Raw genomic sequence first — 144,179 nt, forward strand, 5'->3', positions numbered from 1 at the left:
AGCTCTCTGTCACTCTCAGTGCCTCAGAGAAGAGGAGGAATTACAAGAAAGATCATGAAACATCAAACGAGTAAATCTAAAGCATCATAAGCATTGATTCTAGTTCTTATATTTAACCCTTGTTCTTCTATTGCCTTGTTTTTGTGTCTGACTGTGTATCTGTGTTTCCTGAAGGCATCCGGTGCAGGAGGACAAGGCTCATCGAAGGACATCCCTTAGATTCTTCAACATGACAATCTGGAGCAGCCCTGTAAGTCTGGTGCTCTCCAATCTTCTGTCCTAACACTGGGTCTTCGCATTGCTCATGCTTGTCTCTTGACTCTGAGCTCTATTGTTTGACTTATCTACTTTCTCTATGACTTTATTCACAGGACCCTTCCCCCACATCCATTGGGAATGACAAAGAGAATTGGATGATGGGCAGTAGAATGGTCACTGATGGAATGACTGAAGCATCCAGCTCTGAGGTTGGACCATCCAGGATTCCTGTCATAATGACTGATGGCCCAGGACGAGGTTTGGATTGTTTTTTTTTCTCAGTTTTTCAGTTACATCCATGTATCTAACTTAAATACTCAATGTGATATTTTATCTGTATTCAGTTCTAGTGGGGAATGAAGTGGAGGATGACCCTGATCTGCTGAACTACAGCTTTGCTGAAAATCCTGATCACTTCCTGGATCTGGCGACATTGGACTCACCTACCAGGACACAAGCTTGGGAATCATGTGAATGCTCTGGCGTCAAGTTGGAAAATGAGACAGTAGAGGAAACCGTTAGACAGTATGAAACAAACCGTGTATTGAGAGGTTCAGAGCAGGTTGGGATAAAAGAGGACCCTGAAGACGTGGGTCTAAGTAAGAAGCAGTCAGAAGTGGATATATCTGTTTGTGTCAGTCAGAAGCCCCGTCGCCCTCGTCGCTCCATCAGTATGCCAGAGGTGACATTGGACCAACTGAGGATTCAAGATGATATTTACAAGAAGGATAAAAGAGATGGGATGATGGAGAAAGAAGATGGAGTCTCTGAGGACACGCTTCAACCGCTGGTGAAGAAAGAGAAGACGTCAGGACTGGGTTTTAAGAGGACGCACCAGCACATGTCTGTGGCAGAGCGCATCAGGCGTTTCAACGCTCTGGCAACGCTGCTCCGTACCCCCAGTGTTCCTCCAAGGCCCCCTGAACCTCAGCTCAACGATGTCCTGCATGAGAGTCAGCGGGAGGGGGGTCAGCGGAGCGTTGTACGTCTACGTCGGCAGGGAGCGCGGCGGTTTGGCCGCTCCATCAGTCATGATGGTGTTCCCGGACCTTGGCTAGGACAAGCTTCTAAAAATCATCAAGAGGTGCCAGTGGTTGTTCAAAGCCTCAGTGAGCCACTCCTATGTCCATCTCCAGAGCCAACTCTTAGTGTTTATCAATTTGCCCAAGAGGGACAGTTTGAAATCCAACATACTCCAGATCCTCAACTACAACAGGAAAACCTCTTGCAGACCATCCAGCATTTGTGCACTCCTCCATCACCAAATCCAAAGCAGAACAAGGAATCCTGCCAAGGGCAATTTAAAGAATCACAATTGCATCTCAAGGAAAGACAATTGGAACCGGTGGAGGAACAACCTAAGGAGTCAGATCTGCTGGAGATGCACCTGAATGTATGCTGTCCAAAGGAGGAGCAAGGGCAAGACCTTACAGTTCCAATGCAGTTGGATAGACCGTCTCAGACAGACACGATCTTAGATGTTCCACCTCAGACCATGGCCCCCCTACAGCAGGAGTCCAAAACAACAGCCGTCAAACTCTCCCTCCCTTTTCCTCCAGCCCCTCCTCTCTCTCAAACAGAAACATGCTCTCCCATTCCCAGTACACCCTCTCCTACACCAATAGACAGAACATCACCAACTGACCTCTACACTGCACACTTGGCGGCTAACTGCTCCCCTTCCTCTGTCACGACTTTAGACTTTCTAGAGATAGACACGGGGGTCAGTGAGAGTGATGGGTGTTCTCTCCCTGTTGAACTCTCTCCATCACCAGCCTTGCAGTTCAGGCTCCCAGCCACCAAGAGACGCTACAGAGACTCGCCCCGCTGGCCCATCAATGAGATTAGCATGGCCACAGGGGACCCTCTGCAGATCTGAAAGGTACAGGACAGACTGAATGGTACTCAGTAACTAGCGCATTGATCTTGAGTATTAGGGTTTAAAAATGGGAAAATATGATCACTCGCACCAAGAATGCCATGTGTTTTTTTAAAATGTAATTGTCTGTTATGCCAAGTTAGGTTATCCTAGAAAAGTAGCATTTTAAAGCGGCAGTCAGCAGTAGAAACAATACAAAGTGGCCTCCCAGCCTCTGTTTTTGTAAAAAGCTGAGGGATGGGGCTGGAGAAATGTAACCACTCTCAAATGTATAGACAGAGCTATGGATGCAAGGACTGCCTGTCCATAATATAACAATTATAGTTTTAACCATGTATTGAGTCTATATAGTGTTTGTTTACATTGTTTTCAAACATTGGAGTAAAATGAGCTTATTTTGGGTTCTGATGGGGTACAACAGTTACTAAGCTGTCAATCAATGGGAAAATATAATGATCATATCAAGTAAATTATATTATGTAGCAACTGCTGATTGCCCCTTTATGGTGTTTTCATGTGGTTGATTTATTATAGTCGCTGCTGTGTTTTGTTATTATTGTGTCAAGTTGCATTTTACATATATCTGACTATTTATCATTTGTGTAATTTGATGTATTTCAGTTTGAATAAAATTATTTATTTTAATTCTTTGATTTATTAATTTATATCAGATTAGTCTATCCCTCTTAGTTAAATTAGAGGTGTTTTCCTGATTGTTTAGAGGTTGATTTCATTTTTCTGACCTAGTAAGTACCAAGGTTAAAAAATCTGTCTGTATTCACAAACCTGTTGCAGACCTCACTAATGGAATCCCTTTGGGACTGATGCAACAACACTGCAAGTGTTTTGGGTATGGCTTGGTCATTGACACATATTGTAGATATGTCAAATCTTATTGACACATGTTTACCAGTACATTTGTAAATATGGTACAACAATCCAATAGGACTTCTGGCTAACTGTACAGTTTAAATATAAATATGTGTGTTGTAAAGGTGGCACAATGTTTTACAGTTTGCTCCACCCACTTTTCCCTTTCCCTGTTGCACTGAGCAGGAGTTAACTGTCACTCTGTCTGTCTCATAACACAGCCAGAGCCACTGGACCCACATTGTCCTTCAGTTCGCCCACACGCATACAGACGCTGGGAGTGAGAGGAAAGAGGTGGGAGAGAGACAGCAAGGCTGGGTGCGGAACAACCAGGGAGAATAGAGAGACATTTTACCATCTCTCTCAAGGAGTGATCAGTAATAAACTGAGAGGATGGCAGAAGGAGGAGATGGAGAGGAGGAGATTCAGTTCTTACGTACGGTGAGTGATGCTCGATTCTTTTAGTTCTATTCGTTTTGATTGTAACTGATAAAGGCTATGAGAGAAACCATGCTGCGGTATAGCTACAATAAGTGTAACTTGTTGTCCAATGTATTAACTTTCATACATTTTGTTAATGGCTTCCCTTTGACTTTGGAAAGACCAGATTGACATGGACAGGTGCTGGGTGTGTTTGCATTGTTATCTATTTATATAGCAGAGGAGCTTGATATGTTACTGTTTGGTAGTTGGGCAGCTTGCTGGATGCCAAGTAACAGCTGACGCTGGCTAATAGAAATGCATGAAAACGAGTGTAGTGATACAAGAAACTAAGAATGATGAACAAAAGATGCATACGAATTGGGTTGATTCTTGTAATGGAATGTGAAATCAGATTTTGAAGAACGACTTGATTATCATATTGGTTTTTACTTTTAGGTGCAGTAATATGGGTTTACTGACACGTCAGGTCATGAGATGGCAGTATGATGGAAAGGAGTGGTAGGTTGCGTTGGTGCATCCGATCATTTGGCCCAGTCAAGAAAAGGCAAATCTTCACAGCAATTTAGTGACTGACTACCGCACATTTTGACACCATCGAGACCAGCATGCTAAAGATGCTGATTTCCACACTGTTCATCTTCTGAATGTGGAAGAGGTATTGTGTTAGACACATTTCCCTAATGGTGTTTTATGACCTGTTCTTAGATGGAATTCAGTCTTCAGCTGTACAGTAATTAGAGTGAAACTAAATAAATGTACCAACTCTAAGCACTGATATTTAATGGAACTGGCATTGGCATACTGTGTTAGATACTGTACGCAACATAATTTTCAAAGTGACCATATCTCTCTCAAAGACTACCTGTATGCTACATTGACTGTACAATCACAACAAGACATTGACATAGAACATGGCATGCAGCATGCCTTTCTGAAACGGGCTCTCTGTTTTCCTCAGTAGGGACTCAAATACTGACGTGAGTGAGGCTAAATCATATTTCAATGGCTTTTATATAACATGTATTGCTGTGTCAAGCCTGAGTGATGCCATGCAGAGATGGGATGTTGGGTGTATTCGTGGAGCTATTAATCACCACAGAACACAAACACTTTCTTTTTATCATGCCTGCTCCATTGCCTCTCTGCTTTGTTAAAGGTCCAGTGCAGCTGTTTTCATATCAATATCAAATCTATTTTGGGTAACAATGAAGTGCCTTACTGTTATTATTTTTGCCCATTTTAATTGAAAACAAACAAAAATAGCTTCTTAATAAAGAGCAATTTCTCTAGCAATGATTTTTCTAGGGCTATATATATTTTTTTTGGTGGGGTGGGGTAAGGGGGGGGGGGGGTAGAAGGATTACTTTATCCTATCCCAGGTATTCCTTAAAGAGGTGGGGTTTCAAATGTCTCCGGAAGGTGGTGAGTGACTCCGCTGTCCTGGCGTCGTGAGGGAGCTTGTTCCACCATTGGGGTGCCAGAGCAGCGAACAGTTTTGACTGGGCTGAGCGGGAACTGTGCTTCCGCAGAGGTAGGGGAGCCAGCAGGCCAGAAGTGGATGAACGCAATGCCCTCGTTTGGGTGTAGGGACTGATCAGAGCCTGATCAGAGCCTGAAGGTATGGAGGTATTCCAACCTCATAGAGTGGAAATATACACAGAGTATACAAATCTTTCCATGACAGACTGACCTATGATCCCTTATTGATGTCACTTGTTAAATCCACTTCAATCAGTATAGATGAAGGGAGGAGACATGTTAAAGAAGGATTTTTAAGCCTTGAGACAATTGAGACATGGGTTGTATGTGCCATTGAGGGTGAATGGACTAGATAAAAAATGTATGTGCCTTTGAATGGGGTATGGTAGTAGGTGCCAGGTGCACCGGTTAGTGTCAAGAACTGCAAAGGGGAGGGGGGGGGGCAACTCAATATTAGGAAGGTGTTCCTTATGTTTTGTATACTCTGTGTATACTGAGTGTACAAAGCATTAGGAACACCTTCCTAATATTGAGTTGCTCCCCCTTTTGCCCTCAGAACAGCCTCAATTTGCCAGGGCATGGACTCTACGAGGTGTCTCAAGCGTTCCACAGGGATGCTGGCCAATGGTGACGCCAATGCTTCCCACAGTTGTGTCAAATTGGCTGGATGTCCTTTGGGTGGTGGACCATTCTTGATACACACAGGAAACTGTTGAGAGTGAAAAACCCAGCAGTGTTGCAGTTCTTGACACAAACCGGTGTGCCTGGCACCTACTACCATACCCTGTTCAAAGGCACTTAAATCTTTTGTCTTGCCCATTCACCCTCTGAATGGCACACATACACAATCCATGTCTCAATTGTCTCTAGGCTTACAAATCCTTCTTTAACCTGTCTCCTCCCCTTCAGCTACACTGATTGAAGTGGATTTAACACGTGACATCAATAAGGGATCATAGCATTCACCTGGTCAGCCTATGTCATGGAAAGAGCAGGTGTTCCTAATGTTTTGTACAACTCAGTGTATCTTTAAACACAGGCAAATCACATGTTTGACTGCACTGGGCCTTTAAGTCTGTTTAGTGATTCTCTCATGATCATTACTTGAGTCGGTTAGATTCTTATAGGAGTTTAATTGGAGAGCCGCTGACATGTCATTTATTGTAAAAGTACAGTACTATGAACATAAAGTAATGTAAAGAAATCTACTGTATTCATGTATGCATTTGTGTATATCTGTGAGTATACCATGGCTATGTTTATAGCAGTGTGTTGAAGATGATGCTCTCGCCAAAGAAGTGAACCATCTTGAGTTGGTCAGCTGAATGTGGAGGTGTGAGAAAGGTCACTTGCGTTGATGCTGTTCATCTTGAACTCTGCTGAGTTCTATATATACAGTGTCTTGGGATTAGCAGGTTTATAGCCAGGGCCATTGGAGCCCCTGTTTATTTCTGTCCCTATGAGAACTGTACTCACCCTACACATTGAGTATGATGAAGTGCTTTTGTTTGTATTATCTTTGCCAGGTTAGAGTGATGGCATCGTGTTCTGATAGTTTTGGTATAGTTGACAGTAGTAGTACTAGTACAAATTAACTAAAGTTCACTGAATTGTACAGTACTGTAGGCTTTATAAAAGGTTTGTTACAATGGCTTATCAGTGTCCACTGTTCTTCTGTCATGACTAAGGAGTGTGTTTCTTTGGCCACTTTTGGCTGGTCTCTGGTTAACATTGGCCAGGTTTAGTGTGTCTTGAGCTGTCAGCCTAAGAATAATAGTTTGACACCGGTCTGTCTGTCTCACTGCTCTCTGTGTGAGTGCATTACAAATTATTATGCCAGGCTGGCTGGCTCTCAAATATCCACTGCTCGACTGAGGGGAATGTGTGAGCAGCAGGTGCAGGGTTCTGAAATAGAGGACCGGGAGGAGCGGGTGCAGGGTTCTGAAATAGAGGACCGGGAGGAGCGGGTGCTTACCCACAGTCCGAGTACCAAGGAGGTTAGTGTTAGGATAGGGGCAGGCCCAGGCACAGAGGAATGACAAAGAAGATGTGGGAGTGAAGATTAGGAATGTGAGATTCAAGACCAGAGAGGGTCTGCTGACAGCTGTTTGTTTGCGTTTTGACCTACTATGTTTAGACTCCCTGTTACGAATGCTTTATCACTCGGCTGTATCCGTTCTTGCTATTGTTATCTTTTATTATTTTATATATATATTCTTTTCATATTAAAAAATAATAATAATTGGGGGTTAGATCAGCTTTAATATTGCAGGTAGATTGTAACTTCCATCAATGTAATTGTCTGCATCACTTCCAATCCCCCAGATATTTTTTGTTCTCGCAAATACATATAATTTATATACATACATACATATATATACATATCCTTAAAAAAAAAATATTTCCCTTTATTACTTTCCAACCCCACCACCCTTTCCCTAATTGGAGTAAACTAGTGAACAACAACGCTTAGGCCTCTACTTCCAGCTTATACATACCATATACATTTACACTCTTGCAATTGTTACCATATGGTGGTCAGGGTTGCAGCCTTGCTCTTATGTAATGTAAAATATGCCTGTTTGGTGCACAGGAATCAGATTCACGCTTTTACTATTTTGTCTTCCACTACAACCATTACACATCCACACTTAAGTGTTTTGGCTGTAACTCTACCCCTGGCCAGTATTAGTGTCATATGGGCCTATCAAGGTTATGAATGGCAAGTTAAATATGCTTATGAAATACTACTTAACAAATATTACACAAGTGATGAAACATCTTAATGTAAAACTATTAAATAATAATTATGATATAGGCTAGCTCAGCTGACTACTGATTATTTTATAAGGTTGGATTAATGTCATCTGGTTTTGACCTCTGACCACTTTTTCTCTATGTAGGATGACCAGGTTGTGCTACAATGCACTGCCTCCATTCTGAAAGAACAGATCAAACTGTGTCTGTCATGTGAGGGCTTCGGGAACCGCCTCTGCTTCCTGGAGACCACCTCAAATGCTCAGGTAGAAAGAGCCACGTTCCATACTCTCTGATTACATCTATATTCTAGTTGCTGCCATTCGCTGGGTTTTGCTGATGGATGTCTGTGTTGTGTTGTAGAATGTGCCACCTGATTTGGCGATCTGCTGCTTCATTCTGGAGCAGTCCCTGTCGGTACGAGCCTTACAGGAGATGCTGTCCAACACAATGGAGCTCAATGAGGTAGGAGACTAGAAGAGGGGCTGATGGTTCTGCTGTGTGTTGGGATTAAAGGAGCTTCTTTTACATCTGATGTTAAACAATTATACAGTATATACTGAGTGTACAAAACATGATGTTTCCATGACATAGACTGACCAGGTGAAAGCTATGAGCCCTTATTGATGTCACGTGTTAAATCCACTTCAATCAGTGTAGATGAAGGGGAGGAGACAGGTTAAAGAATGATTCGTAAGCCTTGACACAATTGAGACATGGATTGTGTATGTTTGCCGTTCAGAGGGTGAATGGGAAAGACAAAAGATTTGTATCAAGAATGGTTCACCACCAAAAAGGACATCCTGCCAACTTGACACAACTGTGGGAAGCATTGGAGTCAACATGGGCCAGCATCCCTGTGGAACACTTTTGACATCTTGTAGAGTCCATGCCCAGACGAATTGAGACTGTTCTGAGGGCAAAAGGGGGTGCAACTCAATATTAGGAAGGTGTTCTTAATGTTTTGTACAGTATGTGGAAATAGTTTTTCTTTGGCTGGAAAATAGAGTAGGTCTTTGTGTAGTGTCCAGTGAGCTTAGTTCTTTCTGAATACAACAGATGTCATGTTTTTCCCATAATATGGGAACCAATACTATTGGTAAAAAATTTCACAAAATAGAGTTATGGCTTTCTTATATGGTAGTGAGAACATCCTCTCTTATGTCATTTACACATAGTTGTAAAAGTAGTGTTGTAGTGAATAGAGTTATGTGCTAATGACACATCACTGATGTATTTGAAATATTAATATTATGTCAAGGTATCTTGTTCATTTAGCAACTTAACTTCGTTTTGTCTCTTTTCTGACCCCACACCCCTCACCTCCCACCTGCCAACCATAGGCAGTCGATTTGGACAAATGGGTATGTCTGCTCATGTTTCCCTTCCTGTCACATTTCCCCAAAGTTTTCCCCTCCTCTCCCCCCTTTGTCTGCCCTGAGAGTCCTCTCACCTCTCACCCAATGTCTCCAACAGTGATGCACCACTTTCTTCTACCCTCACTCATACTACCTCACTCCACACTTTGCTCAGTGTTGTCATAGCTGAAATACCGAGCGGCGTTTCAAATGACACCCAAGGAAAGATTCCTGTCAGCAGCACAGGAGCAGCTAAGAAGCTCTCCGCCATTGAGGGCTTCTGGTTGCAATATAATCTCTACACTACGTCCAGCATCAGAATCATGTACCACAGGCCTAGTATTGGATGGTGACATTTGAAACAGGGCTCTTCCTGCCCTGTGACCCTGTCCCTCTGAAAGTCTCCTATACAACCTTCACCATACTCCCATCTTCACTCCTCTTAGTCACATAAGTCCCATTCATTGAATGTGTACCATAACATCCCTTTACAGTTTCTTAATCAATGCTATTACGTCGTCCCCTGAGTTTCTGTGGTTTGACCAAACCATCAAGCCAATTAATCTTAATCTTCAGAAAGTCTGGAATATAGGGCAAAGTGTAATCTTGAATATCAAGCTGCACGCACGTACGCACAGACTCTCACACACACAGGTTCACACATTGTCCACTAAATCTGACCCAGAAGTCAGTCTTGCGCTGTGTTCTGACTCTGCACTTACCCATGGAATAATCACGATGATAACAACGTTGACGGTGGAAATGATAACCACTAATTATAACAAATGTTGAAGTAACAATATTGTTTGGTTGTCTGAATGTCACTTTCCCTCCCTTCCAGTTACAGACAGGAAAACATGTGACATTTGACTTGCTGTGGTATTGTTACTCATTTGACTTGATGTTTTATTTATTTTTTATAACTTGGTGTTTTCCCCTTTCCACTCACCCCTGGTTTGTATTGCCACTATGTGGACATGTTTGTTGTTGTGTTGGTTCTCTGTGGTGGGCTCTCTGACTCTTCTCAGCCAGATACGTTCAGTACACAGGTTATCTTTCGCCTGCCATGTTGTTCCCAGTTTGGTAAGAGGAGGATGATCAACTCCTGTCTCCCTCCTTAGTCTTTAACAGTCCTGTGTACCTGACCTTAGCAGGCTGAATGTTGAATCATACACTACTCTCTTTGGTTGGTTTTTGAACCTCTCTCTCTCTCCTCTGTTCTGCCCAGTCATCTCAAGGAGGGGGCCACCGTACCCTGCTGTATGGCCATGCTATCCTACTGAAACACACTCACTCCAGCATGGTAAGCAGCCTCCTCTCTGTCTCACTGTGTAGTCTCATATGTTTCTCATTTTACCAACCCACTATCATCCACTGCTTTCTACTTATACCTCATCCAGTAGTCTCTCACATCCACACTATCTCCCACATCCACACTATCTCCCACACTATCTCCCACACCCACACGATCTCCCACACTAACCCATGTAACTGTGCTGCAGTTAAAATAAAATAAAACAAATATTACACAGGTTTGCTTTTCAATGAGCGCTTCATGATTCAGTGTGTAATTTTTACTCTCTGTGTGCGGCAGTACCTCAGCTGTTTGACTACCTCAAGGTCACTCACAGACAAACTGGCCTTTGATGTGGGTTTACAGGAAGATTCCACAGGTATGGCTTTTACCATAGAGAAGAGCAGTGGCATGTCCACATCTTTTCTGCACAGTGTTCATATTGCTCCTTAGTTGAGTGATGCGTGTGTTCCTCCACAGGGGAGGCGTGCTGGTGGACCATTCACCCTGCGTCCAAGCAGAGGTCAGAGGGAGAGAAGGTCAGGGTGGGAGATGACCTCATCCTGGTCAGCGTGTCCTCTGAGAGATACCTGGTGAGCTGCGTTGGTGACACACTGCCATATGGACTTTCAACCCCAGGTTATGGATGGAGCTGACATGTTCTCTCGCTCTCTCTCTCTCTCGCTCCCCCCCCCCCCACCCCACTCTCTCTCCAGCATCTCTCCTACGCCAGTGGTGACCTCATGGTGGATGCCTCCTTCATGCAGACCCTGTGGACCATGAGCCCTGTGATGTCTGGCTGTGAACTTGCTGAAGGTGTCTTGTATATGTTTGTTTTTCTATTTCATAGTCATTTAGCTAATTATCTAGAAACACTACACTTGACTGCCATGTCTTTCTCTCATTGCCAATGTAACATTACCCCCCCAGGCTTTCTGACTGGAGGCTATGTTCTTAGACTGTTCCATGGTCACATGGATGAGTGCTTGGCTATCCCTGCTGCCGAACAAGGAGACGACCAGCGCAGGTGATGAAAACTGTTGAACTATTCTACATTTACATCTTAAGATGTAAGATAGCTAGGTGGGACAACCACAAATGTCAGTCATAGAAAGTAAACATGTCCTCAATAAAGTAGCTATCAGCAAAGGCAGTGCTAGTAGGGGGGAAAGTGTTAGTGTACAAAATGCTTTTTTTTATGTATGGGGGGGTGGGGGGGGATTATTTAGATACTCTTGGAAGAGGTAGGGTTTCAGATGTTTTCAGAAGATGGGCAGGGACTCTGCTGTCCTAGCTTCAGTGGGTAGCTGGTTACACGATTGGGGTGCCAGGACAGAGATTAGCTTTGACTGGGCTGAGCGGGAGCTGCCCTCCTGTAGGGGTGGAAGGGCCAAGAGACGAGAGGTGGCAGAGTGGAGTACTCAGGTTGGGTTGTAGGGTTTGAGCATAGCCTGAATGTAGGGAAGGGCAGTTCCTCTTGCTGTTCCGTAGGCAAGTACTAAGGTCTTGTAGTGGATGTGAGCTTCGACTGGAAGCCAGTGAAGTGTGCGGAGGAGCGGGGTGACATGGGAGAATTTAGGAAGGTTAATCAGACATTTAATCTGACACCGCATAAACACCACCTGTCACTAACAGCCCATCTCTGTTTTCAGAATTGCTCATTATGAGGGGGGTGCTGTCTGTAGCCATGCCCGGTCACTATGGAGACTAGAACCCCTCCGTATTGGGTGAGTGGATGCTCTTCTGTCCATCAGCTTTATGTAACAAAAACCATTACAATTGTCTTACATGAGTTCTCTCATTGGGGTTGTACTTATGGCTCTGTGTAGATGGAGTGGAGGTCACATGAAATGGGGCCAGTCGTTCCGAGTGCGTCACATAACCACAGGTCGCTACCTCTGCCTGGATGAAGAGAAAGGACTGCTGGTGGTGGACCCTGAAAAAGCCAACGCCAAGATGTCCGCCTTCTGCTTCAGAATCTCCAAGGTCAGGGTCGTCACAAACGGCACTCTGTTAATATAAAGAGCAGTGTGAAAACGCACACAGTCCTTTTCATAGAATTGAACATAAGCAGCATTCATATCTTCCCTCCATATCTACAACTGTTGATGGTGTCATTCTTTCTCCTTGTTGTTCAATGTTCCAACCTGCAGGAAAAGATCGAGGTGGCTCAGAAACGAGATGTGGAGGGCATGGGCACACCAGAGATCAAGTATGGGGAGTCCATGTGTTTTGTACAGCACGTCTCCACTGGCCTCTGGCTTACGTACGCCTCTGTCGATGCCAAGTCCGCCCGCCTGGGACCTCTTAAGAGGAAGGTATGGAGAAATCGTGTGGCAAGGTGCCTAAAAACCCCTGAGCTAATGGACAGGAAGAACAACAACACAGGAAACGCTGAGAGATAATAAAGACCCCATAATGTAGTGATTTACTGTGATTGCATTTAGTTTTGGCTTTTGAAATACTCAGTCAGCTTTCCCCTGGAGTGCAGCTGGTGTTTATCCATGTTGTCAATGCACTTGTGTCTCTCTCAGGCCATCCTTCATAAGGAGGGCCACATGGACGATGCCCTGACCGTGGCCCGCTCCCAGACGGAGGAGTTCCAGGCTGCTCGTATGATCTACAACACAGCAGGCCTCTTCACACAGTTCATTAAGTATGGCCCCTCTCCACTCCCAATGCGTTTTCTATGACCCCTTTGATTTACTGTTATCCTTCAGGAGGGGCAGATCGCCTTGGTTTAATGTTTGACCTCATGGTCAGTGCAGTGAAATGTTTTCCCCTGTTCTCTGTGCCTCCAGAGCGCTGGACTCTCTGAGTGGGAAGAACAAGTCTTCTTCAGGCCCCCTGTCTCTGCCCATGGACTCCGTGGCCCTCTCCCTGCAGGACCTCATCTTCTACTTCCGGCCCCCTGAGGAGGAGCTGGAGCACGAGGAGAAACAGACCAAACTACGCTCCCTCAAGAACCGACAGAACCTCTTCCAAGAGGAGGTCAATGCTCACACGCAACAGATAAAGAAGATATACTGTACTTTCAAAATATTTTTCCCGCACTCCTCCTCCCTTTAGTGTTCCGACGTTTTCTGTGTCATTCCACACAGGGCATGATCACTCTGGTGCTGGACTGTATTGACCGTCTCAATGTCTACAACACGGCGGCCCACTTCTCCGAGTTTGCAGGGGAGGAGGCTGCCGAGTCTTGGAAGGAAATCGTTAATCTCCTGTATGAGCTGCTGGGTATGTGATCTTCTATTTAGCCCATTATTTCAGGATCCAAGGTACATCATGTTTCTGCATTGCTGTGGTTACTGTGGCAACATGCCCTTCAATCTGAACATGACCTAGCTCTGATCTCTCATTCTCTTTCTGTGAAGCCTCTCTCATCAGAGGTAACCGGGCCAACTGTGCTTTGTTCTGTGATAACCTGGATTGGCTGGTCAGCAAACTGGACCGTCTAGAGGCCTCCTCAGGTTAAGGCCCACTACACACTCAGTCACCTTCCAGCACTGAATCACATGGACTTGAATGTGTTATGGGAGTGTCCTCTGTGTTTCATTGCGTATTACTCTCACCACAGGCATCCTGGAGGTGCTGTACTGCGTTCTGATTGAGAGTCCAGAGGTCCTGAACATCATCCAGGAGAACCACATTAAATCTATAATTTCTCTACTGGATAAGCATGGACGCAATCACAAGGTCAGTGAATATGTGTGCAGGTCATTGAAGTTTATTATTTGTATGTTTATTTTTATTATTTAGGCCTGTGCTTATCCAGAGAAGTGTTCGTATGTTATCTTGTTGACGGTCCATCTCCTTATGATTTGAAAGCTGATTTTAGAATACCTTTCCCTTGCCTAGGTGTTGGATGTGCTCTGCTCTTTGTGTGTGTGTAATGGTGTGGCTGTAAGATCCAATCAGAATCTCATCACAGAGAATCTGCTTCCGGGTCGCGACCTCCTCCTGCAGTCCAACATCATCAATTATGTCACCAGGTATATAGACATCTGGTCATACTATATATCGTTTGTGAAAATCCAACCACTGCAATTAGTTTTTTCCTTCAAACCATTAACTATGTTTTATCTCAGTGTGAGACCCAACATCTTCCTTGGAACCTGTGAGGGATCCACACAGTATAAGAAGTGGTATTTTGAGGTGATGGTGGACTATGTGGAGCCCTTCCTGACGGCCCAGGCCTTCCACCTGCGTGTGGGCTGGGCTCTGACCGAGGGCTACAGCCCCTACCCTGGGGGTGGTGAGGGCTGGGGCGGCAACGGGGTTGGCGACGACCTTTACTCATATGCCTTTGATGGACTCCACCTGTGGTCAGGTACAGTGAGCAGGGCCTAGCTTTAGAATGCATCATTCTATTAGTGGTTGAGATCTTATTGATCTGTGTGTCTCAACAGGACGAGTCCTCCGTCATGTTGCCTCCCCCAACATGCACATCCTAGCGGCAGACGATGTGGTCAGCTGCTGCCTGGATCTGAGCGTGCCCAGTATCTCGTTCCGTATCAACGGGCACCCTGTCCAAGGCATGTTTGAGAACTTCAACCTGGACGGCCTCTTCTTCCCTGTTGTCAGCTTTTCTGCAGGCGTCAAGTGAGAACCACTGATTGGGCTTATAGAGCTGCTGTTTTTAGAATGAGTCTTAAGAAAATCTGTCACAGAGGATGTCTAATGAGTGATCACTGTTCATGTTCTTCTTCTCGCAAACGTCAAGGGTTCGTTTTCTCCTGGGAGGGCGTCATGGGGACTTTAAATTCCTCCCACCGCCAGGCTATGCCCCGTGCTATGAGGCTGTGCTGCCCAAGGACCGTTTGCGTATTGAGCCCATCAAGGAGTATAAGCATGATTTCAATGGTGTCCGTAACCTGTTGGGGCCCACACAGTCCCTCTCGCACACAGCCTTTACCCCCTGCCCTGTGGACACAGTACAGGTAAAACCCTTGAATGATCTGTGCGTGTCTCATTCTCTTCTCTCTTGCCTCCATTCACTGTGTTGTCCTTTCAGATTGTACTTCCGCCTCACTTGGAGCGCATTCGGGAGAAGCTGGCAGAAAACAGCCATGAGCTATGGGCCGCCACTCGCATTGAACAAGGATGGACCTACGGGTCGGTGAGTGCTCTGTCGTAGCCGGCCGCGACCGGGAGACCCATGGGGCGGCACACAATTGGCCCAGCGTCGTCCAGGGTAGGGGAGGGAATGGCCGGCAGGGATGTAGCTCAGTTGGTAGAGCATGGCGTTTGCAACGCCAGGGTTGTGGGTTTGATTCCCACGGGGGGGCCAGTATGAAAAAAAAATATAATACCAAAAAAAATGTATGCACTCACTAACTGTAAGTCGCTCTGGATAAGAGCGTCTGCTAAATGACTAAAATGTAATGTAAATGCTTCCCATACACTGCTTACATGACTGAGTGATATCTATTTAATCCAATCTGGCAAACATCTTGATTGTTTCCTCTACTCAAGTTCCGAGATGACAACAAGAAACTGCACCCTTGCCTGGTAGATTTCCAGAGCCTGCCAGAGCCAGAGAAGAATTACAACCTTGCCATGTCAGGAGAAACACTCAAGTGAGTCAAGGTCTTGGACACGCCCTCTCAAGGTCTTGGACATGCCCTCTCAGCCTAGTGTGTCTGTGTGTGCTAGGTATTCACTACCTCTCCTTCTGTTTCTCAAAGGACTCTACTGGCGCTGGGCTGTCATGTGGGCATGGGAGATGAGAAAGCAGAGGAGAACCTGAAGAACATCAAGATGCCCAAAACGTGAGTGATAGCTCAAGATTGTGATCTCAGACTTATTTAGACATGACGTCATTATTCTCTGATATTCACTTACATGGTTGAAAATGTATTGTTTTACATTATCTGAGATAAGCATTGTGAAACGTTGGATTGTCATTTAAGTAAAGGCCTGTTCACTTAGTGAGATTAGTAGAATAGTCATAATGACTTCTCAGTTACTAGTGTAATCATAACATCCCGTTTGTTCCATTAGATATATGATGAGTAGTGGATACAAGCCTGCCCCTCTGGACCTCAACCACGTCAAGCTGACACCCAACCAGACCAACCTAGTGGAGAGACTGTCAGAAAATGGACACAATGTGTGGGCTCGTGACCGGGTTCACCAGGGATGGACCTACAGCATTGTACAGGTAGCTTTTCCTCTCTGTCTGTTCTTGGTTCTTTCAGGAGACTCGCACACAGCAAGTAAGGCCAAACCTGTGATAATACTGTAGCTCAAGTCATTTCAGACAATGACTATTGAATATCAATTGTGTTTTTGTGGGGTGGGTTTTAATGCACTCGTAGGCGTAGAGGTGGGCACACAACAAGCTCCCCTAAAGTGATGCAGATATAGTACTTTATAAAAGTTGAACTCTAGGTGAAGCATTATTCATACCTGACTCATGAGTCGTTGTAGTTGTGATGTTTTCAGAGCCAACATTTATGTAACTGTTCAAGACAAATAGAATAATAATGTTTTTTTGGAGCTAATACAGTATCACTCTATCAAGATGTAAGTCCATGACTTACAGAATAATTATATGACTCCCACAATTGTTTGAGTTGATTTCAAGTCTTGTTCAGGACATTATGAACAAACGCAACCCGCGCCTGGTGCCATACAACCTGCTGGACGAAAAGACCAAGAAGACCAACAGAGACACTGTCTGTGCAGCTGTCCGCACTCTCATCGGCTATGGTTACAACATTGAGCCACCTGACCAGGAGAGCAGTGAGTCTGTCTGTCTGCCAAGTTGTTAATATTTCAATACTGTAATGAACTAGTTACTTGTCCTGTTAAATACAGCTAGATATACTGTGTGTGTGTATATATATGTATATATATATACAGTGGGGAGAACAAGTATTTGATACACTGCCGATTTTGCAGGTTTTCCTACTTACAAAGCATGTAGAGGTCTGTAATTTTTTTCATATGTACACTTCAACTGTGAGAGACGGAATCAAAAACAAAAATCAAGAAAATCACATTGTATGATTTTTAAGTAATTAATTTGCATTTTATTGCATGACATAAGTATTTGATCACCTACCAACCAGTAAGAATTCCGGCTCTCACAGACCTGTTAGTTTTTCTTTAAGAAGCCCTACTGTTCTCCACTCATTACCTGTATTAACTGCACCTGTTTGAACTCGTTACCTGTATAAAAGACACCTGTCCACACACTCAATCAAACAGACTCCAACCTCTCCACAATGGCCAAGACCAGAGAGCTGTGTAAGGACATCAGGGATAAAATTGTAGACCTGCACAAGGCTGGGATGGGCTACAGGACAATAGGCAAGCAGCTTGGTGAGAAGGCAACAACTGCTGGCGCAATTATTCGAAAATAGAAGAAGTTCAAGATGACGGTCAATCACCCTCGGTCTGGGGCTCCATGCAAGATCTCACCTCGTGGGGCATCAATGATCATGAGGAAGGTGAGGGATCAGCCCAGAACTACACGGCAGGACCTGGTCAATGACCTGAAGAGAGCTGGGACCACAGTCTCAAAGAAAACCATTAGTAACACACTAAGCCGTCATGGATTAAAATCCTGCAGCGCACGCAAGGTCCCCCTGCTCAAGCCAGCGCATGTCCAGGCCCGTCTGAAGTTTGCCAATGACCATCTGGATGATCCAGAGGAGGAATGGGAGAAGGTCATGTGGTCTGATGAGACAAAAATAGAGCTTTCTGGTCTAAACTCCACTCGCCGTGTTTGGAGGAAGAAGAAGGATGAGTACAACCCCAAGAACACCATCCCAACCGTGAAGCCTGGAGGTGGAAACATCGTTCTTTGGGGATGCTTTTCTGCAAAGGGGACAGGACGACTGCACTGTATTGAGGGGAGGATGGATGGGGCCATGTATCGTGAAATCTTGGCCAACAACCTCCTTCCCTCAGGTAGGGCATTGAAGATGGGTCGTGGCTGGGTCTTCCAGCATGACAACGACCCGAAACACACAACCAGGGCAACTAAGGAGTGGCTCCGTAAGAAGCATCTCAAGGTCCTGGAGTGGCCTAGCCAGTCTTCAGACCTGAACCCAATAGAACATCTTTGGAGAGAGCTGAAAGTCAGTATTGCCCAGCGACAGCCCCGAAACCTGAAGGATCTGGAGAAGGTCTGTATGGAGGAGTGGGCCAAAATCCCTGCTGCAGTGTGTGCAAACCTGGTCAAGACGTACAGGAAACGTTTGATCTCTGTAATTGCAAACAAAGGTTTCTGTACCAAATATTAAGTTCTGCTTTTCTGAAGTATCAAATACTTATGTCATGCAATAAAATGCAAATTAATTACTTAAAAATCATACAATGTGATTTTCTGGATTTTTGTTTTAGATTCCGTCTCTCACAGTTGAAGTGTACCTATAATAAAAATTACAGACCTCTACACGCTTTGTAAGTAGGAAAACCTGCAAAATCGGCAGTGTATCAAATACTTGTTCTCCCCACTGTATATATATATATACATACATACAGTGAGGGAAAAAAGTATTTGATCCCCTGCTGATTTTTGTACGTTTGCCCACTGACAAAGAAATGATCAGTCTATAATTTTAATGGTAGGTTTATTTGAACAGTGAGAGACAGAATAACAACAACAAAATCCAGAAAAACGCATGTCAAAATTTTTATAAATTGATTTGCATTTTAATGAGGGAAATAAGTATTTGACCCCCTCTCAATCAGAAAGATTTCTGGTTCCCAGGTGTCTTTTATACAGGTAACGAGCTGAGATTAGGAGCACACTCTTAAAGGGAGTGCTCCTAATCTCAGCTTGTTACCTGTATAAAAGACACCTGTCCACAGAAGCAATCAATCAATCAGATTCCAAACTCTCCACCATGGCCAAGACCAAAGAGCTCTCCAAGGATGTCAGGGACAAGATTGTAGACCTTCACAAGGCTGGAATGGGCTACAAGACCATCGCCAAGCAGCTTGTTGAGAAGGTGACAACAGTTGGTGCGATTATTCGCAAATGGAAGAAACACAAAATAACTGTCAATCTCCCTCGGCCTGGGGCTCCATGCAAGATCTCACCTCGTGGAGTTGCAATGATCATGAGAACAGTGAGGAATCAGCCCAGAACTACACAGGAGGATCTTGTCAATGATCTCAAGGCAGCTGGGACCATCGTCACCAAGAAAACAATTGGTAACACACTACGCCGTGAAGGACTGAAATCCTGCAGCGCCCGCAAGGTCCCCCTGCTCAAGAAAGCACATATACAGGGCCGTCTGAAGTTTGCCAATGAACATCTGAATGATTCAGAGGAGAACTGGGTGAAAGTGTTGTGGTCAGATGAGACCAAAATCGAGCTCTTTGGCATCAACTCAACTCGCTGTGTTTGGAGGAGGAGGAATGCTGCCTATGACCCCAAGAACACCATCCCCACCATCAAACATGGAGGTGGAAACATTATGCTTTGGGGGTGTTTTTCTGCTAAGGGGACAGGACAACTTCACCGCATCAAAGGGACGATGGACGGGGCCATGTACTGTCAAATCTTGGGTGAGAACCTACTTCCCTCAGCCAGGGCATTAGAAATGGGTCGTGGATGGGTATTCCAGCATGACAATGATCCAAAACACACGGCCAAGGCAACAAAGGAGTGACTCAAGAAGAAGCACATTAAGGTCCTGGAGTGGCCTAGCCAGTCTCCAGACCTTAATCCCATAGAAAATCTGTGGAGGGAGCTGAAGGTTCGAGTTGCCAAACGTCAGCCTCGAAACCTTAATGACTTGGAGATGAGGAGTAGAACAAAATCCCTCCTGAGATGTGTGCAAACCTGGTGGCCAACTACGAGAAACGTCTGACCTCTGTGATTGCCAACAAGGGTTTTGCCACCAAGTACTAAGTCATGTTTTGCAGAGAGGTCAAATACTTATTTCCCTCATTAAAATGCAAATCAATTTATAAAATTTTTGACATGCGTTTTTCTGGATTATTTTGTTGTTATTCTGTCTCTCACTGTTCAAATAAACCTACCTTTAAAATTATAGACTGATCATGTCTTTGTCAGTGGGCAAACGTACAAAATCAGCAGGGGATCAAATACTTTTTCCCCTCACTATATATATATAGATATACAGTACCAGTCAAAAGTTTGGACACACCTACTCATTCAAGGGTTTTTCTTTATTTTTACTATTTTCTACATTGTAGAATAATAGTGAAGACATCAAAACTGTGAAATAACACATATAGAATCATGTAGTAACCAAAAAAGTGTTAAACAAATCAAAATATATTTAGATTCTTCAAAGTAGCCATCCTTTGCCTTGATGACGGCTTTGCACACTCTTTGCATTCTCTCAACCAGCTTCACCTGGAATGCTTTTCTAACCGTCTTGAAGGAGTTCCTACATATGCTGAGCACTTGTTGGCTGCTTTTCCTTCACTCTGCGGTCCAACTCATCCCAAACCATCTCAATTGGGTTGAGGTCGGGTGATTGTGGAGGCCAGGTCATCTGATGCAGCACTCCATCACTCTCCTTCTTGGTCAAATAGCCATTTCATAGCCTGGAGGTGTGTTGGGTCATTGTCCTGTTGAAAAACAAATGATAGTCCCACTAAGTGCAAACCAAAGGGGGTGGTGTATCGCTGCAGAATGCTGTGGTAAACATGCTGGTTAAGTGTGCCTTGAATTCTAAATAAATCACTGACAGTGTCACCAGCAAAGCACCCCCACACCATCACTCCTCCTCCATGCTTCACGGTGGGAACCACACATGCGGCGATCATCCGTTCACCTACTCTGCGTCTCACAAAGACACGGCAGTTGGAACCAAAAATCTCAAATTTGGACTACAGACCAAAGGACAGATTTCCACCAGTCTAATGTCCATTGCTCGTGTTTCTTGGCCCAAGCAAGTCTCTTCTTCTTATTGGTGTCCTTTAGTAGTGGTTTCTTTGCAGCAATTCGACCATGAAGGCCTAACTCACACAGTCTCCTATGAACAGTCTGCTCTAATGAACTTATCCTCTGCAGCAGAGGCAACTCTGGGTCTTCCTTTCCTGTGGCGGTCCTCATGAGAGCCAGTTTCATCATAGCGCTTGATGGTTTTTGCGACTGCACTTGAAGAAACTTTCAAATTCTTGAAATTTTCCGGATTGACTGACTTTCATGTCTTTAAAGTAATGATGGACTGTTGTTTCTCTTTGCTTATGTGAGCTGTTCTTGCCATAATATGGACTTGGTCGTTTACCAAATAGGGCTATCTTCTGTATACCAACCCTACCTTGTCACTTTTAACAAGGCACACCTGTTAATTGAAATGCATTCCAGGTGAAGCTGGTTGAGAGAATGCCAAGAGTGTTCAAAGCTTTCATCAAGGCAAAGGGTGGCTACTTTGAAGACTCGCAAATATAACATATATTTTGATTTGTTTAACACTTTTTTTGTTACTACATGATTCCATATGTGTTATTTCATTGTTTTGATGTCTTCACTATTATTGTACAATGTAGAAAATAGTAAAAATAAAGAAAAACCCTGGAATGAGTAGGTGTGTCCAAACTTTTGACTGGTTTTGTATATATACATATAAACACACACACACACACACACACCACACACCACACAGAGAGAGAGTCAGGTCCAAAATTATTTGCACCCTTGATAAACATGAGCAAAAAAGACTGTATAAAACAAATACTGACCATTGAAAACTTGTGGTTTGAATTGAAGAGGGCAGTCCATAAGCTCAGATGAACGATATCCACGATATTTTTGGAGCGTACAATTTAGCTCAGTATTTGTATATTATTTATTTTATACAGTATTTTTTGCTCATATTTATCAAGGGTACCAGTAATGATGTACCTGACTGCTATATATATAACATCTTAATAATGTCACCTGTATCTCTGTTTGTGCTAGGTGGTAATGGGGAAGGTCATTCCCGTGGAAATAAGATCCGTGTGTTCCGGGCTGAGAAGTCTTACGCGGTGACCCAGGGGAAGTGGTACTTTGAGTTTGAGGCTGTGACTGTGGGGGAGATGAGAGTGGGTTGGGCCAGACCCAGTGTCCGCGCTGACACAGAGCTGGGGGCGGATGAGCTCGCCTATGTCTTCAATGGTTTCAAGGTATGGTCGGTGATAAATGCTCTGTTCTCTGTCTGTTTCAGGGAAAACATTTACTAATGTATCCTATTTTAACTTTGACTTTTCTTTTTTAGGCTCAGCGTTGGCATGTGGGCAATGAGCCGTTTGGTCGTAGCTGGTTGCCAGGTGACGTGGTGGGCTGTATGATCGACCTGGTAGAGCAGAACATCTTCTTCACCCTGAACGGAGAGATGCTGATCAGCGACTCTGGCTCTGAGATGGCCTTCAAGGACATAGACATAGGAGATGGTGAGTGACGGCTGCGGCTTGGGAGGTAAATCCTTGTAGGTTGGGTCTGCTGTACATGAGGTGGATATTATGATTCAGTATGATTCACTGATTTAGATCTATGCCATGTATTAAACTGTGTCTGTCTGTCTCCAGGCTTCATTCCTGTGTGTAGTCTGGGCCAGTCTCAGGTTGGCCGGCTCAACCTGGGCCAGAACGTCAGCAGCCTTCGCTACTTCACCATCTGTGGCCTGCAGGAGGGCTTTGAGCCCTTCGCCATCAACATGAAGAGAGACATCACCATGTGGTTCAGCAAGAGCCTGCCCCAGTTCATCGCTGTACCTACAGAACACCCTCACGTTGAGGTACTGCACATCTTGTTCAGTAACAGTGGCTCGTTATGCCTAGAAATGGCTTTTGTTCCCATATTACATTATCATAAATTGACAAATGTCAAAGTAATGTTTCTCTTAGATGTCCACCCTCCCATGTCCCCTGTGTAGGTGACCCGTGTGGATGGGACTGTGGACAGTGCTCCCTGTCTGAAGCTGACCCATAAGACCTTTGGCTCTCAGAACGCCAATACAGACCTGCTGTTCCTGAGGCTCAGCATGCCCGTGGAGTTCCACGAGACCTTTAAGGTTATGGCCGGGACCACCCCCCTCACCCGAGCTCTGACCATCCCTGAGGACGAGGTTCTGGAGGTTGACCCCGACTCTGACTTTGAGGTGCTGAAGAAGTCTGCCAGCCGCACAGAGAAGGAGGAGGAGAAGAAGGAACCCTCTGTGCCTAAGGAGATCCCTGTCAACGAAGGAGGAGAGAATGTGAAAGATGCCTCTACAGAGAAGAGCAAGAAGAAGGGGTGAGTACTGAGTAGGGGTCAGATAGCTAAAGAGAAAGACAATAGGCTTTGGACAGACTACATCAACTCTGTTGGAAAAAAGTAGAAAGTGAATGCTGAAAACCAGGGTTGGGGTCAATTTGAATTGAAGGCAATTTAGGAATCTATTTGAATTTTACAAGTAAAAAATTGAAAAAACGTTTGATATAAATAGCTTCTCCTTTTCAGTTAATTGAGAAATCGTTGAACACAGATGCCCCTTTTTACAGTATTAAATTGGAATTTCAGTTTAACTGTAATCATAATGTGTTCTCAGTCATATTGAATAGGAGGCCCTAATACACATTGTTTGTGTACCCCTCAGGTTCCTGTTCAAGGCCAAGAAGGCAGCTTTCACTCCGCCCCCTGTTGTTCCCACCATGCCCCGCCTGATGGAGGAAGTGGTCCCAGATGACAGAGATGACGACGACATCATCCTCAACACCACCACAGTACGTCCTTTTACAAATGACCTCTTCAGACCCTAGTGTCTAAACCTTACTCTCTGATTGGAAAATCACTTCTCTTCACCAGGACATTTTTGGCTGGAGAAATTGTTAATAATGTTTTCTGTCCATTTCCTCTGTGTGCAGTACTATTATTCAGTGCGAGTGATTGCGGGACAAGAACCCAGCGGTGTGTGGGTGGGCTGGATCACCCCTGACTACCACCAGTATGACCTGCACTTTGACCTCAGCAAAGTCAGAAATGTCACTGTCACCGTGGGAGATGACAAAGGCAACATCCATGACAGGTGAGACACACACACACACATACACACACACAGTGTTCACACAGATAATATCTTAGCATACTATTTTCTCTCTCCTGTCTCCCTCAGTATGAAGCGCAGTAACTGCTACATGGTATGGGGAGGGGAGTTCAGCAGCTCCCAGCAAACCCGTGTCAGTCAGGAGGACTTTGTAATTGGCTGCCTTATTGACCTGGACACAGGCCTCATGACTTTCACAGCCAACGGGAAAGAGATCAACACCTTCTACCAGGTGAGATGCTGCATTCACAGTGTAAACATGTATTTATTTACTCAGAAGCATGTCAAGGGTTAATGGACTTATTGGGCAAGGTACAAACTATGGGCTTCATATGTGACACTGTAGTGGTTTGTTCCAGGTGGAGCCCAACACTAAACTGTTCCCAGCTGTCTTTGTTCTGCCCTCCAGTCAGAACATGCTGCAAGTGGAGCTGGGCAAGCTCAAGGTCAGACTCACAGAGAACCACTCAAGTACACTTGTCACTGTCTGCTTTTACAGTGTTAACTCATTACTGTCTGCTTTTACATCGTTATGGATGTGGTTTTTCCTTTAATTCTCTCGCTCAGCCGATCATTTCACTTCAGCGACCACCCTTCTACTCTCCAAAGTCAATGTTTGTTCTCTCCTCTCACCGCAGAACATCATGCCCATCTCGGCAGCCATGTTCCGCAGTGAGCGTAAGAACCCGGTCCCCCAGTGTCCTCCCAGGCTGGATGTCCAGATGCTGACCCCGGTCATCTGGAGCCGTATGCCCAACCACTTCTTGTCCCCAGAGACGGGCCGTGTGAATGAGAGGCATGGCTGGATGGTGGAGTGTAGAGAGCCTCTTACCATGATGGCCCTGCACATCCCTGAGGAGAACAGGTCAGAACACGGCCACAGTTACTGACCTCTAAGCAGATGATTATTGTATTTGATGTATTTGATTATCAAGTAATCAAGAATGGTAGCTATTGTTCCTATTTTGAGAACATACAGTGCCTTCAGAAAGTATTAATACCCCTCGGCTTATTCCACATATTCCACATGAATTAAAATATATCTTTTTTCTCACCAATCTACACACAATAACCCATAATGACAAAGTGAAAACATGTTTTTAGAAATGTTTTCAAATGTATTGAAAATGAAACACATAGATATCCAATTTGCATAAGTATTCACACCCCTGAGTCAATACATGTTAGAATCACCTTTTGCAGCGATTACAGCTGTGAGTCTTTCTGGGTAAGTCTCTTAACAGCTTTGCACACATGGATTGTACAGTATTTGCCCATTTATTATTTTCAAAATTCTTCAAGCTCTGTCAAATTGGTTGCTTATCATTGCTAGACAATCATTTTCAAGTCTTGCCATAGATTTTCAAGTAGATTTAAGTCAAAACTGTAACTCGGCCACTCAGGAACATTCACTGCCTTCTCGGTAAGCAACTCCAGTGTAGATTTAGCCTTGTGTTTTAGACTGAACCAGGTTTTCCTCTAGGTTTTTGCTTGTGCTTTGCTCCATTCCGTTTCTTTTTTATCCTGAAAAACTCCCCAGTCCTTAACGAATACAAGCATACCCACAACAAGATGCAGCCACCACTATGCTTGAAAATAGCGGTACTCGGTAATGTGTTGTATTGGGTTTGCCCCAAACATTTTTTGCAGTATTACTTTAGTGCCTTTTTGCAAACAGGATTCATGTTTTGGAATATTTGTATTCTGTACAGCAGGGGTATTCAACAAAATTTAAAAAAGGTCCAGTTAGAGAAAATGTTTTGAAGCAAAGGTCCAGAAGATCATAATGTCTAACAATTTAGTGGTATATATATTTAAGTAGCCTAGTAGTTCTGAATGTAATCAATAACTGACCGTCTAATCAAATTAATTCAGTACAATTCAAAAACTTGTTGACAATATTTATTATCACGAAACATAGAACTGAACATTAGGGTTGTCCTCGACTAAAGAAATTCTTAGTCGACTAACACTTATATGAGTTTGTCGACTAATCGATTAGTTGATTTAATCGACAGAGCTGTGCAAGACTAGAAAAGCGCAATATAAATGTAGTTAATTAACCATCTGTAAAACTGAGTTTCTCCGAAATTAATCCTGCAAAAGCACCACTTTAAATCTCGTGTTCACCAGAAATGTTCTCATAAGTTACTTGGAAATGAGTAATTAAGCATGAATAAGCATAAAAAATGACTTATCGACTAAAGAAATCTTAGTCGACTAAGACCAAAACGACCGATTAGTCGACTAATCGACTAAGAGGGGCAGCCCTACTGAACATATATGTATGACTGTAGATATGTACAATGTGCTCTCATTAATTAACTAAATAAAACTAGGGCTGCATGTCAAAATAAGAGAAAATAAATAAAATGTGAAAATTGTGCATTTTCAAAAAAAGTGCTTAACTTCAGAAAAATAATATAAAGGGAGGAAAAGTTTGAATTTCCCCTTTTCTGTTTCACATCTTGACTCAACAGTCTCAACCAATTTTACAAATAATAAATCTCAACAGATCTTAACAATTGAACAGTTTTAGAGTATCACTTTCTTCCCCTCATATCCCACTCCACCATGTTTTTGCTCAGTGAGAGAATTGAGCTTTAGCCTGTCTTGCCAGAATTTTAAACCTGGGCTTGAATGGAGTCAGGGCCATTCTCATACACATGTGAAGGTGCTCATTGGTGAGCCTGGAACGATATTTAGTTTTAATTATGTTCATTGTGGAGAAAGCTGCCTCGCAGTTGTATGTGGAGCCAAACATGGTCAAGATGTATAGGGCTACTTTCCTCAGACCCGGGAAAGCAGTCTCAGGGACCATTTGGAACCAGAAAGTGGAAGGGTCAGTTCTTACAAACTGCTCTTTCAGGGCCACATCTGCTTGGAGATCAACCAATTGCATCTGGAGAGACCCAGCATTTACCCATTTAAAGTGCTGTGTGACTTCCTTTGAGAACCCCCTGACATCTGTGATCAGAAATGGGTTCTGAATGAACATGGTGAGCTGCTCTCCAAAGCTGAAGCTGTCAAAACGGTTGCTGAAGTTTACAATCAGCTTATCAATAAAATCAACAAAAGAAGACAAATCTCTCTGTCCCTGAACCTGTTCCTGCACTGCTGGGAAGTGTACACAGTCTCCCTGCAGGTCTTCCTTGAACACTTCAAGTTTCCTCTGAAAGGAGCGAACAGCTGTCATCAGTTCACAAATTGAATTGTCCTTGCCCTGTAGCCTCAAATTCAGTTCATTCAGATGTGACGTGATGTCAACCAAAAAGGCCACATTATCCATCCATTTCTCATTTTCTAAAAAGAGAGAAAACTGTGTTGCCTTCTGACTGCTTAGCTCTGCCAAAAAAGATGCTAATTCCCTCCTGATGGACCAAAAGCGCTCTAGCACCCTGCCTTTGCTGAGCCATCTCACATTGTTGTGCAGCAAAAGATCATCAGCATTGGCATCAACTTCTCTGAGGAATTCCCTAAGCATGCGATGCTGGTAGGAAGAGGATGCCCTGAGAAAATTTATCATTTTCATCATTGTATTCATCACCTCAGCATGCTCATCTGACAGGGAGGCACAGAGGACAGATTGATGAATGATGCAATGGTAAGATAAAAGCTCAGGATTGTCCCCTTTCAGTCTTGCTACAGCTCCTTTTTCTTTCCCTATCATAGAAGGGGCTCCATCTGTGGTTATTGAAACCACTTGTTTTGGCTCTATTCCTCTTTTTGTTAACATCTCCTTAATGGCCAGGTAGATATCCTCTCCTCTTGTACTGGTCTGAAGGGGAGTGACACCTAACATGTCTTCACAGAATGTTTTCTGGGCTGTGTTGAAAAACCTGGCAAACACTAACAGCTGAGCATTGTCACATATGTCAGTGGACTCATCCACAGCTAAGCCTACACATGGTGCCTTATGCATGGCTTCATCTAGCTGGGTTAGCACATCCTGAGTTAATATTTCACTTTTCTTTGTGGCAGATGATGCTGACATGGGAATTTGCTTTATTTTATCACAAAGCACATTTTTTTGTTTTCCCTCAAGTAGTGTTTCAGCTACTGCACTCATGCATTCTTTGACAACCCCTCCATCTGGAAATGGCTTTTTGTGTTTACCCAAAATCCAAGAAACTCTGAGGGAACACTCAAGAGCACGTTGTTGGGCAGTGAATGTGTTGCTCAGGATCCTGGTGGAGTCTGTCCATTCTGGATTAAATGCTCTGTTTTCATTGTCCACTTTTCTTTTTTTGGAGAGTGCCATTTGTTCCTTATTTTCTCTAACTGTTACCCTTTTTCTGCCTCACTCGTCTGTTTCGCTCCCTTTCTCCGTCTCACTCATATTTTCGTCAACTTTCTCCGTCTCACTCGTATTTTCCTCAGCTTTCTCCGGCACACTCGTCTGTATCTCTCCCTTTCTCCGTCTCATTCGTCTGTTTCTCACTCGTCTGTTTCGTTCCCTTTCTCCGTCTCATTCGTCTGTTTTCGCTCCCTTTGTTTTCTACATATATCGCTATCTTTTTAATCCGACTTTCTTTTCCTTGGTAACTTGCCTCTAAAACTCTCATCTGTCTGCACTGTAGAGTCCCAATGTTTACCGCCAGGAATGCAAAGACTTCATTGGCTGAGTGGTATCACGTGGGATCGCTTAACTCACATGCAATTGGTCGGTGAGTTTCCTCATTCACAAAACGAGTACCGTAAAGACTACAAAAGCTGTGCATATTAAAATAGAAGCGCCCCGTCAGGTTTTAATTCATAATCTTTTGTTTTGGTCCGGGTCCGTATGGGACGGCTTCTGGGTCCGGATCCGGACTGCGGTCCGCCTGTTAGTGACCTATGCTGTACAGGCTTCCTTCTTTTCAGTCTGTCAATTAGGTTAGTATTGTGGAGTAACTACAATGTTGTTGATCAGTTTTCTCAGCTATCACAGCCATTAAACTATGTAACTGTTTTAAAGTCACCATTGGCCTCATGGCAAAAATCCCTGAGCGGTTTCCTTCCTCTCCGGCAACTGAGTTAGGAAGGATGCCTGTATCTTTGTAGTGGCTGGGTGTATTGATACACCATCCAAAGTGTAATTAATAACTTCACCATGCTTTTTTTACCATCTACCAATAGCTGCCTTTTGCGAGGCATTGGAAAAAAAAACCTGGTCTTTGTGGTTGAATCTGTGTTTGAAATTCACTGCTCGGCTGAGGGACCTTGCAGATAATTGTATGTGTGGGGTACAGATATATGAGGTAGTCAGTCAAAAACACTATTATTGCACACAGAGTGAGTCCATGCAACTTATAATGTGACTTGTTAAGCACAGTGTTACTCCTGAACTTATTTAGGCTTGCCATAACAAAGGGGTTGAATACTTATTGACTCAAGACATTTCATCTTTTCATTTCATTTCAAGGATTTTCAAAATGTAGAAAAACATAATTCCACTTTGACATTATAGGGTATTGTGTGTAGGCCAGTGACCAAAAAATCTCAATTTAATCAATTTAAAATTCAGAATGTAGCACAACAAAATGTGGAAAAGATCAAGACGTGTGAATACTTTCTGAGGGCACTGTACCTTTTTGACAAAGATCACCATGATGAAATGGAAATGCTTTCGTTGATTTCAGTGTTGCCTATAGTATTGGAAAATAAATATAACCAATAGCCATCCGCTCTGGCTTTGATGCAATAGATGTGTGAGTCTATACAGCTAACAGTTCTCTCCATATGTCCCCTCTAGATGTATTGACGTCCTGGAGCTGTCGGAGCGTATGGACTTGCTGAAGTTCCACTACCACACTCTGAAGCTGTACGGCTCGGTCTGTGCTCTGGGGAACAACCGCGTGGCTCACGCCCTGTGCAGTCATGTTGATGAGTCCCAGCTGTTCTACGCCATAGAGAACACCTACCTGCCTGGACCAATGAGGAGCGGCTACTACGACCTGCTCATCAGCATGCACCTGGAGTCGGCCAAGAGGAACCGCCTCATGACCAACAAGGAGTTTATCGTGCCCATGACAGACGAGACACGCAGCATCAACCTCTACTCAAACACTGACAACTCCCATGCTTTACCAGGGGTGGGCCTCACTACCTGTCTGCGCCCCAAACTCCACTTCTCCCCCACTGGGTTTGTGGGGACAGACCTGGACATCTACACCCTCAGCCCCTTCATCCCCCTACAGGTAAGGAGCCTCAGACTGATGGAGGGAGAGCGGAAGGGTTTTCTGTTTGAACTGACCGATGGTCATTAATGTCTCCCTCTCTCTCTCCTGTAGGTGCTGAAGGCGAAGGCCCTGACCATGCTGACAGAAGCTGTACAAGATGGTGGTCAGGCCATGAGGGATCCTGTAGGAGGCAGTGTTGAGTTCCACTTTGTCCCCATCCTCAAGCTCATCAGCACCCTGCTCATCATGGGTGTGTTCGAGAATGAAGATGTCAAGCACATCCTGAAGATGATAGAGCCCACGGTGTTCAGTGGAGAGGCACAAGCTGCTGCAGAAGAAGCTGAAGCCACAGCCAACGGAGCGGGGAACCAAACACTGGCGCTCAAAGAAGGGGGGGAGGAGGTGAAGGAAGAAGAGGAGAGGGCAGTAGAGAGTGGACATGAAATGGAGGATGAGGGGATGGGTGAGGAAGATGAGGAGTTGGAGGCAGAGCTGGAGGAGTTGGAGCTGGTAGAAAAAGAGGAAGAAGAGGGGGAGGATGGAGAGAAAGGTGATGAGGAGACGGTGGAGGCGGCGAAGCCTGGTGAGGCGGATGGAGAGGCAAAAGAACAAGTAGGTCTGGAAGAGGGATTACTGCACATGAAGCTACCAGAGTCTGTTAAACTACAGGTTGGTGTGTGTGCCTTTTTCAGTTCACTGTAACTTTCAATATCCTTCATAGTTTGACCAATTACACGAATCTATGTTGCTACATCTCATGTCTTTTCCCTTCCGTCTGTCAGATGTGCACTCTGCTGCAGTATTTCTGTGACTGTGAGTTGCGCCACAGGGTGGAGGCCATCATAGCCTTCTCAGACCAGTTTGTGAGCCAGGTGCAGGCCAACCAGAGAGCGCGCTACAACGAGCTCATGCTGGCGTTCACCATGAGCGCTGCCGAGACCGCCCGCAAGACCCGCGAGTTCCGCTCCCCACCACAGGAGCAGGTACCTTCAGCCTCAGCTACTGTCTCCTGGAGGATCAAGAGTACTATCACACTTTTAACAGTACATGAATGGTAACAAAAATGAACAGTTTGTCTCTGTGTTGTTTTTCATATGCAGGTCAACATGCTGATGAACTTTAAGAGCATTGCGGACGATGAGGAGTGTCCTGTGCCTGACGAGGTCCGCGATGCTCTGCTGTCTTTTCACAAGAACCTGCTTGCTCACTGCGGTCAGTCAAACTCATTCAGTACCTAGATCGCCAAATGTAACTTATAACTTCCACTTGTATACAAATACATTTGAGGTGATCAGGCTTAAATGTCAATGATCTTTCATCCCTCATGACACCGTCAGGTGTACATATTGAAGAGGAAGAGGTGGAGGAGGAGTTGGATATGTCTCTCAAAGGACGACTCTTCAGAATGGTGGACAAGTTGAGGCACCTCCGCAAGAAGAAGGTAGAGGAGGCGCCGGAACCTGTGGAAGAGACTAAACCCAGTGAGTCTCACTCTTTATCAGTTGTCCCAATGAAAAACGGGAAAATCAAGCCAAAGATTTACCTTCAATGCCAGAAGACAATCTGAATGATTGATTACGTTTATTGGATAATTAAAGATACAATATGTAACTTTTTGGGTGACCCGACCAAATTCACATAGAAATGGGAGTTATAGATCTTAAGTTTAGTTTTTGCGTCTATTACTTTCAGTTTTTACACTAGCTTCAAACAGCTGGAAATACAATATTTTTGGTTATTGAAAATATATTTCACAGCAGTTTAGATTGTGCAATGATTCTCTAGACTCTGAGTGCTTGTTTTGTCACATAATCTGAAATTAGGCGAACTATTAGAATTTTAGCAACCAGGAAATGGCATAGCGATTCCTGCATAGATTGTACCTTTAAAAGCAGTAGACTGCTCCAGCTGGAGACAACATTACAAAATTGAAATTTCAGTCTAGTCATGGGATAATTTCATTCGGTTTCAACAATCAAATATTTTCAGGTTGCGATGCATTTATCACTACTAACACAAAAACAACTATCAAACAATCAATCAAGTGATGCGTCTTGTTTATAACCCCCCTCCCACTCTCTCCTCCAGGCACCCTCCAGGAGCTCATCTCCCATACTATGATCCACTGGGCCCAGGAGTCGTTCATCCAGAACCCTGAGCTGGTGCGTCTGATGTTCAGCCTGCTGCACCGTCAGTATGACGGGCTGGGGGAGCTGATCCGGGCCCTGCCCAAGGCCTACACCATCAACGCCATCTCCATAAAGGATACCATGGACCTGCTGGAGTGCCTGGGACAGATCCGCTCGCTGCTCATCGTCCAGATGGGCCCTGAGGAGGAGAGGCTGATGATTCAGAGCATCGGGTCAGTAGTACACAGTAGACTAGTAAAACAATATACTATACAGAGAACAGGATGGATTGAGGATCTACTGGAGGAACTGAGAATCAACTTGAGCCTTCTCTCTCCATCAGGAACATCATGAGCAACAAAGTGTTTTATCAGCACCCCAACCTGATGCGAGCGCTGGGCATGCACGAGACTGTCATGGAGGTGATGGTCAACGTGCTGGGTGGTGGCGACTCCAAGGTAAAGTGGTTATATGGTTCGTAACTACAGGATCAATGATTGGCTGAAAATTCGAAATGCGTTAAATGTTATTACACTGTAGTCAGTGCATTCACCCTTCATGTGTTCCTCTGCAGGAGATCAGATTCCCACGTATGGTCACCAACTGCTGTCGTTTCCTGTGTTACTTCTGTCGTATCAGTCGTCAGAACCAGCGCTCCATGTTCGATCACCTCAGCTACCTGCTTCAGAACAGTGGCATTGGCCTTGGTGAGGGACATTGATATCTTCCAATTGGTTCATTCATCCTCCCTCCTCTCCCCTGTAACTATTCCCCAGATCGTTGCTGTAAATGAGAATGTGTTCTCAGTCAACTTACCTGGTAAAATAATAAAAATATAATAAATACAAGTTTGTATTCTTATAAATGGGAAAGAAAGGTCGACATAATTCCTCTAAAGGCAGAATAGTTTTGCTGTGTGTTGGGACTGAACATGTCATGGATGTCTTTCAGGAATGCGTGGCTCCACCCCTCTAGACGTGGCTGCAGCATCCTGCATTGACAACAATGAGCTGGCTCTGGCTCTACAGGAACAAGACCTGGAGAAGGTTGGACGTCCCCAACAAACACATGCAGATTCTCTGATGCAGCCGCATATATCACATTGGTCATCTCTCTTTCTGTCTCTTTTGTCCTGTGTTTTTCCTCCCAGGTGGTGAAGTACCTCGCAGGCTGTGGGCTCCAGAGCTGTCCCCAGCTCCTGGCTAAGGGTTACCCTGACATTGGCTGGAACCCCTGCGGTGGGGAGAAATACCTGGACTTCCTCCGCTTTGCTGTCTTCGTCAATGGTCTGTGTTTGCGGACCTCGTAATGGAATACACTACTGTTGGGATGATGTCTTTAGGAGTCTTTCCGTTTGCTTTCATCACTGAGCGTGGTTTGGCTCTATGCCCCCCTGTAGGAGAGAGCGTAGAGGAGAACGCCAATGTGGTGGTGCGTCTTCTGATCCGTCGGCCGGAGTGTTTTGGCCCGGCCCTGAGAGGAGAGGGTGGGAACGGCCTGCTGGCTGCTATAGAGGAGGCCATCAAGATTTCTGAGGATCCTGCCAGGGACGGCCCCACTGTCAAGAAAGACAGACGCTTCCCCGGCATGTAAGAACCACTGAGGGACTCGGCTGATTGAATATCTACAGTATTTACTAGCGTAGTAGATGAGAACTTGTTCTCCTTTGACAAGTTTTGGGCCTACATGTGTTGATTCTTCCTTTCTCCTGGTAGGTTCCCTGGTGGGGAGGAGCAGCATGAGGAGAACAAGGTTCACCTGGGGAATGCCATCATGTCTTTCTATTCTGCTCTCATTGACTTGCTGGGACGCTGCGCTCCAGAGATGCATGTGAGTACTGAGCATTGGAAAACCTTAAGAGAGAAGCTAAGGCTAATGGAATGGAGCTAGCAAGCTGCTGTGGTTCATTCTAAGACGTTGCTATATTTTGTTCATCCCCCAGTTGATCCAGGCTGGGAAGGGTGAGGCGCTGAGGATCAGGGCCATCCTGAGGTCCCTGGTGCCCATAGAGGACCTGGTGGGAGTCATCAGCCTGTCTGTCCAGATACCAGACTTTGGAAAAGGTGAGCCAGAGGCGAAACCATTTGGATTAAATGAACTGTTGTGTTGGCTCAAGGAAAGAGAATCTTGACGTCTTGATGATGAAATGGAACTAAAGAGGGTTTAAGTTTAGTTTGATCATAATGTATCCCCTTTTATATCTGTAATTAGTCAAAATTGTTAATTAAAGTGAGTCCTGCCATTATTCTCCTGTCTTTTGGGATGTCTAGATAACAGCGTCATTGAACCCAAGATGTCTTCCAGTTTTGTGCCGGACCACAAGGCTCCAATGGTGCTGTTCCTTGACAGAGTGTATGGTATTGACAACCAAGACTTCCTGCTTCATGTGCTGGAGGTGGGCTTCCTGCCTGACATGAGGGCAGCTGCTTCTCTGGACACAGTGAGTCAGCCTCTCTCTATCTCACTACTCATATTAACATTGTCTGGTCTTATGCTCGTCTTTGAGTTAGATGTCATATAAACACGTTTTTAATTGAATAGGTAGTTTGTGGTCTTTTGAATGCAGAGAATATGACCGTTTAAATGGATCTCTCCCCGCTAGGTGGCTTTCTGCACCACAGAGATGGCCCTGGCTCTGAACCGCTACCTCTCTCTGGCCGTGCTGCCCCTCATCACCAAGTGTGCCTTCCTGTTCGCTGGCACTGACCACCGGGCCATTATGATCGACTCTATGCTGCACACCATCTACCGTCTGTCCCGCGGACGAGCCTTCACTAAGGCCCAGAGAGATGTTATAGAGGAGTGTCTCATGGCTTTGTGCAAGTGAGTTGGACTTGTTACCCTGGCACGGTTGACCTTCTAACTGTTGTTATCTAACGTCTGTCTTTCTGCGTTGTGTAAGTGGAATTTCTTCTTTATTCCCTCTAAGTTAATGTTAATGTCTCCTGGACATTGGGATGTCCTCTTCCGTAAACTGTTTGTACAGTGAACTTTTAGTGAGGTGTTTAACCATGCTTGATAGATGTATTTATTATTATTTATTTAGATTATTTACATGTGCTTATTTATTTGCCTCTATTTCTTAGGAATCTGCGGCCGTCCATGTTACAGCACCTGTTGAGAAGGCTGGTATTTGATGTGCCAATTCTCAATGAATATGCCAAAATGCCTCTCAAGGTATGGACATGACTTAACCGGTCATTAGACAATCCAATCTTTATAGAAACAAAACAAAGAAATGAAGATCAAGATACAGCCAATGAACTGATCATCCAGATGTTAGTATGTAAAATTAAGCTGATTTCATAATGTTCTTTTGTTGTCTGCAGCTTTTGACCAATCACTATGAGCGTTGTTGGAAGTACTATTGCCTGCCCAACGGCTGGGGCAACTTTGGAGTGTCATCAGAGGAAGAGCTGCATCTCACCCGCAAACTCTTCTGGGGCATTTTTGAGTCCCTGGCCCACAAGGTTAGACTATTACACTGATATATCAGCTGCATGGAAAACTTTTCCACTAGGAAATGTTTGGCTACAATAAGAAAACGTTGATACGGTATATCATTGTAGAAAAATATTTCACTATGTCCTCTGGTTATGATTTCAGAAATTTGATGCTGAGCTGTTCAAAATTGCCATGCCGTGCATATGCGCCATTGCTGGGGCCATCCCTCCAGATTATGTAGATGCCAGCTACTCCTCCAAGACTGAGAAGAAAGCTTTGGTGGATGCAGAGGGAAACTTTGATCCTAAACCAGTGGAGACCACAAAGTAAGACCGTAGAATGGGAGAGGGTGGAGAGGTGAAGGAAGGGCGGTAAACCAATAGGAGAATACTCTAAAACAATTTAGATAAGATACAGTATCGACGGACAGTTTTGATATTTTCATAAATATTATGCAATATCCTCTGCTTTTAGCCACTGTATAAGGTAAGGTATGACTATGGCGTACTGAAGTCTACTACATTTTGTATTGTAGTACTATCATCCCTGAGAGATTGGACGGCTTCATCAACAAATATGCTGAGCACACACATGACAAGTGGGCTTTTGAAAAGGTCAGTAAAAATATCAATGTTAAGTGTTTGTGTATAAACATCAGTTGTACTGTGTAACTGAAATAATGTGATGTATGTCTGTTCACCTGCAGATTCAGAATAACTGGACGTATGGAGAGATTTTGGATGAAAATTCTAAAACGCACCCCATGCTCCGACCGTACAAAACATTCTCAGAGAAGGTAAGAAGCACAGTTGATCATTTTCTTATGCAAAGCATAGTCATTTCTGTCAGCCACCGCAGATCTTTACGTTGCTGCTCTCTGATGCCCTCAGTCTGTAATGATCTCTTCCCTTATAGGACAAAGAGATCTACCGTTGGCCCATCAAGGAGTCCATGAAAGCCATGATTGCATGGGAGTGGACCCTTGATCAAACGAGGGAAGGAGAGGAAGCAAAGACTGAGCAGAAGAAGGCAGCTCGGAAGATCTCTCAGACTGCACAGGTACAGAGAAATGGGAAGATCCAAAAGGATGAATAACTGTTCTTCAGATCAGACAGAGATGATAAAAAGTGTGAATGAATGTTATGAATACAAATATGTGTATTTCAGGCAACATATGACCCCAGCCATGGCTACAGTCCCCAACCAATTGAAATATCCCACATGGCACTGTCAAGAGAGCTGCAGGTATGATCACACTGAAGGTTGGACCATCCCTCTTATTTGCTTTACATTGTTATTTGATCACATGTTTTCTTCTTCTAATTTCTCATTTGCCCAGTCCATGGCAGAACAACTTGCAGAGAACTATCACAACACATGGGGTCGAAAGAAGAAGATGGAGCTGCAGTCCAAAGGTCAGAGGTCATTCTGTTCTGAGGGGGGAAAAGGGGAGGATACAGACTACAGAATTGCCAGTCACCTTTCTCATTAACAAAGTTAATGGCAGCTCTGTGTGTTTTGACTGTGTCTAGGAGGCGGCTCCCACCCGTTGCTAGTACCCTATGACACCCTGACAGCAAAAGAAAAGGCACGAGACAGAGAAAAGGCTCACGAGCTTCTCAAATTCCTTCAACTTAATGGATTTGCGGTCACCAGGTAAAAGGAAAAGTCATTGAAGTTCTAGAAACAACTGAATATGTATTAACAAATCATGCTTTCTCTAGGGGAATGAAAGACATGGAGTCAGACATCTCATCTATCGAGAAGCGCTTTGCCTATGGTTTCCTGCAGAAGCTGTTGAAGTGGATGGAGATCGCCCAAGAGTTCATAGCTCATCTTGGTAGAGTTGGCTCTGGGAGGAGGGTGGATGATGAATACCAATGAAATAGTGCTCCGTTAATGTCAGAGTTGACATTTAATTTGTTAACAATACTCCAAAATGTTGTCTTGTGTGTTTTCTTCAGAGGCTGTGGTGAGCAGTGGCAGAGTGGAGAAGTCGCCTCATGAGCAGGAGATCAAATTCTTTGCAAAGGTGAGAGCAGAATCCCTGTGAAACGGCCGATCTCGAGGGGAGATGCCATTTGATTCAACTGTTCCATGTTTACTGCAGTGGTATAAGAATAGATGGGATAATGATGAACCACACATACATTGTAATATTGTTGTATGGTGGTATTATACATTTTGTATTGTAGATATGTAGTGGAGTAATAATGTTATATGATGTACTGTTTTATATGTAATATTAGTGCCTTAATGTGTTTGGACCCCAGGAAAGAGTAGCTGCTGCCTTGGCAGCAGCTAATGGGGATCCCTAATAAATACAAATACAAATTAACTGTGTTTGTCTCAGATCCTGTTGCCCCTGATCAACCAGTACTTTAAAAACCACTGTCTGTACTTCCTGTCCACACCGGCCAAAGTCCTGGGTAGTGGAGGACATTCCTCTAACAAGGAGAAAGAGATGATTGCCAGGTAACTCTCTGTCACGTCGTATTAAGTATATTGTTACGCCTCACTGTAGTTAGCCACTTTTATCTCTCTTCATCCTTTCAAGTCTCTCTTTTGATTCTGTGCTGTAATTTCTCCCTTTCTCTTACCTTTATTTCCATCATTCATTATCTTTCTCCGCATTTCCTCCTCTTTTCTATTGGTTTTCTCTCCCGCTGTAGTATCTTCTGTAAAATGGCTGCTCTGGTGAGACATAGAGTTTCTCTCTTCGGTAAGACATCTGCGTTGTCCTGATGATTTAGTTCTGTCTCGACCAGTCAGCTGTTGTCTGTTCCTTTATATTTTCCTCTGCACTATTTAAGGGAATGACGCCCCTGCTATTGTCAACTGTCTTCACATCCTGGCACGATCTCTCGATGCAAGGTAATCGGCACTCTGAAATGTGTTCACAATCCGAATACAAAGGTATTGGATCAAGATTTTCTCATAGCCGTCCTCTGTTCCCTGCTCTGTATTCCTCAGGACGGTGATGAAGTCTGGGCCTGAGATTGTGAAGGCAGGGCTCCGGTCGTTCTTTGAGGGTGCAGCTGATGATATCGAGAAGATGGTGGAGAATCTCAAACTGGGCAAGGTGTCTAAAGGCAACCAGGTAAGTGTCTACAAGAGAACAGGTAGGAATTGAACAATTCCAGAACTAACTGTTGCCTTTTGGTCTGAAATGTCTTGTCCTACTGTATGGTCCGTCTACAGCAGGTGAAAGGCGTGTCCCAGAACATCAACTACACCACCATCGCTCTGCTCCCAGTCCTCACCTCCCTGTTTGACCACATCTCTCAGCACCAGTTTGGAGATGATGTCATGCGTGAGTCATATGCCATCACAGCATTCATGTGATGACACAGCATTCAAGTTGACTTACTCTCAAAACTGTGAAAAAGTGTCTTGTTGACTTTGTTAACCGTGTTTGTGTGTGTGTGTGTTCTTGGTGGTCAGTGGATGATCTCCAGACGTCATGTTACCGCATCATGTGTGCCATCTATTCCCTGGGCAGTGTCAAGAACCCTCATGTGGAGAGGTGAGTCTGGATCTGGCTCTGTTTCTCTGTGTTAACAGTACAGCAATACAAAGCTGATCATCTGTGAGTTTGACTGCCCTTGTCGTCCCTCCTCCAGGCAGAGGCCAGCTCTGGGGGAGTGTCTGGCCCATCTGGCCGCTGCTATGCCTGTGGCCTACCTGGAGCCCCATCTCAATGAGTACAATGCCTTCTCTGTCTACACCACCAAGACCCCTAGAGAAAGAGCCAGTGAGTGTCCATCTGCTCCTGTGACTTGTTCTCTGTCCAACCTTGACTTCGAGTTCCTCAACACACTCTCCTCTAACCTTTTCTCTCACTCTCTCACTCACTCTCTCACTCACTCTCTCACTCTCTCACTCTCTCTCTCACTCTCTCTTTATTTCTTTCTTTCTTTCTTTCTTTCTTTCTTTCTTTCTTTCTTTCTTTCTTTCTTTCTTTCTTTCTTTCTTTCTTTCTTTCTTTCTTTCTTTCTTTCTTTCTTTCTTTCTTTCTTTCTTTCTTTCTTTCTTTCTTTCTTTCTTTCTTTCTTTCTTTCTTTCTTTCTTTCTTTCTTTCTTTCTTTCTTTCTTTCTTTCTTTCTTTCTTTCTTTCTTTCTTTCTTTCTTTCTTTCTTTCTTTCTTTCTTTCTTTCTTTCTTTCTTTCTTTCTTTCTTTCTTTCTTTCTTTCTTTCTTTCTTTCTTTCTTGATGTCAAGTCTTGGGTCTGCCCAACGAGGTCCAGGAGTTATGCCAGGACATACCAGAGCTAGACGTTCTGTTGAAAGAGATTGGGGACTTGGCAGAGTCAGGTGCCCGTTACACTGAGATGCCCCATGTGATCGAGATCACTCTGCCCATGCTGTGTAACTACCTGCCCCGCTGGTGGGAGAGAGGAGTAGAGAACTTCCCTGAGCTGGAGGGCCAGATCTGCACCGACGTCACCTCTGACCAGCTCAACCAGCTGCTGGGCAGCATCATGAAGATCGTGGTCGCATCATGAAGATCGTGGTCAACAACCTGGGCATTGACGAGGCCTCCTGGATGAAGAGGCTGGCTGGTGAGGTTGCCACAATGCTATGTGTGTACTATGCCCGTGTGTGTGTTTCCTTGCCATCTCACCATCGCCACTCCTCTTCTATCCCTAGTCTTCTCCCAGCCTATTGTGAGCAGGGCCAAGCCAGAGATGCTCAAGTCCCATTTCATCCCCACCATGGAGAAGCTGAAGAAGAGGACAGGGAAGGTGGTGGCAGAAGAGGACCACCTGCGTATGGAGGGGAAGGCTGAGGGGGATGAGGAGGAGGGTACCATCAGGGATGAGTTTGCTGTGCTCTGCAGGGACTTGTACGCCCTCTACCCTCTCCTCATCCGCTATGTGGACAATAACAGGTACAGCACACAGGCGAACTAGTGGCCAGTCATGTTTTTTCTTGAGAAATGTACACGGCCTCTCGATCACTAGAACCTTAAAGAGATGTCCTCCATTTTCAGGGCGAGGTGGTTGACATGCCCAGACCCAGATGCAGAGGAGCTCTTCAGAATGGTTGGAGAGGTCTTCATCTTCTGGTCCAAATCTCATGTGAGTGTAAATCCTGTCATATCACCAGCAGCATACCATCCTGCATCCCGCTGCTGGTTAGCCTCTGAAGTTAAGCAGGGTCAGTCCTGGACAGGCCCTGGATGGGAGACCAGATGCTGCATGAAGTGGTGTTGGAGGGCCAGTAGGGGGCACACTTTTCTCTGGTCTTAAGACGATCTAATTCCAATGCCCCAGGGCAGTGAAGGGGACATTGCCCTGCGTAGGGTGCCATCTTTCAGATGGGACGTTAAACGGGTGTCCTGGCTCTCTGTAGTCATTAAAAATCCCATGGCACTTATCGTGAGACTAGGGGTGTTAACCCTGGTGTCCTGGCTAAATTCCCAACCAGGCCCCATTTCCATCATGGCCACCTAATCATCCCCCTCATTCCAAATTGGCATGTATCACTCTTTACCTTTCCACCATGCTAGATGACGTGTGGTGAGTGTTCTGGCACAAAATGGTTGCCGTACGTCACCCAGGTGGGTGCCACACATTGGTGGTGGATGAGATGAGTTCCCCCTTACTATGTAAAGCGCTTTGAGTACCTCAGTTGGTGCTATATAAACCCAATACATTCTTATTATTATTATTATTACCACCTTTTCTTTCTTGTGTCTCTGTAGAACTTCAAGCGAGAGGAGCAGAACTTTGTGGTGATGAATGAGATTAATAACATGTCTTTCCTGACTGCTGACAGCAAGAGCAAGATGAGTAAGGTGAGCCAATACAGACCATCTAGGGTTAAAAAGATGAGTAAGGTGAGCCAATACAGACCATCTGGGGTTAAAAAGATGAGCAAGGTGAGCCAATACAGACCAACTGGGTTAAAAAGATGAGTAAGGTGAGCCAATACAGACCATCTGGGGTTAAAAAGCCATTCAGTTACCTTCAGCGTTGAAATGTTGTGACATGTTGGACTGATGTCAGCAGATTTGGGAAGACTATGAATTTCTGAAACATCTATCATAAATGAGGCCATCATTTTCACTGCAGAAACAATGTAGCCAGCAATTCGTTTCACATCCTGCATCGTTTGCTTTCAAATGTTTCATCAACAAAAAATATGTTTCACATACTTAATTGGCAATTGATTTATTATCTCCTCCTAACCTATTGTAGCTAACCATGTTGAGTTTAATTTACCTATACAAATCGGTGGATCTTTTTCAAAACTGTGTACTTGATATCTGCATAGCACAATATTGTATCATCACTGACAATAACCCAACAGAAAAGGCTCTTCTTTCAAGTCTTTTCCCTACACAATCTTCAGCAGGTATTGTATATTGGAAAGCTTAAAAAACGGTTTGTGTTTTTTTTCGATCATTTTGATAACTTTTTAGCCCTGTATTTCATGTCTGTCTCGCCATCTGAGGACTAAGAGAAGCACCTCTATAAGATGAGGCAGTGTATATGTCAGTAGAGGTTGAGAATTGTGACTATAGCAGGTGTGTTAACAGTGTTCTCTCTTTGACTGTCCCTTGTCCTTTCTTTCTGTGTTGACGCTGGGTTTCTAGGGCAGCGACTCAGAGGTTAGACTTTGTTTCTGCACGACCGCTGTGCTGACCGCATGGCACCTCACTTTGAGGGGCTTTTCATCAACTCCTCCGACACACTGGCACACCAGGACACCACAACCACACTTCTAGCATGTTCTAGTACAACACCCACACACAACTAGCGGCAAATACTTTGCATATAGATACAGTTGTGCATGTCCACTCAGTAACTAGCTACGTGTTTTGCACAACACTGCAACACCAATGGGAATAAACTGGGTCCAGCATTTCACATGTTTATATCTGCACTATGACACACAGAAATAGAAAACAGTTGGTGTGAACTTTCATGTGTCACTGATACCATTTGGATCCAGTTACACCGTCAGCAACATTGTGGACAGGCCTGTGTTCACATATCTAGACAGTGACATACACTCAGCTAGACGTCTACTCTTAATCTCTCATTAAACATTTACTGATAAACTGCATAGAATTACATTCATAAACACACTTGTGTATGAGGTCAGGTGACCGACACAATACTCCACACAATGCCAGACAGAAAAAGCAAGAGCACCTTTCAAGCAGACATGCAGCATACTGATATAACACTATTGGACGAAGGGGCGGGCCATCGTGGGCCACCCTCAGTCCTGCCAGTGTGTGACGGGGGGAGTCTGGAGGCGCTTGATGAAAGTGCTCTGCCGTAGAGGCGGGCTCATGGCACTAGGCTCCGCACCAGGCCTGCCCAAAGCAGCAGTGGGAGCAGAGTGCCATCATCCTGCCATTGAGTTTGCACTTAGTTGATTGTAGTTGGGTTGGAGTCATCCTTTCATGTCTTTACTTTTCTGTTGAAGGTTGGTTGGTCTATAGCGTTTGTGATCAAGCTCCCTCCACAAGGGGATGCTGCTCAGCACTCACTCCTCCTCCCTTTAACTGCCGTGTCAGACCATGGCTTAGCTTCATCATATCCCCCAGTCAGTCTACACCCACCCACCTGTTCCCCATTTAACCCTGACCTGTCACTATATTTAACAGGACTGAAGCAGGTCTCTGGAACAAGCTCTATAGTGCTCGATGTGACTTTACCTCACCCCAATCTATTTTAATCAAACCTGTCTTCTATAATCTCCCCTAAAAACTTTGTACCCACCTTCCTCTAAACTAGCCTTATTCATAACACACTCCTTGCATTGAAGTACTGGTTTGGAGAACTTATCTGTGGCTTTGACACACTCCTACCACTCACACACACTCACAGGGAAACGTAACGGGAAAAAAGCTAGATGCACTTTTTTGGCATGAAGGGCGTTCTCTGACATACATATACTTAGAGAAGTTCAATGTAACACATTGTTCTCACTTTTCAACACTGCGGATTCCCTTAGTGCTTCAGAGCATTTATCCACAACACATTCTCTGTTTGTAGCGACTTTGCCATAGAAGTAGCAATTAGAATACTCATTTAATAGGATCTCTATGGGCTTTGCATCCTCTCCTGTTCTATGGGGTGGCCGTTACTGTGGGGCCGTCTGTTATCTTCACTCCCTTGGCCAACCTCAGCCTGCTGTATGACACACACACACACACACACACACACACACATACATACACACATACAAGCTTGCTGGGGACGTCAGAGACGGCAGACAACAGACAATAATGTTCCCTCACAGAAACAGCACAAGAGAGTGGGAGGAGAGCACAGGGGCGATGGGACGTATCCCATGGACATTTGGTTTGCTTGTGTGATTTGCTAATTGGTAGCTAACACCTTAGTCTGATTCTAGTTCCCATCAACATGATGTTACTAACAGCAAATAGTTTTTTGTGTTTTCAACAGGAGCTTTTTTTTACTCTCCAACACCATGTAACGTATTCATTCTTCACCTAGTGCTGCTGGTGCCAAACCCACCTGAGAAACATACTGTAGAAGGTTGTTTTTAACCAGTGTTTCGAATGCTGAATGATTTTTCATGTGAACGCAATGTGTGTTTTGTAAGCATGATTTTATCTGTGCCGTTTTACTGATTTCCTGTCCTACAGATTAGAATGATTCCTTTCAGTTGTCCTCCCCCAACCCCAACACCCCCTCCTTCCACCATAGCGCCAATCCCTGTCCTTCTCAATACATTATTACATTCTCACATTCCCCTCCCATTTCCAGCCAAGAGTTCAGAGAAACAGATCATTATGGTGCTGAGATGTAGCCCTCATTCTGGGCATCCGTAGGTTGTTCATTGCCTGTCCACCTGCAGCAAATACTGAAGGATATGATAATGTGAAGGAACTGACCTAGATGACGGGTTCAGAGAGGAGTCCATGGCTCTTGATATTAGAGGTTAATGGTATTGTAATAGCTACTGTCCGGGTGAACAGGTAGGGGGACACTGTGTAACTCAACAGGTCATTCAAATGAGAAGAAATGGTCACATTTCCACTGGATTACAGGTATCAAGCTGGGAATAATGTGACGAGCACATTATGGTTTTAGTAGATTGCACAAAGTTCATGTATATAGATTAGTGCATTTAATGTCAAATATACAGTACAATGTAGAAGTAGTTGTTTTTCTATTGTAGTAGTGTTCATAATGATTAGGTAGACCAGGACTTTTATTGAGAAAGTATAGTGATTGTGAGTGTTGTGCCATTGAATCAGTGCTGTCGTGGGTTCAATGCTAAGCAGTGTTAATTGATACGTGGTACAGTGCCCCGCATAGTGGTTGTGGCGCCAACCGTATGTATGAAGAAGACATGTGTAACGCCTTGGTCCCCCCTTATGTTCTCAGGCTGGTGGCTCAGACGTGGAGCGTACCAAGAAGAAGAGACGGGGAGACCGTTACTCAGTGCAGACGTCACTTATTGTGGCTGCCCTGAAAAAGATGCTCCCCATCGGCCTCAACATGTGTTCCCCTGCTGATCAGGAGCTTATCAACCTGGCCAAGATCCGATACTCTTTGGTAGTGTGTCCTCGGCTGTCTTAAATAACTCTGCCATAGTAACCATGTATCAGACTAGTCTTATGTGCCAGACCCATAGGGCTGTATATCTAGACAGAGAACTTGTTCCAAAATAAATATAAAAACATTTTCTTCCAGAGGGACACTGATGAGGAAGTAAGGGAGTTCTTGCAAAACAACCTGCATCTTCAAGGAAAGGTAAGTTGGAGTGGGTTTATACAGTAAAGTGATACATGGTGTTCTGTTGTGATGGTCCAGCTGCAATGTGTGTTCCTCCAGCTGCAGTGTGTTCCTCCAGCTGCAGTGTGTGTTCCTCCAGCTGCAGTGTGTGTGTGTTTCTCCAGCTGCAGTGTGTGTGTGTTTCTCCAGCTGCAGTGTGTTCCTCCAGCTGCAGTGTGTGTGTGTGTGTTGTGTTCAGGTAGAGAACCCGTCCATGCGTTGGCAGATGTCCCTATATAAGGAGATGGCAGGGAAAGCTGAGGATGCTGACGCTCCAGAGAAAGTGGTTAAGAGGGTGCAGGAGGTGTCTGCTGTGCTCTATCACATTGAGGTGGTGAGTAGAGTAGTACACCCATTTTCAATCCTACAGCATCAATATAATCCTACAGCGTCAATATAATCCTACAGCGTCAATATAATCCTACAGCGTCAATATAATCCTACAGCGTCAATATAATCCTACAGCGTCAATATAATCCTACAGCGTCAATATAATCCTACAGCGTCAATATAATCCTACAGCGTCAATATAATCCTACAGCGTCAATATAATCCTACAGCGTCAATATAATCCTACAGCGTCAATATAATCCTACTTCACACACATGGCATGATGTCAGTGGTGCCGTTTCTCTCAATTCTTTCTTCTCTCACTTAGACGGAGCACCCCTTCAAATCCAAAAAGATGGTGTGGCACAAACTGTTGTCCAAGCAGAGACGCAAGGCTGTGGTAGCCTGCTTTAGGATGACGCCACTCTACAACCTACCCAGGTGAGAGAGATTACAACAGTCTTGTATTGAAACACATATACACTGTGTATACAAAACATTAAGAACATATTATTAATATGTTCATAATATTGAGTTGCACCCCCCCCAGCCCTCAGAACAGCCTCAATTCGTTGGGGCATGGACTCTACAAGGTGTCGAAAGTGTTCCACAGGGATGCTGACCCATGTTGTGTCAAATTGGCTGGATGTCCTTTGGGTGGTGGACCATTCTTGATTCACACGGTATACTGTTGAGCGTGAAAAACCCAGCAGCGTTGCAGTTCTTGACACAAACCGGTGTGCCTGGCACCTACTACCATACCCCATTCAAAGGCACTTATATCGTTTGTCTTTCCCATTCACCCTCTGAATAGCAGAGATGCACAATCCATGTCTCAATTGTGTCGAGGCTTAAAAATCCTTCTTTAACCTGTCTCCTCCCCTTCATCTACACTGATTTGAAGTGGATTTAACAAGTGACATCAATAAGGGATCATAGCTTTCACCTGGATTCACCTGGTCAGTCTATGTCATGGAAAGAGGAGGTGTTCATAATGTTTCGTACACTCACTGTATAGTTAGTAGCACACAGTCACAAGTAAAAGACAGATACTAACATCGTTTTTGTCTGACTCACAGGCATAGAGCTTCCAATATGTTCCTGGAAGGATACAAGCGCAACTGGATCCATACTGAGGGCTACTCCTTTGAGGACAGAATGATAGACGACTTGTCTGTAAGCTCTGCCGCCGCATTCTTGATTCACCTTTTGAGGATTTCAGGATCTGCGAGTTTCCTCCTATAGTTTCACTCCCACATCTCTTTCTCTTTCCCAGAAAGCCATGGAGCAGGAAGGAGAGGAGGAGGAAGAGACGGAGACCAAGCCAGACCCCCTTCACCAGCTCATTTTGCATTTCAGTCGTACTGCTCTCACAGAAAAGAGGTGGGACTCCTTTTCTCCCTCAAGCATTTTAGTTGAGCAGCTTTTGGATTGAATTCAACAGTAAATACACATCTCCACCTTTGACATCTTGCCTCTTTCTTCTCTTTGTTACAGTAAACTTGATACAGATTACCTATATATGGCATATGCTGATATTATGGCAAAGGTGAGCTATCTTTCTGTTTGAATTACATTTTAGCAGGTAACGTTTTAGCGTGTTATGGTTATTTGTATATTCATGTGTTGTTGTTTTGTTGTTTACAGTATGTCATGTTATTTTTTTCTTGTCTTTGTGTTGTAGAGCTGCCACATTGGTGAGGAGGACGAAGGAGGAGAGGAGGTGGAGGAAGGGGCTGAGGATGAGATGTCCTTTGAGGTGCGACAGACAGAACTGGTATGGGGCGACCAGGGACAGGGGACCGGGGAGACACTGGAGCGGTAGCTCTCAACGCATCGAGTGACCACATCATCCACTGCACATCTCTCTCTTCTCTCTCTTCTCCCTCATCTCTCTTTTGTCTCTCCTGTCTGTTCCGTCTCTCTTTATACTGTATGTGTGTTGCTTCATCCTAAATGTTATCTGTTCGGTCCCTCTTTCTCCTTATGTGTGTTTTGCGTCAACCCAAATGTTTCTGGATTGTACCTTGCCGTTGTGGTTAACATCGTGGTTAACATTCTGGAGATGTTGCATGACAAAGTGATCAGAAAAAAACACATTCTGTAAACCAGGGATCATCAACTAGATTCTTCCACGGGTCTGTTTTTTTCTTGAGCGGATGGTCGGTGGGCTGGAACATAATTACAAATCATTTGTAGAATGCAAATGTATTGTAAGAAGCCCAAACAGATATAATATTTGACGAAAACATAATCATTTCAAACCTTCCTTACATTTGTATACAATCACGTGTCTCTATTATGCGTGGGAATATTTGGGAACAGATTTCCAAAATTACAATCACCTGGAGCTGATTTCCTGGTGTTTCTACAGTCTTTTATGTCCAACAATATAAAGAATGTAAGAAATATGTACAGTACCAGTCAAAAGTTTGGACACACCTACTCATTCAAGGGTTTTTCTTTATTTTTACATTGTATAATAATAGTGATGACATCAAAACTATGAAATACACATATGGAATCATGTAGTAACCAAAAAAGTGTTAAGCAAATCAAAATATATTTTATATTTGAGATTCTTCAAATAGCCACCCTTTGCCTTGATGACAGCTTTGCACACTCTTGGCATTCTCTCAACCAGCTTCATGAGGTAGTCACCTGGAATGCATTTCAATTAACAGGTGTGCCTTCTTAAAAATTAATTTGTGGAATTTCTTTCCTTCTTAAGCCAATCAGTTGTGTTGTGACAAGGTAGGGGTGGTATACAGAAGATAGCCCTATTTGGTAAAAGACCAAGTCGATATTATGGCAAGAACAGCTCAAATAAGCAAAGAGAAACGACAGTCCATCATTACTTTAAGACATGAAGGTCAGTCAATACGGAACATTTCAAGAACTTTGAAAGTTGCTTCAAGTGCAGTCGCAAAAACCATCAAGCGCTATGATGAAACTGGCTCTCATATGGACCGCCACAGGAATGGAAGACCCAGAGTTACCTCTGCTGCAGAGGATAAGTTCATTAGTTACCAGCCCAAATAAATGCTTCAGAGTTCAAGTCACAGACGCATCTCAACATCAACTGTTCAGAGGGGACTGTGTGAGTTAGGCCTTCATGGTCGAATTGTTGCAAAGAAACCACTACTAAAGGACACCAATAAGAAGAAGAGACTTGCTTGGGCCAAGAAACACGAGCAATGGACATTAGACCGCTGGAAATGTGTCCTTTGATCTGGAGTCCAAATTTGAGATCTTTGGTTCCAACCGCTGTGTCTTTCTGAGATGCGGTGTGGGTGAACGGATGATCTCCGCATGTGTAGTTCCCACCGTAAAGCATGGAGGAGGAGGTGTTATGATGTGGGGGTGCTTTGCTGGTGACAATGTCTGTGATTTATTTAGAATTCAAGGCACACTTAACCAGCATGGCTACCACAGCATTCTGCAGCGATACGCCATCCCATCTGGTTTGGGCTTAGTGGGACTATCATTTGTTTTACAACAGGACAATGACCCAACACACCTCCAGGCTGTGTAAGGGCTATTTGACCAAGAAGGAGAGTGATGGAGTGCTGCATCAGATGACCTGGCCTCCGCAATCCCCCGACCTCAACCCAATTGAGATGGTTTGGGATGAGTCGGACGGCAGAGTGAAGAAAAGCAGCCAACAAGTGCTCAGCATATGTGGGAACTCCTTCAAGACTGCTGGAAAAGCATTCCAGGTGAAGCTGGTTGAGAGAATGCCAGGAGTGTGCAAAGCTGTCATCAAGGCAAAGGGTGGCTATTTGAAGAATCTCAAATATAAAATATATTTTGATTTGTTTATCACTTTTTTGGTTACTACATGATTCCATATGTGTTATTTCATCGTTTTGATGTCTTCACTATTATTCTACAATGTAGAAAATAGTAAAAATAAAGGAAAACCCTTGAATGAGTAGGTGTGTCCAAACTTTTGACTGGTACTGTATATATTATAATTTTTTGCTCAGAAACCACCTGCGGGCCAAATTCTGCGGGCCAAATTCGGCCCGCCAGTTCAGGAACCCTGCTGTAGACCATACAAAAATCATATGGACCATCCTAAAGTATTGACCTACCTGCTAAGCACAAAGTTCCACTGATGTGTATTCCTTCAAATTGGCAGGCAGAATGTGTTTACATGGGTCAAATTAATGTTGTCAAGATATAATGGCTCCTCCATTTTTTTCGCCAGAAATACATTTTACATTTTCCGTAGTTTGTATATACATTCAGTGGCCAGTTTATTAGGTACACCACCCCATTCACAAAAATTATTCGCTCCTACAGACAGTGAGTAATGTGGCTTGCTATATAAAACAGGCAGACAGGCATCGAGGCATTCATTTACTGTTCGATTGAAAGTTAGAATGGGCAAAACAAGGGACCTAAGCGACTTTGAGCGTGGTATGATTGTTGGTGCCAGGCACACTGGTTCCAGTATCTCAGAAACGACTGGCCTCCTGGGCTTTTCACGCACGACAGTGTCTAGGGTTTACCGAGAATGGTACGACAAACAAAAAACCACACCAGGTTCCACTCCTATCAGCTAAAAAAAAGAAGAAGAGGCTCCAGTGGGCACGCGATCACCAACACTGGACAATTGAGGAGTAGAAAAACATTGCTTGTTCCGACAAATCCCAGTTTCTGTCGAGTCAGGATTTGGCGTAAGCAGCATTACCTTTTATATTATATGGTCCCATCCTGCTTGGTGTCATTTGTACAGGCTGGTGGTGTAATGGTGTGGGGAATGTCTTCCTGGCACACGGTAGGTCCCTTGATACCAATTGAGCAACTTTCCATGCCCGAAGAATTCAGGCTGTTCTGGTGGCAAAGGGGGGTCCGACCCAGTACTAGATGGGTGTACCTAATAAACTGGGTGTATATCGGTATATTTCAATATTTATGTAAGTGGTATATTTGGATGAATAGGAGTTCTGTAAATAGTTACCTTTAGAGTGGAGGAGGCCATTAGCCATGTTGTAAGTCACATGTATACTACCACACATTGTCCCAAGTCTATCCTATCACTGTCGGCTCATACCCCTTGTGTACTGTATGGTCTTTCATGTAGATTCAGATGGGAATCTCTTAACAGAACAGATCCTGTCTGTTTCTCAGATGGGAATCTCGAACATAACTGATCCTGTCTGTTTCTCAGATGGGAATCTCTAACAGAACTGATCCTGTCTGTTTCTCAGATGCGAATCTCTAACAGAACTGATCCTGTCTGTTTCTCACACCGTAACCAACTAATAAACCTTTGACTGACCTCTGCCCCCTCTGTCTGTGGCAGTTCCATGTTCTCTTTCTGCTCTTCCACTTACTCTGGCATAACATGTTCATTTCTATTAACTGAATGTTACTAATCAATGTTGTTCCTTTCCATACTTACTTAGCGTATTGACAAATAAACTACAGTGAAAGCCAGTCTTCTCTCCCAGACATAGACTGACACGTACAGTAACAGTATGTATACACATAGTTACAGCAACAACACATTCACTGGTAGACAAACTGTATCCAAAAATCCCTATAGTTTCCATGGAAACTCAGTAAGTAATGTCAAGTACACCTTCACCACACTTACTGGGTAGACCATGGTCAGGCATACGCGGGTGGTGGGTGGTGCTTTGGGTGGGTGTGGGTGGGTTAGGAGGGTGGGATGCTGTGGGTGGGGGGAACTGATAAAACATGTTAGTATTTTAATTACATTTTGGTTTAAAGAAAATGTTGGTTACAATATTAAATCTGGTTAGTTTTTATACCTTATATATGCTTAACTGCATTACAGCAAGATTACAGTAAATGTGGTTCTGTGACAAAGAGATGTTTGGGCTTTTAAAAATAAAAATGTCATAATATTCCTTTCAGCAGAACTGCTCCTCTCTGAGGGCTGTGTAAAGTTCAATGTGTGATATAAGACACCAGGGGAGACACTGTGGTTATTCAATAGATCCTGTATGGTCCTTTGCATTGAATAGCACTGCAGCATGCAAGGTCATCAGGGCTGTTTGCTGTAGTCTAACGTTTGCTCCAGTCAGCAAACGTGAAGAACTAGTTTAACGACTACATGACTAATTAACTGGGGAGAGAGAATGAGACAGACGGGTGATATAAAGATAATGAAATGTGTGGAAAACGAGTCAAAAAGCACATGAAGCATGCAGGTTTGAATTGGTTTTTCCCATACAATACTAGGAAAATGACAAGAAATAGAGCAGAGAGTAGATACTGAGAATGAGAAACTATTTCAAATGTAGATAGATACAGTATGTAGCACAGGATGCTGGTGAGGGGAGGATGGCTCATAATAATGGCTGGAATGGAGTCAATGGAATGGTGTCAAGTACATGGATACGATGTGTTTGATACTGTTCCATTTATTCCATTCCAGCCATTACGATGAGCCTGTCCTCCCCAATGAAGGTGCCACCAGCCGCCTGTGATATGTAGCATATAAAACTATAGGCCTACACTATTTCAACATTTAGGGCTGCAAGTCAGTGGAGGTTAGGGAGAACGTCTAGCCAGCTAGGGACAAGCTGTGTGAATGCGGAGTGACTGCGGGGTGGGATGTGTGACCATCAGGACACAGTCACAGCATCTGTGTCCATCGCAGGAGAAAGAGATGGAGAAGCAGAGACTCCTATACCAGCAGTCCCGTCTCCACAACCGTGGGGCGGCTGAGATGGTGCTGCAGATGATCAGTGCCTGCAAAGGTACTTCCCCGGCCCATACAGAACATCTTGCAGGCTGCCTACAGGCTAACCCTACAAGTCAATGTCTCTCAGTCACAGTGCATGTGTTTGAAGGATACCTGTCATGGTCGACACATTACAAATACTATTTATACCCGTCATCTAGAATGGTAAAGAGTACTTTTTGCTCCATCTAGGTGAGACTGGCTGCATGGTGTCCTCCACTCTTAAACTGGGCATCTCCATCCTAAACGGTGGTAACGTTGAGGTTCAACAGGTAAGTATCATCCCAGTGGGCTCTATCCATCTGACCTGAGTTTATAGAAGTTATTGACTGGTCTCACTGTCTGTTTGCAGAAAATGCTTGAATACCTGAAGGATAAGAAGGATGTTGGCTTCTTTTTGAGTGTCCAGGCTCTAATGCAGACATGCAGGTTTTTGTTTTCACCCCTGAATTACTCAAGTATAGAGTAGAACTTACTTACATACTAGAAAATGGAGTCAACAGCTTATGAAGTTTGATAAAAGGTGACTGTATGCTTAGAAAAGTGTTGTTTTTCATGACAGTGTCCTGGACCTGAATGCCTTTGAGAGACAGAACAAGGCAGAGGGGCTGGGTATGGTGTCGGAGGAGGGAACAAGTAAGTCTTGAAACCTCTGACCATACTGGACACTGGTACACCACCTTTGCCCCACCTTGCACCACCTTTGCATCCATGTCCTGTCCAGGCAATCACACACACGTTCAGTATCAGGGATAGTTCCTCCACTTCATTCCTCCATCTTATGAATGTTCAGTTGTAGTAACATCCATAAACTCTGCTGTCCAATAATGATTGAATGATTAAATGTTTTGATCTAACTGTGTAATTTTGTCAGATGGTGATTTGAATTTACAGAGTGTCTGTCTAGTACTGTATTTTGACTCGCTAATATTTTGTGTTGTTTACACTCTGTTTATTTGTAGAATATTTTGTAAGTGTAATATTCTTGTAAACTAATTTTAGAATTATTGACAATAGAATGTTGTTAACCACCCCTCCCAACTCCTAAGTATTCTACTGTTGTCTGTCAACTCACTAGCCCTCTCTTTCCCTACCTTGCCATCATTGCGTCTCTCCCTCCCCTCTCCCATTCCCTCCTTTGCTGGTCCTCAGACATGAAGTCAGAACGGGGTAAATGATACCTCTGTCTCTCTTTTTTTCTCTCTTTTCTCTTGCTCTCCCTGTCACCTTCATCTTCTTTCTCTCTTTTTAATTATCTCGTGTTGTGGAGCCCACCTCTATTCAATTTCACACTCAAGGAGTTTATGAAATAACTTTTCAGTCATGTCAGGTAATGCCAATGCCATTTTATTCTTCAGGTAAATACATTTCTATGTATACATAGCAAACTTATTCAACTCTCAAAGAGCAATGTGCACTAGCAACAGACAATGACTGAAAAGCATTCTTTCCCCTTGAGTGTCTAACCACAGATCTACTGAAACTCCGAAGCACGGAATCAGCGCAATATCTGAATCCATCGATCTCTCAAATTCATCCTCGCTAACCCTGGTCCCTGGCCATGATCCCCTATAAGCCCTTTGTGTCTGCCCCACCCAACTCTGTGAACCATCACATGACTTACACTGTAATCCCCCCCACAATGACATCAACCCTCCTCCTATTTACCTTGGTTGGACAGAACTCCAAACTCTGGCCCTAACCTACGCTCAGTGGAGTTAGGAGTGCAGTAGGTCTGTGATGCATGACTGTGTGTCTGCATGCACTGACTTAAGGAACTGAGGGAGTGAACTTCTCCATACGTTGTATGTCTGTATACCGTGATGTCCATTGTATCTATACATGTTGATGTGACCATGTACTTTTATGTGTGTATACTGTGTATGTAGTATACTGTGTTTTCAGTGTTTATGGACAACTGTTTGTGTATGTGACATAATGGTGTTTGATTGTGTGTCTAAAAGTGCAGAGGTTTTTATCATAGCTTGCTGCTGTGAATGTGCTTTTACAGTACATGCCAACCTATTGGCTATGATTCAGCAAGAGGTTTTCTATTTTGTATTTACAGTAAACAACCCAGTATCAACTAAAACTGTTGTTCATCTATGTTGCCAAGGTGATCAGAAAGATGGACAGTCTGTAAGGAGGTTATTGCAGCTCTTACTAATACGATTACGCAGACGTGATGGAGAGCTGTGCAATGCTCATCACACTCACCTTATTGCTGCTGACCATGGCACACACAGGCTAACACTCTGATGAATGGCTCAAATTCTCTAGTTAGCCTCCAGCCTACGCTGCACACAGATAGAGGTAGCCTGACTGAACCCCCCTACTCTTAAAGATGTCCAGTACTCCTAGAACTAGTGTGATGCTCTCTCCCTTTGTCTCGCCCCCTCCAGGTGAGAAAGTCATGTCGGATGATGAGTTTACCTGTGATCTGTTCCGCATGTTGCAGCTGCTCTGTGAGGGCCACAATAACGGTGAGAGGAATTATGCCAATGGTGTTCTATTTAGGGAATGACAGATTTATCATTGAATCGTGACTTGAATAACGATGCTGTAATGCTAATCAAAAGTTGGCGGTCTTTGAGTGGACTCTTACTGTATGTTTTGTCTCAGATTTCCAGAACTACTTGCGGACACAGACAGGCAGCACCACCACTATCAACATCATCATCTGCACTGTGGATTACCTACTCCGACTGCAGGTACTGGCGCTCTGACTATAAACACATACCTGTTAAAGAGGTGTCCTGTTATCCCTTTCACCATGCACGTATTTCTCTCTCGCTCTCTCTTCTCTCTTTTTCCTCTCTTCTATCTCTCTATCTCTCTATCTCTCTATCTCTCTCTCTATCTCTCTATCAAATCTATCTAGGAGTCAATCAGTGATTTCTACTGGTATTATTCTGGGAAAGATATCATTGATGAGCCAGGCAAGAAGAACTTCTCCAAGGCCATGACAGTGGCTAAACAGATCTTCAACAGTCTGACTGAGTACATCCAGGTGAGTATAAACCCATGAATCTGTACAGTATGTAGATGACTGGATGTTACTGGGTATGGTATGTGTGTGACCGTACCTGGTGTTCTCCCTCAGGGTCCGTGTACAGGCAACCAGCAGTCCCTGACCCATAGCAGGCTGTGGGATGCAGTGGTGGGCTTCCTTCACGTCTTTGCCCACATGATGATGAAGCTGGCACAGGTACAAGCTACCTGCCTCAACACATACACATCTCTCACCATACAAAACACAGCGAGCAGCATTTAGAAACCACAAATGATCTACCTTAAGCAAACATTGATTGGTTGTGCATGAGGAAATGACAACTTGTATATCACACACGTATCTGATATGTAAACATACAAATCTGTATGTGTTGTAGCTAGTATACACTGCTTGCTGTGCACAAAATACAGTATCAACTTGCAACTGCACTTTATAATAGAGCATTGTGGTTTCACGATCTAAGTGATCCGTGTTACCATTGCAGGGGTGAGAATTTGCTATGAACTTACACTTGACTGCCAACTTTGCATTTAACAAACACTTTTCAAGCCAACAACTTGAACACTTTTGTTGCATTGTTTGACTGATAAGTCTGTAATTTCTAAAAAAAAATATATAATTACGGTAGAAGTAGTTTGTAGAAACTGAATCTGGAATGGTGAACTAAATCGTATTGTGATGAAAGCGTCCGCTCTTACTCCCATGCATAAAGCAACCCCCCTCACAGATATCTCCTCACACTGTCTTTCTAACTGACATTCACACAAATGCACTGGCTTGCAGACACACCAAATACATGACTATGGCACACTATTGAACAGTGGTAATTGAAGAAATTAACGGCATATTTGTATCATACTGTAAGTATGTTAGTTACTTACGAGTAAATAGTTAGTAGATTGATAAATGATATGTACAGTACTTATAATTACATATATTAGTGTTGTAATGTTAGTACGTAACACCTTGATAAAAGTTTAACAGTAAAAACCACGTGGCAAAGTATTTTGAAATGTAGCACTGTCTTTACGTTTTTACTCTGCTTACAAATCTTAGGAGATATTGATTATGTAAACTGTCTTTCACATGGTCTATGCAGGGTAAAGTATGTATTCATTTTATTTATCTATTATTGACGTGATTGAGTTTTTACCAGTTTTGTCCTGATTCATCCCTGGTTTCCTTTTTTTCGGTTTGTTTTATACTCACCTGCCTTTTAAAGCTGGAATAAGAACTAGAAAAGTACTTATTTTTTGTCATGCAATATTGTATGTCAACATCCAAAACAATTAAAACAACTGAAAACAACCTACTGCAACAATGAAAGGCAGAGGTCCACATTGTTTTATTTGGTTAACGTCAAGTGCTTTATAAAATTCCATTACTAACCTACCTGCTGTATATTGGATTCTCATTCCAGACTTTACTCAACTTCTTTAAAGTGGCAATCAGCAGTAGAATCAATAACAAAGCGTTTTCCCCGCCCCGTTTCGGTAAAAAGCTGAGGGATGGGGCTGGAGAAATGTAACCCCTCTCAAATTCATAGACAGAGCTATAGATGCAAGGACTGACCATACGTTATATCAAAATGACAGTTTTAACCATGTTTTTGTTTACATGTACTTTGTTTACAAACATTGGCGTAAAACAAGCTTATATTTTGGGTTCTGATAGGGTACGACAGTTGAACTAAGCTCATGAGGCATTTATAAGTGATATTCTTCAAGAATCAATGGGTACATATCCTTAATTTATTAACTTAATTTAAGTCCAAAAATGGATGTAGCAACTGCCGATTGCCCCTTTAATGGTCTGCGTTAGGGATAGTAACGTGAAATTCTTAAAAGCAGGTGAATGTAAAGCTAACTGAAAAAAGGGACAGCCCTTTAACAATCCCTGATGGAGCCTACACTGTATTAATCTGCCACTCCGTGTGCACTCATTATACACAGTAATGTATGGTTGGCTGTATGCTGTTCACTTCTGACATGATGCTTTCTCACTAATTCTAACATTGCTCCAGCATAACGTTGGAGATGCATGCTACTCTCCAGTCTTTCTGTGTAAAATGAATATTATTTTTCATTTTTAATAATTTAAACTAATGTTGTTGGCCAAAAACCAAGTGAACATACAGGTTCTCTTGAATTGTAAGTTGCATACATGTAAAATGTAAGTTGATGTGTGTGGTAAAACAAAATCCCTGATTTGTTAATTGTTTACAATGAAATATTTTAAATGTGTATCTCAATAAAATGCAAGCAAAGGATCATCTTAAGGGTAAGGTGTTATCCTTTTAACCTTCAGCTCCTTCTGTCTTACCATGGAGACATAAGCATTTACTCGAATGGCAGTTTTGTACCAGTTCATCATCTATTTCTTAGAGTACATACAGGTAACTGCCAAAATAAAGGGAACACCAGCATAGTGTCTTAAAGGCCGTTGGCCGCAAGAACAGCTTCAATGCACCTTCGCATACGTTTCTGGAACTCTATTAGAGCGATGCGACACCATTCTTCCATGATAAATTCCACCATTTGGTGTTGATGGTGGTGGAAAATGCTGTCTCAGGCGCCGCTCCAGAATCTCCCATAAGTGTTCAATTGGGTTGAGATCTGGTGACTGAGACACACACAGACACACACTTTAAACCCCCTATGCTCCTGTGAGACCCCGCTTTCAAAGTCACTGAGATCTCTTCTACCCATTGTAGCCAAAATAATGGGCAACTGGGCATTTTTATACAGGACCCTAAGCATGATGGGATGTTTTAATTGTTTAATTAACTCAGGAACCACACCTGTGTGGAAGCACCTGCTTTCAATATACTTTGTATCCCTCATTTACTCAAGTGTTTCCTTTATTTTGGCAGTGATCTGTATATACAGAGCAGACCTCAGATGACGTACAGGATAAGTTATTTAACCACTGTGGGTGAATTTATCAAAGAAGATACAGCATGGCTCTTAGGAGTGGTAGAGCACATAGTCAGTGGCAAAGGACATTTTATCAGCAGATTCATATAGATTTGGAGACTCATTGTGCTGGTGAACTCATTGAATACTCATTAATGAAAGGTGTTTACACTGAAATCCAAACCATATGGGTTCAGGCCATCCCATTACTGTCATACTGCATGAATACTTCTAGATTCTCTAGCAATGTGAGATTCCATTGGCATACGAATTATCTTCACTATCATTATGTCTACAGGCCTGAAATGCACAGTTGTAACACTAAATGTAATTGTTGTGAAGTGTTCTGTGCAGTGCCTTTAGAAAGTATTTACACCCCTTTACTTTTTCCACATTTTGTTGTGTTACAGCCTGAATTTAAAATGGATTCAATTGAGAGTTATTGTCACTGGCCTACACACAATACCCCATAATGTCAAAGTGGAATTATGTTTTTCAACATAAATAATGAAAAGCTGAAATGTCTTCAGTCAGTATTCAACCCCTTTGTTATGGCAAGCCTAAATAAGTTCAGGAGTAAAAATGTGCTTAACCTCTTAAGGATCGGACCCTTTTTTTCAATTTTCGTCTAAAATGACATACCCAAATCTAACTGCCTGTGGCTCAGGACCTGAAGCAAGGGTATGCATATTCCTGATACCATTTGAAAGGAAACACTTAGAAGTTTGTGGAAATGTGAAATTAATGTAGGAGAATATAACACATTAGATCTGGTAAAAGATAATACAAACAAAAACAAATTTCATCATGAGGCCAATGGTGCCTTTGAAACAGTTACAGAGTTTAATGGCTGTGATAGGAGAAAACTGAGGATGGATAAACAACATTGTAGTTACTCCACAATTCTAACCTAAATGACATAGTGAAAAGAAGGACGCATGTACAGAATAAAAAATATTCCAAAAACATGCATCCTGTTTGCAACAAGGCACTAAAGTAATTCTGCAAAAAATGTGGCAAAGCAATTAACTTTTTGTCCTGAAAACAAAGTGTTATGTTTGGGACAAATCTGAGTACCACTCGCCATATTTTCAAGCATCGTGGTAGCTGCATCATGTTATGGGTATGCTTGCAATTGTTAAGGACTGGTGAGTCTTTCAGGATAAAAAATTAACGGAATGGAGCTAAGCACAGGCAAAATGTGTGGTCCTCTGTAGCTCAATTGGTAGAGCATGGCGCTTGTAACGCCATGGTAGTGGGTTCGATCCCCGGGACCACCAAAACCTAAAAATAAATGTATGCATGCATGACTGTCAGTCGCTTTGGATAAAAGCGTCTGGTAAATGGCATATTATATTATATTATAAAATCCTAGAGGAAAACCTGGTTTGGTCTGCTTTCCACCAGATACTGGGAGATGAATTCACCTTTCAGCAGGACAATAACCAAAACACAAGGCCAAATCTACACTGCAGTTGCTTACCAAGAAGACAGTGAATGTTCCTGAGTGGCCGAGTTAGTTTTGACTTAATTCTGTTTCGAAAAACTATGGCAAGACCTGAAAATGGTTGTCTAGCAATGATCAACAACCAATTTGACAGAGCTTGAAGAATTCTTAAAATAATAATAGGCAAATAGTGTACAATCCAGGTGTGGAAAGCTTTTAGAGACTTACCCAGAAAGACTCACAGCTTTAATCGCTGCCAAAGGTGATTCTAACATGTATTGACCCAGGGGGTTAAATACTTATCTAATCAAGATATATTAGTGTTGAACTTGACAATTAAATCCATTTTAATCGCACTTTGTAACGCAACAAAAAAAGTCAAGGGGTGTGAATACTTTCTGAAGGCACTGTATGTGTTTGTGCTCGTAGGACTCCAGCCAGATTGACCTGCTGAAGGAGCTACTGGACCTCCAGAAAGACATGGTGGTCATGCTACTCTCTCTACTGGAGGGTAAAAATACATTTTCATGACAATCTTTCTGCTGTTTCTGCCTTTTCTCTTTCATTTCTCTCACCTCCTTCATTATTTGCTTCCATTTTATGCCATGTTTCAGGTAATGTTGTGAATGGCACCATTGCCCGTCAGATGGTGGACATGCTGGTGGAGTCCTCCAGCAACGTGGAGATGATCCTCAAATTCTTTGACATGTTCCTCAAACTGAAGGACATTGTGGCGTCAGACGCCTTCCGTGATTACGTGACCGACCCCCGAGGGTTGATCTCTAAGAAGGACTTTCAGAAGGCAATGGACAGCCAGAAACAGTACTCTCCCTCTGAGATCCAATTCCTTTTGTCCTGCTCAGAGGCCGATGAGAATGACATGATCAACTTTGAGGAGTTTGCCGACCGGTTCCAGGAGCCAGCTAAAGACATTGGCTTTAACATTGCAGTATTGCTGACCAACCTGTCTGAACATGTGCCTCATGACCTCAGGCTGAAGAACTTCCTAGAGCAGGCAGAGAGTGTACTCAACTACTTCCGCCCCTTCCTGGGACGTATAGAGATCATGGGTGCCAGCAGGAAGATAGAACGTATTTACTTTGAGATCAGTGAGGTCAACCGCACACAGTGGGAGATGCCTCAGGTCAGAGAGTCTAAACGACAGTTCATCTTTGATGTTGTCAATGAGGGGGGCGAGTCTGAGAAGATGGAGATGTTTGTCAACTTCTGCGAGGACACCATCTTTGAGATGAACATCGCCTCCCAGATCTCAGAGCAGGATGAGGAGAAGGAGGAGGATGATGATGATGAGCCGGCTGAAGGAGGAGCTGAGGCAGCAGGAGGAGGAGGTGGAGGGGGAGATGAAGAGGGCAATGGAGAGGAAGGAGAGCCAGAGTCCAGCTCTGCCTTTGCAGACTTCATCAACAGCTTATTGAACTTCCTGAGTATCTTCACCTTCCGTAACCTGCGCAGGCAGTACCGCAGGGTGAGGAAGATGACTATCAAGCAGATAGTGGTAGGTCTGGCCACCTTCTTCTGGACTATCCTCATTGGCATCCTGCACTTCATCTACAGTGTATGTAAGGGCTTCTTCATGCTCATTTGGCAAACTCTATTTGGAGGAGGCCTGGTGGAGGGAGCCAAGAACATCACAGTGACAGAGATCTTGGCCAGTATGCCCGACCCCACCCAGGACGAGGTGCATGGGGACCTGCCAGGGGAGCCTGGGGCTGGGGAGGAGCAGGAGGCAGGAGGGGTGACTGACCAAATGGACACAGGTGGTGGAGAGGAGGAGCAGGAGGACAACCAAGACAAGGAAGGTGGGGGGCCACCACGCATCGATGCTCCAGGAGGACTTGGTGACATGGGAATTGAGGCCACTGTTGAGCCTCCTACTCCCGAGGGTACTCCTTTGACCAGGAGGAAACAAGTGAGGCACCTTTCCTTTTTAATGCAGAGACTAAAAAGTGCATGGTGAGCTTTCCAGTAAAGTATGTCTACATTCACTTATACTAATGACCTTTTCTTGTGGTTGGCAGCAACCAGAGGAGGGTGCTGCTGCAGCTGCTGAGCCTGCTCCTGCTCCTGCCTTAGAGGAGCCCCCTCCAGAGCCTGAGAAGGCAGAGTGAGTACATCAGGCCATCTTCCTACCTGTCTTGCCTCCCCTACACTCTCTCATCCCCCTGTATGAACCATACTGTACACGCGTTAATGTTGTGGTGTTTGTTGGAACGTGCTAAAAACCAAACATCCTATTACTTAATTTTCAGCACTGAAAACGGAGAGAAGGCCGAGAAAGAAGCTGAGACCAAAGAGGAGGAGAAGCAGGAGGAACCGAAGGAAAAGAAGACCAAGGCTAAGAAAGATAAGAAACAACACAGGGAGCAAGGGTTCCAACTCTGGACTGAGCTGGACATCCAAAGAAACAAATTCTTGGTTAGATATGGCAGTTAAATAATTGCTTTCCTCTAATAGTTTTTGCTGATGTGGCAATTTGGATACTGTCAGTTCCTCTGTCCACCTGGATTAATACGACTTATTTTGTCTCTTTCTTTCCCAGAACTACCTCTCTCGGAACTTTTACAATCTGCGTTTTCTGGCACTGTTCATTGCATTTGCTCTAAACTTCATACTACTCTTCTACAAGGTGAACAAATGCTTACATTATATATAAAAATGACTGTTACTTGAAATACACTATATATACAAAAGTATGTTGACACCCCTTCAAATTAGTGGATTCGGCTATTTCAGCCACACCCGTTGCTGACAGGTGTACAAAATCAAGCACACAGCAATGCAATCTCCATAGACAAACATCAGCAGTAGAATGGCCTTACTGAAGAGCTCAGTGACTTTCAACGTGGCGCCGCCATTGGATGCCACCTTCCAACAAGTCAGTTCGTAAAATTTCTGCCCTGCTAGAGCTGCCCCGGTCAACTGTAAGTGCTGTTATTGTGACGTGGAAACGTGGTAGGCCACACAAGCTCACAACGGGACCACCGAGTGCTGAAGTGCGTAGCGCGTAAAAATCTGTCCTCCTCAGTTGCGACTCTCACTAACGATTTCCAAACTGCCTCTGGAAGCAACGTCAGCACAAGAACTGTTCGTCGGGAGCTTCATGAAATGGGTTTCCATGGCCGAGCAGCCGCACACAAGCCTAAGATCACCATGCGCAATGCCAAGCGTCGGCTGGAGTGGTGTAAAGCTCACTCCTGGAAATGTGTTCCATGGAGTGATGAATCACGCTTCACCATCTGGTAGTCCACTAGACGAATCTGGGTTTGGCGGATGCCAGGAGAACGCTTCCTGCCCGACTGCATAGTGCCAACTGTAAAGTTTGGTGGAGGAGGAATAATGGTCTGGGGCTGTTTTTCATGGTTCAGGCTAGGCCCCTTAGTTCCAGTGAAGGGAAATCTTAACCCTACAGCATACAATGACATTCTAGACGATTCTGTGCTTCCAACTTTGTGGCAACAGTTTGGAGAAGGCCCTTTCCTGTTTCAGCATGACAATGACACCATGCACAAAGCGAGGTCCATACATAAATGGTTTGTCGAGATCGGTGTGGAAGAACTTGACTGGCTTGCACAGAGCCCTGACCTCAACCCCATCTAACACCTTTGGGATGAATTGGAAATCCGACTGCGAGCCAGGCCTAAACGCCCAACATCAGTGCCCGACCTCACTAATGCTCTTGTGGCTGAATGGAAGCAAGTCCCCAGCCACAGCAATATTCCAACATCTAGTGGAAAGCCTTCCCAGAAGAGTGGAGGCTGTTATAGCAGTAAAAGGGGGACCAACACATATTAATGGCTAGGATATCCCACTGGCTATCCTAAGTTGAATGCACCAATTTGTAAGTCGCTCTGGGTAAGAGCATCTGCGCTTGTAACGCCAAGGTAGTGGGTTCGATCCCCGGGACCACCCATACACAAAAAAAAAAAAAAAAATGTATGCACGCATGACTGTAAGTCGCTTTGGATAAAAGCGTCTGCTAAATGGCATATTATATTATTATATTATTAAATGTGAATGTAATGATTTTGGAATGAGACGAACAGGTGTCCACATACTGTTTGTTCATGTAGTGTATCTGACCATCATTTGATTTGTTTTATGTGTAATACCATCTCCAGGTGGGAAGTGACATGTGGTTGTACAGTGTTCTGACCTAAACATTACATATAACCGGTTTTAGAACTTTAAATTCAAATCACTTCCTGAATTGACTGCCTTCATTTGGAATTGACCTCAACCCTGCATAACACATCAAGTGTTAAATGTTCACATGTATCTGTGTTGTTGTGTCTCTGCCTGTGTCCATTGTGCAGGTGTCGGACAGCCCCCCTGGAGAAGGTGATGAGGTGGAGGGCTCTGGCATGTTTGAGGGCTCGGGGGTGGGGGCGCTGTTTGAGGGCAGTGGGCTGTTTGAGGGCTCGGCAGAAGAGATGGAGGGATCTGGTGGGGAGGAAGGAGGAGACGAGGAGGAGGAGGAGGGCCCAGTCTACTTCTTCTTGGAGGAGAGCACTGGCTACATGCAGCCCACCCTCACTTTTCTGGCCGCCCTGCACACAGTCATCGCCTTCCTCTGCATCATCGGCTACAACTGTCTAAAGGTGAGGTTCATGCAATAGTAAATACTACATACTACTAATTCATACTACTACATACTACTACTAATACATACATACTACATACTACAACAACAACAAACCTCAAGTGTATCTGTGCCCCATAACAGTTAGTGGGATTTTTTCATCAAGAACACGAGTGATCTGTATCATGACATAAACATCTCAATTACAACAGAGAATGTGTGTTCCTCTCAGATCCCTCTGGTGATCTTTAAGAGAGAGAAGGAGCTGGCCAGGAAGCTGGAGTTTGATGGTCTTTACATCACAGAGCAGCCTGAGGATGATGACATCAAAGGCCAATGGGACAGACTGGTCCTCAACACACCGTAAGCAAGCTCCTAGAAGTCTACCTATACCACTAATATTATATCCTTTCAGAAAACTTGAGGAATTACAGCTTAAATGATGCACATCTTTCCAATTGTTTATTCACAGTTCTTTTCCAAACAACTACTGGGACAAGTTTGTTAAGCGAAAGGTAAGCTACTTTTGGGTTTTGGAGGCTATGTATGTACAGTGGCTTGCGAAAGTATTCACCCCCCCTTGGCATTTTTCCTATTTTGTTGCCTTACAACCTGGAATTAAAATAGGTTTGTATCATTTGATTTACACAACATGCCTACCACTTTGAAGATGCAAAATATTTTGTTTTGTGAAACAAACAAGAAATAAGACAAAAAAACTGAAAACTTGAGCGTGCATAACTATTCACCCCCCCAAAGTCAATACTTTGTAGAGACACCGTTTGCAGCAATTACAGCTGCAAGTCTCTTGGGGTATGTCTCTATAAGTTTGGCACATCTAGCCACTGGGATTTTTGCCCATTCTTCAAGGCGAAACTGCTCCAGCTCCTTCGAGTTGGATGGGTTCCGCTGGTGTACAGCAATCTTTACGTCATACCACAGATTCTCAATTGGATTGAGGTCTGGGCTTTGACTAGGCCATTTTAAGACATTTAAATATTTCCCCTTAAACCATTCAAGTGTTGCTTTAGCAGTATGCTTAGGGTCATTGTCCTGCTGGAAGGTGAACCTCCGTTCCAGTCTCAAATCTCTGGAAGACTGAAACAGGTTTCCCTCAATAATTTCCCTGTATTTAGCGGCATCTATCATTCCTTCAATTCTGACCAGTTTCCCAGTCCCTGCCGATGAAAAACATGGTGTTCTCGGGGTGATGAGAGGTGTTGGGTTTGCGCAAGACATAGTGTTTTCCTTGATGGCCAAAAAGCTCAATTTTAGTCTCATCTGACCAGAGTACCTTCTTCCATATGTTTGGGGAGTCTCCCACATGCCTTTTGGCGAACACCAAACGTGTTTGCTTATTTCTTTCTTTAAGCAATGGCTTTTTTCTGGCCACTCTTCCGTAAAGCCCAGCTCTGTGGAGTGTACGGCTTAAAGTGGTCCTATGGACAGATACACCAATCTCTGCTGTGAGCTCCTTCAGGGTTATCTTTGGTCTCTTTGTTGCCTCTCTGATTAATGCCCTCCTTGCCTGGTCCGTGAGTTTTGGTGGGTGGCCCTCTCTTGGCAGGTTTGTTGTGGTGCCATATTATTTCCATTTTTTAATAATGGATTTAATGGTGCTCCGTGGGATGTTCAAAGTTTCGGATATTTTTTTATAACCCAACCCTGATCTGTACTTCTCCACAACTTTGTCCCTGACCTGTTTGGAGAGCTCCTTGGTCTTCATGGTGCCGCTTGCTTGGTGGTGCCCCTTGCTTAGTGGTGTTGCAGACTCTGGGGCCTTTCAGAACAGGTGTATATATACTGAGATCATGTGACACAGATTGCACACAGGTGGACTTTATTTAACTAATTATATGACTTCTAAAGGTAATTGGTTGCACCAGATCTTATTTAGGGGCTTCATAGCAAAGGGGGTGAATGCATATGCACGCACCACCTTTCCGTTATAACAAGTTATTTTTTTCATTTCACTACACCAATTTGGACTATTTTGTGTATGTCTATTACATGAAATCCAAATAAAAATCAATTTAAATTACAGGTTGTAATGCAACAAAATAGGAAAAACGCCAATGGGGATTACTACTTTTGCAAGGCACTGTATGAAGTTGGTTGAGTTGGTCTCTGGATGGAATGGTCCATGGTATGTCTGTGTACCCAGGTCCTGGAAAAGTATGGAGACATTTACGGCAGAGAGAGGATCGCAGAGCTCCTTGGCATGGATTTAGCCTCACTGGATGTCAGTCAACAAACTGATAAGAAGCAGGAGGAACCAGACAATTCCACATTGGCCTGGTATTAACCAATGCTGTTATACAAACACTTCTCCAATCGAATAGGGGAGCTTTTCATGGCCACTTAAATTAACAGTATATTGTTAACCCTACATGAATATTAGAACATTTTGTTATTGAAGTAAAATCATATATTTTTCAGGTGTACATCTATTGACTTTAAGTACCAGATCTGGAAATTTGGAGTTGTGTTCACAGATGGGGTAAGAGGGATTATAGATTAATAGTATTTTCTATATTTGTGCTATAGATGTATTGGTTATAATAATGTTAGTTTTCATACTGTAGGTTGAAGACAAACTTAATATTATTTCAATATTTTCCCCCAGACTTTTCTCTATCTGTGTTGGTACACAATCATGTCCTTGCTTGGACATTACAACAACTTCTTCTATGCCTGTCACTTGCTGGACATAGCCATCGGTGTGAAGGATCTGCGTACTATCCTGTCCTCCGTCACCCACAATGGGAAACAGGTAGGACCTGTCCAGTAACACTCTTCCAGCCTCCATGGGGCGGCAGGTAGCTTAGTGGTTAAGAGCGTTGTCCCAGTAACCGAAAGGTCGCTGGTTCTAATCCCCAAGCCGACTAGGTGAAAAATCTGTCGATGTGCCCTTGAGCAAGGTACTTAATCCTAATTGCTCCTGTAAATCGCTCTGGATAAGAGCATCTGCTAAATGACTAAAATGTCATGTAAAATGTGTAGTGAATGTGCTGCTGATTCTACTCATTCCCTGTTTCCCTCCTAGCTCATGATGACATTGGGCTTGTTGGCAGTGGTGGTGTATCTCTACACTGTAGTGGCCTTTATCTTCTTCCGCAAGTTTTACAACAAGAGTGAAGATGAGGATGAGCCGGACATGAAATGTGATGACATGATGACTGTGAGTCGGTGTTATGTTTTCTGTCTCTGGCCAGCTCAATGCTCTACAGTCGTACAGTATGTGTGAGTCTACATACTACTTCACTATATTCGATGTGCTTGCTTCCCTCCATTTTTGTCAGTGCTACCTCTTCCACATGTACGTGGGCGTGCGTGCTGGCGGTGGCATAGGGGATGAGATCGAGGACCCGGCGGGAGACGTGTACGAACTCTACCGGGTCGTCTTTGACATCACCTTCTTCTTCTTTGTCATTGTCATCCTGTTGGCCATCATCCAGGGTACAGCACCGTCCCTCTTATGCATTCCAAAACACTACCCACCACTATACAGTACCTCAAGCAAGGGCAATTTCAGATATCTAGTCATAATTAAAACAATTATGACTAGCTATCTAGTTATATTTCCATTCTACTGTAAGGGAAGTGATGGCTGTGAGTTTGTGTGTTACCTACAGGTCTGATCATTGACGCCTTCGGAGAGCTCCGAGACCAACAGGAGCAGGTTAAGGAAGACATGGAGGTACATATATTTATTTATTTATTGTATCTTTGGCATTCATCAGTTTTAGGTGAGTTTAAGTCAGTCAGATAGTTATGCACATACCACCATCTTGCCTACTGTTTCTGTTTATTTGATTCTTGTAGACCAAGTGCTTCATCTGTGGAATTGGAAGCGACTACTTTGATACGACGCCGCATGGCTTCGAGACCCACACCCTAGAGGAACACAACTTGGCCAACTACATGTGGGTGTTCTCCCTGTAATCAGTCATCAGTGTGTCCATGACCAGCTGCCATCACACTGACCTGCCTGTCTGTCTGTCCTCTGCAGGTTCTTCTTAATGTACCTCATCAACAAAGATGAGACGGAGCATACTGGCCAGGTGAGTCTGTCAGTCTTTCTGTTTGTGGCACCAAATGCCTCACATTTAGTAGCCATTCATTTCAATTGGCTGTCTCGTCTTTTCTCCTTCTGCCCTGGTTCCTCCTCTCCTCTGTTCCAGGAGTCGTATGTGTGGAAGATGTACCAGGAGCGAGCGTGGGACTTCTTCCCTGCTGGGGACTGTTTCAGGAAGCAATATGAGGATCAGCTTGCATAGCCATACTACTACAATTAATAGGATTAATAACATATTATAAACTGGGTGGTTCGAGCCCTGAATGCTGATTGGCTGACAGCCGTGGTATATTACACCGTATACCACGTGTATGACAAAACATTTATTTTTACTGCTCTAATTACGTTTGTAACCAGTTTATAATAGCAATAAGGCACCTTGGGGGTTTGTGGTATATGGCCAATATACCACGGCTAAAGGCTGTATCCAGGCACTTCGCGTTGCGTCGTGCATAAGAACAGCCCTTAGCCATGGTATATTGGTCATATACCACACCCCCTCGGGCCTTATTGCTTAAGTAAACCATACTGAAATAGCTGTACTATCCTGTATGGAAGTGAGTTGGGCCAGGGTGAAGGCACATTTACAGTGCAAGACCAATAGAGGGCTCTTTACCCTCTCCTTCCAATAGCTCAAACACATGCAAACTAAACTGCATTTACAAGTGTTTGTAGCAATGTCAGGGTGAAACATTCAGTGAAAGTAATTCTTGAAATGTCATTGTGGAAATGAATGTGGAAAAATACTCTGTTTTGCCAACACACAAATATTCACAATAATGAAGTGCATATGCATATGTTAATTTAGTAAAACTTCAGTCCCCTCTATTATTGGAACAAACTTTAATAGTTGCATGCGACAGCAGCAACTATTGATACTGTACCAAAACTGTCGTTATTGGTATAGTACTTTGATTCCCAGCTATCTCCTCCTACTCTTAAAGCAAGAGATACCGGTACCAGATCTATTGGAAACACAACTGGAGTATAGTTGATGGTACTTTATCCTTTAAAGCCATTTACACTGATGACACAACAGTCTCTTAGATCATATTTTACCAGCCCACTGGAACAGCTCTACAACCACTACCCATACATTGAATGTATTCAGAGTACAGTATTGGCTTTAAATGCTCTTCGACTGCTGCTTTTCCTGAAATATTATTTTTATCTGTTTAATTATTACTATTTCTCTCAACAGAACTGATAAGGGTTACTGTGTTGTTAAGGTAGTAACTAGGGTTTGTGTATTTATTTGTTTTTAATTTATTGAATGTAATTTGAGGCTGACTAGTCTGTGAACACCATGAATGCATCCAGTACATTGTTTAGTTTGAGGGAACTCGCTACTTTGTTTTCTTAAAACAAAAAATACTGGTTTATTAATGGGTTTGTTCATTGATTTATTAAATAAAGGCATTGATGCACTTACAGTATGCTGAACTTTTCTTTCAGTAAAGGATTATACCAATTTATTACACAGTCAGTGCCAATGGATTAGTTGATTTGGTTTCTTAATATTGGGAAGATAAATATTTATGTAGCATGTGATTGGTGGCTGCACATTAGTGACAATTGACTACAGTGTATATGTACACAACTGTTGAACCGTCCGTAACACAACAAATCAATTATTTGTTTAGATCTTGTTAATTTGACTACACTACAGTATTGTAGTGAATTTGTCTACTTTTTCAGTATTTCTTCTATGTGCCTTCTTTTAACCTCACTGCCTAAAGACCCTCCGGTCCCATCCTCCTTCCCTGTTGTCCTGTCCGTCCAGCAGGAGAGAGGAGGTGGGGGAGGAGGAGCAGGAGGCCTGGAGCTGCAGAGTGGGGCTCGACGAGGAGGCCATCCAGCTCAGGCTGTCAATAGAGTCATTGAGATAGGGCTGGGCCTCGTGCTGAGGGCAGAGTACATAGCGTTCAGCATGATCATGATGATTATGATGATGCACCTGGATGGTTTCTAGAGGGTCTAGGTTCTTCCGGTAGGATGGGCGAGGCACTCCAAAGGGCTCCCAGCCCCCCACAGCCCCCAGCAGAGAGCCTGAGGGCTCCTCCATGTTGACGTAGAGTAGGTCATCTGCCTCCTCCTGCTCGGGCATCTCCTCCAGGGCTTTCTCCAGGTCACAGCGCAGAGAGGGGAACCCCGGGCGGTCCTTAGGACTCAGTAGCCAGCAGGAGAACATCAGGGAGTAGCTACAATATAGAGGAGAGGCTCATACAACAAAATTCCCAAAAATCCAGATACTCCAGGAAAGGTACATTGGTTGCCTCTACTATATACCACTAAATAATGATAAGTAATACAATTCAAACTACTCAATGATTCATGTGTTCTGATCCAGAAATAGGCACTCACATGGTGTCCAGGCAGCCAGGGGGCTGTTTGAGGCGGTTGCCCTGTCTAAGGTAGTCATAGATCTCACTGTTTTCCACTCCAGGGTAGGGCGTCTGCCCCCGAGTGGCTATCTCCCACATAGTCACTCCAAACGACCACTTCGAGAGAGGGAAATAAGCACAGTCACAAAAATAATGTACTTGTATTTACTCTTTGCTTTGAATTCTGCTGCAGGATGTTAAAACCCAAATACAGTAGCAGACATGGATCACATAATGTAGCTGGACCAAGTAAGGATAGCTCACCACATCACTCTTGGTGGTGTACACTCGGTCTGCCAGGCTCTCGATGGCGATCCATTTCACTGGCATCTTTGAAATGCGTCCTTGTCTATAGTAGTCTCCATTATAGATCTTCTTAGATAGGCCAAAATCAGCCACACACACAGTCATATTCTCGTTCAGCCTGCAGGACAGATATATACTGAGTGTACAAAACATTAAGGACACCTGCTCTTTCCGTGACAAACTGACAGGTGAATCCAGGTGAAAGCTATGATCCCTTATTGATGTCACCTGTTAAATCCACTTCAATCAGTGTAGATGAAGGGGAGGAGACAGGTTAAAGAAGGATTTTTAAGCCTCGAGACAATTGAGACATGGATTGTGTATGTGTGCCATTCAGAGGGTGAACGGGCATGACAAAATATTTAAGTGCCTTTGAACGGGGTATGGTAGTAGGTGGCAGGCGCACTGGTTTGTGTCAAGAACTGCAACGCTGCTGGGTTTTTCACGCTCAACAGTTTCCTGTGTGTATCAAGAATGGTCCAACACCCAAAGGACATCCAGCCAACTTGACACAACTGTGGGAAGCACTGGAGTCAACATGGGCCAGCATCCCTGTGGAACACTTTCGAAACCCTGTAGAGTCCATGCCCCGACGAATTGAGGCTGTTCTGAGGGCAAAAGAGGGTGCAACTCAATATTAGGAAGGTGTTCTTAATGTTTTGTACACTGTGTTTATGTAGACAACATAGTAGCAACATAATAAACAGTACTGTTACTCGTATCACTCAACATGCTCAACTTGTTTTACAATCATTCTCTCAGACTATCACAGAAGAATATTGAAGAGTATGTGTGAGAAAGAGGGGGACACATTGACAGAACAGAGAGGTGAGAATCCCCACATGCAGTTTCGCGCTGCCAGGTCTCTATGGATGAACCTCTTGTTGCTCAAGTATTCCATTCCCCGTGCGATGTCTGTCATGAACTTCACCAACATCTGAGAAGGCAGGGACTGGTGGATGGAGACGGAGATGATTAGATACAGACGGGCGGTGCTATACAGCAGCACAAATGGAACATGCATGAAAGGAGAAAGACCACGGCGCTACATTTTATTTGTGTAGCAAAAACTTTTCCGAACTTCGTGGGAGGGAACTGACCAAAGGACTGTCCCCAAGTCGAGAGTAAAGCAGGAAACTGTGCAGGTCCCCATGTTTCATACAGGGCAGGATGACCACAGGGGACGGGTAGCCTCCTCTCTCTACCGTCTGCAGACACACTCCTACAGGGAGGACGGGGAATAACAGAATTCATCTAGTCAGATCTACTTTGTAACAGACTCTTATGAGACAAAATGACTGCATGTTAATAGTAGATTGATAAGTGACAAAACAAATCAGCCCAGTCTCTCACCAAGGAGTCTCATGACGTTGGGGTGGTCAAACTCCTTCATACAAGCAGCCTCCCTGAGGAAGTCCTCCATCTCAGTGCGAGTACAGATGGAAACTATGAGAGGGAGAAGGAGAGGGTGGCTGAGATCAAACTGACACATACTGTACGATGGGAGACACACATGGGGGTATCTGATACTGTCTGATCACTCACTCTTCATGGTCTTCACAGCCACTTTGAGGACAGTCTCTTCGTGCACCAGAAGCCCCTCCATGACAGAGCCAAACTCCCCTGCAGAGCAAGACATGGACATGTTGTTAGTCAGGTAGGTGGGTGTAGCTGGGGATCTAAGCCTCTTAAGGGCCTGGGATGTAGTAGTTAATGACTGACTACGTTATATAATGTATGATAAAGGCTTTAGTCCGAGCTCACCCTCTCCGAGGGTCTTGCCCAGGGTCAGCTTGTGTCTGTCCACCATCACATCCTGCAACTTCTGCTTCAGTTCATCACTGATCACCAGGCTGTTCACTGTGGAAAGGGTTAATACTCCATCTCTTACACAGAAACAGGGATTCTTAAAACATTAAATATAGGAAAATAACTTTAGTATGAATCATCCCCCACAACTGAGAAATCCTGTTTTGAAAAACATTATTCCATTATTGTTAAGCTGCTCTAGAATTACAGTATATGTTTTCTCTTCCTGTTTGCCTTTCCAGAACAATGTGTGGTGAAACAAAATGCTGTATCAGCAAACATATCACAAAACTATGATTTAGAACATTTTTCATTTGTATTGAAAGAAATGTATAAAATATTTAGGCGCCTTGCCCCCTAAGAATAATAACAGTGACTCTACAAAGATTTGAACTCCTTTCTCAATTGAATTGCTCTGTGTTCTCCAGAGGATTGTGTTAACAGCCAGATCATGACACCATTCTGCCCCACCACATCTAGCACAGAACAACATTGAGAAAACAGATGAAATCTGAGCTTCAACATCTGTTCCTGAACTCTCACACTGCATGACGCATCATTTGGTTCCAAGGCATTTACTTGTGTTAATAACTAATCTATCACCTCACCCTTCACTGTTTCTCTTACGTCACTGGCATGACAACTCACATGTGGCTTCATTTGACTGGCGATTGTAGGTGCGTCGGGCGCTGTATCTTACTACGAAATCCCCACCACCGTTTCTCATAGGGTAAAATGTTTTCCTGTTGCGCACACACAAACACACAGGTATTTTTAATTGATCATCTAACAGCAATGACAAAAAAATGGAACAAAGTGATACAGGGAGACCCATAGGTACATACCCAAAGCATGTCTCTCTTTGACGCAATATGATTGCATATACCACGATGAACCCTATCAAGGCCAGACTGACAGCAATCCCCATGATCACATACCACCAATGCCAGGAAAATGCCTGATGTGGGGAGAAATCTAAAATGCAGGAAAGAGAGGTATGTCAGCTATTACACAGACACTAGAATATGCTACCAAATGAATCAACCTAGAACATTTGGAATATCCCTGCGGTTTTTTCCTCTCCTTGGCCCATCCCAGCCATCCTGTTGTCTCCCGCTGTTATGTCCAGACTCACCAGGCTGTTTCTGTTTGAGGGTTTGGACAGGGCTCCAGGGGCCACACCCTGCAACAGTACAGGCACTCACACTCAGGGACACACTGTCCAGGAGGCTGGAGAGCGGGATAGCTAGCTCAGAGGACTGAACTGACTCCATAACAGCCTGAAACAGGAAAACAAAACAACAGCAAAGATGCCATTACACTCTGTGTGTGTAAAGGGTAGAGAGAGAGAGAGAACGCCTACAGCATATGTTTACTTTGACAACTGTAACATGGGTTACCTTGGACATGTTAGGGGTTCTGTACTCCACTCTGTACCCCAGTATCTGGCCATTCGATCTGCCTGGTGGCTTGGTCCAGTTGACAATAACATCTGTTCCATTAAACAGTCCACTCACATTGTCTGGTGCTGCCTCTGGCACTGTCAGATACACACAAAAAAGGAATATTGTGTACAACATACCAAATGATCTGTAATATACACTACCAGACTCATGTTGTTAAAACCAGTGTGTAAAGGTCTGTGCATAATATTTATCTTATTAAGACAACAATGTAAATAAAGGCATCTTTGTCTGTCACGTTGTGAGTCATAGCGTGGGCTGCAACCGGGGCCTCTACTGGACCCAGCCTGGTGATGTCATCAGTGAGTGTTCCACTGTTGATAGTTTCCACATGTGGCTCCACCTCGGCCAACAAAAACACAAGCACCTTCCCCTCTCCCTCCATCTACCCGGCTCTCTCTCTCTCTCTCCCTCTCTCTCTCCCTCAGCCCGCGCTCCTCTCACTCCCCTCTAACTCTGACACAAGGAGCAGTGGTGAGAGATGTAGATGAGCGGGAGAAGATACTTTTACTTTGTGGGGAGGTCAGGAATATAGTTCACACACACACTCACCTTAAAGGTCTGTGCTACCTCGTGTGTGCATGTTATTTTCAGATAAAGAGGAGTGACAAAGTAGAGTCTAAATGGTTAGGTTACGCAAAGAACTAAGAATCATGAGCCATCTACTGCATGCAACAAGAAACATGTTTGAAATGAATCAATATGATGATGACTTATTTTTGCTTCACACAGTCAACATCGTTTAGCTAATCGAATCAAATGAATCCAAACATGCATTCACACAGCACAAGAAGGGTGTTTTCTTTTAAGCCTGACATCTGGTTACTGATTTGATTGAATCAGGCCATTTTCCCTGACAATTTTTTTATTGAGGAAAATTCTTTATTGGCCAGTTGATGGTGTGTTGATGTGCACTACACCACTGTGGAATTGTCAGTTTCCCTTTTTCTCCTCTCTCTGAAAGTCTCTCTTTCTATTTCCCTTTTACACAAACATATCTACATTGCAGACTGTGGAAAGCATGAGTTGGCATGGAAAAACCGCTTCTCCACTAGCCATAATTCAAACACACTGCAGCATTATATGGATACAGCAGGATTGACCCACCTCTGCCAAACCATGAATAGAGAATGTTTCATCTGTTTTCCTCCTGCCCTCAGTACCTCCTCCTTCACACAGGCAACTTTCTCAATATAGAAGTTTATATTTAAAACACTGAGGATGGAGAGAAGGGTGTTCTTACTGGCAAACTTGACTGTCTGTTGCCAGCTCAGAGGAATAGCACTGAAAATCTTGATTTAACGTCGGGTTCCATCCATCTGGCTCTTTCTCAGAAAAACCTTTAGAATTAAATGCTTGACCCCTCTGCTTTTCAAAACCATAAACCTGTATATCTTCTGTCTGTTCTATCAAAAACACTTGAGAATCCTTAACCAATTCAAAACGTTTTTTTCCCAGAATAATCTTTGGCCCATAACCAGCCTAGTTTCACAGCGAGTCACAACTCTCATTGTTCCCCCTGTATTCCCTGTAAGTCACTGACCTCTACTACATAGGTATCGCACTTTAAATTCACTTATTGTACTGTAAATCATTTAGGATTAAATAATCTGCTAAAATGACTAAGAGTTGAAGATGAATACAAATAACAAAATGCATGATCAGTAATAGAATGTTATAAACACACACTGATGGTTTGTGGGTAGAGGATTGTGGCAAACAGCTTACCTCCTTCAGATGTGCGCAGTGTTACCCATGGTGTCCAGGGGGAAGCACCTTGACTGCTACGGCAAGCCACCCTCACATCATAGTTGGTGTAGGGCTCCAGGTCTGGGATCAGGTGTCGAGCAGGTGGTACATTTACATTCTGATTATGGATCAGGTGATTAAGCAATGCAGTGCGGTCAGGACCTGATGGAGCTGCCTGTATAGAGCATACAGAGACAGGATACACCCCTCCAAAGCCAGGCTCCCAGGAGATCAGCAGCGAAGAGATGGTGACCTCTACAGCCTGGACTTTATGTGCCTGGGAGGGAACCACTACACCAAGACAGGAGGGATAGTCATGAATAAGACCAAACCAATCAGCATAATCATAAGTCATTTCCTCCTGCCCTGTTTGTACGGACCTGTCACTGTTCCAGAGGCTGAGGTAGCCACACCTTTTCTGTTGTGGGCTTCACAGGAAAAGCTGCTTGTATGGTTGAGGCCTAACAACAGAGATTCAAGGAGGTGGTCAGTCAGAGGAAAGACTGAGAGAAAAGCAAATAGACAGTTACAGAACGCGGTTTCAATTTTAAGCCTGTATAATGTATTGTTTGTAAGCTAAATGCAAAAGTAAGACAAAAGTCTTTACCTGTGATGTTGAGAGCGGAGGGAGAGTGGGACACCGGGTCCTGGAGCGTGTTGAGTGATCCTCCGTTCTGCAGCCAGATGATCCTGACAGGTTCTGGAGGCCCATGGGCCACACACTGCAGGCTGAGGCTAACATTAGCCACTACTGTCACGTCATGAGGCTCCACTGAGAAATGAGGGATTCCTGGAAAAGATTAACTGTAAGTAAGATACTGTAGAAAATAAAAAGTCAGATTATTGAAGAGACAGACAGAAACTCTACCTTCTAGCTGAATGAGCCCTTCCTGAGACATCAAGTTCTTCCTCCCCACTGTTGCCATGCAACGGTATATCCCAATGTCTGACAGCTCCACATGATCAATTCTGAGGACACACAGACAGACATATTACTATCACTGAAAAAAAAAAGATACCTTCTTGGTCTGACTTATGTGACGTAAACAGAGAGCGAGAGCAAGAGAGAGAGTCATAATTGAGAATGACCTGAGTTCACTGATGGTCAGCCAACTTCCTTCAGTGACAGGCACTTGGACTTGATTGGTGTCAGCGTAATCCAGGGATTGACCGTCCCTTAACCACACCACATCTGGAGGTTCCTCTCCACCTCCATCTCCCTGGAGAGTACAGAGCACCTGCACCGGCTTACCCAGGGATGAGGTTACATTGGCCGGGCTCTTCACAAACTGAAACACTTGATTCAAAGGACACCCATTAATCTGAATGTTAAACTGATATTCAGTAGATATTGTTCACTTGGGGAAGCATGAGTTAAGTTGACCATTAAATAGTGTAAAATTAACATTAATATTAGCCTAACCCTATACAGTGAGGGAAAAAAGTATTTGATCCCCTGCTGATTTTGTACGTTTGCCCACTGACAAAGACATGATCAGTCTATAATTTTAATGGTAGGTTTATTTGAACAGTGAGAGACAGAATAACAACAACAAAATCCAGAAAGACGCATGTCAAAAATTTTATAAATTCATTTGCATTTTAATGAGGGAAATAAGTATTTGACCCCTCTGCAAAACATGACTTAGTACTTGGTGGCAAAACCCTTGTTGGCAATCAGAGAGGTCAGACGTTTCTTGTAGTTGGCCACCAGGTTTGCACACATCTCAGGAGGGATTTTGTTCCACTCCTCTTTGCAGATCTTCTCCAAGTCATTAAGGTTTTGAGGCTGACGTTTGGCAACTTGAACCTTCAGCTCCCTCCACAGATGTTCTATGGGATTAAGGTCTGGAGACTGGCTAGGCCACTCCAGGACCTTAATGTGCTTCTTCTTGAGCCACTCCTTTGTTGCCTTGGCCGTGTGTTTTGGGTCATTGTCATGCTGGAATACCCATCCACGACCCATTTTCAATGCCCTGGCTGAGGGAAGGAGGTTCTCACCCAAGATTTGACGGTACATGGCCCCGTCCATCGTCCCTTTGATGCGGTGAAGTTGTCCTGTCCCCTTAGCAGAAAAACACCCCCAAAGCATAATGTTTCCACCTCCATGTTTGACGGTGGGGATGGTGTTTTTGGGGTCATAGGCAGCATTCCTCCTCCTCCAAACACGGCGAGTTGAGTTGATGCCAAAGAGCTTGATTTTGGTCTCATCTGACCACAACACTTTCACCCAGTTCTCCTCTGAATCATTCAGATGTTCATTGGCAAACTTCAGACGGCCCTGTATATGTGCTTTCTTGAGCAGGGGGACCTTGCGGGCGCTGCAGGATTTCAGTCCTTCACGGCGTAGTGTGTTACCAATAGTTTTCTTGGTGACTATGGTCCCAGCTGCCTTGAGATCATTGACAAGATCCTGCCGTGTAGTTCTGGGCTGATTCCTCACCGTTCTCATGATCATTGCAACTCCACGAGGTGAGATCTTGCATGGAGCCCCAGGCCGAAGGAGATTGACAGTTATTTTGTGTTTCTTCCATTTGCGAATAATCGCACCAACTGTTGTCACCTTCTCACCAAGCTGCTTGGCGATGGTCTTGTAGCCCATTCCAGCCTTGTGTAGGTCTACAATCTTGTCCCTGACATCCTTGGAGAGCTCTTTGGTCTTGGCCATGGTGGAGAGTTTGGAATCTGATTGATTGATTGCTTCTGTGGACAGGTGTCTTTTATACAGGTAACACACTGAGATTAGGAGCACTCCCTTTAAGAGTGTGCTCCTAATCTCAGCTCGTTACCTGTATAAAAGACACCTGGGAGCCAGAAATCTTTCTGATTGAGAGGTGGTAAAATACTTATTTCCCTCATTAAAATGCAAATCAATGTATAACATTTTTGACATGCGTTTTTCTGGATTTTGTTGTTGTTATTCTGTCTCTCACTGTTCAAATAAACCTACCATTAAAATTATGACTGATAATTTCTTTGTCAGTGGGCAAACGTACAAAATCATCAGGGGATCAAAAAGTTTTTTTCCTCACTGTATATCTGCCTAAAACGTTCATAAGTAAAATAAACCATAATGAAGGAAAAGCATTTTCTTAGAAAGTTTTTCAAATAATAAAACATACGTTATGATCATTTCTGAGAGGTAACTTATATTGCTAAAATGTTAACAGAATCTCTGTTTTCATCCATGCTGACTCACCTGGCACAGGGACCACTGTACCTATATCCATCAACAGAAGAACAAATAAATGCAAACACCCTTTGCCGCCCTTCATCCTCGTTCAGGTTTGCTCTTGAAGAACAAGATTGGTCTCTACTACGACTAAAATTATGCCTCAGACAGACATCTTTACATAATTCCTGGCAAGAAATGAGTCATCTTCTTCCTCGCACAATATCCACGTTAGACTCTATTTCTTGAAGGTTTCAGCCGCTTTCCAAAAAGTTATCCTTGAGAGTAGACTATGCCATTCATGGAAATTATTGAAACAGTTTTGCTTCTTCCAGAAGTCGAATTCACAAGATAACGTACTACTACTGGATATGATGTAGCCTATCTTCGAGACTGAATTTAGTTTAATAGGCAAATAGTCCGCGAGTATTAAGCATGTCTCTCACGATTGAATTACTCATAGGGAAAACTTTTGCTCTTGACCAGCTCAACCGGCCGCAAGATGGCACTATTATTCCAAGGAAAAATAGTGCCTTCTTGCGGCCGGTTGGGCAAGCTCTTGACATTTTTTCCCCCCATTACTCCCTCTTCTACATACACTTTTCTGACTTTCATGCACACTCAACCGTTGAAGAAACAGTAAATTGAGAATAGTGCATACTTTTAGAGAACGTGTTCCCCCAGCATACATTACATACTATGAAGAAATACTTTTTGTATTTATGACGTTGGAAAGTATGCTGCGTTCGTAACCAAGTGGGAGGTGGGAATTTACCAGTTGTGAAGGATGGGAATTTACCAGTTGTGAAATCGTAAATACCAGTTGGATGCATTGAAAATGCTCTGAACTCTTTGAGAAACGCTGATTTGTTCATGGAAAACAAGCATTATGTCAATAAAATAAATAGAATTTAAGATGCAAATGTCCCTCCTGGGTAAATCCATTTGAATTCAATCACTTTTTGACAGCACCCCATTTGATTTGTACAAAACCTTCCATACATATTTTGCCCATTGTAGAAGTGCTCAGAAAGTGACTTTTTGGACCTGAATGACAAAACATTCAACAGTTAAAGGTGTTCAAAGTTCACCTATTTTGCATAACCCACCATACCATGAGACATCCATGTCTTCATAACTGGAAAAGATAAACGGTTGATATTGATATGATTTAAAAGCTTACAAACAGGGTTGTCAAACTATTTAATAATTTGTTTTTTTAAATACATGTTTTTTAACCTTAAACGTCAATGATCTAAAAACCAGTAAACTCTGATTGTTTTCATATTTGCATATATTGTAGCTTAGACCCTATTTTACATCATCTGAGTTTTTTGTTGTTGTGCTACCATTGGTTGACACAACATTCTCTTGAATACAGGGTGGGTGTTATGTTTTGGCTGATAAATTAACTAAAATGGGAGAAATTAAATGTCAACTTTCGAATGGCACCACAAACATGGTTGTTGGAGGTCCACACATCAGAGAATGTTGACTTGGATGGGAATATTTGTTGTTTTAAATTATACCGTCAATTCTCCATTTTGAAATCATAGAAATATAGACAATAGAATAGACATGACCATTTACATTTAAATTAGACGGTGGGTGTACCGGCGGCCATCTTTGTGGTAGTAATTAGAAGTTAAAATGTCAATTAAATGTAAATGTCAATTGTGTACCAGCTAAAGATGTCCATTCTATTAATTATATTTCTATGATTAAAATGACACCCATCCTGTATTCAAGAGCATGTTGTGTCTCAACCGATGGCTGGCACAACACAAAAAAAAAAAAAATGACTTTAAGCATTTTTAGATAATTGTCGTTAGAGGTTAAAAAAAAAATGTCATAATTTTCATTCAAAAACATTTTCTTTCAAGAAATGATAAAAAAAAGTTTGACAAGACTGTTTGTATGCTTTTAAATGATATCAAACACAACCGTTTATCTTTTTCAGTGATGAAGACATGGATGTTTCATCGTATGTTGGGGTAGGGTGAATTTGAAAAGAGTGTAAACTGGGACAGTTTAATTCAGTTTAATCCTGATTTGTTTATTTCTTGTTCTGACAAGAGAAAATCTAAACTATTGTTACTAAACTCTTGCAGAGAAACCACATGATAAAAATCCCATCACTTAATTGGTGTGACATCGCAGAGGGGGGTAGCACAAGCTTCAAACAGGAAGCTCAACCCACGAAGCACACAGTAAAATCAGTGACAGCTTTTTTTCTGTTTTGATGTTAAGGTTATACAACTGTCATAAATAAGGCACTGTGCCAAATTGTGATGTAAATGTGCATACTATGTACTGGTGCATCAAAATATATATAAAAAGTTGCCAATATTATGTTTCAACTTTGTAATTCAGTCTTTTTTTTTGTTTATCAACCATAAATAGCTAAAGTAGGACAGCATGGAGTAGCTAAAGTGGGACAGTCTTATAGGCTTTTCCAATGGAGAAAATAGATCCAGTTTACATTAGTACTTAGGTTAGGCAGGGCTCTGGTTCTTGAAGTACTATATCTGTTTAATTTTTTCTTGTAGTAATGTTATTAGTACTGTTAATTGTACTATTATTTGAGTGAATACAGAAAAGTGGGACACTTTTTGCACTTCCGTCTTCTGTAACTTCTTCAGACATCTATCCAACATATTAGCCCAACACGTGATACAGTTCTAAAACGGTCATCCAGCTCGGAATTCCAAGTCGGAAACTGGACCTGAAGATCACTGACTTCATGATTTGACCCCCAAAAAATGTGAGTTCCCAGTTGTCTTGAAAGGACCATAAACTCAACTCCACAACATACGATGGATGGGCGGACTGCACCCCCGACAACATCGAGTCCCTGTCCGTCGATACTTGTAAAAGTTTTTATTATTTAATGCTTTCTTTGTACCAATGTTTGTCCTGTATAAATGCAAGCTTTTCTTTGGGTGCTGAAATCTGTAGTTTTTGATAAAAGTCGAGTTTTATGTGACGTCTGGTGGTGTAGTGGTGTAGATTGCAATTAAGGATGTGCATGACATAGATGTTCTCTCTACCGTCCACTACAGGCATGCAATATCCTCACATGAAGAGGTACAAAGGGACTAATCGTTCAGTGGACTGTCTGTGCCATGGCACCAGCCATGATGCCCGGGCAGTGAGGGCTTTGTATTTACTGATGGAAGGGGCCGCTGCTTCCTCTGCCATGGCTTACCTAGGTGCATGCTCTGCTAACTCTGACGTAAGGCCTCCTGACCTGCCGCCCACCACAGACTTCTCTGACCTGTACCACTCCTGCAATCAGACTGTTGACTCTCCTCACTTCCACAACTTTGACTTTAAAGGGGGCTGAAAACAGTCTTCCATTGCAATAAGGTAGTACACAATTTCCCTAGTTTCCTACAAGGTCATCCAAGCAAGGAGTACCAACATAAAAGCATTAGGTAAACACCAATTATTCATTTAAAAAAAAATGTTTATAAAGGCAAATTCCCTCTATGGACATAAATATTTGATTCCCTTGTGGAAGGAAGGGAACAGAGCTGTCAAAACCACTTGTGGATTTTGAATTCGCGCTTTTGCCGCTTTCTCTCGACGTCAGCTTCCGTAGTTTCCTGTTTGGTTGCCAAGGAAATTAGGATCATGGTGGCTTCGGCATTTTCATCTGATTGAATGCAAGCGGTAGCTGTGTTTTTGACATTATTATTTTTGTTATACAGTGATGTATTAAAACGTTAATAAAATGTGCTCGCTTGCTTGCTAGCTAACTAACAACCACATTTCAGGCCAGCTATGTTGACGAATTTATCATTTGAACCTACGAAGTTAGCTAGCCATATACAATAGCTAATTAGCTAGCTAATCCCAGCTAGCCGCTGACACTGTAAACAGATGTTCAATTCAGCCTTATTATGTGCTCTACCTGCAGGCAAAGGAGCTGCACATATACCAGTAATGGCAGAGCTGCACATTATCGGTCAGATCGTCGGGGCTAGCGGCTTCCCTCAGAACAGTCTTTTCTGCAAGTGGGGAATTCATACAGGTGTCTTTTGTTATATTCAGATTATTTTATTGAGCATTTTACTGCAACTCATCCGTTGTGATTGTGAGACTGTTTTACGACAACACGTCAATTTTGTTATTTAAGGGGGTGCATGGAGACTTCTCTCTGGCTTGAAGGAGGGGCAAACCCAAGTGGATTTGCCTCAGACAGGGTACATGGCATACTGGAGTCATCCCATTGATCTGCACTACACCACTAAAGGACTGCAAGGTAGTTAGCTAGCTTCCTGACAATTTCTAAGTAGCAGTTCATCACAGACGTAAATTGAAAGCTACATACAGTGCATTCGAAAAGTATTCAGACCCCTTGACCTTTCCCACATTTTGTTATGTAACAGCCTTATTCTAAAATGTATGAAATATTTTTTCCCCCTCATCAATCTACACACAATACCCCATAATGACGAAGCGAAAACAGGTTTTTCGAAATTTTAGCAAATGTATTCAAAATAGAAACAGATACCTTATTTACATAAGTATAGAGACCTGTTGCTATGAGACTCGAGGTCCCACAGTTGACAGTGCATGTCAGAGCCAAAACCAAGCCATGAGGTGGAAGGAATTGTCCATAGAGCTCAGAGACAGGATTGTGTCAAAGCACAGATCTGGGGAAGGGTACCAAAACATTTCTGCAGCATTGAAGGTCCCCATGAACACAGTGGCTTCATCATTCTTAAATGGAAGAAGTTTGGAACCAGCAATCGACGAAGAAGGGCCTTAGTCAGGGAGGTGACCAAGAACCCGATGGTCACTCTGACAGAGCTCCAGAGTTCCTCTGTGGAGATGGGAGAACCTTCCAAAAGAACAACCATTTCTGCAGCACTCCCCCAATCAGGCCTTTATGGTAGAGTGGCCAGACGGAAGCCACCCATCAGTAAAAGGCACATGACAGCCTTTTAATCAAATGGCTACCCGGACTATTGCATTGATCCTTTTTTGCACTGACTCTCTTACACTAACTCTATGCATGGACACTCACTGGACTCTACCCACACACATACACTGAGACTCCAACACATACACAAACACACTACATACAGTGGCTTGCAAAAGTATTCACCCCCTTGGCATTTTTCCTATTTTGTTGCCTTACAACCTGGAATTAAAAATGATTTTGGGGGGGTTTGTATCATTTCATTTACACAACATGCCTACAACTTTTAAGATGTAAAATATTTTTTCTTGTGACACAAACAAGAAATAAGACAAAAAAACAGAATACTTGAGCATGCATAACTATTCACCCCCCCCCAAAGTCAATACTTTGTAGAGCCACCTTTTGCAGCAATTACAGCTACAAGTCTCCTTGGGGTATGTCTCTATAAGCTTGGCACATCTAGCCACTGGGATTTTTGCCCATTCTTCAAGGCAAAACTGCTTCAGCTCCTTCAAGTTGGATGGGTTCCGCTGGTGGACAGCAATCTTTAAGTCATACCACAGATTCTCATTTGGATTGAGGTCTGGGCTTTGACTAGGCCATTCCAAGACATTTAAATGTTTCCCCTTAAACCACTCAAGTGTTACTTTAGCAGTATGCTTAGGGTCATTGTCCTGCTGGAAGGTGAACCTCCGTCCAGGCCCCAAATCTCTGGAAGACTGAAACAGGTTTCCCTCAAGAATTTCCCTGTATTTAGCGCCATCCATCATTCCTTCAATTCTGACCAGTTTCCCAGTCCCTGTCGATGAAAAACTTCCCCACAGCATGATGCTGTCACCACTATGCTTCACTGTGGGGATGGTGTTCTCGGGGTGATGAGAGGTGTTGGGTTTGCGCCAGACATAGCGTTTTCCTTGATGGCCAAAAAGCTCAATTTTTGTCTTATCTGACGAGAGTACCTTCTTCCATATGTTTGGGGAGTCTCCCACATGCCTTTTGGCGAACACCAAACGTGTTTGCTTATTTTTTTCTTTAAGCAATGGCTTTTTTCTGGCCACTCTTCCGTAAAGCCCAGCTCTGTGGAGTGTACAGCTTAAAGTGGTCCAATGGACAGATACTCCAATCTCCGCTGTGGCGCTTTGCAGCTCCTTCAGGGTTATCTTTGGTCACTTTGTTGCCTCTCTGATTAATGCCCTCCTTGCCTGGTCCGTGATTTTTTGTGGGCGGCCCTCTCTTGGCAGGTTTGTTGTGGTGCCATATTCTTTCCATTTTTAAATAATGGATTTAATGGTGCTCCGTGGGATGTTCAAAGTTTCTGATATTTTTTTATAACCCAAACCTGATCTGTACTTCTCCACAACTTTGTCCCTGACCTGTTTGGAGAGCTCCTTTGTCTTCATGGTGCCGCTTGCTTGGTGGTACCCCTTGCTTAGTGGTGTTGCAGACTCTGGGGCCTTTCAGAACAGGTGTATATATACTGAGATCATGTGACAGATCATGTGACACTTAGATTGCACACAGGTGGACTTTATTTAACTAATTATGTGACTTCTGAAGGTAATTAATTGCACCAGATCTTATTTAGGGGCTTCATAGCAAAGGTGGTGAATACATATGCACGCACCATTTTTCTGTTATTAATTTTTTAGAATTTTTTGAAACAAGTTATTTTTTAAATTTCACTTCACAAATTTGGACTATTTTGTGTATGCCCATTACATGAAATTCAAATATACGAAAAATGCCAAGGGGGATGAATACTTTTGCAAGGCACTGTACGCTCACACACACAAAACACACACATGCATATTGACGCCACACACACACACACACTTTCACACACACTTTCTCCACATACGCTGCTGCTACTCTGTTTATTTTCTATCCTGATTGCCTAGTCATTTTTACCCCTACCTACATGTACATATTACCTCAACTACCTCGTACCCCTGCACATTGACTCAGTACTGGTACTTCTTGTATATAGCCTCGCTATTGTTATTTATTGTGATTGTTATTCATTGTGTTACTCTTTTCTATTTTTATTTGCTCAATTTCGCACTTTTTAACTCTGCATTAATGGGCTCATAAGTAAGCATTTCACGGTAAAGTCTACACCTGTTGTATTCGGCGCATTTGACAAAATGTTATTTTATTTGACTAATTTGACTTCTCTTCCCTTGTAGGCTGGCCCAAGCTTCACCTGCAGGTTTGGCACCAGGATGCATTTGGGCGCTGTCAGCTATATGGTTATGGATATTGCCATGTGCCCTCCAGCCCAGGGCACCACCATGTACGCTGTGTGACCTGGAGACCACTGGGATCCTGGCAGGAGCAGATAGCTCAAACCTTTGTGGGTGGAGGTCCCCAGCTGCGCTCCTCAAACATCATATACAGTGGGGCGGACAGATATAGGCTGCACACGGTGGCTATGGGCACTGTAGAGCTGGAGCTAGGCATCATCATGCGACACTTTGACAGATATGGTGTAGAGAGCTGAAATGTTGAGAGATGGGACAGAGTGAAGGGTGAATGGAGAGAGGCCTGAATGGAGCACTGTATTGTTAGTAGGTGGGGAAGGTGGGGATTTTGACCATATCTGCAACGGGTACATAAAGACTGAGCAGGTCAGATTAGATATTTTGCCTTGTGAGATGCATTGATGTGGCATACATACACTATAGATACAAAAGTATGTGGACACCTCTTCAAATTAGTGGATTTGGCTATTTCAGCCAAACCCGTTGCTGACAGGTGTATAAAATCAAGCACACAGCCATCCAATCTCTATAGACAAACATCGGCAGTAGAATGGCCTTACTGAAGAGCTCAGTGACTTTCAACGTGGCACTGTCATAGGATGCCACCTTTCCGGTTCGTCAAATTTCTGCCCTGCTAGAGCTGCCCCAGTCAACTGAAAGTGCTGATATTGTGAAGTGGAAACGTCTAGGAGCAACAACGGCTCAGCCGCGAAGTGGTAGGCCACACAAGCTCACAGAACGGGACCGCTGAAGCGTGTAACGAGTAAAAAATCATCTGTCCTCGGTTGCAACACTCACTACTGAGTTCCAAATTGCCTCTGGAAGCAACATCAGCACAAGAACTGTTCGTCAGGAGCTTCATGAAATGGGTTTCCATGGCCGAGCAGCCGCACACAAGCCTAAGATCACCATGCGCAAAGCCAATTGGCGGCTGGAGTGGTGTAAAGCTCGCCGCCATTGGACTCTGGAGCAGTGGAAACACGTTATCTGGAGTGATGAATCACGCTTCACCATCTGGCAGTCCGATGGACGAATCTGGGTTTGACAGATGCCAAGAGAACGCTACCTGCCCCAATGTATAGTGTCAATTGTAAAGTTTGGTGGAGGAGGAATAATGGTCTGGGGCTGTTTTTCATGGTTCGGGCTAGGCCCCTTAGTTCCAGTGAAGGGAAATCTTAACGCTACAGCATACAATGACATTCTAGATGAATCTGTGCTTCCAACTTTGTGGAAGGCCCTTTCCTGTTTCAGCATGACAATGCCCCTGTGCACAAATCGGTGCACCTGTGCACAAAACCAGCCTTTCAACACCATCTGCCTTCCTGATTGTCAATATTTTGAGAACATTTTATATAACTGAGGTCATGTTTAAAAATGTTAACCAATGCAAACCAGATTTGAAACTGTACTTAATTTCAATTTTATATTTTTCTATGAACTTCTTGTTTTTATATAGTAGAATTATGTAAATAAATCATTACCTTGCAAGTGTCATATCTACTGACACAATTAACTCACTTTTCAACTATGTATTTTTTTCTGAATAATATGCAGTAGTTGTCAACATTTGATAGAAACACAGGGAAGAGACAAAATACACTGAATATCCCAAGCATTAGGAACACCTTCCTAATACTGAGTTTCATGGACTCTACAAGGTGTCGAAAGTGTTCCACAGGGATGCTGGCCCATGTTGACTCCAATGCTTCCCACAGTTGTGTCAAGTTTGCTGGATGGCCTTTGAGTGGTGGACCATTATTGATACACATGGGAAACTGTTGAGCGTGAAAAACCCAGCAGCGTTGCAGTTCTTGACACAAACCGGTGCGCATGACAGCTACTACCATACCCCGTTCAAAGGCACTTAAATCTTTTGTCTTGCCCATTCACACTTTGAATGGCACACATACACAATCCATGTCTCAATTGTCTCAAGGCTTAAAAATCCTTCTTTAACCGGTCTCCTCATCTTCATCTACACTGATAAAGTGGATTTAACAAGTGATCAATAAGGGATCATAGCTTTCACCTGGTCAGTCTATGTCATGGAAAGAGCAGGTGTTTTTCATGTTTTGTATACTCAGTGTATATGAACTATAAATATACTGTAGCCATGTTAGTCTATTTAGATGATACTATGGATGATGCTACGTTTTTAGCAATTGAAGGTGGATTCAATTTAGCAAATCAACCAGTTATTTAAGTTCTAACGTGTCTTGCCTTCCGGCAAAGCTAACAGAACAAGCAGCCCTGTGTTTTGAAACGGTAGAAGTTTCACAATGCTGCTCACTTCCTGGATTTAGAGCTTCATATTGTTTTAGCGCAAGAGAGGAACTAGGACAGAAAAGCAAAGGAAATGGAGAAAAAGATCAGTGGCTGATGATGGCTAGTAAAACAAACAGCACTATCAATGTCTGAACAGTAGGTTCTAATAGGAAAGATTATTGTGTACAGTGTTTTTTTCTTCTTATTTTGGTTTTAGTCTGAAATGTTTTAACTAACTGGATCTGGATATAGTAAATACTAGAGAAAGAGAAGGAGCTGTAAACTATGTGAGGGTGAGTTTGTTGTTGCTGTTAGGATGTCTCTGCTCTTTCATTTGCTGTGGTGGACCTTTGTCTTGAGTGTTCTCTGGCAAGTTTAGGATTGGAAAGTGCATCTACTGGTCTAGTGAATGACAGCATCAGTCTTGGAGAATTTGAAATGGTTAAGTAATTGAAGCTAGGCAGTAGTTTTATTTTGCTTAATGCAATATGCTGTGTGCATGTATTTATGAATAACTGGTTAAGACATTTACATTTCTCAATATTATGATTTTACACTAATGATACGCCCCTTTGCTTTGGCTTAATCTGTGAAGCAGTTTATCAGATTGGAATGGGAATTGGGTCAGCTGACTAAAACTTCTTCAGTAATGTTGTAGGAAGACTGTCACATTTGCAAAAAAAATTGCATTGGAACTGATTTTAACAAATTAAAGTTTATAGATAGTGGAGAAGAAAGTTGAGACAACTTTACAATTTCCATTGAGATTTCCCTTTATAGTTCATGATGTTACTTTCCAAATCTCACAGTTTACACAGGGTCTCCTATTTCCAGAGCTTATTTGTTTTTTTTAACTTGTGTGTATTTGGCTCCCAGGGACAGGTAGTAATGTGGTGAGTGCTGTAGTTCATTCATTCATGAATTGAGGCTGCCTCTAGGGAGCACTGAGAGTCTGTGAGGCACCATACCAGTGAGACAGTGACTCAGTCTAGGCTGAGCTCTTGTGGTGCTTCTCCGTGGTCTGACCTCGGCTCCAGAGCATGTGCCAGTTTCAGAGGAGCTCCACATGAGATCCTGAAGCCTCCTGTGTTTCAGTGAGGATTGTGACAGCAGCAGGAGAAGCGCATTGAAATCAGCTCATGCAACGGGACTCGGCGAGCTCAAACAGGACGGTAAATCCACATAATAGTCAACTCTGAAAGTCTGCTGTCTTAGACATTGTTCCTCTTTAAAGTGTGCCATGAGGGTAGAATGTTTGATGCTGGTTGCCTTATTGGTGCTGGAATATGTGTGTCGGAGTGAAGCCATGTCCACCTGTAAGTCACTGGACTTGGAGCTGGTGAAGAGGAAACGCATTGAGGCCATTCGTGGACAGATACTGAGCAAGCTGCGGCTGCCCAAGGAGCCAGAGATTGACCAGGAGGGAGACACTGAGGAGGTCCCAACCTCCCTGATGTCCATCTACAACAGCACAGTGGAGCTGAGTGAGGAGCAGGTGCACACATACATACCGCCCACTCCGGATGCAGAAGAGGAGGCATACTTTGCAAAGGAGGTCCACAAGTTCAACATGAAACAAAGTGAGTACACTTAGCACACTACCCTTGTGAGTATAACAACACTGAGCCTTTTTCTAAAATGTTTTATGAGATTAGAGGACACATTGGGAGGGATCTTAGGCCATTCCTCCATACAGAATCTTTCCAGATTCTTGATATCCTTCGTCTGCGCTTATGGACTGCCCTCTACAATTCAAACCAGTGGTTTTCATTGGAGTTCATGTCCAGAGACTGAGATGGCCATTGCAAAATGTTGGTTTTGTGGTCAATTAACAATTTATTTGTGGATTTTGATGTGTGCTTGGGGTTATTGTCTTGCTGGAAGATCCACTTGCGGCCAAGTGTCAGCCTCTTGGCAAAGGCAACCAGGTTTTTGGCTAAAATGTCCTGGTACTTGGTAAAGTTCCTGATGCCATTGTCCTTAACAAAGGCCACAGGACCAGTGGAAGCAAAATAGCCCCATAACATCAAAGATGCACCACCATATTTTACCATTGCAAGTAACAAAATAGATTTGAGTACTTGTAACAAAAAATATTTTTAGTATAAAATAATAGAATTTCCAAATGTTTGAAGCATACAATATAGCTCAGTATTTGTATGACTTAGTCTTTTTTGCTCATCTTTATCAAGGGTGCCAATAATTATGGACCTGCCTGTATACCCATGCATGCTGACTACATGCATACACTTCCTGCTGCTTACACAGGCTCTGGCTTGTCAGGTTAAAGTGGATGCTTCTCTAGCCTCACTTCAGTCAGGTATAGGCTTGTTAAATGGTTGATGTGTGTAGGGGGATCTTCAAAGGTTGATTAAGATATAAAGCCTAGCTAACCACAGGCCTTCACCATGGTAATTGAATAGCAATGCAAAAAAAAGTAAGGAGTATATGTTTTTTGTCATAATCTTTCATCAAGGCTGGCTGGCATGTACAGTTATTTTAACAGTAACATTTCATCTTAGGGCATACCATTGGAGAGGCGTGCGAGATATTTGCAGACCTGTGCCTGTTTGGCAACGCTTTTCCCAAGTTGGAAAGTATATCCGTGGACGGTTCTGATAAGGAAATTGACGTTTGCATCGCTGAGCAGTGCCCAGGAATGAATTAAGTCCAATTGTTAGATGCTACCACCCCCCTCGAAATCAAAACCAAACATGGATGTCAATGTTTGCGCGTACACGCTCCGTTCTACTTCCCGTCTGCAGCAGCATGTTGCCCAATAGTCTGATTATCTAGACAAATGTGTGAAACACACCGGTGTGTGTGCTAAGCTAGACACAACATGGAATCCATGTTTGTTTTGATTTAGAGAGAGGGGGGGGGGGGGGACGACATCTAACAATTGGATGTAATTATTTCCTGGGCACCTCTCAGTGACGCAAACAACGAGTTCCTTATCAGAACCGTCAACCGATTTCTGATATACTCTCCGATGAGGGAAAAGTGTAGCCAAACAGGCACAGGTACGGGTCGGCAAATATCTCGCAAGGTGGCTAAATGTTATACAGCTACACTCTGGTCTAGGAAATGGACTAGCTTCCATCTTGAACTGTAAAGGAGTGAAATAATGTTAGACCATATTGTCACCTAGAATGTGGAGGGTGAGACAGATGGATGGGGCAAGGGAGGTTTCCTCTGACTGATTACCGTGTGCTTATCTGAACAGCTGGCAGGAAGGAACACTTCAGGATACATGCTGTTAAATGACTCAAGTCGTGCCCTTGAAAATAAAGTGGCTTCTATCCCTGTATACCATGAAGCATCTGTCAAACTTTTCACCACACTGGATTGAGCGATGCAGATAGGGTTAGCAGGCAAATGATTAAGCAAAGCAAAGCAAGGCTATTTCAACCTTGTCTTATGTTGTAAATAGGATGAATTTGAAATAGTGCTGTAGTTTCTGACTGAGCAAACTGCAGTTGGTGGAACATTTTTAGGATGTAAATGTGTATAATTATGTCCTTTAGATAAGGTTGTTGACTGGAAATGGGTGTTTCTTCCATTGGTTTACTGAACTGACTGCAATTGCCCTGTCTGCTGTGTTTAAAACCACGGCCTGCCTCAACCTTTTACCTCCCTACCATATGTTTCCTTCCCTTTGCTGGATCCTTCCCCTTTTTCTGTCTAAAAGACAGTATAAATCTCTGCAGTATAAACTTGTTGTCCAGGCAGTCACTCTGAGCAGGTTAGGTTTGCCCCAGAAGCTCTCAGGATCGTGACCTCAGATTAGCTCCTTTTTTATGCTGCTGGTTTAGTGTAATGCTATGTGGCGATGCAGCATGGTTTGCTCTTGAGAACCCAAGGTGGCATTCTGCCTTATCCCTAGAGTTCTCAGGCGTAAGTATCGCCAAGAGGCTGGGACCATGTGAACTACAATCCCCACACTCTGTTTTAATGTTTAGAAACGTTAATAATCCTCGCTTGCGATAAGGTTTTGGAAACATAAAGCCCTCTCCTGTCACATCAAAATAATGTCACAAATCAAAATATACACTTACTGTACACTGTTTTAACCAGTTGCAGCGGACATTATTATTCAGTTATAACACTTTTCTGGCTTCCTTGTTTCGTTACACACAGGTATTCAGAGCACTCCAAATAGCTGATTAGCACAGGTGGTCGCCTCTGTTTCCTGTCTGTCTTCCGTAAACAACCGCTGTAACATGGAAATATGTCTGTTTGGGAACCTTATAAAGGTTCTAGTAATTTAACCTTTTGTTTTTAGAAAATTATTTCCTTATGTTTCCAAAACTGTACTTCAAGCGATGCGCGTTAATGTTCAGACCGAGCATCGGGGCTCTTAACAAACCCCCCCGGACAGAAGATACCTTTGTGAATAGATGCTAGAGGAGTTATCTAGCGTCTATGAATAGACTACAGCATGGTATGATCTGCCCCCCAGAGCAGGCTCACTTCCTCAGCGGCCCTTCCAATGTGTAATTATTGTTACAGACTCACAGGGGTAATTTGGCTCCAGTGGATAGTATTTGAGGCAAAGCCAAACCTGAAACTTCATTCGCCTCTCCCTGATAGTGTCTTTATATAACAAAATCTATCCACAATAGTTTTATTACTGGTACTATGGTAAAATGCTTTCTCTATGCCCTCTATGGCACTGACAGGTCCAGTAGTAGAAATAACTAACAATCACTAGGAGACTGACTCTCCTTCTTTTCCAGGTGAGAACACCAGTAAGCACCAGATGCTCTTCAACATGTCAGAGATGCGGTCAGTATTGGGGACTGATCGACTGCTCTCTCAAGCTGAGCTCCGTCTCCTCATCAAGAACCGTGGCATGTCCGACAGCAGCGAGCAGAGGCTGGAACTCTACAGAGGCGTTGAAGATGAGGCACGTTACCTGAAGTCCCATTTTGTCTCCAAGGAATGGGCCAATCGCTGGGTGTCCTTTGATGTTACAGAGACTCTGAGGGAGTGGCTGCAAGGGGCTAGTAAGTTACAATTTCCTTTAGGGTTGTAATTATAATTGCATAACACAAATAGTATGTTGAAACACTGACAATCATATCCTGTTACAAATCTGTGTCTGATTGAAGTGGCACTACAAAGAAGGCCCATAGCAAAGCATGTGTAAGAACTGTTCAACATAATTTTACACCTAAAACAGCAGACCTATTCCTTCAGGTTTAAAAATAAGTTTGATACACCATTATATTTTGATTTTTACAACATTTTCCAGGAGAGGAGCAAGGATTCCAATTGAAGTTGCCTTGTGATTGTGGGAAACAAATGGAAGAATTCCTCTTCGAAATATCAGGTATTTGCAGTCTACTAGCTATTTTCACTATATTGAAATCAACTCAAGCCATACGTTTTCTGACTAGCCTCCACTGTGAATCTCTTTACTGACAGATGTGTCAATGTTTTATACAATAGGGATGTTCAAGCGAAGGGGAGATAAAGAAACTCTCTTCACGAACATGCCAAAGCCTCACATTTTACTGATGTCACTTCCTGTGGAACGCCACAGCCAGCTTAGCTCTCGGAAGAAAAGACAAACCACTACTGAAGAGATCTGCTCAGAGTGAGACTATCCTTTATTCCACCGGCCCAAGAGAACGTTTATAACTATCAATTGATGTCTCTTAAATGTGTACTAATAAAGTTAATCTCTTTTAGCTGATTGATATACTGTAGGCCTACTTAGACGCCTTGTTAACGCACTGTTTGTAAGAGATACAGTGAGGGAAAAAAGTATTTGATCCCCTGCTGATTTTGTAAGTTTGCCCACTGACAAAGAAATGATCAGTCTATAATTTTAATGGTAGGTTTGTTTGAACAGTGAGAGACAGAATAACAACAAAAAATCCAGAAAAACGCATGTCAAACATTATATAAATTGATTTGCATTTTAATGAGGGAAATAAGTATTTGACCCCCTCTCAATCAGAAAGATTTCTGGCTCCCAGGTGTCTTTTATACAGGTAACGAGCTGAGATTAGGAGCACACTCGTAAAGGGAGTGCTCCTAATCTCAGTTTGTTACCTGTATAAAAGACACCTGTCCACAGAAGCAATCAATCAATCAGATTCCAAACTCTCCACCATGGCCAAGAAAAAAGAGTTCTCCAAGGATGTCAGGGACAAGATTGTAGACCTACACAAGGTTGGAATGGGCTACAAGACCATCGCCAAGCAGCTTGGTGAGAAGGTGACAACAGTTGGTGCGATTATTCGCAAATGGAAGAAACACAAAATAACTGTCAATCTCCCTCAGCCTGGAGCTCCATGCAAGATCTCACCTCGTGGAGTTGCAATGATCATGAGAACGGTGAGGAATCAGCCCAGAACTACACGGGAGGATCTTGTCAATGATCTCAAGGCAGCTGGGACCATAGTCACCAAGAAAACAATTGGTAACACACTACGCCGTGAAGGACTGAAATCCTGCAGCGCCCGCAAGGTCCCCCTGCTCAAGAAAGCACATATACAGGGCCGTCTGAAGTTTGCCAATGAACATCTGAATGATTCAGAGTAGAACTGGGTGAAAGTGTTGTGGTCAGATGAGACCAAAATCGAGCTCTTTGGCATCAACTCAACTCGCCGTGTTTGGAGGAGGAGGAATGCTGCCTATGACCCCAAGAACACCATCCCCACCGTCAAACATGGAGGTGGAAACATTATGCTTTGGGGGTGTTTTTCTGCTAAGGGGACAGGACAACTTCACCGCATCAATGGGACGATGGACAGGGCCATGTACCGTCAAATCTTGGGTGAGAACCTCCTTCCCTCAGCCAGGGCATTGAAAATGGGTCGTGGATGGGTATTCCAGCATGACAATGACCCAAAACACACGGCCAAGGCAACAAAGGAGTGGTCTCCAGACCTTAATCCCATAGAACATCTGTGGAGGGAGCTGAACGTCAGCCTCAAAACCTTAATGACTTGGAGAAGATCTGCAAAGAGGAGTCGAACAAAATCCCTCCTGAGATGTGTGCAAACCAGGTGGCCAACTACAAGAAACGTCTGACCTCTGTGATTGCCAACAAGGGTTTTGCCACCAAGTACTAAGTCATGTTTTGCACAGGGTTTTGCACACTCCCTTTAAGAGTGTGCTCCTAATCTCTGCTCGTTACCTGTATAAAAGACACCTGGGAGCCAGAAATCGTTCTGATTGAGAGGGGATCAAATACTTATTTCCCTCATTAAAATGCAAATCAATTTATAACATTTTTGACATGCGTTTTTCTGGATTTTTTTGTTGTTATTCTGTCTCTCACTGTTCAAATAAACCTACCATTAAAATGATAGACTGATCATGTCTTTGTCAGTGGGCAAACGTACAAAATCAGCAGGGGATCAAATACTTTCTTCCCTCACTGTAAGATGTATAACTCACAGGTGTGTGTGTGTACCCCCAGCAATTCAGAGAGTTGCTGTGTGCGAAGGCTTTACATTGACTTCCGTAAGGACCTGGGCTGGAAGTGGATCCATGAACCCACTGGCTACTTTGCTAACTACTGCATGGGCCCCTGCACCTATATATGGAACACAGAGAACAAGTACTCCCAGGTAATGCTACCAGTCATGTACCTGTAAGCCTCTCTATTGTTTACTGTCTATAAAGGATCTGTACAGTTGGGGCTTTCAGTAATGACACTGTATTGCCACGGGGTGAGATTGAGACTATATTCAATGAGATATCTAGTAACCTTTTGTTTACCTAACCACAGGTACTGGCTCTGTATAAGCACCACAATCCTGGAGCCTCTGCCCAACCCTGCTGTGTTCCACAGGTCTTGGAGCCCCTACCCATTCTCTACTATGTGGGTAGACAACACAAGGTCAGTGAATGCTGTATTGATAGAAGTATCAGATCAAACTCTTATAACATCCTCACTGAATTGAAATCATAGTAAACAAAGCTGCTTGGTTTAAATGTTTCTTAACAATGTCTATCCACTGAATGTACACTTTTTTTCTTCTTTTTTTGCACAGGTGGAGCAGTTGTCCAATATGATTGTTAAGTCCTGCAAGTGTAGCTAGAATTACATATATCTCCATTTTCTTATTCATCGTATTTCCTTGTACTCATGGAGATACAAAAAGTGGATGAGCGGTCCTAGGGAAAAATCTGGATGTAGTCAAGACATAATTTCCAAAGGTTCATAATATTATTTGACATGTTTCCTAGCAGAGGATTTCCCTATTCAATGATTTGTGGATGTTTTTATTTTATTTTATATATATATATATATATATATATATATATATATATATATATATATATATATATATATATATATATATAGTGGTTTATGAAGTTCTTTAAATAGTTCTTTAGATTTTCCAATGTCCTGGGTGTGTCAATAGTCTTGTCTTATTGTCATTGTGTTTCAGTATTTACAGTGCATTCGGAAAGTATTGAGACACCCTCCCTTTTTCCACATTTTGTTACGTTACAGCCTTATTCTGAAATTGATTAAATTATTATTTTTCCTCATCAATCTACACACAATACCTGTAAAGAAAAAGGCCGTCCCGCTCCTCTCCACTCTACCTAACTTCCCCTCACAGTCCCTTCAGTTTCCCTTAAATCCCGTTAGTTTGGCTGCTCAGCCTACCTAAGTTATCCCTCACCCATCATAGCCCTGCCATTCCCAACCAATCAGAGTGCTTGGAAAGGGGCATCTGGACACTGCACCCACCCACTCAGGTCAGAACGTTATTGTGGTAAATTCAATTGATTGGACATGATTTGGAAAGGCACACACCTGTCTATATAAGGTCCCACAGTTGACAGTGCATGTCAGAGCAAAAACCAAGCCATGAGGTCGAAGAAATTGTCCGTAGAACTCCGAGACAGGATTGTGTCGAGGCACAGATCTGGGGAAGGGTACCAAAAAATGTCTGCAGCATTGAAGGTCCCCAAGAACACAGTGGCCTCCATCATTCTTAAATGGAAGATGTTTGGAACGTCCAAGATTCTTCCTAGAGCTGTCCGCCCGGCCAAACTGAGTAATCGGGGGAGAAGGGCCTTGATCAGGGAGGTGACCAATAACCTGATGGTCACTCTGACAGAGCGATAGAGTTCCTCTGTGGAGATGGGAGAACCTTCCAGAAGGACAACCATCTCTGCAGCACTCCACTAGTCAGGCCTTTATGGTAGAGTGGCCAGACAGAAGCCACTCCTCAGTAAAAGGCACATGACAGCCCGCTTGGAGTTTGCCAAAAGGCACCTAAAGGACTCTCAGACCATGAGAAACAAGATTCTCTGATGAAACCAAGATTGAACTCTTTGGCCTGAATGCCAAGCATCACTTCTGGAGGAAACCTGGCACCATCAATACGGTGAAGCATGGGGATGACAGCATCATGCTGTGGGGATGTTTTTCAGCGGCAGGGACTGGGAGACTAGTCAGGATCGAGGGAAAGATGAATGGAGCAAAGTATAGAGAGATCCTTGATGAAAACCTGCTCAGACTGGGGCGAAGGTTCACCTTCCAACAGGACAACGACCCTAAGCACACAGCCAAGACAACGCAGGGGTGACTTCGGGACAAGTCTCTGAATGTTCTTGAGTTTCCCAGCCAGAGCCCGGACTTGAACCCGATCGGACATCTCTTGAGAGACCTGAAAATAAACGGGGAAAAAACGTTTTTAAAAATTTTGCAAAATAATCTAAAAACCTGTTTTTGCTTTGTCATTATGGGGTATTGTGTGTAGATTGATGAGGATTTTTATTTATTTAATCCATTTTAGAATAAGGCTGTAATGTAACAAAATGTGGAAAAAGTCAAGTGGTCTGAATACTTTCCGAATCACCTGTATGCTCCCTGGGGCACTTCCTCAGGAAGTATAGAGGAAGGAAACAGGGATTTGTTTGGGTCTACTGTTACTCAAAATACTGAATGTACAATAGCATGAACTTCCTCTTAATAGTTGTGTCATTCATCTCTTTTAAATGAATGTATCTTCATCACACCCCTCATTAAGTCTCAAGAAATACTGTAAAAAGGTAATAAAAAAAAGAAAAGATTTATGTTTAAGCCTACTGGACCAACAGTTTACATAATTTGTAGATACTGTGTGTCTTTAACTATAAATAAGTTAACAGGCTGCTTGACTGACTCTCTGTGATGGTATGTCAGGTCGATGTGATAGTGCTGGTTGGCTCTCACTCAAGGTTGAGTGCATGTGAGAGTCTTTGTGCTTGCAGACACCTGCGGCCCACGTTTCATGTTTCCCTCTCCACAGTGCATTCCGTCTGGTGGAAATACAGTACCACTCCCTCATTGGGAGGCAGTCAGAAGGTGATATACACAATACAAGTGGATAAGAGGGAGGAAGATAAAGTAGCTTGACTGAAAAGGGTCTCTCTCATCGTAAGGGGTGAACACATGGCAAATGTGAACACATGGCAAATAACTTCATCTTCTCCACCTGAATGCAGAGACACCCAGGTCTCCACAATATGCTAAATTAGTCTAAAGTTAATCTACTAGTCAAATGTATTTTGAAGCATGGCCGTAAGAAATAAAGGCTGCCTTTTCAGACAATATTATTTGAGGCTTTCTAGGCCAATGTCTGATTGGTCTTTGATGCCCTCTAGGGGCTTGACTCAATAAACAAAGTTACAGCGTTGGACAAGGGTTCCCAGTAAATCACTATCTCAGACATTATTATATATAAATCAAATCACATTTTATTTGCCACATGCGCCAAATACAACAGGTGTCGACATTACATATACATTACCAGTCAAAAGTTTGGACACACCTACTCATTCAAGGGTTTTTCTTTATTTTTACTATTTTCTACATTGTAGAATAATAGTGAAGACATCAAGACTATGAAATAACACATATGGAATCATGTAGTAACCAAAAAAGTGTTAAACGAATCAAAATATATTTGAGATTTGAGATTCTTAAAATAGCCACCCTTTGCCTAGCCACCCTTTGCCTTGATGACAGCTTTGCACACTCTGGCTCCTGGTGTACTTGGGGCAGGCCATGTCAGCACAGACCCAGCCATGTTCCATCAGCTGCCCAGGTCTTAGTCAGAATATGAGCCTGAATCCTGAACAGCACAGTCACTCCAATCTAAAAAGAGGTGAACAAAACTGTATGATACATATTTCTAAATGGCTAAATCTGTAATTTCCCCTTTCCCCTTGATAGTTGTGTGGACAGACAGTAGCCTACCTTTGTTGTGACATAGGCTGTATTTGGCCACCCCTGAGCTCGATGGTTTCCCCTGCTGAGAGGCAATAACAAACTCCCCCATCAGCAAGCACAGAGGGGGGAGTGGGCGAGGGGGGGCTCAATGTCAATTAGCATCACCCTCACCAGTGTTGGGAGCATTACTCAAAAAAAGTAATATATTACCTATTACTTGTTTCTTCTTTCAACCGTAACAAATTCCTTTACTTATTACTCCCTTGCGCGTCCTCACTCAATGTAAACAATGTCAACGTTACGTTACGTAGGCCTGCACACCACTGGATAATGGCAGCATTTCCTCTACTACATACCCAGCTACAAGCTTGTTCAGCTCTCCCTGGGTTACAGCCTGTCCTCCTGAATGATTCAAATCAAGCCTTGGTTGTTTGGAGGAGGTAGGCCTACAGTCATCTTCAGCAGCAGTGGTCAAGCCTCGGGGGACTTTCGCTACGAGTTTTGTCGTGGCGTGTTGCTTTTGCAGGTGCTTCAACAGATTTGAAGTTGTGTTTCTTGCAGTGGAGAGGTGTTTCTCTCCTGGGCACAGTTGACATTTTACAGTTATATTCTTGTCATTTTATCCTTCTACCAAATCAAAGTACTGGGAGTACTTCCACACTGACAAACTATTTCAAATCGTCTCTCATTGATTGAGATAGGTGGGTGTCCACCCCAATGTGCCGCATGTCATGATAACACTCACCTGTCTTGATCAATGAGAAGATTTTAAATAGACAAGATGGCGGCTTACACATTGTTGGATTTCTTCATGGAGAAAAATAATAACAAAGCATTTTCTACTTCTACATTTTCTACAACAAAAATATAAATGCAACATGTAAAGTGTTGGTCCCATGTTTCATGAGCTGAAATAAAAGATCCCAGAAAATTTCCATACGCACAAAAAGCTTATTTCTCTCACATTTTGTGCAAAACTTTGTTTACATCCCTGTTAGTGAGCATTTCTCCTTTGCCAAGATAATCCATCCACCTGTCAGGTGTGGCATATCAAGAAGCTGATGAAACAGCATGATCATTACACAGGTGTAACTTGTGCTGGGGACAATAAAAGGCCACTCTAAAATTAGCAGTTTTGTCACACAACACAATGCACCGGAGCGTGCAATTGGCATGCTGACTGCAGGAATGCCCACCAGAGTTGTTGCCAGAGAACTGAATGTTATTTCTCCACCATAAGCAGCCTCCAACGTTGTTTTAGAGAATTTGGCAGTACGTCCAACAGGCCTCACAACCGCAGACCACGTATAACCACACCAGCCCAGGACCTCCACATCCAGCTTCTTGACCTGCGGGATCATCTGAGACCAGCCACCCAAACAGCTGATGAAACTATGGGTTTGCACAACTGAAGTATTTCTGCACAAACTGTCAAACATCTCAGGGAAGCTCATCTGCGTGCTCGTCGTCCTCACCAGGGTCTTGACCTGACTGCAGTTCGGTGTCATAACCGACTTCAGTGGGCAAATGCTCACCATTGATGGCCACTGGCACGCTGGAGAAGTGTGCTCTTCACAGATGAATCCCGGTTTTAACTGTACCGGGCAGATGGCAGACAGCGTTTATGGCGTCGTGTGGGAGAGCGGTTTGCTGATGTCAACGTTGTGAACAGAGTGCCCCATGGTGGCGGTGGGGTAATGGTATGGGCAGGCATAAGCTACGGACAACGAACACAATTGCATTTTATGGATGGCAATTTGAATGCAAAGAGATACTGTGACGAGATCCTGAGGCCCATTGTCGTGCCATTCATCCGCCGCCATCACCTCCTGTTTCAAAATGATAATGCATGGCCCCATGTCGCAAGGATCTGTACACAATTCCTGGAAGCTGAAAATGTCCCAGTTCTTCCATGGCCTGCATACTCACCAGACATGTCACCCATTGAGCATGTTTGGGATGCTCTGGATCGACATGTACGACAGCATGTTCCAGTTCCCGCCAATATCCAGCAACTTCGCACAGCCATTGAAGAGGAGTGGGACAACATTCCACAGGCCACAATCAACAGCCTGATCAACTCTATGGAAGGAGATGTGTCGCACTGCATGAGGCAAATGATGGTCACACCAGATACTGACTGTTTTTTTCTGATCCACGCCCCTACCTTTTCTTTAAGGTATCTGTGACCAACAGATTTATATCTGTATTCCCAGTCATGTGAAATCCATAGATTAGGGTCTAATTTATTTATCTAAATTGACTGAATTCCCTGTATGAACTGTAACTCAGTAAAATCGTTGAAGTTGTTGCATGTTGCGTTTATATTTTTGTTCAGTGTAAATTCAAACGAACCTAGACATGGATGTTTAGAAGACGTGTTGTCTTCCAAGTCGGGAATTGAGGAAGTATCGCCGAGTGAAGGTTGGTCCAAAATTCTCTGTGCAATATCCTTTACAGTACCTACTGTGTAACAGCTGTATGGAAGCATTCGCATACAGTATCACCGCCGTTACAAAGTGTAGCTGAGTCTGAGCCTACTTTTGCAAACAAAGGAATGGGCACAGTCACTCTGACAGACGTTGTGTAATCTCTAACCTGACCTCACCCATTTTATATAACATCTTATTATATATGCAGGGTATCTGATCAAACTTTGTAATAAGACTTTATAAATAAGATACATGGTGTGTAGCCTATATCTGATCAAACTCCAGATACCCACCATGTATGATTCTTTATGTAAGAGGATTAGATTAGGGGCATTTCCATGTAAAAGGACCCATGAGCGCCAACATGAAGTTCATAGTTGGGTATCAAATGAAAGCTAAGAGTTTTATATATATATAAATATATATATATATAAATATATTTCCACACTATGAGGTTGGAATAATACTGTGAAATTGTGAAAATTATGATAATGCCCTTTTAGTGTAAGACCTGTTTGAAAAGACCACCTGAAATTGCAGCCTGTTTTGGTGGGATGGAGTTTTGGCCTTTCATGGTGACATCACCATGCGGTAAATGCAATAAGAAAGAGTTCCAAAACTCTCTGCCAATAACAGCACATTTTCAGTTTTCCCCTAACAACTCAGACCACTCCCAGACAGTCCTAGCAAAATTATTGCTTGAGAAATTGCCCTTTGCTAAGAAGCATGATTATTTATTTTTTTGTAAACAATCATAGTACTTAATTGTATCCCAGAAATGATTTGATATTGAGATAGAAATGGCTGCATTGGACCATTAAGTGATTAAAACTCGTAATTATGTTACCAAAAAATGAATTATTGCAATTGAATAGATGTGGCAAAGAGATCAATCGAACTCGACCAAAACAATTGAAATACCATGGCAATGCCACTCACGCGTCCCCTTGTGGGGGAAAGATTCAGCATCTCCTCATTGCCACCCATCAAAATTAGTTTACTTTTAGGCTGTTGTTTATGTGTATTTCACACTATTGTGGGGTAAAAATCTGAGTATAATGCTTGTATGGATGACAACCCCAATACATGTTCATGTCATCATCACCAATCAACTCCATTACGCTTAAAAACTGCTTCACATACCACCATCGATTTCAAATCAAATCAAATTGTATTTGCCACATGCACCGAATACAACAGGTGTAGACATTACCGTGAAATGCTTACTTACAGCCCTTAACCAACAATGCATTTATTTCTTAATAAAAAGTAAAATAAAACAACAACAACAAAAAAGTGTTGAGAAAAAAAGAGCAGAAGTAAAATAAAATAACAGTAGGGAGGCTATATACAGGGGGGTACCGGTGCAGAGTCAATGTGCGGGGGCACCGGCTAGTTGAGGTATTATGTACATGTGGGTAGAGTTAAAGTGACTATGCATAAATAATTAACAGAGTAACAGCAGTGCAAAAAGATGGGGTGGGAGGTGCAAATAGTCCGGGTAGCCATGATTAGCTGTTCAGGAGTCTTATGGCTTGGGGTAGAAGCTGTTGAGAAGCCTTTTGGACCTAGACTTGGCGCTCTGGTACCGCTTGCCGTGCGGTAGCAGAGAGAACAGTCTATGACTAGGGTGGCTGGAGTCTTGACAATTTTGAGGGCCTTCCTCTGACACCGCCTGGTATAGAGGTCCTGCATGTTAGCTATGCTACCAGTTTATACGAACAGGAGTTAGCATTTAGCAGGAATATTTCTAAATATTATGCAGCGAAAAAACCCTAATATACCCAAATCGGATTTTAGTAACCACATTGTGGGCCTATTAGAAAACAAAAATTATGAAAGATTTGATGAATATCCACTGTAAAATCAGATTTTTGGTCAGTCCATCCTGGCCTTGATTACAACGTCCACAGGTTTTTGGTCTGGTTCGGACTGGCCTTAATTTGGACCAAACATAGACATCCATGATTGGTTCAGATATGTTTCACAACTTTGGACAGCAGAGTAAAGTACAGAACAGTAGAGTATAGGTCAGTACAGTAGATTAAGGTTACGAGATTAAGATCACTTTATTTGTCAATTGTACACAAGGTCCAACCGAAATGTCACTTCCGCTTTGTCACAACCCCTCCGAAAGACACACATACATATACAGATTGGAGAGGTTGGAGTAGGGGGCTGCCCGTGGAGCAGTTGTTGTGGGGGGTTACGTGCCTTGCTCAAGGGCACAACGGCAGGCAATGGGGCGGCAGGTAGCTTAGTGGTTAAGAGCGTTGTGCCAGTAACCGAAAGGTCGCTGGTTCTAATCCCCGAGCCAACTAGGTGAAAAATCTGTCGATGTGCCCTTGAGCAAGGCACTTAACCCTACTTACTCCTGTAAGTCGCTCTGGATAAGAGCGTCTGCTAAATGACTAAAATGTAAATGTAATCTAGGATTTGATACCAGCAACCTTCCCGATGCCAGCTAACTTCCCGCCAGATTTTTCCCGTCAGACCCGGGATTCGGTTGCTGGCTCGCCTCTTTAACCTCTAGGCTACCTGCCGCCCAGAGTAGAGTAGAGTAGAGTACAGTAGAGCACACTTGAGTAGAATACAGTATAATGTACTGTACTGAAATATACTGTACTTCACTCTACTGAACTCTACTGTGCTGCGCTGTACTTTACTGTACTCTACTGTGCTGTACTGTGATGTCCAAACTTGTGAAACATAGACGTCTATGATTGGTTCAGATTTGGTCCGGTCCAGACCAACCAAATGTGGTCTTGCTTGGGGATGGAGCTCATTAGAATAATAGCCAATGTGTAGAATAATACCCAAATATGCATAGGTCTAGTGCCACAGGTCAGAGAGGTTAGGTCCTGTCAGTCCTACACCTTTGCCTTGGGTGTGTGTGAAATTGTGAAATGTTCAGTTTTTTAACCAAACAAGTCAGACCACTTACTGAGACCTGAATAATCAAAAAATGTCATAATGATCTATGTGTCGAAAAATGTCATTTTTGATTAGTCAAGACTTTTAGACTTTTGACGAATCAAAAATGTTATTTTGACAAATAACTTGTGATGAAATGTTGAATGATTCAGTTCTCAGTAATTGGGGTGCAGGGAACTTGCTGGACTGAATCCAGGTCCTGCCCTTTGGTGGGTACCGGTCAGTCCCACACCTTAGTCTGTGTGGTGTGCATGTGTGTCAATAGTTGTGTGGTTGTGGTCAGTAGTTGTAGTCAGTAGGTTAGGTCAGTAGTTGTGGTCCGTAGTGGTCCATAGTTTTGGTAAGCAGTTGTGTGGTTGTGGTCAATAGATGTGGTCAGTAGTTGTGTGGTTGTGGTCATTAGTTGTGGTCAGTAGTTGTGGTCAGTAGTGTTCAGTAGTTGTGGGTAAGTAGTTATGGTCAGTAGCTGTGTGGTTGTGGTCAGTAGTTGTGGTCTCTAGTTGTGTGGTTGTGGTCAGGGGTTGTGTTCAGTGTTTGTGTTGAGTAGTTGTGGTCTGTAGTTAAGGTCTCTAGTTGGGTTGCTGTGTTCAGTAGTTGTGAGGTCAGTAGTTGTGTGGTTGTGGTCACTAATTGTAGTCAGTAGTTGTGTGGCTGTGGTCATTAGCTTTGTGGTCAGTAGTTGTGGTTAGTAGTTGTGTTGTGGTCAGTAGTTTTGGTAAGTAGGTGTGTGGTTCAGTAGTTGTGGTCAGTAGTTGTGTGGTTGTGATCAGTAGTTGTGTTCAGTAGTTGTGGTCAGTAGTGGTCAGTAGATATGTGGTTGTGGTCAGTAGTTGTGGTCAGTAGTTGTGTGGTCAGTAGCTGTGTGGTTGTGGTCAGTAGTTGTGTGGTTGTGGTTCAGTAGTTGTGTGGTTAGTAGTTGTGTGGTCAGTAGTTGTGGTGTTATGTCATTAGTCTTGGTCAGTAGTTGTGGTCAGTAGTGGTCAGTAGTTTTGTTAAGTATGTGTATGGTCAGTGTTGTTGTGGTCAGTAGTTGTGTTTCAGTAGTTATGGTCAGTAGTTGTGTGGTTGAGGTCAGGAGTTGTGTTCAGTAGTTGTCAGTAGTTATGGTCCCTAGTTGTGTTGTTGTGGTCAGTTGATGGTTGGTTGTGGTCAGTAGTTGTGTGGTTGTGGTCAGTTATTGTAGTCAGTAGTTGTGGTCAGTAGTTGTGTGGTTGTGGTCATTAGTTGTGTGGTTCAGTAGGTGTGTGGTCAGTAGTTGTGTAGTTGTGTTCAGTAGTTGTGTGGTCAGTAGTTATGGTCTCTAGTTGTGTGGTTGTGGTCAGGGGTTGTGTTCAGTATTTGTTGTCAGTAGTTATGGTCTCTAGTTGTGTTGTGTTCAGTAGTTGTGGTCAGTAGTTGTGTGGTCAGTAGTTGGTTGGTTGTGGTTAGTAGTTGTGTGGTTGTTGTCAGTAGTTTTTGGTATGTAGGTGTGTGGTTCAGTAGTTGTGGTCAGTCGTTTTTTGGTTGTGTTCAGTAGTTGTGTTCAGTAGTTGTGTGGTCAGTAGTTATGGTCAGTAGTTATGGTCTCTAGTTGTGTGGTTGTGTTTAGTATTTGTTGTCAGTAGTTATGGTCTCTAGTTGTGTTGTGGTCAGTAGTTGTGCTGTCAGTAGTTGGTTGGTTGTGGTCAGTAGTTGTATGGTTGTGGTCGGTAATTGTGGTCAGTAGTTGTGGTTAGTAGTTTAATTGAGTTTTGATTGAGGGGTGCAACTCAATATTAGGAAGGTGTTCTTAATGTTTTGTACACTCTGTGTATTTGTCACTGACTATTACCAATGTGCTATAGTGAGAATTATTATTGAGGGATCTCCACTAAAACTAAACAGGTGCACTGTTGCTGAATGCCAGCGCTCCCATTCAAACACCAAATCCAAAACTGAAGTTTCCCAGACTTCCAATAGTCGAGTGGACGAGACAGGATTTGGAAGGATGTCCAAACGACACTATAACAGATTACATGTAACAGGCATTACGATGTAATCAGATTACAAAAACGAAGTAACTGTAATCAACCCAGATTACTTAAAAAATGTGTAGGCCTAATCAGATTACAGTTACATTCTTAAAAATAGCCTATTACATTTTGGATTACTTAATCTAAAATCAAGATGTGGGCTGCAAGTGTTTGCATAAAACACTGAAATGGCAGATTTTATATATATATATATATATATATTTTTTTTTTTTACATCTAATAGACACACAGCTTGAAGTCACCTTTCCGTAGGAATGGAAGCTTTCCCTTCTGTTATTATTTATCTGAAATCTCCAAAATCTCCCACATTTCATCAGGATCTTTGTATCAAAAGGACATTTTTGATTAGTCAAAACAGTTCACTTCCCAAGCACTGAGATGAAACGCATAAGAAATCAGCTGCTTAGGCTACTCAGCTAAATCTCTAATTTCATAAAAATAAATAAAAATACACTGTGGGATGTACCTATTTAATTGGCTGGATGCTGTGGGCTGCAAGTTGCCCATCCCTGCAAAGGACTGGAGTGTGGAACACATAAAATATTAAAGATCCAATGCAGCCATTTTTATCTCAATATCAAATATTTCTGGGTAACTGTTAAGTACCTTACTGTGACTGTTTTCCATTCAAATTGTCTAAAAGAAACAAAAATAGCTTCTTACCAAAGAGCAATTTCTCAAGCAAGAATTTTCCTACGACTGTCTGGCAGTGATCTGAGTGGGGAAGGGAAAAAATAAAACTAGCTGTTATGGGCAGAGAGGTTTGGAACTCTCTTTGTTATTGGTCTATTAACTAGTTTACCGCATGGTGATGTCACCAGGAAGGCCAAAACTCCATCCCACCAAAGCAGGCTGACATTTCAGGTGGTCTTTTCAAACAGATCTTACACTAAAAGGAAATTATCATAATTTTCACAATTTTACAGTATTATTCCAACCTCATAGTGTGGAAATATACAAAACATGAAGATCACGTTTTTGACTGCACTGGGCCTTTAATCTCAAGAAATATAAGAACATTAGTTTGGGAACAGGTCTCTCTCTGCCCAACTCGCAGGAAGCCTACTGTAGGCCTAGTCTGAACTGTAGTCAAGTGTAAGCACGAGGTAGACTAGCCACAGCGTCATCGGACCATCCCCCCTGCGTGTCCACAAACAGACCAGTCTGCATTCTAGCGAACCCTCTCACTCAAGCAGCAGCAGAGGCACTGGCAGTACGATCAAGGCCCCACGGTTCCTCCTTCAGTATCCACAGACAAACTCCGTTTTCACACCAGCTGCCTACTCCAGGCATGGCTGACGGCTGTACCCAGTCATGGCACTGCGACATTACACCCTCGACTTCAACCTCTCAGCGCCAGGTAAATTGCACACACGGGCATTCGCTAGATTACGAACGGTTTCAGCAGAATAATACGAAATGCTCTGAGACCAGGTTGCACTACAGGACATGGGCGGTTATATTTTCCCTTTGCGCGTCTAGCTAACTACTGTACGTTAGCTAGCTAATCGTTGTCAATACGCGTAGTCTGTCCAATATACTTGCATAAAAATAATATAGATAGCTAGCTATGCACGATTAGTGGGGTTTTTTCTCGGAGGACATAACTCGTTAATACTGAGTAAGAATTGATCTAGCTAAATGGCATCCGCTATCTTAATAGCTAGGTAGCATAATTCCAAATCACTGGTTGCCAGCAGATTGATATATGACCTTTCGTGCAGTTGCTAGGTAGCTAGCTAGCTAGCTAGATTAGCAAAGCCATGTGTCTGCTGCTGCGCCTGTCTGCGTGACTGGACAGACAGTCAAACTGCGAGTAGCTAGCTAGCTAAACAATGGTGACCATGCTTATTGATGAGGCTAGCCATCAATAAATCATAAGGTCCCAGTGACCAATAATGGGTTTGAAATCCATAGCCACTCAATGTAAAAAGGCTTGCAAGATGAATTTCCTAGTTAAATTAGGCTCCTGCCATAATTTTGTATTAATTTCAGCCAACTGTCTGGTCTGCCTGTTATGGTGCACACTCAATCAAGAAAAGAACATACAGTCGCTAGCTAGTTATCTAGATTATTAATCGTAATTTTCTCCTACAATTATAGGTGGTTGTTACAAGGTACAGTACCGGTGTGTGCAGTAAGATAAATCCATTCTCCTTTACCTAGCAAGATATCACCTACTTAAACCTGTACAGGGACTGCAGTCATTTGCCCTCTCAAACATACCTGATAAATTGGGGGTGGAAGAGGCTCCCAGGGCTAATCCCCTACCTAGCAGGCCTACTTACACTAGGAGCTGTGAAACAGAGATGTCTGAGCTATAGCCTACTTCTCCCGCCCATTTCATTTATCGATCAGACTGGGCAGAAATTAATCTGGGACTGCCCTCAGGGAGAATGGGCCATTATTGGTGATTCTGTCTGGAAGAGGAATTTAATGAGGGGGTTGTGTTTTGGTCATAACTGTGTTACTACTGTTATTTTACTGCTGCTCTTTAATTATTTGTTATTTTTATTTTTCTCTTTTTCTTATCAATTTTTTACTTAACACTTATTTTTCTTAAAATTGCATTGTTGGTTAAGGGATTGTAAGTAAGCATTTCACTGTAAGGTCTACACCTGTTGTATTCGGCGCATGTGACAAATACAATTTAAAATTAAAATAAAAAAAATTGATTTGATTTGTTCTCACCATATATGCCCCTCCCCTTTTCTGTTTAGCTGACTGTCCTTCAACTGTGCATGGGCTGCAGTCTATATTTCAAGAGCAGGAAATGACAGAAACTGTCCATGACACGGAGGGACATGGATACCTTGCTACCTTCATTGGCAAGAATGGCAGGTAGGCACCAGTTCCATCAACACTGTCATCATTATTTATGTCACAATCAATATATTTTGTAGAATAAATAGAATTACATCTAGTATATATTTTTTTGCTTTTCAAAAAGCCAAAGTGCTACAATAAAAATAATAAGAACACATAATAAAGCACAGGAGACAGTCAATAATGGGGATGTATCCAAACTATTGATAGATAACAAGCTACCATACTATGCTTTGCACAGGGTTTTTTGAGTTGAAGATTATATGGTCATGGTTGCAATCTTCAAAGATAAAATGGGAATTTGAGGCACTCCGTAGGGCAGGGTGCCACTAGTTCAAGGTGATGTATGGGCAATTCCATGGTAACAGAGTGAAAATGTGAGTCTCTATGTCACTTTAAAATGTATGCCAAACAAAAACATTGATTGCAAATTTTAACACACCATATACCTACAGTGGGGAGAACAAGTATTTGATACACTGCCGATTTTGCAGGTTTTCCTACTTAAAAAGCATGTAGAGGTCTGTAATTTTTATCATAGGTACACTATAACTGTGAGAGATGGAATCTAAAAATCCAGAAAATCCAAAAATCCAGAAAATCACATTGTATGATTTTAAAGTAATTAATTAGCATTTTATTGCATGACATAAGTATTTCATACATCAGAAAAGCAGAACTTAATATTTGGTACAGAAACCTTTGTTTGCAATTACAGAGATCATACGTTTCCTGTAGGTCTTGACCAGGTTTGCACACACTGCAGCAGGGATTTTGGCCCACTCCTCCATACAGATCCTTCAGGTTTCGGGGCTGTCGCTGGGCAATACGGATTTTCAGCTCCCTCCAAAGATGTTCTATTGGATTCAGGTCTGGAGACTGGCTAGGCCACTCCAGGACCTTGAGATGCTTCTTACGGAGCCACTCCTTAGTTGCCCTGGCTGTGTGTTTCGGGTCGTTGTCATGCTGGAAGACCCAGCCACGACCCATCTTCAATGCTCTTACTGAGGGAAGGAGGTTGTTGGCCAAGATCTCGCGATACATGGCCCCATCCATCCTCCCCTCAATACGGTGCAGTCGTCCTGTCCCCTTTGCAGAAAAGCATCCCCAAAGAATGATGTTTCCACCTCCATGCTTCACGGTTGGGATGGTGTTCTTGGGGTTGTACTCATCCTCCTTCTTCCTCCAAACACGGCGAGTGGAGTTTAGACCAAAAAGCTCTATTTTTGTCTCATCAGACCACATGACCTTCTCCCATCCCTCCTCTGGATCATCCAGATGGTCATTGGAAAACTTCAGACGGGCCTGGACATGCGCTGGCTTGAGCAGGGGGACCTTGCGTGCGCTGCAGGATTTAAATCCATGACGGCGTAGTGTGTTACTAATGGTTTTCTTTGAGACTGTGGTCCCAGCTCTCTTCAGGTCATTGACCAGGTCCTGCCGTGTAGTTCTGGGCTGATCCCTCACCTTCCTCATGATCATTGATGCCCCACGAGGTGAGATCTTGCATGGAGCCCCAGACCGAGGGTGATTGACCGTCATCTTGAACTTCTTCCATTTTCTAATAATTGCGCCACCAGTTGTTGCCTTCTCACCAAGCTGCTTGCCTATTGTCCTGTAGCCCATCCCAGCCTTGTGCAGGTCTACAATTTTATCCCTGATGTCCTTACACAGCTCTCTGGTCTTGGCTTGAATCTGTTTGATTGAGTGTGTGGACAGGTGTCTTTTATACAGGTAACGAGTTCAAACAGGTGCAGTTAATACAGGTAATGAGTGGAGAACAGGAGGGCTTCTTAAAGAAAAACTAACAGGTCTGTGAGAGCCGGAATTCTTACTGGTTGGTAGGTGATCAAATACTTATGTCATGCAATAAAATGCAAAATTAAGTACTTAAAAATCATACAATGTGATTTTCTGGATTTTTGTTTTAGATTCCGTCTCTCACAGTTGAAGTGTACCTATGATAAAAATTACAGACCTCTACATGCTTTGTAAGTAGGAAAACCTGCAAAATCGGCAGTGTATCAAAAACTTGTTCTCCCCACTGTATGTATATACAGAAGTCTACTTTTAACAATTGCCACAGAAAATGTTACTAAAACACATTTCCTTGAGGAACAGTGCAGATCCTAAGTTTGGTAACAGAATGACAGTAAAATCTCCCTCAGTTTATGTGACTACGTTTTCAAAAAACTTGGTTAAATATCTACTCTGAATTAAGATTCAAAGATGTCTGCAGAAAGAATGGGATGTCAGCTATGACATGACATCTTGAGTTTGAAAAAAATCTATTTAGGTTATTTTGAACTACAGTAAGTGAAGTGGATCAACACCCAGCAACAGAATGATGGTAACAGGATTACATCATGGGTCCTGGATCTGTACTCTACAGAAATGCCTAATTATGAATGTCATTCTCTTCATGAAAGGTACACAAAGGTAGAACATTTTAATATGCTCCTTTGTATGTTTGGGTATTATTTAACACACTGGCTATTATTCTAATGAGCTCTGCCCCCAAACAAGACCACATTTGGTTGGTCCAGACCGGACCAAATCTGTACCAATCATAGACATCTATGTTTAATAAGTTTGGACAGATCAGTACAGCAGCGCACAGTATTGTACAACAAATTCACATTGAAACTGCAATATTGACATTTGCAATATCCAAATCGCAAGAGATGGAAACGCCACTCAGCCGTGTGTAATATCCGTTTTTATAGTTTACTCTGTTTGTCATGTCTCCCTCTCCTCTTGTGGCTGCTTATATTCACCATAAGTTTGCATGCTGTTCTGTTAGGTCAAATGCAGTCAACAGATTGATCCAAACTAGAACGATGTTGCTTTCCACTGCTTCCTAATATAAATAATTATTATATTTCTATAACCACATTTCCACACAACCTTTTTACGCAAGTAAAGTACATGTTGGATAAAAAATGTCACGACAGGCCTGATGGAAACAACAGCAAATTTGTCGGTAAACTTTCCAAATGTAGACTAAACCAAATACACTAGACAAGGTAGGTTCTTTTTGTGTCTGAAATTAATTATGTGAGAAATGGAGGTGGAAGCACCTTTATGCGCAAATATTGATTATAATAACCATCATATTGAAGTAAACTTGGATTCACGCAAAAATATGTTGTGTGGTCCAACCACTACGACTCGGGAAAGCATGCAGTTTATTAGACTACAGATTAAATAAGTTATGATGAACTTCACAGGGTGGTGAAAGTGCACGGTGATGAGCTTTACGCTCTTTTCCAATAAATATTGAGGGTCTTATTTTGGTGACATGATGATCGATGCTTGGCTGCCGTGTGACAAATATAAATAATCGTGCTATTTTGTCCATAATAGTCTCATGTAGGTAGCCAACCCGCACTGTATCTGTGAGCTGTTGACTAGAGTGCACATGCCAAGACCAGAGTGGGCACCGTCACCCCCTTTTGCCCTCAGAACAGCCTCAATTTGTCAGGGCATGGACTCTACAAGGTTTTGAAAGCGTTCCACAGGATGCTGGGCCATGTTGTCTCCAATGCTTTTCACAATTGTGTGAAGTTGGCTGGATGTCCTTTGGGTGGTGGACCATTCTTGATAACCCAGCAGCGTTGCAGTTCTTGACCCAAACCGCTGCGCCTGGGACCTATTAACATACCTGTTCAAATGCACTTAATTCTGTTGTCTTGCCCATTCACCCTCTGAATGGAAAACATGCACAATCCATGTCTCAAGGCTTAAAAATATTTGTTTAACCTGTCTCCTCCCCTTTATCTACACTGATTGATGTGGATTTAACAAGTGACACCAATAAGGGATAAGAGCTTTTACCTAGATTCACCTGGTCATTCTGTGTCATGGAAAGAGCAGGTGTTCTTCATGTATATCGCAATTCGATTTTTTTCCCATATCATGCAGCCATAAGTTCTGTACAGTAGAGCACAGTAAAGAAAAGTAGAATATAGTTAACTACAGTCCAGTTGAGTATATTACATTATACTGTACTCTACACGTGCTCTACTGTACTGAACTCTACTCCAGTGGTTTTCAACCGGTGTGCTGTGGCATACTCATGTGCCCTGAGGAACTCTCAGGTGTGCTGCAAAACTTTTCCTAATCTTGATAACATTTTTTGAACACACTTATAAACGTGACCTGTGGAATGCACATGCATTTTTGACTTGGGAGCACCAATGCCACTCAAATAATACATTGAATAGCACATGGTTACATCTATCTTTGTTTCAAGTCCGGTGTGCTGTTGTATAATTTGGGGGCACGCATCACGAACAAAGTCATCTTCTGCTTGGACAGTGCCATCTTTGCCACTGACTTAGTCTGGTTTAATTCCAGTTTGTCTAAAAATTTATAATTGATATGTTGGATTCACGTCTCCATCTCATCCAAAAATCTAAGTTAAAGAAAAGGACTAAATCAAATCAAACTTTAAATGCACTTTAAAGGTGCAATATGCAGAAATAGTTCGCCTACTTTCAGTTTGTGTGACAAAACAAGCATTCGTTGGGTAGGGAATCATTGTACCATCTAAACCGCTGTGAAATATATTTTCCATAGCCAAAAATATTGTATTTTCAGCTGCTTCAAGCTGGTGTACAAAACTGAAAGTAAAAGACGCAAAAACTAAACTTAAGAATGGGAAGCATAGAAATAGAACAGATCTGCTGCTTCTTAGACTTGCTTTCAATGAGAATGACAGATCTATAACTCTAATTTGGTCGGGTCACCCCAAAAGTTACATATTGAGTCCTATTCTTTAACTTAATAAAAATTAAAGAATAGGATTAAGCCAGTAGCTCAGATGAAACTATCGAAGTATAACATATCCTTTAAATGTTGCTATTTGGTTGTGTTTGTCAACCAAACAGAATTAAACAATACTTTTGTTGTACAGTAAGGCGGAGATAAGTTGCAGAGACTGAGACACACATGCCTAGCCCGCAGCAGTGGATGCATCAATTCATACTACAAGCGTAGTGGGCCTAATGACAATTGTCGAATGTCATTACACTATTAGGTTTTTTTCTAACTGATTTCTCTTTCCATTCATTAAATTGCGGGTGCACTGTTGGGATGCTGGAATTATTTTGTGAGTGGACAAACGTGCACGGGTAGCCAACAGGAGCGGCGCTTGAAGTGATTGTTTGACAGTCAGACGAAAACGCCATGACTGGTTGTGTTTATGCCACATTTTAAAGGTAATACATGATAGAAGTTAAATGACAAACCTTTACTAGGCCCACAGAGATCATACTAAATAGGGGTTGAATAGGGGTTCCTTATGTACATCTATGACCCATTGTTCATGCGGTGGGCGTACATATATAGGAGGACGTGAAATGTACTTTCACCCCTGAATGTAACAGTATTTATTCAACCCTTAACATGAGTAACGCATCCATGGCCACATTTTGAGGTTAGTTTACTGTAACTATACATGTCTTCTTATGCAATCATAGAAAGCGTGCATGTTCAAGATAGCATGCGAAGGTCGCAGGTCTGTGGAGAGCGTCACAATTGCTGTAATATTGGGAATTCAACAAACTTCTGGCTGTCTTTTTGAATGGGTGAGTAAAGGTTGAAATCTCGTTTATCAATTTCTCAACCAAATATTACCCAAATTTCCGTATTGAAATGACGTGGTGTGCCCGATTTGGTAACAGTGACGTGTTTTAATTACTTAATTATTCATAAATAAAATTATCAGAAAAAACACTAACTAATTGGTAGGTCTACCTTTTACTTGTTACTTTTGTGAACTTCTAATAAAAAGCATGAGATGGCACACACCCAAAGAAATGATTTTGTGTAGAGGTGCTAACAGCGAATAAACTGTAAGCTATAAAAAATAGTTGCCCACTCTATATATATATATGAACTCGCAGTAATTTATTGGGTAAAACACCAACGTTTCAGCATCACTGTGCCTTCTTTATTGTCTGAAGAAGGCACAGTGATGCTGAAACGTTGGTGCTTTACCCAATAAATTACTGGGAGTTTATACAGTGAGGGAAAAAAGTATTTGATCCCCTGCTGATTTTGTACGTTTGCCCACTGACAAAGACATGATCAGTCTATAATTTTAATGGTATGTTTATTTGAACAGTGAGAGACAGAATAACAACAACAAAAATCTAGAAAAACGCATGTCAAAGATGTTATAAATTGATTTGCATTTTAATGAGGGAAATAAGTATTTGACCCCTCTGCAAAACATGACTTAGTACTTGGTGGCAAAACCCTTGTTGGCAATCACAGAGGTCAGACGTTTCTTGTAGTTGGCCACCAGGTTTGCACACATCTCAGGAGGGGTTTTGTCCCACTCCTCTTTGCAGATCTTCTCCAAGTCATTAAGGTTTCGAGGCTGACGTTTGGCAACTCGAACCTTCAGCTCCCTCCACAGATTTTCTATGGGATTAAGGTCTGGAGACTGGCTAGGCCACTCCAGGACCTTAATGTGCTTCTTCTTGAGCCACTCGTTTGTTGCCTTGGGCGTGTGTTTTGGGTCATTGTCATGCTGGAATACCCATCCACGACCCATTTTCAATGCCCTGGCTGAGGGAAGGAGGTTCTCACCCAAGATTTGACGGTACATGGCCCCGTCCATCGTCCCTTTGATGCGGTGAAGTTGTCCTGTCCCCTTAGCAGAAAAACACCCCCATGTTTCCACCTCCATGTTTGACGGTGGGGATGGTGTTCTTGGGGTCATAGGCAGCATTCCTCCTCCTCCAAACACGGCGAGTTGAGTTGATGCCAAAGAGCTCGATTTTGGTCTCATCTGACCACAACACTTTCACCCAGTTCTCCTCTGAATCATTCAGATGTTCATTGGCAAACTTCAGACGGGCCTGTATATGTGCTTTCTTGAGCAGGGGGACCTTGCGGGCGCTGCAGGATTTCAGTCCTTCACGGCGTAGTGTGTTACCAATTGTTTTCTTGATGACTATGGTCCAAGCTGCCTTGAGATTATTGACAAGATCCTCCCGTGTAGTTCTGGGCTGATTCCTCACTGTTCTCATGATCATTGCAACTCCACGAGGTGAGATCTTGCATGGAGCCCCAGGCCGAAGGAGATTGACAGTTAGTTTGTGTTTCTTCCATTTGCAAATAATCACACCAACTGTTGTCACCTTCTCACCAAGCTGCTTGGCGATGGTCTTGTAGCCCATACCAGCCTTGTGTAGGTCTACAATCATGTCCCTGACATCCTTGGAGAGCTCTTTGGTCTTGGCCATGGTGGAGAGTTTAGAATCTGATTGATTGATTGCTTCTGTGGACAGGTGTCTTTTACACAGGTAACAAGCTGAGATTAGGAGCACTCCCTTTAAGAGTGTGCTCCTAATCTCAGCTCGTTACCTGTATAAAAGACACATGGGAGCCAGAAATCTTTCTGATTGAGAGGGGGTCAAATACTTATTTCCCTCATTAAAATGCAAATCAATTTATAACATTTTTGACATGCGTTTTTCTGGATTTCTTTGTTGTTATTCTGTCTCTCACTGTTCAAATAAACCTACCATTAAAAATATAGACAGATCATTTATTTGTCAGTGGGCAAACGTACAAAATCAGCACTCACTGTATATAGCGTGCGACTCTCTATTTGTTTTTAACTTCTGTGAACTTCCTCATGAGGGAGAGATTATAAAATATAAAGATGTTGGTAACAGAATGACAATACACTAGGCAATATTTCTTAAACTTACAGAAAGCAAATAATTTCTGCAAAACTAAATATAAATGTTGATATTAGATGGCAGGGGACTTTACTTCAACGTTATTGTGTTTTAATGTATTTCTAATACCTCTTTAGAACTTTTTCTAGTAGATGTTTTCTACGACCCCTTTTCCATCTGTGTGACCAGAAATCAAAGCCTTTGCTTATTCCTTATTTTTAAGATGGAAAATGGTTGGAAAACGTATCAATGCCGTCATTTCCCAAAAATATACTCTTACCTTTCACTTGACACCAAATGTGATATGCTCCTATAAACTTCACATGTTGGTGCTCATGGGTCCTTTTACATGTAAATGACTGTATCTGAACTGTATTGATAGATGTCATCTTAGATCAGCACAATCGAGGTTTATGCAAAATAGATGTAGGCGTAACAGAAGTTCCAAACACTAGTTAGCTCAACAGTGTAATATTTCCTCAGCAAATACTCTAACGTCAGATATCTGTCAAGGTTAGTTTGGAATAAAATGAATGCTATACAGGCTGCACAAAAATGTTGCTCTAATTGAGAAATATTTAATGTGTGTGAGGAATTTGTAAAATCCCAGTTATTTTTACCAATACCCAGACTGTCCAATGGAAACACCAGGTGTGTTCCAGTGGTCAGACACTCTTTAGGAAGACCATTGATTGGCCAGTTAAGTGTATCATTGGTACAACAATGGCTTGTGTTCAGTTGAACGCATAGCCCTTTAGTGGCTTTGTGTATCGGATCTAAGGGGTTTGGTGCTTCCTGTTTTGTGTGGTGAGTGGTAAACACAGCTGGTGAGGCATTGTGTGGGCCTAAGCCTGCATGAATATGGCTGCCCGCAGCAACACAACACATCATTTTGGATAAAAAAAATGTTCAACCTTCAGCTGCCCCTGGATCTCCACTGTGCTTTCAGAAAGGTTGGGTCAATAATAGGTCACAACCTGTATTATGCCACAGCTGTAGCCTATAGGATATCTGCTACTCATGAGCTCTAGGTTTAAGGAGAGAGAAGTGAGTGAGAAGTTATAGCCTAGAATCAATGCTGTTCTCCCCACACTTTAACTCTGTTTGTCTGTCTCTCTGTTTGTTTGTCTGTCTCTTTTCAGGTTGGTTATTCTGCGTGTGCACTCCCATGGTCTGGTTACCGTTGATCTGCAGTGTTGTGAAGGAGATAACATTGCACAAGTAGATAACGTAGGTGATGAAATAAATAATTGTCTTTGCACTGGACCTGCTTAAATCCATACACAATAACGCAAATATTACAAATATATACTATTTAACAGACCTTCTGAATACCCTGAGTAGGACACCTTTCCATGAGTTCAATACAGCAACACGTGGCCATAGGCCTTTGGACTATTTGACATTTAGGATATTTTGCTTAATGTAACGTTAGGATATGCAAAATAATAAATACGATTTTTCTGTTTTCTCTCAGCTTTTGAATGCACTGGAAAAGAAGCTGAAAAGTCTCCTACATGGAAACATTAGGAGGGTCAAGAGGTAAGCCTCGAGTGGTGGATGATCATACTGTAGTGGCCTTGTTGTGTGATGACTGGAGAGGTACACAAGCTGTAGTGTGAAAGTATTACCCTGTAACCATCTGTCAATGTCTCCATGATGCCATCATGAACATGATTTCTACCATTCCCCCCCTTCCCCAGGCTCCCAGCTCTGACACGAGGTGCAGCTGTTGATCGATACTGGCCCACAGCCGACGGCAGACTGGTGGAGTATGACATAGATCGGGTTGTATACGATGAGGACTCTGCATACCAGAATATAAAGATCTTGCACTCACAGCAGTTTGGCAATATCCTGATCCTCAATGGGGATGTTAGTAAGTAAAATATAACATTCCTACCAGAGTATGAGCACTTCTTACGGTCATCTTTTCATGTTTATTAAAATACCTTTCATTCAAATCATATGGTTTGATTTCAATACTTTAAAACCAAATGGTAGGTCCAGGTAGTCACAAAAATAGATGGGTGTTGGTTTTTAATGAATGGAGCAAATTTGGAGCGGCAGTTTTTTTTCCTGTGAGCTTGGAGCGGTTTTTACCAGAGCGGTTGGAAAGGATTTCCGACCACTCAACTCTGTACTCTGATTCCTACAGGCCTTGATTTAAAGGGATAGTTCACCCAAATTACAAAATTACATATTGGTTTCCTTACTCTGTAAGCTGTCTATGGATAAGGTATGACACCAATCCATGCTTTGGTTTAGTTTCCCTGGCACTGTTTCCAAATGCTATCGTTTTAGCATTTACGGCACAAATCCCATTTAAGTCATGGTACCGATATTAGCGTTTTTTGCACATGTTCTAATCATCTGTACGTGATTTTGTTGCGCTTCACAATATATTTTACATACTTTCGGATGATTTGGACATGATGTGCGAGAATTGCATGACTTAAATGGGATTTGTGCCACACATGCTAAAACATTAGCATTTGAAAACCGTGGCAGGAAAATCAAAACCAGGGCATGGATTGCTGTCATACCTTGTCCATAGACTGCATACAAGGTAAGGAAACCTATGTGTAATTTGTGTGAATTTTTGATACAATTGTTATGAATTATTCCATCACTTACTGCTCATGTATATCATTGTAATTATGTTATTTACTGTTATTGAGGTCACTATTGTAGTTTTTCGTGATTGAAATCTGAATCTAATAAGATTAACATTTGACTGGGTTTCAGTAATGGCATATCTGATGATATTGTAATGTAATTATATGGCATATCTGATGATATTGTAATGTGATCATATGGCAGATCTGGCAGAGAGTGACCTACCCTACACCCAGGCCATCATGGGCAGAGGGAAAGAGAACTATACAGGAAAGGAGGTGCTAATCTTAGGAGGCGGTGATGGAGGTATCCTCGCTGAGGCCGTCAAACTCAAGCCAGAGATGATCACCATGGTGGAGATATCCTTTCAGGACGCTGCTTTTCACGTCTTTCTGTGCCCAGTTAACAGATTGCTTCAGGGATTTGCACCAAAAATATTTTAACACTAACCTTGGATCATTTTTCTAGACGTAACCCGGTAGGACTATCTGGTCTGTGATCTATCCATGTGCCTGGTTTGTAATGCCTTGACAAAGTGTCTACATCGACCAAATGGTGATTGATGGGTGTAGGACGCACATGAGGAAGGCTTGTGGAAGTGTTCTGGACAAACTGAAGGGAGACTGTTACCAGGTGAGGATTACAGTGCTGTCCATTGCACTTTTCCTTAGTAGAGATGGAACATTTGTAATTTGCCCACTACTCTTGAAAGAGTTGCACCGCTCTGTATTGTCTTGTATGTTACTACAAGGGGTTACCATGACTGTATTTCCAGGTGTTGGTAGAGGACTGTGTTCCGGTTCTGAAAAAGTATGTTGAGGAAGGGAAGACGTTTGATTACGTCATCAATGACCTCACAGCAGTTCCTATCTCCACAGCGCCAGAGGAGGGTGAGTGACAGATGCTCTCATGGGGTCCTCTTGGACATTCATTTCTAACTGTACAATGATGAATACCGGTATGGCTCATGTAAAGAGGCACTGCATTGTACCTCATTGCAAAGAATTGATCTGATTTAAGATGTGGACAGTGTAATGTTAGCCTGTTTCTTGGATAGGAGGAAAGACGCTTATATGAATCGCTCACATAATTGATTGACAGATGGTTTACTCTGTCTCAGACTCTACATGGGAGTTCCTACAGCTTATCTTGGATCTCTCAATCAAAGTACTGCGTCCTACTGGGAAGTACTTCACACAGGTAAGACGGCCTTTCCCATATTAGCTGAATGTTTCATACAGTCACTCTACCACTGTGTGGAATGCACCTCTTACTCCTCCTGGTGTTATGAAATTGATATTACTATCCCTACACATGATCGACTTATGATGTCTGTCTCTTGGGTCTTTGTTGTTCATGAGAGACAAGTTTATCCTAGTGTGACGTTTTTAATGACACATACAGTTGAAGTCGGAAGTTTACATACACTTAGGCTGGAGCCATTAAAACTCTTTTTTTTCAACCACTCCACAAATTTCTTGTTAACAAACTATAGTTTTGGCAAGTCGGTTAGGACATCTACTTTGTGCATGACACAAGTAATCTTTCCAACAATTGTTTACAGACAGATTATTTCACTTATAATTCATTGTATCACAATTCCAGTGGGTCAGAAGTTTGCATACACTAAGTTGACTGTGCCTTTAAACAGCTTGGAAAATTCCAGAAAATGATGTCATGGCTTTAGAAGCTTCTGATAGGCTAATTTACATCATTTGAGTCAATTGGAGGTGTACTTGTGGATGTATTTCAAGGCCTACCTTCAAACTCAGTGTCTCTTTGCTTGACATCATGGGAAAATCAAAAGAAATCAGCCAAGACCTCAGAAAGAAAATTGTAGACCTCCACAAGTCTGGTTCATCCTTGGGAGCAATTTCCAAACGCCTGAAGGTACCACTTTCATCTGTACAAACAATAGTACGCAAGTATAAACACCATGGGACCATGCAGCCGTCATACCGCTCAGGAAGTAGATGCGTTCTGTCTCCTAGAGATGAATGTACTTTGGTGCGAAAAGTTCAAATCAATCCCAGAACAACAGCAAAGGACCTTGTGAAGATGCTGGAGGAAACGGGTACAAAAGTATCTATATCCACAGTAAAACGAGTCCTATATCGACATAACCTGAAAGGCCGCTCAGCAAGGAAGAAGCCACTGCTCCAAAACCACCATTACAAAGCCAGACTACGGTTTGCAACTGCACATGGGGACAAAGATTGCACTTTCTGGAGAAATGTCCTCTGGTCTGGTGAAACAAAAATAGAACTGTTTGGCCATAATTACCATCGTTATGTTTGGAGGAAAAAGGGTGAGCTTGCAAGCCGAAGAACACCATCCCAAACGTGAAGCACGGGGGTGGCAGCATCATGCTGTGGGGGTGCTTTGCTGCAGGAGGGACTGGTGCACTTCACGAAATAGATGGCATCATGAGGAAGGAAAATTATGTGGATATATTGAAGTAACATCTCAAGACATCAGTCAGGAAGTTAAAGCTTGGTCGCAAATGGGTCTTCCAAATGGACAATGACCCCAAGCATACTGACAAAGTTGTGGCACAATGGCTTATGGACAACAAAGTCAAGGTATTGGAGTGGCCATCACAAAGCCCTGACCTCAATCCTATAGAACATTTGTGGGTAGAACTGAAAAAGCGTGTGCGAGCAAGGAGGCCTACAAACCTGACAGTTACACCAGCTCTGTCAGGAGGAATGGGCCAAAATTTACCCAACTTATTGTGGGAAGCTTGTGGAAGGCTACCCGAAACGTTTGACCCAAGTTAAATAGTTTAAAAGGCAATGCTACCAAATACTAATTGAGTGTATGTAAAATTCTGACCCACTGTGAATGTGTTGAAAGAAATAAAAGCTGAAAGAAATAATTATCTCTACTATTATTCTGACATTTCACATTCTTAAAATAAAGTGGTGATCCTAACTGACCTAAGACAGGGAATTTTTAATATAATTAAATGTCAGGAATTGTGAAAAAACAGAGTTTAAATGTATTTGGCTATGGTGTATGTAAACATCTGACTTCAACTGTATATTTTGTTACATAATTGCTGTGTGGTCCATGTTTTAACCCAGAGTTGTGTGTCCTCAGGGAAACTGTGCAAATCTGACTGAGGCACTGGCTCTTTATGAGGAGCAGCTGGGAAGGCTCTCGTGTCCTGTGAACTTTTCCAAAGAGGTGGTGTGTGTGCCCTCTTATATGGAACTGTATCCTTATAAAAAGTATTGCAGTTATCAGACACTTCTCCCATTTACAGCCAGACATAGTCAAACATTCATACAGAGACGTGTGGTTGTTGTTTGCATGCAATTCTCCTTAACGAGCTAACTCAGGTGGGTTTTCTACACCGTTTGGAAGAAGTAAAGAGCTCCCTCTCTCCTCTTCAAGCCCTGCCTGCCGGAATGTGAAAACTGTCCCCCCCCATGATCCGCCGTCGCACTGAGGGGAGATATGACCCCCCCCCCCCCCCCCACACACACACACACACACACACACACAATCTCTACTCACACTGTTTTTAAAAATCCTTTCAAGTCCAACTCTCTTAAACCCTTTTTAGATGTTGGTTTTATAATTTTATGTCAACTTGCAAGAGATTGTATTTCTGTTAATTGGATATTTTGAGTTGGGCTGTTTTTGCGTTTGCCCTCCAGGGAGAGCTGTGGGACTGCTGCCACTGGATACACTGAAACCTACTGTAAAGGATGACTCAGCATTTCTATAGCTGGCCTCAGACCTGTCAGGGCTTTAGACTTCTCTGACTATAGCCTGGTCCCAGACCTGTCTGGGCTTTAGACTTCTCTGACTATAGCCTGGTCCCAGACCTGTCTGGGCTTTAGACTTCTCTGACTATAGCCTGGTCCCAGACCTGTCTGGGCTTTAGACTTCTCTGACTATAGCCTGGTCCCAGACCTGTCAGGGCTTTAGACTTCTCTGACTATAGCCTTGTCCCAGACCTGTCTGGGCTTTAGACTTCTCTGACTATAGCCTGGTCCCAGACCTGTCTGGGCTTTAGACTTCTCTGACTATAGCCTGGTCCCAGAACTGTCTGGGCTTTAGACTTCTCTGACTATAGCCTGGTCCCAGACCTGTCTGGGCTTTAGACTTCTCTGACTATAGCCTGGTCCCAGACCTGTCTGGGCTTTAGACTTCTCTGACTATGGACTTCTCTGACTAGTTGTCATGCCATACATGTTACATGTCTTATACATGTATGAAAGGGCAACAATCCTCACGAGGAGTTTCCTAAAGCTCATAGAGATCTGGGACCAGGCTAGTATTTAAACACTCTTTATGCACCTGCCCCTCTGGGTTACTTTTCAAATTTGGGTTATAAAAGCAGTACCAACATACAATAGCTTTTGGGTTCTGATTGTGTGATAGAATATGTGCTCATCATAGTTTCAACTGAATGTCTGTGTGTTTGATTGTTTTCCTCTTCTGTTGTAACTGTGGCTTGAGTGTGCTTAGATTGCTGGTGCTTTTCAAGATGTTGAAAAGGCAGTGTGACCCTGCCCATTGAGGCTGAAGTGTCCAAACGTGTTTTTAAAAGGGAAAAGGGTCCTCCTTTTGTGGCCGTTTCTTGCTTGTACTGCTTTATTTTTACATACTCAGTTTTATAATTCTGTTTGGTTCTATAATTCTGTTTGATGCATGTGCTGGAAAACGAAAGGTTTTTATTGAATGTAGCTTACCATATACACAGTGCACATTCATGCCTTTGATCAATATTGTGGTGCTTTGTTAAATTTATTTATTTGATATTATTTCACCAAATGCTGTTTTATCCCACTGGAAAAATAAATGTTGTTCAGCAGAGACTACCTGCTATTAAAACGAGTTGGAGAAGAAAATATTTGGTCTCTTTCTTTTGCAGGGAAATGTTTTATTCGCAATAGTGTATCGGATATATTAGCTAGCAATCCAAGATGTTAAAACTGACTGACAATTTGCGTCACAACTAAAAATCAAATAACCAATACAAAACTTTAACAGAAAGAGAACTCACTACTTTGAATACAGTTTTGCTTGCACTTCAGTGGTATGGGGTGTACAAGTCCTTCATTTTACTATGACAGGTGGTAGTAATGCTGATTTGAATAAAAACGTACCCTTTTTTAATAAGACTTAGTAGTTTGAATACCCTGCTCCTGCATACTACGTGTGGTTCTAAAATCCACCCATGCTGTCTGCAGCCTGTGATGTAATGTGACATGTCCTTAGTTATTTTACCCAGGATGATGCTGATTGGATCAAGATCTTGATTTGCTTTAAGGTGTAGAGACTCCATTAAATGATCTCTTAACCACAGATATGATGTACTCCTGAGGATATATTCCTCAATGTGCTGACTGGTGCTGAAATGACACGTCCAACCTGGAGCAATGCTTCTATGTGGTGGGAGACATCTTTCTGGGAAGCTGCTGTATAAATCTAATAAGAATGCAATTTTAACCACACATAATACACCAACACACATTTATACCTACACTACTGGTCAAAAGTTTTAGAAGACCTACTCATTCAAGGGTTTTTCTTTATTTTTACTATTTTCTACATTGTAGAATAATAGTGAAGACATCACAACTATGAAATAATACATATGGAATCATGTAGTAACCAAAAAATTGTTAGACAAATATATTTTATATTTGAGATTCTTCAAATAGCCACCCTTTGCCTTGATGACAGCTTTGCACACTTTTGGCATTCTCTCAACCAGCTTCATGAGGTAGTCACCTGGAATGTGTTTCAATTAACAGGTGTGCCTTCTTAAAAGTTAATTTGTGGAATTTCTTTCCTTAATGTGTTTGAGCCAATCAGTTATGTTGTGACAAGGTAGGGGGGTATACAGAAGATAGCCCTATTTGGTAAAAGACCAAGTCCATATTATGGCAAGAACAGCTCAAATAAGCAAAGAGAAACGACAGTCCATCATTACTTTAAAATATGAAGTTCAATACGGAACATTTCAAGAACTTTGAAAGTTTCTTAAAGTGCAGTCGCATAAACCATCAAGCGCTATGATGAAACTGGCTCTCATGAGGACTGCCACAGGAATGGAAGACCCAGAGTTACCTCTGCTGCAGAGGATAAGTTCATTAAAGTTACCATCCTCAGAAATTGCAGCCCAAATATATGCTTCACAGAGTTCAAGTAACAGACACATCTCAACATCAACTGTTTTATTTTTTTTCACCTTTATTTAACCAGGTAAGCCAGTTGAGAACAAGTTCTCATTTACAACTGCGACCTGGCCAAGATAAAGCAAAGCAGTGCGATAAAACAACAACACAGAGTTACATATGGGGTAAAAAAAAACATAAAGTCAAAAAATACAACAGAAAATATATATACAGTGTGTGCAAATGTAGCAAGTTATGGAGGTAAGGCAATAAATAGGCTATAGTGCAAAATAATTACAATTAGTATTAACACTGGAATGATAGATGTGCAAGAGATTATGTGCAAATAGAGATACTGGGGTGCAAAAGAGCAAAATAAATAACAATATAGGGATGAGGTAGTTGGGTGGGCTAATTTCAGATGGGCTGTGTACAGGTGCAGTGATCGGTAAGGTGCTCTGACAACTGATGCTTAAAGTTAGTGAGGGAGATAAGAGTCTCCAGCTTCAGAGATTTTTGCAATTCGTTCCAGTCACTGGCAGCAGAGAACTGGAAGGAATGGCGGCCAAAGGAGGTGTTGGCTTTGGGGATGACCAGTGAGATATACCTGCTGGAGCGCAGACTACGGGTGGGTGCTGCTATGGTGACCAATGAGCTAAGATAAGGCAGGGATTTGCCTAGCAGTGATTTATAGATGGCCTGGAGCCAGTGGGTTTGACAACGAACATGTAGTGAGGACCAGCCAACAAGAGCGTACAGGTCACAGTGGTGGGTAGTGTATGGGGCTTTGGAGACAAAACGGATGGCACTGTGATAGACTACATCCAATTTGCTGAGTAGAGTGTTGGAGGCTATTTTGTGAATGACATTGCCGAAGTCAAGGATCGGTAGGATAGTCAGTTTTACGAGGGCATGTTTGGCAGCATGAGTGAAGGAGGCTTTGTTGCGAAATAGGAAGCCGATTCTAGATTTAACTTTGGATTGGAGATTCTTATTGTGAGTCTGGAAGGAGAGTTTACAGTCTAACCAGACACCTAGGTATTTGTAGTTGTCCACATACTCTAGGTCAGACCCGTCGAGAGTAGTGATTCTAGTCGGGTGGGCGGGTGCCAGCAGCGTTCGATTGAAAAGCATGCATTTAGTTTTACTAGTGTTTAAGAGCAGTTGGAGGCTACTGAAGGAGTGTTGTATGGCATTGAAGCTCGTTTGGAGGTTTGTTAACACAGTGTCCAATGAAGGGCCAGATGTATACAAAATGGTGTCGTCTGCGTAGAGGTGGATCTGAGAGTCACCAGCAGCAAGAGCGACATCATTGATATACACGGAGAAAAGAGTCGGCCCAAGAATTGAACCCTGTGGCACCCCCATAGAGACTGCCATAGGTCCAGACAACAGGCCCTCCGATTTGACACATTGAACTCTATCTGAGAAGTAGTTGGTGAACCAGGCGAGGCAATCATTTGAGAAACCAAGGCTATTTAGTCTGCCAATAAGAATGCGGTGGTTGACAGAGTCGAAAGCCTTGGCCAGGTCGATGAAGACGGCTGCACAGTACTGTCTATTATCGATCGCGGTTATAATATCGTTTAGGACCTTGAGCGTGGCTGAAGTGCACCCATGACCAGCTCGGAAACCGGATTGCATAGCGGAGAAGGTACGGTGGGATTCGAAATGGTCGGTGATCTGGGGGGGGGCATGGGCAAGTTGCAGCAGAGGGTGCAGAGCTGGTGGCCGGGGTAGTGGTAGCCAGGTGGAAAGCATGGCCAGCCATAGCAAAATGCTTGTTGAAATTCTCGATTATTGTAGATTTATCGGTGGTGATAGTGTTTCCTAGCCTCAGTGCAGTGGGCAGCTGGGAGGAAGTGCTCTTATTCTCCATGGACTTTACAGTGTCCCAAAACTTTTTGGAGTTAGTGCTACAGGATGCAAATTTTTGTTTGAAAAAGTTAGCCTTTGCTTTCCTGACTGCTTGTGTATATTGGTTCCTAACTTCCCTGAAAAGTTGCATATCGCGGGGGCTATTTGATGCTAATGCAGTACGCAACCTTTCAGAGGAGACTGCGTGAATCAGGCCTTCATGGTCGAAAATAGTAAAAATAAAGAAAAACCCTTGAATGAGTAGGTGTTATAAAACTTTTGACCGGTAGTGTATGTGTGAGTTGTCACAACTCCTTCCTCTTTGTCTCAACTGTATTTGCCCCACTGTTTGTTTTTTTGCCATAGAGTTAGTATATTGGTAAAGTAAACACTGGTAATACAGTATTTCTTTATTTGCTTGAGCAGGCTCTATCTTTCCACTGGATCAATCTTTTGTGGTTCTATGAATGAAGCATTTGACATTGTTCAATTTGTATTGGAGTTTGTGGTATCTGAGGAATTTATGACTTTGCTAATGGTTTCAAATGGTTTTAGAGGATGTTGACTCAGCTTAAAGGGAGCATCTGGGGAGTAGTTCTATAGGGGCACCCTAAAGCCGAGGAAGTCTGTTAGGTGGCCTCCTGGGATTGGTCTGTAGGGGAAAACACCCATATTATGTTACATAGGGCATAGGATATAAATACTTGGTTAAAACAAAGGAGGACAGAATAACATATTACAGATTGGGGTCCGGTTATTCTCCAGATATCGGCAGATATCTGTAAATTGACGCTGGAACCCTTTGATATAAATCAACCTTTATAATCAAAGTACAGTGTCAGCGGAATTCTTGTTCTCACAGCATCTCAGCATAGTTTTCTCGACACCACAAGTTCTTAGCATATTGTACTGTGTTTGCGTATTGTCTTGCTTGTGCGTAGAACCTGAATGGCCAATTCTCAGTTAACAATGTTAAGAGGACACCACTGGATAGGTCTGAACATGAGAAAATCATACATGTCCACTGTCTTTCACCATCATTAGCCCCACTAACATGACCTCTCTGCCTGTGAATTTTCTCAGTCCAGCATGTATACATGGTTGGATATAGTACACATAAACAGAGTATGCAGGATTGGGGAGTAAATTACATGTCATCTGATTACAAAAATCTAACAGTTACGTTACCAGCAAAAATATTGTAATCCGATTACTTCTTGGATTACTTTCTGTTCTCTCAATGACATTCAATTCAGCATTGAAAAAAGACGCTAGTTTAAGTTAATTACAACTGTCAGAGACCACTAGTCAGAGACCACTATGATGACACACCAAATGTGTTTAATGGATCCTTTTAGTCTTCTTCAAATGCTTCTTAAGGGGAAAGTCATCTAAAAGTAACAAAGTAATCAGATTATGTTACAGAGTTTGGGTAATCCAAAAATTACGTTACTGATAACAATTTGTGACAGGTGACTAGTAACTGTAACGGATTACATTTAGAAAGTAACCTACCCAACCAAGATAGATCACAGCCTGTCGTTTCAAATTTGAACAAATGAGTCATAGTGGGCAGAACAAGCAAGGAGGTGGGCAGAGCCAAGCAAGAGCTAGCGAGATCCTGAACGTTCTATCATATATTTGCATATTTCGGTTAGGGAATATCTACTCTGTGTGCAATAACTAAATTTGCATTTGCGCTCCTTCTAAACAATGCAATTTTTTGAAACTTTGTAAAACGGTAAAGTCTACAAAACTTTGTCCACTGTGTTCGTAACTGATTTTAGTTTTGGGAACAGAAAACTGTATTGAGATCAAATGTTTAATCGTTGAGAAAATTAGCAGAATGTCGGCAAAAATCCATCTCTTTCCATCTTCTCCCACTGCCGGCCACTGGGCTTCTTCTCACTACCATATTTGGTAGTGAGTGGAAACGCCAAGCGGATGCTTCACATTTATACATCCGGTGAAATATCTGTCTCATTGTTCTAGCTGTGGCATTACCAATAATTTACTTCCGGATTTATGCAACGTAAAGCCGGAAATGTAAAACACCAATGGTAGCGTCTTATCATCTTAACTAATTTAAATATGTACTGCTTTAAAACCGTCATCACGTGCGCGAATACGCCTTGCTTGGGCTTTTGGTTTGCAAACCGAGCAGAAAGTACAACCAAATGTTCTGGTAAACCATTCATCTGTGGCGGTGTGACAGGTTTAATGTCTATGGGTGTGACTATTAACTAGCAAGCTACTTACCAGCATGCTGGCAAAAGCCTTTCATTTTGTCTGGACAGACTGCACCAAAAATTACTATCATGTCACGCGTGTGCAGTTTACATTTCCACATTTCAAGTGAAGTGGGAGAACATTCGATATAGGTGGAAGCTAATCCTGAAGACATATGCTGTTTAATCATTGACAGTGGATCTTACAAGTGCTGACCATAATGTATCAGAGTTCGATGAGTGTGACACGAACGTTAAATAACGCAATTGTGGCTGTTTTGACTTGTGAAGGGTATATTTTCTATAACACACCTGATAGTCAATGTATGGTTTTTGTTCTTCCATCCCTAAGCACCCTTACATTGAGGTTTAGAACTGCCAACACACAACTGGCACGAAGGAATGTTGTATACAAAGGAGTTGCGGGGTGTATAGTATTTGCAATTTACCCCTGAAAATCATACTCTGCCATTCCATTGTGTGGGTTGTTGTCTTACAGCTTGTGTCATCATTATTATTATTTCACTTTACAACTCCTTTTGTCTTTCCACTATCATCAAGCTGTAATGATGTTGAATTTTCTAAAATGTCTGTCTGCACAGCTTCCCAGGCCACCACTGCAGCAGGATACAAAATCCGCTTTCCCAAGGCAAAGAAGGGGGGATATGCTGTGAAGCCTGTGAAGACAGACCCAACATACTGTAAATCATAGTTATTCATTGAAAATCTGCATTAATGGAGCATTTCAGGCAAACAAAAATTCCAAATACTAACATAAAGTTTATTTTGATTTGTTATTGGCCCTTATTGGCCCTTCTTCGGAGGACAAAAGTAACTTTCTTACAAATACATTTTTGTTACAAATACATTTTTACATACATGGGACTCTTTTTTTATTTATTTGTACTTTTATATTTTACATATCACGTAACATATTTGGATTCATTGGATTTTTTAAACATTTGGATTCATGGTGCTCATAGTGCGGTACACATGATAAATATTATTTTCAGTCACAACTATTACAGATTAATAACCATTACAGATTAAATCCACCCCTCAGTTTCTCTCAGCCCATCCCACCTATCTCCATAGACCACCTTTTCTTGATTACCTTGTGCTTTGTTGTTTTACATAGATTCTGAACCTTTCTAATCGCATATTATCAACAGATTGTGATTTTAAAATGAATATTTTTGCTAAGAGTATTATGTTGTTGTTGATTAATTGACTATGGCTTTCCAGATCGCCTAACAGTGCTATTTGTAGGGTTAATTTTAGAACAATGTTATGATTTTTTAGCCACTCCTGAACCAGTGACCAGAAACAAGGGGGCAATAACTTAATAGATGACCAGTGATTCTATCTCTTCACAGCAAAATCTGCATAGCTGACATAGCTGGTTGTATGCCCCCTATAACATTTTGTTAGTTACATAATTTTGAATAATAATTTAGATAGAAAAACTGAAATTGTTGAGTCAATCATTGTTTTGTATATTAGTTAATAAATCAAGTGCCACGGAATCGGAACATCGAAGATGGCTTCCCGGCTTTTTTGTAACCTGTGTGGCACAGCTGTCAGCATTTTTGTCCTCAAATGGAAGTGGTTCATTTTTTAAAATTAATAATACTTTTTTCCAGCCAATTTTGGTCTTTAATATAGGGCAGTTATCTACTTTCTCCCCCTTCTACTTGCCTTCTCCATTTCTGTGGTAATGCTGCAATCAATTGGTTGTAACTTTGTATTGAGCAAACATTCCCATATATTTTGACATATAACATTCCCATATATTTTGTGTGACATAACTCCACAATTCCTATTCATAATTTAATTAATAAAAAATGTTATTTAAAATAAATAATTCCATCAAGTTGTTTTAAAATCAATTAGTATATTTGAGTTTAACCATAATATTTGTTGTAATATTTGTTCTGTCTTTTCTGGAGGCTGAAATTGAAATTGTAACCAGCTTTGTATGGCTTGTTTGAGAAAGGGCGATACTTTGAACAAGTTTTTTTGAACAAGGTTTCAAATATTGCATATTTCAAATTGAGTACTTAAAAAACACCAGAAAACACATTGTAGAATGAGTAGATCACTACATCAATGAATTGCTAGCATCATAACTCAGAACAGTAAATAAAAGAAAATTAAATTAAATGCCCATTTAACAAACATTTCCCTTTTCAAAAACATTACAGGCTACGTAGACAGGCCCTGGATCTCCTCTTCAATGAGGTCACCTGCTGTGCGAGCTGTCCATCCCAGTATCCCTGTCTGCCCAGTGTGAGAGGCCTGACAAGGAGGAGGCCATAGCTGAATTTGTCTCCTGCTTCAATCTTGGGGGTGACTGAAGCCTGCTTGATTGAAATGGGGTACATGGGTCCCCTTCCTCTCCCGCTCCCCTCCCCATCAATCTCTGTAGTTGGTTGCATTTCCTAAAGCCTAAGTAATTCACTTTTATGTGATACGATATCGTATTGTTTTTTTTTCAAGCATTCGGGTGGAGATGAGTGTTACAAATAGTACAAATCTTTGGGTCCTGCACACTGTAGGGCAGCTGGGTGCCTATATTAGGCTTATGGCTCTAATTATTTTTTGTCAAATGATGTCTCACCTTTATTTCTCATGAGTGTTCATGTTGATCAATATTTAGTCTATGCTGGCCTATTGTAAATGAACAAATACATGTCTGATCAATACATACAATTCTGAACATATTGTAATTTATAGTGCTAATGCAGAGGCACCTATAAGTTGTTGAATACACTGTTTTTATGTACATTCCCTTATGTCTAAGCTTCTAAGGTGACTTAGGCTACTAATTCTTGTGAAGAAGTGTATCAGTGAACTGTGTTCTGTAATTAGTTACAAAACAATAGAAATGCAATTGTGTATTGCTGCTGTTCGTCTGATATCCGTAACCATCTCTGCTGACCATGAGAGCATTTTGCAGAGAAAATGGGTTGAGGCATACTATTTAGGCTCGGAATGACGTGGCCCATTGTTTATCTTGTCATCAATGACGTGGCCTATTGTTTACCTTGTTACCTGGCAATGACCACAAGGGCGTTTCAAAGAGCTGTAAGTCAAGGCGAGCTCATGAATATAAGCACCTCGCCCAGTCAGCCTGTTCAACGGCTCAGACACGAGATGTATGTGGCAGGGTCTACAGACAATCACAGACCACTGTGGTCTCATCGATGTGGATAGGGGGGTGCACCCTCTGCTGTTTCCTGAAGTCCACGATCATCTCCTTTGTTTTGTTGACGTTGAGTGAGAGGTTATTTTCCTGGCACCACACTCCGAGCCCTCACCTCATCCCTGTAGGCGGTCTCGTCATTGTTGGTAATCAAGCCTACTACTGTTGTGTCGTCTGCAAATTTGATGATGGAGTTGGAGGCGTGCTTGGCCACGCAGTCATGGGTGAACAGGGAGTACAGGAGGGGGCTGAGCACGCACCCTTGTGGGGCCTCAGTGTTGAGGATAAGCAAAGTGGAATGTTGTTTCCTACCTTCACCACCTGGGGGCAGCCCGTCAGGAAGTCCAGGACCCAGTTGCACAGGGCGGGGTTCAGACCCAGGGCCTCGAGCTTAATGATGAGCTTGGAGGGTACTATGGTGTTGAATGCTGAGCTATAGTCAATTAACAGCATTCTTACATAGGTATTCCTCTTGTCCAGATGGGATAGGGCAGTGTGATGGCGATTGCATCGTCTGTGGATCTATTGGGGCGGTAAGCAAATTGAAGTGGGTCTAGGGTGACAAGTAAGGTAGAGGTGATATGATCCTTGACTAGTCTCTCAAAAAACTTCATGATGACAGATGTGAGTGCTACGGGGCGATAGACATTTAGTTCAGTTACCTTTGCTTTCTTGGTTACAGGAACAATGGAGGCCATCTTGAAGCATGTGGGGACAGCAGACTGTGAAAGGAAGAGATTGAATATGTCCGTAAACACACTAGCCAGCTGGTCTGCGCATGCTCTGAGGACGCAGCTAGGGATGCCGTCTGGGCCGGCAGCCTTGCGGGGGATAACATGCTTAAATGTCTTAATCACGTCGGCCACGGAGAAGGAGAGGCCACAGTCCTTGGTAGTGGGCCTTGTCGGTGGCACTGTGTTATCCTCAAAGCGGGCGAAAAAGGTGTTTAGCTTGTCTGGAAGCGAGACGTCGGTGTTGGCGACGTGGCTGGTTTTCCTTTTGTAGTCCGTGATTGTCTGTAGACCCTGCCACATACGTCTCGTGTCTGAACTGTTGAATTGCGACTCCACTTGTCTCTATACTGATGTTTTGCCAGTTTAATTGCCTTGCGGAGTGAGTAGCTACACTGTTTGTATTCTGCCATATTCCCATTCACCTTGCCATGGTTAAATGCGGTGGTCCGCGCTTTCAGTTTTGCGCGAATGCTGCCATCTATCCACGGTTTCTGGTTAAGGTAGGTTTTAATAGTCACAGTGGGCACAACATCACCTATACACTTCCTGATAAACTCAGTCACCGTTTCAGTGTATTCGTCTAGATTGTTTTCGCAAGCTACCCGGAACATATCCCAGCCCGCGTGATCAAAACAACAAAGGTCCTCTGACACCCCCCCCCCCCCCCCCCCCCCCCCCACATACCAGCATTGGTCTCTGTAGCTCACTTGGTAGAGCATCCCCCCCCCCCCCCCCCCCCCCCCCCATCCCCGGGACCACCCATACGTTTAAAAAAATGTATGCGCACATGACTGTAAGTCGCTTTGGATAAAAGAGTCTGCTAAATGGCATATTATTATTATTATTAATAGTCCTTAGCACGGGTATTTCCTGTTTGAGTTTCTGCCTATAGGAAGGGAGGAGCAAAATGGAGTCGTCGTCAGATTTGCCGAAAGGAGGGCGGGGGAGGGCCTTATAACCATCCCGGAAGTTCGAATAGCAATGGTCGAGGATTTTAGCAGCGTGAGTACAACAGTCGATATGTTGATAGAACTTCGGCAGCCTAGTCCTCAAAATTGCTTTGTTAAAATCTCCGGCTACAATAAATGCAGCCTCAGGATATGTGGTTTCCAGTTTGCATAAAGTCCAGTGAAGTTCTTTGAGGGCCGTCGTGGTAACGGCTTGAGGGGGGATATACACGGCCATGACTATAACCGAAGAAAGTTATCTTGGGAGATAATATGGTGGGCATTTCCGTGAAACAAAGTATGTTACAAGGCTTGATGTCTCTCTGGAAAGAAATCCTTGCCCGGAGCTTGTCGACCTTGTTAACCAGAGACTGAACATTAGCGAGTAGTACAGTCGTGGTCAAAAGTTTTGAGAATGACACAAGTATTGGTCTTCACAACGTTTGCCGCTTCAGTGTTATGAGATATTTTTGTCAGATGTTACTATGGTATACTGAAGTATAATTACAAGCATTCCATACGTGTCAAAGGCTTTAATTGACAATTACATTGAGTTTATGCAATATGTCAATATTTGCAGTGTTGACCCTTCTTTTTCAAGACCTCTGAAATCTGCCCTGGCATGCTGTCAATTAACTTCTAGGCCACATCCTGACTGATGGCCTCTCCTTCTCCGTGGCCGACGTGAGTAAGACATTTAAGCGTGTTAACCCTCGCAAGGCTGCCGGCACAGATGGCATCCCTAGCCGCGTCCTCAGAGCATTTGCTGACCAGCTGGCTGGTGTGTTTACGGACATATTCAATCTCTCCCAATCCCAGTCTGCTGTCCCCACATGCTTCAAGATGGCCACCATTGTTCCTGTACCCAAGAAAGCAAAGGTAACTGTACAATTATTGCCCCGTAGCACTCACTTCTGTTGTCATGAAGTGCTTTGAGAGACTAGTCAAGGATCATATCACCTCTACCTTACCTGCCACCTGTCACGCCCTGGCTCTGGGGACACTTGTATGTTGAGCCAGGGTGTGCATTTCATTTGTTGATCTAGTATGTGTATTTCTATGTTGGCCTGAGTGGCTCCCAATCAGAGGCAACGAGTGTCAGCTGTCGTTGGTTGTCTCTGATTGGGAGCCATATTTAAACTGTCTGTTTCCCATTTGTGTTTGTGGGATCTTGTTTCAAGTCTGTTTATGTTAGACCGTGAACTGTCACGTATCGTTTGTTGTTTTGATCGTGTCTCTAATTAAAGAGTATGTTTGCCTGCAACGCTGCGCCTTGGTCCTCATCTTTGGTAGACGATCGTGACAGAAGATCCCACCTCGACTGGATCAAGCAGCGTGACGAGGAGAGAGGATGGACCTGGGAGGAGATGAGTGCGAGTCTGGCAAGAGGGATGGAGGCCTTGGCCACGGGTAGGAGTGAAGCCCATAAATTTTTAGGGGGGGGCTAACGCCGTGGACGACGGGGCAGCAGGAGGCCGCCAGGTTACGGGAGTCACTGGTCACCAGGGGGAAGGAGGATGTAGAGGCACGGCGAGAGGTACTGGCGTGTGTTGCCAGTCCGGTCCGGCCTGTTCCTGATCCCCACGTAGGGCCAGTGGTGTGTGTTCCCAGTACGGTCCGGCCTGTTCCTGCCACTCGCACCAAGTCAGTGGTGCGCTTCGTCAGCCCGGTCTGGCCCATTCCTGCTCCCCGCACCAAGCCAGGGGTGCGCATCGTCAGCCCGGTCCGGCCCGTTCCTACTCCGCGCACCAAGTCAGTGGTGCGCTTTGTCAGCCCGGTCCGGCCCGCTCCTGCTCCCCGCACCAAGTCAGTGGTGCGTTTCGTCAGCCCAGCTCGGCCCGTTCCTGCTCCCCGCACCAAGTCAGTGGTGCGCTTCGTCAGCCCGGCACGGCCCGTTCCTGCTCCCCGCACCAAGTCAGTGGTGCGCTTCGTCAGCCCGGTCCGGCCCGCTCCTGCTCCCCGCACCAAGTCAGTGGTGCGTTTCGTCAGCCCGGCGCGGCCCGCTCCTGCTCCCCACACCAAGCCAGTGGTGTGCGTCGTCAGTCCGGCACGGCCCGTGCCTGTTCCACCGGTGGCTGGTCCGGCACCGGTCAGATGCTTCACGCCGGAGCTAGAGCCATCCGCTCCACCAGTGTGCAGTCCAGCTCCGGCCAGCGGGGCCAGACCGGACCAGGGGTACTTTGGGGGGTTGGAGAGGGAGCGGGGATCAGGCCCGGAGCCGGATCCACCGCCTAAGCGGAGTGCCCACCCGGTCCCTCCCCTGTGGTGTTTGGTGGGCGCGGTCGGAGTCCGCGCCTTTAGGGGGGGATACTGTCACGCCCTGGCTCTGGGGACACTTGTATGTTGAGCCAGGGTGTGCATTTCATTTGTTGATCTAGTATGTGTATTTCTATGTTGGCCTGAGTGGCTCCCAATCAGAGGCAACGAGTGTCAGCTGTCGTTGGTTGTCTCTGATTGGGAGCCATATTTAAACTGTCTGTTTCCCATTTGTGTTTGTGGGATCTTGTTTCAAGTCTGTTTATGTTAGACCGTGAACTGTCACGTATCGTTTGTTGTTTTGATCGTGTCTCTAATTAAAGAGTATGTTTGCCTGCAACGCTGCGCCTTGGTCCTCATCTTTGGTAGACGATCGTGACACCACCCTTCAATTTGCTTACAGCCCCAATAGATCCACATACGATGCAATCGCCATCACACTGCACACTGCCCTATCCCATCTGGACAAGAGGAATACCTATACCTATGGCGCTGGAGAAGATGGCTGCCGTTTTACAGCCCTCTAACCAATTGTACTATTATGTGTGTTTTTCCGCGTTATTTGTAATTTATTTTGTACATAATGTTTCTGCCATCGTCTCTTTTAACCAAAAAGAGCTTCTGGATATCAGGACAGCGATTACTCACCTCGTATTTGACGAATATGTTTTCTTCAACGAGGTGGCAGCGAAGGATATCCTACAGACACCCAACAAGGCCCAAATCCCCGTCATTCGCATGAGGAAGAAATGGAGATATCGTGTACGTAGGTCGGGATGCCTTGTAAGGATCCGACGGCTAGCGAGTAAACTGCCTCTCCCATCAATCCTATTAGCCAATCTTCAATCATTTGAGAATACATTGGATGACCTAAGATTACGGTTATCCTATCAACGGGACATTATAAACTGTAATATCTTATGTTTCACTGAGTCGTGGCTGAACGACGACATGGACAACATACAGCTAGCGGGCTATATGCTACATCGGCAGGATAGAACGGCTGACTCCGGTAAGACAAGGGGTGGCAGTCTGTGTATATTTGTAAACAACAGCTGGTGCACAAAATCAAATACTAAGGAAGTCTCGAGGTTTTGCTCGCCTGAGGTAGAGTAACTTATGATAAGCTGTAGACCACACTATTTACCAAGAGAGTTTTCATCTATATTTTTCATAGCTGTCTATTTACCACCACAAACCAATGCTGGCATTAAGATTGCACTGAATGAGCTCTATAAGGCCATAAGTCAACAGGAAAACACTCATCCAGAGGCAGCGCTCCTAGTGGCCGGGGACTTTAATGCAGGGAAACTTAAATCCGTTCTACCTAATTTCTACCAGTATGCTAAATGTGCAACCAGAGGAAAAAAAACCCTAGACCACCTTTACTCCACACACAGAGACGCATACAAAGCTCTCACTCGCCCTCCATTTGGCAAATCTGACCATAACTCTATCCTCCTGATTCCTGCTTATAAGCAAAAACTAAAGCAGGAAGCACCAGTGACTCTGTTAATAGAAAAGTGGTCAGATGACGCAGATGCTAAGCTACATGACTATTTTGTTATCACAGACTGGAACATGTTCCGGAATTCTTCAGATAGCATTGAAGAGTACACCACATCAGTCACTGGCTTCATCAATAAGTGCATCGATGATGTCGTCCCCACAGTGACCGTACGTACATACCCCAACCAGAAGCCATGGACTACAAGCAACATCCGCACTGAGCTAAAGGGTAGAGCTGCCGCTTTCAAGGAGCGGGACTCTAACCCGGACCCTTATTAGAAATCCCGCTATGCCCGCTATGCCTCCAACGAACCATCAAACAGGCAAAGAGTCAATACAGGACTAAGATTGAATTGTACTACACCGGCTCTGACGCTCGTCGGATGTGGCAGGGCTTGAAAACTATTACAGACTACAAAGGGAAGCACAGCCGCGAGCTGCCCAGTGACACAAGACTTCCAGACGAGCTAAACCACTTCTATGCTTGCTTCGAGGCAAGCAACACAGAAGCATGCATGAGAGCACCAGCTGTTCCGGATGACTATGTGATCACGCTCTCCGTAGCCGATGTGAGTAAGACTTTTAAGCAGGTCAACATTCACAAGGCCGCAGGGCCAGAAGGATTACCAGGACATGTACTCCGAGCATGTGCTGACCAACAGGCAAGTGTCTTCACTGACATTTTCAACATGTCCTTGACTGAGTCTGTAATACCAACATGTTTCAAGCAGACCACCATAGTCCCCGTGCCCAAGGACACTAAGATAACCTGCCTAAATGACTACCGACCCGTAGCACTGACGTCTGTAGCCATGAAGTGCTTTGAAAGGCTGGTCATGGCTCACATCAACAACATTATCCCAGAAACCCTAGACCCACTCCAATTTGCGTACCGCCCCAACAGATCCACAGATGATGCAATCTCTATTGCACTCCACACTGCCCTTTCCCACCTGGACAAGAGGAACACCTACGTGAGAATGCTATTCATTGACTACAGCTCAGCATTCAACACCATAGTGCCCTCAAAGCTCATCACTAAGCTAAGGATCCTGGGACTAAACACCTCCCTCTGCAACTGGATCCTGGACTTCCTGACGGGCTGCCCCCAGGTGGTAAGGGTAGGTAACAACACATCTGCCACACTGATCCTCAACACGGGGGCCCCTCAGGGGTGCGTGCTCAGTCCCCTCCTGTACTCCCTGTTCACCCATGACTGCATGGCTAGGCACGACTCCAACACCATCATTAAGTTTGCCGACGACACAACAGTGGTAGGCCTGATCACCGACAACGATGAGACAGCCTACAGGGAGGAGGTCAGAGACCTGGCCGTGTGGTGCCAGGATAACAACCTCTCCCTCAACGTGACCAAGACAAAGGAGATGATTGTGGACTACAGGAAAAAAAAGAGGACTGAGCACGCCCCCATTCTCATCGACGGGGCTGTAGTGGAACAGGTTGAGAGCTTCAAGTTCCTTGGTGTCCACATCACCAACGAACTATCATGGTCCAAACACACCAAGACAGTCTTGAAGAGGGCACGACAAAGCCTATTCCCTCTCAGGAGACTGAAAAGATTTGGCATGGGTCCTCAGATCCTCAATTTTTTTTACAGCTGCACCATTGAGAGCATCCTGACTGGTTGCATCACCGCCTGGTATGGCAACTGCTTGGCCTCCGACCGCAAGGCACCACAGAGGGTAGTGCGTACGGCCCAGTACATCACTGGGGCCAAGCTTCCTGCCATCCAGGACCTCTATACCAGGCGGTGTCAAAGGAAGGCCTTCAAAATTGTCAAAGACTCCAGCCACCCTAGTCATAGACTGTTCTCTCTGCTACCGCACGGCAAGCGGTACCGGAGTGCCAAGTCTAGGTCCAAAAGACTTCTCAACAGCTTCTACCCCCAAGCCATAAGACTCCTGAACAGCTAATCATGGCTACCCAGACTATTTGCACTGCCCCCCCACCCCCACCCCCCACCCCATATTTTTATGCTGCTGCTACTCTGTTAATTATTTATGCATAGTCACTTTAACTCTACCCACATGTACATATTACTTCAACTACCTCAACTAGCCAGTGCCCCCGCATATTGACTCTGCATCGGTACCCCCCTGTATATATAGCCTCCCTACTGTTATTTTATTTTACTTCTGCTCTTTTTTTCTCAACACTTTTTTGTTGTTTTATTTTACTTTTTTTATTAAAAATAAATGCACTGTTGGTTAAGGGCTGTAAGTAAGCATTTCTCTGTAATGTCTGCACCTGTTGTATTTGGCGCATGTGGCCAATAAAATTTTATTTGATGTAAGAATGCTGTTCCTTGACTATAGCTCAGTATTCAACACCATAGTACCCTCCAAGCTCATTATTTAGCTCACGTCCCTGGGTCTGAACCCCGCCCTGTGCAACTGGGTCCTGGACTTCCTGACGGGCCACCCCCAGGTGGTGAAGGTAGGAAACAACACCTCCACTTGGCTGATCCTCAACACTGGGGCCCCACAAGGGTGCGTGCTCAGTCCCCTCTTGTACTTCCTGTTCACCCATGACTGCGTGGCCAAGCACGCCTCCAACTCAATCATCAAGTTTGCAGATGACACAACAGTAGTAGACTTGATTACCAGCAATGACGAGACAGCCTATAGGGAGGAGGTGAGGGCTCTGGGAGTGTGGTGCCAGGAAAATAACCTCTCACTCAATGTGAGCAAGTCAAAGGAGATGATAGTGAACTTCAGGAAACAGCAGAAGGAACACCCCAATATCCACATCGATGGGACCGCAGTGGAGAAGGTGGAAAGTTTCAAGTTCCTCGGCATACACATCACTGACAAACTGAAATGGTCCACCCACACAGACAGTGTGGTGAAGAAGGAGCAACAGTGCCTCTTCAACCTCAGGAGGCTGAAGAAATTTGGCTTGGCACCTAAAACCCTCACAAACTTTTACAGATGTACAATTGAGAGCATCCTGTCGGGCTGTATCACTGCCTGGTACGGCAACTGCACCGCCTGCAACCGCAGGACTCTCCAGAGGTATGCCCAACGCATCACCAGGGGGCAAACTAACAGCCCTCCAGGACACCTACAGCACCCGATGTCACAGGAAGGCCAAAAAGATAATCAAGGACAACAACCACTCGAGCCACTGCCTGTTCACCCCGCTATCATCCAGAAGGCGAGGTCAGTACAGGTGCATCTAAGCTGGGACCGAGAGACTGAAAAACAGCTTCTATCTCAAGGCCATCAGACTGTTAAAATAGCCTTTACTAGCACATTAGAGGCTGCTGCCTATATACATAGATTAGAAATCACTAGTCACTTTAATAATGTTTACATATCTTGCATTACTCATCTCACATGTATGTACTGTATTCTATACTATTCTACTATATCTTAGTCTATGCCGCTCTGACATTGCTCGTCCATATATTTATTTATATATTCATTTATATTGATTTATTCATTACTTTGATTTGTGTGTATTGGGTATTAGTTGTGAAATTGTTAGATATTACTGCACTGTCGGAGCTAGAAACACAAGCATTTCGTTACACCCGCAATAACATCTGCTAAACACGTGTATGTGACCAATTGCATTTGATTTGATAATTAGAGATGAGAGAAAAGGTACAATTTCTTCAATTTTGAGCATTTTAATAGCTTAACATTTTTATGGGTGATGTTTTGGTCATTCAAAGGCTATTTTCACTTGGGATTTGTGAGTTTGTAAGTCGGGATTTCACCAATTTGTAAGTCGCTCTGGATAAGAGCGTCTGCTAAATGACGTAAATGTAAATGTAAATGAAATAAGATGACTGAGCGGGACTTTTTAAAGCCTGAGAGCGGAAATGGTTAGCAGCATGTATTTCCCAGCACCTCTGTGGTCTTTGTTTGGTCTTGATAAATAGGTGTGGCGACTTTGTACTCTACTTGAGAGGCACAGAATTCCAGTCTGAATTCCTGGACCTGTGATAACATTAAAGTATAAAGGTGCATACATGGACACGCAACATGGGCTATTGTTACGTCAGAGGAGGATATGTTCAGAGTTGGATCTGTATCCCATATATCACACATAATAACACACATTACAATAGCTGATGCACAGTTCCATATGATTTCAATATCTTTCTGACTGCACTCCTTTTGATTTGAATGAAACCTTCCGTAAATGTTTGCCCATGGTAGAAGTGGTCAGAAAATGACCATGTCTTCATCACTGGAAAAAAAATAAACGGTTGAGTTTGATATCATTTGAAAGCTTGCAAACAGGGTTGTCAAACTATTTAATTT

The 144,179-nt window shown here is 43.2% G+C and overlaps 5 protein-coding genes across 5 annotated transcripts; 4 read left to right on the top strand and 1 right to left on the bottom strand.

The window, feature by feature from the left end:
- Positions 1-3,400: 3,400 nt before the first annotated feature.
- Positions 3,401-69,151, top strand: LOC311142882 (ryanodine receptor 1-like; the record flags this gene model as incomplete). The annotated part of the gene is given in 108 exon segments (XM_084178588.1): positions 3,401-3,448; positions 7,834-7,953; positions 8,051-8,152; positions 9,031-9,051; positions 10,274-10,348; positions 10,640-10,718; positions 10,820-10,932; positions 11,056-11,155; positions 11,270-11,366; positions 11,992-12,066; positions 12,169-12,325; positions 12,493-12,657; positions 12,874-12,995; positions 13,141-13,330; positions 13,441-13,576; positions 13,714-13,809; positions 13,917-14,035; positions 14,198-14,331; positions 14,428-14,669; positions 14,749-14,941; positions 15,063-15,279; positions 15,354-15,458; positions 15,815-15,918; positions 16,027-16,110; positions 16,343-16,502; positions 16,939-17,086; positions 22,239-22,444; positions 22,537-22,711; positions 22,847-23,055; positions 23,194-23,552; positions 23,896-24,022; positions 24,164-24,324; positions 24,412-24,574; positions 24,702-24,788; positions 24,981-25,207; positions 30,077-30,521; positions 30,615-31,172; positions 31,286-31,486; positions 31,604-31,715; positions 31,841-31,984; positions 32,592-32,865; positions 32,976-33,090; positions 33,207-33,339; positions 33,584-33,678; positions 33,783-33,918; positions 34,032-34,221; positions 34,348-34,462; positions 34,575-34,695; positions 34,903-35,072; positions 35,235-35,455; positions 35,719-35,809; positions 35,962-36,102; positions 36,239-36,402; positions 36,612-36,690; positions 36,783-36,872; positions 36,992-37,135; positions 37,244-37,321; positions 37,416-37,491; positions 37,609-37,732; positions 37,801-37,916; positions 38,041-38,108; positions 38,430-38,551; positions 38,749-38,798; positions 38,890-38,950; positions 39,050-39,176; positions 39,278-39,389; positions 39,521-39,602; positions 39,700-39,830; positions 40,297-40,553; positions 40,556-40,637; positions 40,726-40,966; positions 41,069-41,156; positions 41,783-41,875; positions 42,677-42,691; positions 45,453-45,623; positions 45,762-45,821; positions 46,042-46,176; positions 46,501-46,613; positions 47,252-47,348; positions 47,449-47,555; positions 47,670-47,721; positions 47,857-47,949; positions 52,813-52,912; positions 53,089-53,168; positions 53,249-53,325; positions 53,459-53,532; positions 54,049-54,066; positions 55,299-55,379; positions 55,519-55,607; positions 55,778-55,906; positions 56,000-56,104; positions 60,701-60,782; positions 60,886-62,201; positions 62,311-62,396; positions 62,542-62,707; positions 62,832-62,918; positions 64,606-64,890; positions 65,104-65,234; positions 65,344-65,386; positions 67,036-67,169; positions 67,311-67,371; positions 67,498-67,644; positions 67,918-68,052; positions 68,174-68,330; positions 68,507-68,571; positions 68,697-68,797; positions 68,884-68,935; positions 69,056-69,151. Coding segments are annotated over 108 exon segments (15,303 nt in total).
- A 1,182-nt stretch (positions 69,152-70,333) lies between these two features.
- axl (AXL receptor tyrosine kinase) lies at positions 70,334-79,935 on the bottom strand (the record flags this gene model as incomplete). The annotated part of the gene is made up of 18 exons (XM_084178603.1): positions 70,334-71,150; positions 71,314-71,450; positions 71,598-71,757; positions 72,482-72,591; positions 72,740-72,861; positions 72,993-73,085; positions 73,185-73,262; positions 73,404-73,499; positions 74,097-74,191; positions 74,294-74,423; positions 74,584-74,728; positions 74,849-74,988; positions 76,640-76,951; positions 77,041-77,121; positions 77,268-77,450; positions 77,529-77,629; positions 77,750-77,957; positions 79,860-79,935. 18 exons carry the CDS (start codon positions 79,933-79,935, stop codon positions 70,676-70,678), a joined length of 2,742 nt encoding a protein of 913 aa, XP_084034729.1. The 3' UTR covers positions 70,334-70,675.
- A 3,782-nt stretch (positions 79,936-83,717) lies between these two features.
- Positions 83,718-87,265, top strand: LOC311142903 (B9 domain-containing protein 2-like; the record flags this gene model as incomplete). Its single annotated transcript, XM_084178621.1, has 3 exons — positions 83,718-83,868; positions 83,974-84,099; positions 86,952-87,265. The coding sequence occupies 3 exons, from the start codon at positions 83,718-83,720 to the stop codon at positions 87,263-87,265; spliced, it is 591 nt and encodes a 196-aa protein (XP_084034747.1).
- Positions 87,266-89,429: 2,164 nt separating this feature from the next.
- Positions 89,430-97,501, top strand: LOC311142898 (transforming growth factor beta-1 proprotein-like). Its single transcript, XM_084178616.1, has 8 exons — positions 89,430-89,584; positions 90,168-90,871; positions 94,031-94,300; positions 94,549-94,626; positions 94,746-94,893; positions 96,730-96,880; positions 97,042-97,152; positions 97,307-97,501. Exons 2-8 carry the CDS (start codon positions 90,532-90,534, stop codon positions 97,352-97,354), a joined length of 1,146 nt encoding a protein of 381 aa, XP_084034742.1. The 5' UTR covers positions 89,430-89,584; positions 90,168-90,531; the 3' UTR covers positions 97,355-97,501.
- An 11,551-nt stretch (positions 97,502-109,052) lies between these two features.
- On the top strand, positions 109,053-125,862 carry LOC311142899 (spermine synthase-like). The gene is made up of 11 exons (XM_084178617.1): positions 109,053-109,226; positions 110,587-110,707; positions 119,535-119,622; positions 119,870-119,934; positions 120,096-120,271; positions 121,216-121,370; positions 121,555-121,644; positions 121,787-121,901; positions 122,132-122,211; positions 124,114-124,229; positions 124,356-125,862. The coding sequence occupies exons 1-11, from the start codon at positions 109,181-109,183 to the stop codon at positions 124,384-124,386; spliced, it is 1,083 nt and encodes a 360-aa protein (XP_084034743.1). The 5' UTR covers positions 109,053-109,180; the 3' UTR covers positions 124,387-125,862.
- The last annotated feature ends 18,317 nt before the right edge of the window (positions 125,863-144,179 follow it).

The sequence above is a fragment of the Coregonus lavaretus genome (assembly GCF_964263955.1).
Source record: "Coregonus lavaretus genome assembly, chromosome: 15".
In the NCBI taxonomy this organism is placed as follows: domain Eukaryota; kingdom Metazoa; phylum Chordata; class Actinopteri; order Salmoniformes; family Salmonidae; genus Coregonus; species Coregonus lavaretus.

What these genes read in the sequence shown, in the direction of transcription:
- LOC311142898 (XM_084178616.1), top strand. Translation starts at nt 90,532, where the DNA reads ATGAGGGTAGAATGTTTGATGCTGGTTGCCTTATTGGTGCTGGAATAT. An exon ending in ACTGAAGAGATCTGCTCAGA is followed by an intron (nt 94,894 to 96,729) that starts GTGAGACTATCC and finishes GTGTACCCCCAG; the next exon opens with CAATTCAGAGAGTTGCTGTG. An exon ending in CAGAGAACAAGTACTCCCAG is followed by an intron (nt 96,881 to 97,041) that starts GTAATGCTACCA and finishes ACCTAACCACAG; the next exon opens with GTACTGGCTCTGTATAAGCA.
- LOC311142899 (XM_084178617.1), top strand. Translation starts at nt 109,181, where the DNA reads ATGGCACTGCGACATTACACCCTCGACTTCAACCTCTCAGCGCCAG. An exon ending in CTCCACAGCGCCAGAGGAGG is followed by an intron (nt 121,902 to 122,131) that starts GTGAGTGACAGA and finishes ACTCTGTCTCAG; the next exon opens with ACTCTACATGGGAGTTCCTA. An exon ending in GTGCCCTCTTATATGGAACT is followed by an intron (nt 124,230 to 124,355) that starts GTATCCTTATAA and finishes GAGCTAACTCAG; the next exon opens with GTGGGTTTTCTACACCGTTT.